This window comes from Lichenostomus cassidix, chromosome 6 (genome assembly GCF_008360975.1).
Source record: "Lichenostomus cassidix isolate B80296 chromosome 6, HeHo_3.0, whole genome shotgun sequence".
Lineage (NCBI taxonomy): Eukaryota > Metazoa > Chordata > Aves > Passeriformes > Meliphagidae > Lichenostomus > Lichenostomus cassidix.
The window spans coordinates 4,519,596-4,663,774 of NC_139487.1; the positions used below are offsets into that span (position 1 = coordinate 4,519,596).

At 42.2% G+C, this 144,179-nt stretch overlaps 1 protein-coding gene across 8 annotated transcripts; it reads left to right on the forward strand.

Annotated features, from left to right (window-relative positions):
* The first annotated feature begins 2,687 nt into the window (after positions 1-2,687).
* On the forward strand, positions 2,688-81,651 carry FGFR2 (fibroblast growth factor receptor 2). 8 transcript variants are annotated; one of them, XM_085064690.1, is made up of 18 exons: positions 2,688-2,839; positions 7,115-7,371; positions 22,447-22,713; positions 23,395-23,469; positions 30,029-30,198; positions 36,077-36,200; positions 52,652-52,842; positions 53,693-53,840; positions 57,731-57,927; positions 65,674-65,825; positions 67,870-67,991; positions 68,611-68,721; positions 69,457-69,647; positions 72,208-72,330; positions 73,627-73,697; positions 75,460-75,597; positions 76,329-76,434; positions 80,054-81,651. In XM_085064690.1, the coding sequence occupies exons 2-18, from the start codon at positions 7,197-7,199 to the stop codon at positions 80,216-80,218; spliced, it is 2,526 nt and encodes an 841-aa protein (XP_084920816.1). In that variant the 5' UTR covers positions 2,688-2,839; positions 7,115-7,196; the 3' UTR covers positions 80,219-81,651. The 8 variants fall into 8 exon arrangements, with proteins under 8 accessions (XP_084920816.1, XP_084920817.1, XP_084920814.1 ...); XM_085064691.1 differs by having other exon boundaries at positions 2,707-2,839; positions 7,118-7,371; XM_085064688.1 differs by lacking the exon at positions 2,688-2,839 and adding an exon at positions 4,562-4,963.
* The last annotated feature ends 62,528 nt before the right edge of the window (positions 81,652-144,179 follow it).

A 144,179-nucleotide genomic window follows, 5' to 3' on the forward strand; every position in this document is an offset into this window, starting at 1 on the left:
TGCCCTTCGCTGGTGATTTGGCCGAGTCCAGCTGTGCCCTCCCTGCAGCTGGAGCCCCTGCTCGGACCCTGCCCCTGTTGAACATTAACTGTATCCCTGCCTGCGTGCAGAGGTTCGGCTGACAGCAGCCACAAAGAGCTGGCAGGGCTGAAAGATTCAATTTAACTTTCTTTCTCCTCCCCCGCTTCCATATGCGAGGGCACACAGCGCTGTTCCTGCTTTTGAAACTTGCGGGGCAAAGGAGCATTGGTGTCCTCATTTTCCTTCCTCCCTATTGATGTATCATTGCCAGGATGAAAAAGGACGTCTCAAGAGCTTTTGAAAAAAATGGGTGACTACTCAAGACATTTTATAAAGGAGGAAGAATGGGAGAGAAAATAGGACTCGGTAGGGGGTAGAAGGAGCCTGAATGTGTGCCTTGTCTGTCTATTCTTTCGCTTGAAACCTGGAGCTGTTGTTCCTATTTCAGTTCAAACTGTCACCTTTGGTTCATGATGGCTTTACTGCCCTTGCTCCTGAACCTCAACAGATTGGGGCTTATTTACCTATTCACACTCTGCTGTGGAACCTCATTAATAGGCTTATTAGCCACACCATTCACGTGCAGGAGGGCTCACAGAAAAGATCCCAGCCACTTTGAGAGGAGGAGGAAAAAACTGTAAAGAGATTATGCTCTCATTCAGCAGCCTAACTGCTATGAAAGGCTCCCTGGGCCCACTGAGATCTCTTGAAGCCTAAATATGATGACAGAATTGATCTCCCCCCCCACCCCTTTAATTCCAAACATGCTTCTGCTTTTCTCAGATTGAGGAGCTGGGCTGTTGTGGGCCACTTTAGGAGAATGTGGCTCATTTAAGAGAAAAGGCTGCTATTGATAGACTGCTATCTTTTCATCCTCCAAAAGAATAAATTCTGACAAGTGCTTCCAGACCTTGGAAATAGGTGTTCTGATTTGTAATTTTTAGTGGAATGCTTCCTTTTCTTTCAGAGTATGCAAAGATATCGATGAATGGGGAAAGGTATTGCAGCTTCCTGTGCCGGACAATAATTTATGTGAGAATGTGTTAACAATGTTTTCAATGGGCGATGGACATGCCCGGAGCTGGGAAAATTGGATCTTGACTGTGACATCTCAGCTTCTCAATTAGAACATTCAGATGTCTGTTGCTTTAGGAACAACAACAACAAAAAAATACTAAACCTGTGTTTCCAATCAATTACAAATTTGTCTGCCATCCCTCATAAAGACTGCAGTACTGGTGGGAAAATACGTGCTGGGAGGTAAGTACATATTCTACAGAAAACTTGTTTTCAAGTTTTTGGTGTCTAGGAGGGTGTAAATAGAGTTACACTCCGATTTGTGGCCACAGTCCTTGAAAATCCCCTTGATCAATACTGCACACAACATATAAAATGTACAGTAGCTTAAATAAAGTAACATTAAATTGATCAACACTGATTAAATTTGAGGCAACCACCGCTTATTGATTTTGTTGTCAAGCTGACTCTACACAAGCAAGCGTTACATAGACTCCATATTCAAAACCTTTTAGTTGATGGTATCTAAAGCAAATGTTTTATAAAGCAAGGATCAGGCTAAGCTATATTGAATTTTGAATATCCCTGTTATGCAGTTTTAACTCTGTGTGTCCAAGCAAATGATGTTTGCACAGCTTTTCGACAACTTTTCCCGTTTGGGCACCACACAGGTATTAAAGGTGCAGACCAATTCACGGGGCAGTTGGAATCAGGCTCTGAACCGGGAGGCTCCTGAGAGTGATTTTTGGAGCGGGTGTTATCCAACCATCCTCTCTAGACGGAACTGGCCACGGGCCAGCCATGGCTTCTGAGCCAGAAACACTTCAGCAGAGGTTTCGGGGAAAGCCGTTGAGCTGCTACCACTTTTGTGTGAGGATGCAGATGCTGCCCAGTGCCCGACCGGCGGTGCCGCAGCCCAGGCTCAACCACGGCGGCGGTACTTGCCGCACTCCCCATCTTTCCTTCCCAACCCGCTGGAAAACTTTCAGTGGAACAACTGTCCGGGAGCTGCGCGGGTTCCTCCCCTGCAGCCCCGCGGTCACCGTGGGATGCTCTGCCCCGTTCCCCGGGCAGGCAGCGGCCGGAGCCGGGAGTCCCCGCTCCGCTCCCCTCCCTCCCGCCCCTCTCCGGGGCTGCTGAGCGCGCCGGCTCCGCGCCGCGGGGGCATCCGCGACCCCCGGGCAGGGTGGGGGCTCCGCGCTCCGCACCTCGGCGGGCCGGGCGGGGGAAGGGGCTCGGCGGCGATTGGCAGAGCGCGGCAGCGCCGTCCAGGAAACGGCTCGGGTTGCAGCGGGGGGAGTGACCGGGGGAGGAGGAAGAAGTCGGAGGAGTGCGCCGAGAGGGGGAAAGGGGGGAGAGAAAACCCACCTCCCGGCCGAGGGGGCTGTCGGCGTGACAAAGCTGCGGCGGCTCGGGGCGGGCGGCTGGATGGAGCGGAGCGGGACCCGCGGCGCGCTGCTCGGCGATGCCCGCGCGGGGGAGGAGGCAGCTGGCGCCGGGCACGGCGGGCTCGCCCCTCTGAGGCGGTAGCCGCTGCGGCCGAGCCAGGGCACGGCACGGCACGGGACGGGGCGCCGGGCCGGCTCCCGCCTCGCCTCGCCGCCCTCCTGCCTGCCCCGGGCGCGTCCCGCGGGGGATGCGCGGCGCTGCGCCGCTGCGGGCTCGCCAGCCTGGGCCGCCCGCGCAGTGACCGCGGCCGCTCCGCACTTTCGCCCCGTCCCGGGAGCCGCCGCTCGGCACCGCGTCCCAGCCCGGCAGCCGCCGCGGAGCGCAGCCAGCCCGCCCGGCGCTCTCGCCGCAGGTAAGGGCAGCGGGCGGGCCGGGGAAGGGGCAGGGCTGGGGGTCCCGCCGCGCTCTCGGCGCCGTGTGCGGCTCCAGCGCTCCGCTGCGCCGGGCTGTGCCGGTGTGCGGGGCTCGGGGTGCCCTGGCTGGGCTGTCTCGGTGTGCAGGGCTCGGGGATCCCTGGAGCGAACTGTGCCGGTGTGCGGTGCTCGGGGTGCCCGCATTGGGCTGTCCCGGTGTGCGGGACTCGGGGGTGCCCGGGTTGGGCTGTGCCGGTGTGCGGGACTCGGGGATTCCGGGTTGGGCTGTGCTGCTGTGCGGAGCTCGGGGATCCCCCGGCGGGGCTGCCGGTCGGTTTGTCGGTCACTCGGTCGCCGCTGCGGTGCGGGGGGAAGCCCGAGCAGCAGCGCTGTTTCCCTGCCTTGCCCGCATCCCGGTGGGTGCGCGGCTGTCTCCGGGGATGGTTCCAGCGGTGACAGCAGCACGGGTGGGAAAGGGGGGCTCAGCCCCGGGTCGGAGCCGGTCCTGCCCCAGGGAGAGGGGCCGAGGGGCACAACCGCCCCGTCTGAGATAAGGGGGGATAGAAAGCGTCAATGAAATATATATTTAAATGCAAAACGGCCCCTTCAAACCGGGACCCATTATGCGTTTGGTGTGAAACGCTATCAACATTTAAAACTTCATTGTCTCCTTTGTACCAAATCCCTGTAAATCTTCCACTAGCCTTTTCTCATTTTCATCTGAAAAGCCTGTTTGGGCTGAATAGACAGCAATCAGCAGCCTCTGGACTTCTCTCTCTCTCTGGAATGTCAATTAAAATGCAGATTTTTTTTTTTCCCTCCGATCTCTTGGTGGCAAAAGACTTGAGAAAAACAGGATAGTGCTGGAAAGCAAATGAAAGAAGTTCAAACAATGAAAAAGTACTGAAGCTGCCAGCCGGTTCCCATTAGTCCTCCAGAATTAATGTTTAATAGCTGTGATGCTCAGATTTGCTTGGAGATTGAACTCTGATGAAGTCTTGTTAGACATATATGTGTGTGTATATATATAAATATATATATATATATACACGGATGTATATTTCTGTCATTTTTTGTCCCTGTAGAGTTCCTCTGTCAGTGGAATTGTGTATACGGTGTATGTGTATATAAAGCTGTTAGCTTTAAAACCTCATCTACCTGGATTTTTTAAATGAAACTACTGGTCTTTTAGAGCGCTTGAAGTTTCTTTGTGGAGGGAAGATCTGTATTTCAGTAAGATTTTGCTATTCCTTGCCAAATAGAGAAAGATGCTGAAAAGTTATACAGTGAGCAGTGTATTGATTCGGTTAACATACTCTGCAAATTGTACTGTCCCTGGGGAGTGATAAACATCTTATAAACAACAATGCGAGTAGATTAAAAAGAACACTGAGCATTGAATTTAATTAATGCCACTGCTGAACAAGTACTACTTGTTTGTGTGTGTGAGTGTGTTTAAACTGAAGTACAGCTTGGAGGAATTTGGTTGGGCTCCCAAACCAGTCTGCTTTCCCATGCTTGTCAGTTTGGCAAAGAAAATTTGGGCAGGTATGTGACGAGGTGAAAATTGACTTGATGAGCGAGTGGCAAGGAGAGCCATCAATCATTGGGGGCTGACAACTCCTCCCCAAAGTGTAGGCTGAGAAGAGAGACAGAGTTCCCTTTCAAGGGGAAAAATAAACACTACGTGTGGCTTTCACTGAGTCTGAGACTCCAGGAGGGATTATGGTATTGTAGTCAGGAAGCCAGAATTGTGGAGGCCAAAAAGCATGCTGGGGCTGTGTTCCAAACATTGAGATAGAGGTACATAATTATCCAGCACAGGAGGTCTTTCCAGAGATTCGTCCCCCAGCAACTGTGGCAATTAAACTATGAAAAGAATTTGGTTTCGTTTCATCTTCGTTGGACTCCACTTCTTTTGGGAGAGGTCAATCCTTGAAAGCTGCTTGCTGTCGCGGTGCTAAAAAGTGGTTTGGCTCCACGGATGGCTCCAGAGTTTTGATTTTTTTGCTCTGCTGCACCTTTGCAAGCCACGATTTTGAGTTTGCTGCTGCCCTGTGGATGAAGAATCTTTTCTTACTGCCGGCAGATGTTCAGGTGCAGAAGCCAGCAGAGATCTTCAGGTGAGGAGACGCGTGGCCAAGTAGTCTTGTGCCGCACTTGAGGATTTAGGATGAGGATGGGAACCACCAATGTGCTTTCAGTGGTGTTTAATGTAGTCTGAAAATCTGAAACTGCAGAAATGTCAGTGGAATTAATGCTCTTGGAGTCTGAAGTATTTGCTGGTGTTCTGGTATGTTTTCTTTCTGCAGAATTATGATTGGATTTCGCGTTTATCGACATAGACTTTAATCAGAGTTTACAGGATGATTTATGGAAATTAAATCAGCATTACATCCAGGCTGTTAACGAGGGGTTTTTACCCACTTTACAGCTGGATAAACTGAGCTGCAGAGCTGTGGCTGCCAGACAGCAAGGTGGGCAGCTGACCTGGGTGGCAGCATCAGGGGGGTTTGCTCTGGTCCTGCACCAGACACAAACTGGTCCCAGAGACAGAGCTCTCCTCAGCTCCCCACCTGCTCTCTGCTTATTTAGAGAAGGGCTGGGCAAGCTCTTTGCAAATGTTTGTGCAGTGGTCTGGTGGTGTTTTCACTGGAGATTTAATGGTAGTTGCTAGCTTGTGGTCTGGGATGCTCGAGCCAGGCTTAAATCTCGAAAGGAGGGACAGAGCTTTGAGGTGACACCAACTGAGGTGGAAAAAGCTTGCCCTGAAGTGTCAGGGATTCACCCGGAATACCATGGATTAATTATTTTCCTCAAGTGCCTTATTTATGTCATCCAAAATCTGTTTCTACTAACTTCTGTTTCTAGTAACTTCTGACTCCAGAAGTTACTGTGTATAGTTCCCAAAATAAAAGGTGCCTCAGCAGCATTTCTGTCCTTACTAGTGTGAACTTTGTATATAGCAGGTAGCAAAGGGGTAATAAAATCAGAATAAGCGTTTTAATTGTTGGCTTTATAAATGGAGAAGGTCTCCTTGTTTCTGTATGCTGAGGTACCACACCACATCCAAATGGCTAGGAGTTTGGATAAGCTTGACTTTATCTCCACACTCCCTGCCTTTTTATTTTTTATTTTTTTTTTAACTTTCAAGTGTGAGGGCAGGAGGGAAAAAGAGGTTTTTTGTTCTTTTTTCCCTTCAAGACAAGTGCTCTCCAAATTTCAGTTGGGTTTCATCACATCTAAGATGAATCATTGACCAGATTAGAACAATTGCTGCAGTTACTTGTTTTATCCATTTACTGAGGTTTTACCCTCTTTTATTTCTGAAGCGGAAAATCGGGTCTAATTTTCTGCTTGAGCTGTTAAATCACCCTGTGAGGAGGATGCTCTTCTGACCCTCACCTGGCATCCCAGTGTGGAGGCAACAGGGTCCCCTGAAGGGAGTTCCAGTTACTTTGGTGCCATTTCTCTCCTCCCTCTGACCATGGCTGGATTGCCAGTTAACTCCATCCATTTAAATTAGTTTTATTGTGAATAAAATAGACTTTTTTTTTTTCCCCACCTCTGAAAAATATATCTCAATAAGCATCACTGAGAGACTGAGAAAATAAATTTTTACGCACACAGCTTGGTATGGATGGATGAAGTGATGCTTTCCTGCAATATATAATCTATAGTGTCCTGTAAAAGGACACTAAACTGAGTCAGAAGGAGGTACATCCATAGGGGAGCTGGAAGTCCTGAGCTGAAATAGTCTTAGAGACTTTCCAAGTCTAAGGAATATATTTTTCAACTGTTTTTCTTGTGGAAAATTACTGAATTCTTGCAAATTCATCTGGCTGCAGAACTGCCTCGGTGAAGGAATGAAAAACAAGGCAAACTTACATAAACCTTCAAACAATAACAAGAATATAATTTGTATAATTGTGGTAATTTTGTAGCATTACAGGTTATGTGCCTGCACATGTGTGTGCCTCTCATTTTTGAAAACCTGTATGTTTTTCTGTCAGTAAAATAGCTCTCAATATGTGCTGAGAAGTGATTTTGTGAAAACAAGGAGGACTTGGTTACGCCTCAGGTGATGATGGAAACTGCTAACAGAAGATGAAAAGTCACTCACTTTTCACATATTCTTGAAGCTGGAAAACTATTTTCCCCATCCTCCTCCTCCCCTCCCTCTCACCTCAGCTCTGTTGGAGGCTTTATGAAGGTTTTTGGGTTGTGTTTTGAGATGTTTTTGCTGACAGTGTTAAATTCTCTCCTCCCCACAGCAGCAGCCATCGTTCCAAGGGAGGAGGCACTACCCTGGCCGAAGGCACGGCTTTCTCTCCATGCTTCTCTAGAGGTGCTCAGATGGGATTAAAGTCCACATGGAGATATGGAAATGGACCAGGAATTTACTCTAAAAAGATGGTCAGCTGGGATTCGGGTTGCCTTATCTGCCTGGTGGTGGTCACCATGGCTGGACTTTCCCTGGCTCGACCTTCATTTAATCTAGTTGTCGAAGACACCACGGTGGAACCCGAAGGTAAATCCCTCTAGAATCCTTAATTCCTTAAAAGAAGTTAATTGTAAATGCTTGGACATCTGAAATAGAAGTCGACCTCTTTCCATGTGCTCTGGTAAATCTAAGGCAAGTAACAGATCAGCCCTGGAGAGTTCTGGTTTGTGACTTTCGCTGCTCTCACATGGGCTGTGTTTGTACAAGCGAGCGTTTGTTTATTCTTATGCAAGCCAGCGGTGTCAGTGATTTCACTCGGGACTGTCATCACGTTGTATAATCAAAGTGCACAGATGAAAGTTTTCAGGAATGGGTCTTTAAGGAAAGCAGGCTGTGGCACTTTGGTGTGTGTTATGTGTTGCTGTCTCAAGGAGCGAAGAGGACGAGGGGCTGCTGCTCATTGGGATTGTCTTAACCTGAAGAGTTCAGAGGAAAAGGAATCTCCGTAGCTTTTATTTGTGAATGCTTGGTTTTGCCAGGCACTCTGCAAAAATGCAGTTACAGCTTTGTTGGTGTTTGTACTCAGAAGAATTCCCTGTTGCTGTTAATAGTCAAGCACAATCAGTGCAGTGCCTGGATCACAAGTTCTGAGGGTGTAAATATTGAGATTTGCATAGAAGGGCTGTAGTTCACTACTGTGAAAGCAAAGGCCAGTCTAGCCCTTCACTTTGGAAGAGGTATTTTGACAAAATCTCCTATTTTGAGCCTACACCTGTTGGAATGTTCTAGATTTGTTTATTCCTCAAGCTTTTCAAAGTGGTTTTCTTCTCTGAAGAGCTCAGGAAGAGCTGCTTTTTTATTGCTGTGAGCTGATTGTATTGAAGAATGATTTTCCTGTGTTGTGCTGGGTCCTTCCTGCTCTCTGAGCATCTGTGGGGGGAGTGAGGCTTCCTTCCCAAGGCTGGATCTTTAGCAGGAGTGATCACAGTTCTAGTAACTCAGCTGTCAAGCTGATCTAATAGTCCACAGAGCATTTCTGACCTGGCAAGAGCTTTCTGCAGAGAGTTTGGCCTTCACACGTTCTACTACTCATGTGCACGGATGCAGCTTCGTTTTTATTTAACACATCTTCATGCAAAACTTATTTGTTTCTATCCACTGCCTCTAAAAATAGACGTCACCAGCTAACACATTTTTAGAGTCTGCTCCAAGTACATTTTTATTGATGGCAGGGGATGAACTATTTAGAGATGATGAGCCCTCTTCCCTAGCAAGCATTCCTGGAAAAAGTTTTTAAAGAATAGCAGTATTGTCATTTGTCAGCTATAGAGATTGTTGATAGCAAATTTTATTTTCTTTTGAAGGTAACCTGATATTAAAAAAAAAAAAAAGCCCAACTCTCGTTGCCACTTACTGTATGATTTGTTAATTGAACATCTGGTGCCTTTTTGGCTTTTCAGGGGAATGACAAAATCATGAATAATTCTGGTTTCAGGCTAGCTTTGTAGTGAGGTCCCCTAGTTTTAGGGTTAAGTGAGAAAGAATGTGATTGCAAGATTGCTGGAGTCTGTTATGGGAAGAAGAGTAATATTTTTTTTGAATGGTGCCTGATAATATTTCAACTTTTCAGGGAAAGAATAGCTTTTATTATTTTGGAAAGCACAGTTTAAAAATATATGTTTCTTCCACAGTGAATATGGAGGGGATGGAATCTGGGTTTTATCAGAGAGTAAATTGTTTAAAAAAGATTTAAAACTTCTTTCCTGGGCAGGAATGTTACTGATGTGAAACAATTTTAGATGTGAGAACCCAAATCATTACCAGAAACAAGAAAAAAAAAATCAGAAAACACTTCTGAGTTAATGACATAATAAGAGCTTTTATGCTGCAGAATACAGGGAATTGTGTGGGATTTATATCTGAGATTTGGGAAATAAAACCTCCTTTATGTACCTCTTTAAATTCTTTGAAAAAAAAAAAAAGGAAAAAAAACCTAACCAAAACAAAACCAAGTTTTTACACAATCACCTTCTCTGGGTTCTATCACTGCCACCCACAAGCTTTCCAAGCCAAAACTGAAAAAAAACCCACCCCTTTAAAGGATCTCTTCAAAGACAAAGCAGACTTCTTTTTGAATTTAGTGCATGCCAAAACATTTTGGGCACAGCTAATTTGGGGGGTCAGGTGCTCTAATAATGTAAATTTTCAATGGGGCTGCTGACTGCAGTCATTAGAGCTATGACATTTCATGCCAGCTGAGAAGGTCAGCGGGGCTGTGACCTTTGGTGACACTTGCTGATCTGTTCCTGAGTCTTCCTTCATGGACATGCCCTGAATTGTCTTTATTTATTTATTTTTAATATGAGGTGCTTTGATTGTTATTGTTTATTGTCTTGATGACTTAGAGTGTTGGAAAAGCTGTGTGCGACATTAAGAGGAATTGAAGTTTGTTCCTTTGGTTGTAACAGAGAAAATACTCTGAATCTTCAGGGATATTTCCAGTCATTTTCGTGAGAGTATCTGGCTTTGTATAAAAAATACTAAAGTAAGTGCTTTAGTTCAAGCAGTATTTATCCAACAGGGTAATCAGCTGCATGGATATGGGCAAGATGTCCTGCATCAAGGTGCTTTGCTTGTTTTCTCTTCACAGTCAACCTTGAGTAGATAAATATCCCTCTGTGACCACTGGATGTTCCACTGGTCTGTATGGAAGGTTTTACACTGAAAATGGCATCTTGATCCGTTGTGGATGATAATGTTGGTGTGGATGCTGTGGTGCTCACTGAGGGCTGCATCCTGAGTGTGGTGGATCCTCTCAGTTGTGGTGTTTTATTCCCCAAAAAATTGATGACAAAACCCGAGGCTGTTGCGCTGCGTGAGCAGAAACAGGACCTGTAGGAGTTGGTGTGGGGACTGTCAGCTCTCAAACTATATCTCACATCAAGTGTTTACATACGTGTTTTTCATCCTAGGGAGCATAAAGACCTTTTCTGCTTCTAAATATTTAGAAATAAGCCTCCCCAGCGTGTACAAAGGCACCATTCTCCGTGCTGTGTGAGCCCAGGGCTTTGATGATAGCCAGCGTTTCACAAGGGCTCTGACCGCACACATGGGCTGAAGGGTTACTTTGTGAACTGAATAATTAGTTTGGACATCTATTTGATAAATAGTGAGCTCTCCCTTGACCTTCCCTTGCCCAGGCTGTGTGTTATCATCCTGCTGGGGAGCTAATTTGGTCTCTTAGCCACATGCAGTGCCTTGACACCGTCCTTGGAGCACCCACTCGGAGTGGTGACAACGCGTTTTAGTTCTTTTAATTTAGGTCAAATTTCAAAGGATTAATTTAAGCTTTCCACAAGGGAAGGCCTATTTCTGTGTCCTGTGAAAAACACACTAGTTCAGAATGGGGTTACTTTTGGGAGGTTCCTAGGAGCAGCAGGGAAGGAGAGAGACCCTCTTTGATGGGTGACATGCTTATGGTGGAAGTGAGTAATGAGTTGTCCTTTGGGTTTTAACTCAGTTACAGCCATTTGCTGACACTAAACAACATACAAATATAAATATGCTCAGCACAGTACCCTCCTTTTGGTAAAAATGTTGAGTCATATGAGCAATGTGCCTTCCTTTTTGTTAAAATGTTGGCAGTACTTAAAGGTTAATGTCGCCTGTGGTCACAGTGGTCAGCAGTGTCCACTTGGAGATCCTTCTTTAGCCACTGTGACCTGCCTGGGTCAGGATGTGGGGTTTTGGGAGGTGCTGCAGTGTGTGGAGGAGGGATGCTGTGGTGGTGGGATGTCCCCTGTCCTGTCCTGCTCCCCATGCCGGGGTGTCCCCATGGGTCCTCTCTGGCCAGTGCCACCCTGCTAAGGAGTCACAGGGCTGATGGGACCCTGCACATCCATCATTTTCCTGGGACAGAGGTGGTGTAGAAGCACCAGGATGCTGCTTCCAATTTGGTAGGAAAAAATAAAGCAAATAGTTCACCCAGGGTTCCCTTATTACTGTTTATTTTGGCTTTTTTTTTTTTTCTTTTTTTTAAACAAGAACAGCGGCTTTGATACCTGCGAGTGAAATTAACAATTCAAACCGATTAGTTAAATCAGAGTTGGCTTTATCTTTTTAATTTCTTTTCCCTTTAATTTTATTTCAAGGAAGGGCAATTATTAAAGCCCATTATGGAGGAATGTGACATCCCCACAGCTTCGGGTGAGGGATGGATGCCCTCTCAGGGATCCGGTTCAGTAAGTTATTTGGCCCAATACAGGATTTGCCAGCTGAGATTCTGGGGAATTGTACAAGCAGCCAGATTAAATCAGTCTTAATGTGTCCATTCTGTGTTTAAAATCTGCAGCCCTTTAGCAGGGGCATGGTCTTGAGCTTCAAACTAATTGGACGTGGGTAGGGTTGTTATTTACAGTCCGTGGTGATGAGACACTGGGAGTTAGTAGTCTCTCAGTGTGGCGACTATTTTGCAAAGTAGCAGAAATAATTGCATGGTTTGGGCTTATCTGCCACACAGTTGCAGCTTTTTGAAGGGGTATAATAATTACTAACTTTTAGGAATTTGATTCCTTTAGTGAGGGGTTTGTTTTGTTGGTTTTTTTTTGGAGCCAGATGATTTTCAAAGATGCTGACTTGTGAGGTTTTTTAATCTTTTAATTTTTTAGTTTAAAAACCACTTGTATTGCTAAAACCCCCAAACCAGCAGCCGACTCCAATGAATGCATGTTTTTCTAATGTTAAAACAGTTCTTCCTTGGCAGAGAAATTGCAGCAAATTTCAGGCCATAGCAACTTTTTTATGGGCAAGTTAGAAACCTCTGAAAGCAGAATTTACAATGAAAATGCTGACATCTCCAGTTATGCAAGGTTGTGAATGCATGAGACGATGGACTATTGTGGTGTTTTAATAATACCCATAGCGTAGCTCTTAATGAGCTTATTTCTATACATCCAGCTTGCCAGCCTCACTATAAATGATCTGTAAATGGCTTTAAACAAAAACGTTCAAAGATTAGTGTTTTCCTAAGATGAGTGTTTAGTTTAGGATCAGATGGGAATGCAAGAAAAATACTTAACTATGCCTCTTTCTATCATTAATAGAGAAAAAGTCCTTATTGGAAGTATCAGATTTTTAAGTGTTAAACATTTTGAGACTCTCCAGGATTGAAGCTTTAGAGTGAAGCAGAGACTTTTTTCGAAGCAGCTCTCCTGAGCAGTTCAAATCTTGTGTTTTTAAAAGAACCATCACCCGCTTTGGCAAGTTTTGTCTTGTCTGTGTGTAATAGCACACCTGGTTTGACTGGAGGAGAAAATTTGTTTCAGTGGGATTAAAGAAGGGCAAAATTCAGGCTGAAAAGAGACTGTGAACCCAAAGCATGAATCCCATCTGGACAAGTGGGAGCATCTTCTGCAGAGGACACTGCTTTGTGTTGGTGGTGGCAGTGGGAAACGGGGCACTATTTGGCTTGGCACAGAGCCTGCCGGTGTAAAATCATCCTCACAGCAATTTGGGAACTGATTTGGAACTCAGACCTTTGGGTTTAGGTTCAGCACATTGCAGTGTGCGTTTGCAGTGGGGTTTTTTGGGGAGCTTTGGCACAGCGTGCTCCCCAAATCAGAGACGCCGTCTTGCAGCACCTGGGACTAAACTGACTTTTAAACTGATTGAAAGAGAAGTTGGAGCGACTGAGCAACTTCGGAGCAACTTTGTACGAGTCAGATCTTAAATAAGGACCAGATTTGCAGGAGTGCAGCAGCCAAGAGCTCCTGTTGTAATTACGAAACGTGCGCTGGGAGTGCCGGGCCTGTTCTGGAAGTTTGGCCCTTCGGGTTTCAATCGCAGCCGGGAGCGTCAGCAGAACTGCGCTGGCATTTGCTCCTTGGGGACTCTGCTTCCCAACCAGGACAGTTGCAAAACAAGGGATTCTGTAAGAGGAGTGGATTTTTTTTTTTTTTGGTAGGTTTGTTTTTTTTTAACTTTTAAAACCAGCTTATAATTCATGAAGTGATTATGTATGTCTGCAGGTTGTCCTTTCTCATCTCCTAAATATCACTGGTGGTTTCTTTGTTTGGTTTGTTTGGTTTGGTTTTTTTCCAAAGAACCCTTTTTTTAGGGGTTTGTTTTTGCTGGACTTCAGAGCATCAGAACAGTCAGCACCTGATACTGGGATGTGTCTGATGGGCTTCATTTTCTGCTGGGTCAGTTTTTCCTGCCTCTTGTCACCACACAAATGCCATTATCCATATCAAAGGGACAGAAAGCTGAATTCTTCGGTGCTGCTTTGTTCACTTGCTGTGCTATTATTATTTTAATTGTATTTTTAAAGTGACTGTAAGTGAAAGCATTTGGTGAACCCCAGTGAAGCTCAGGAGTTGAGACCTGACCTACTTTCATTCCCCTCCTCACACGTCGCAGGTTGTGTGTAATTATTGCTTTTCCTCCCCCGCAAAAGAACTGGCTCATCAGTTTGGGACATGCACTGTGTCAAGCAAAGCCACAAGAACTGGGAAGAGAGGAAAATTCCTTTGTACCAAGGAAATGATTTGCTTTTGTGAGGGTTTACTGGAAAGGGAAATGTGTTGAAGGACGGGAAGGGAATAAAATGAGGATGAGAGGCTGGCTGGGGAGGAGAAAATCATAGTCTGGTTGTATTTTACTTTTTTGTTCCTCTTAGAACAAAAAACCTACCTGTTTTCATGAGTTTCTATTCTGAAAAGAGTTTTGTGATGTGGAAGGAAAAGGCAGGAAAGGAGTCTCAGTCTGACACATCAGGCTTTCTCCCAGAGGACTTGTGGCTGTTTCTGAGTGGGGTTGGAATGGGATGCTGTGGCTGGGATGCCTTGGTGGGCTGCAGTGTCCAGGACAGGGCTGTGGGAGGTTCAGCTGTGCCTGGATGGACAGAACCTGATCAGAGCACCAGGCAACAACTTCGTTTTGAAATGTAATAAAAACTTGTAGCGTAAAAAACCTCCGTAAGGTTCATGGTGTGCTTCCTTTAGGATGGGCTGTATGGAGAGGTGAGCTGCTGGCAGGACCTGCTGCTGGGCAGGAGGAGAGCCTGCTCTGCTCTGCTCTGCTCTGGGGAGGACTGGCTTTGCAAGTTTGGAAAGCGCCCTGCTCAGTGTCTCGGTGGTGCAATATTTAATTTGTTTCAAGGAAAGTAATATGACTTCTAATTCTGAGCGCCGCCCGGCAGTTCTTGAAAATAACTTTAAACCCCCAGTTCAAATTTTGAGTAGTTCTTGAGCTTGGTTCTGTTAAACACTGCTTAATCATGGAAAATAGTACTGTTTAGGTACTACAGTATTGAAGTACCCAGGTTTCCCTGCTGTTGTTTACTCAGCAGGGCAGCACAGGTATTTCAGACGTGCAGGATTAACATGGAGACTCTCTAATAAATCTGCAGTGAACCACAGCTCAGTAATAGCTCTTGCAGCAATTCAGGAGCATTTGAACCCTCTTCCATTAGTATGGCACGGTGCCCAGGAGCCACTGCTACCGTCAGGAGTGACGGAGGTGTCTGCAAGTTCAAGTGGAGCATTGTGTAAATGGTTGTGTGCCACCTGGAAGGGCAGGTAGCCAGCCTGGCTTTTCACTTCAGGGCTTGTTCTGCTGCTCTTTCTTTGTCCCCACTGGAGACTGTGCTCTGTGTGGAGCTGGAATTAAACAAGCTATGATGCCTCTTGCCTAAATATTGCTCTCGGTTGAAAGGGAGCCTGGTATGCCTTGAAGCTTTGAAGTGTTTGGAGAATATCCCGTGGTTTATGTGTGTTGTGGATGGGACTTGCAAAAGTGCTGAGAGGATGTTTTGGGGAATATTGTTTCCAGTGTCTTTTTTTTCAAATCCTGCTTTAGGAAGTGGGGGGAGATGAATTTCAGGGGAACAGGCAAGATGAGACTTCCAGACGAGCTGCTAAAATTAAGAGGATTTGTATAGTCAAGTAAAAATGGGACCGTGTACAAAAGAAACAACTGCTGACTTGCTTGTAGGGAATCTGAATAGATGTTCTCTGCATCCAGAACTAACACTGCAACATTGAATTGTGCAATTTTTAACCTCCCAGTTGTAATTTATTTCTTCTGCACGTTGAGCAGTAATAGTCCTGAGCATGGCCTTTGGCAAACCTGGAAGAAAAAGGTTCTGGTTTTATGTTTGGATCTATGCTATGTTCTGTTAAGGCTTTATGTTGCTCTTGAAATGCAAATAAAGAACCTGAAAAAGAGCTACAGGTTGGAATAGATGGAAGAAAATACACTAAACCCAAGAAAAACCTTTTGCAACCGAATATATGTGCTTGTGCACTTTCCCAAGGCTGTATATCCTATTATGGAGCCTTTCCCAAGCAGACTTTAGGGCTGGGTTGAACAACAGGAGCTGGTTTAATTGCTCTGCCACTTGGTTACGTGCAGAATTCAGTCAGGGAGATTTGAAGTTCTGCTTTTGCTTGAAGAAGGAACAATAAGAAAATGCTCCTAGTTTCAAATTCTGCTTTTTTTAGAGAGAGAAGATTAATTTTTTTTTTCAGCTTTTTATTTGAGGTTCTGGCAAGAAGTGATTCATTTCCCCTTTGTATTGTATAATAGATTACATGAGAAGACTCTTCTGTAATGAGTTTGAAGAGCAGTTAATTATTTTTGAGATTGTGTTACATGTCTGTTAGGTTTGTTGTACTTCTCAGTTCACTTAGCACAGAGACTCTCACTCTGTTACTTCAGGCAGATGGTGGAGTTTATGACTTGAACAGAAATGGTCAAGATTTGGTGCGGGGAACCAAACATTCAAATCCTGAAGATGGCCTGTAGTTTCTCATCAAGCTGATGAAATTACAAAAGGCAGCATGATAATTTTAGGGGGTTTGGTGTGGCTTCTCAACGTTGGGGATGCTCTTTCCCTCCACCAGGGAAAGAGTCACCAAGTCTTTGTGCAGAAGCCATCCTGGTGCTTTCCTGTTTCTCACCCTGTCGGGAGATCAGTCCTATGGTGCTGCTGTCTAAAGAACTCTTCATCCTGCGAGGAGCAGGCCGTGAGGAATGGGGACAAACAGGAAGAAGTGGCAGGGCAGTTCCCAGCAGCAGGAGGTGGCCTCGCTGCTCTCCGCTGTTTACTTTGCACTTGGCATGCTCTGAGCCTTCCCTGGCTTGGCTTCCAGCAGCAGAAAGCACACGGCCAAGCCCACGAGCATGTGATACTTGGCATTCTGGACGCAGGTTGAGTGGTTGTGCAGCCATAACTCAACAATCACGTCTATAAGGACAGGTAGGAGCAGGAGCAAGCAGGCTGCGAGTTGTAGTAATTTTTAATCTCTGCGCGAAGCCTGGACAAGTACAATTTCTTTCTCTTTGGGGATGAGTCTTCCTTTAACCACGGGGTGAGTGAGACACATCCACCCAACTGCTTGGCAGCCATCAAAACCCTGGTGAAACTGTTCATGTCCCTCACCTCGTGTCAACCAACATAGTCCTCATGATCTTTGGTCCCACCACTCTGTCCTGCTGGGTGTGATGGAGCCTGGGTGGCTCTAGCCAGGGCCAAGTGCTCTTTGGGGACAGTCACCTCCTGCCAAGGAGTAAAGACCCAAGACAGATGGGATATAATCACATGGGGATAATTTTTGGGTGCCTATGCAGAGGTTTTTTTTCCTTTTCCAAGGAGTCCGGCAAGTGGCAAAATGCTTTGTTGCTCACCAGAATTTTTTACTTTTCAAAGCCTTCAAAGCTTAGGAAAACAAAATATAGTGCAGTGTAATATTTTCCCTTACCCATGATGACATTGGCAAGTTATTGCAATTGGAGGAGATTCACTATTTTTAAGATGGTTTTAGTATATGTAGCACTCAATAGGAGTTGACATGGTGTGGAGGTCCAAGCTCCAGCAGGTCAGTGTGGCTGGAAGCTCCACGCTTGCTGGAGCACCAGCCATGTATGATGTGGCAACTTTCTTTTGCAAATGTTCATTTCCAGGGCAAGAGGATTATTAGTGTTTCTTACTTTTCTTCTTTTTTTGTCTGGTTTCATCTCTTTACCCATCAGATGATTAGGTTCTCGTTCTACAAGGATAACAAGATTAAAGAAGTTGCCAGGAAAAATTATTTTGGATAATCTGGTTTTTTTGGGGGTTTTTTTTTGTGGAAGACTCTGCTATCAAATAGAACAGCCCAGAATTTTGTGTTTAAACAAACAAGTAAAGGCTTACAATCTGCCACATATTTATGTTTGTAACTGTCATGGATAGCTCTTTCAAGTTTTGTGTTTGAAGTTTCTCTACAAGGCCTCGATATTTTTCATCAGATTTGAGCAAGTAATGCTTTTATACGTTAGAGGTGGGGGAAAATGATTCATGCTCTTTGGAGTCTTGTTCAGGGACAAGGGATTTTTTTTAAAAAAAATAAACTTTTAGTGTTTTAAAGTTATGGGAGGAACTGTAGCAATTTGGAAAAGAGTGTTTTATCAGAACAGAGACTTCCTGATGGTGCCTGGCAGAGGCAGAGCTGGGCAGAGCTGGCAGCTGGCTGATGGAAACAGCACAAATGGGACAGCAGGAATCCAGTGGCTTTGGAGCAGCTGATGGATGAATTGCAAACACTGTTCTGTCCCTCTTTGTCTGCTGAGCCTTTGTGGCTTTGGTTTGCTGCTGGCTAACGGGAGATGCTCACCATGGCCAGGAATGACTCTCTGCATTCTCAAGCTGGTGGCTGTGCCTTTTGCAGGCTGATTTTATCATCCATTGTCAGAAGAGGACATGCAGATACTTTCAATATTGCTCTGCCAGCTTGAGCTCAGGGAGAATCCCATCGTGGTGTCCCTGGGAGTGGCAGGGAAGGCTGCACACCTGACTGCTGATACCTGGGCTGCCTCCTGGAGAGACCCTAAAGCCTTGGGCTTGACTTGCACAATCATGAGACCTATTAGACGTTCCTAATCCACTGTGGTGTTGCTGGATTTTCCTCAATGACAGGAAAACCATGAGGAGGGCTAGGAGAAGCAGCAGTGGTGGTGGTTGGCAGCCTGGCGTTCCCTGTGGGGACATTCAATTTTGCAATGAACCTCTTGGATGCTTGACAGGTCAGGTCTGTTGACCCTTCTGGGCACACTGTGGTGAGTGTTTAGTTATTTACTAAAGCCTTTTGAAGTGAAAGTGGCTTGGTGGGGTCTGAGGCTTTTGTGTCCTGGAGAGTTGTGTGAGAATCTTTGCTGGGGTTAGCTATTAGCTGATCATTTCATTATTTGGCTCTGTAACTAAGTAACTAAATGACTTGAGACTGAAGATAAGCAGCTCTTTGTTAACATTTTATTAAACGGAGACTAATAATAATAATAATAATAATTTTAAACCTCAGGAAGTATAAATCTCTCAGTGACCGAATCTGGAACAGAAACGTGATTTGGAATACAATTGCATATCTTAATAATCTGAAATAGAGCAGTCAGAATGTCCCCAGTCCTCTATTGTGGTCATGGCTTTTATACAAACAGTCTTTACCCCACTTGATGGCTGGATGGCATAAACCATGCTGTGAGGCACTATGAGCAGGCAGAGGAAAGAGTTCACAGCTGTTTATTTAACAGCAGCTTGGTTTTCCATGGCAGTATTGTTCAACAGCTCCACCTATAAAGTTTAAATACATTGTGTGCACCACTATTACAAATAAGGATGTAGCTGAGAGCAGAAAATAGCAGAAGCAGCGTCCCTTGAAGTGTTTAAGAGCACCCAGAGTTATTCTGCACGTGCCTTTGTTGCTTGTTTGGCTTTTTAAGGGGTGACAGACAGGTGTAATTCACATCAGGTAGTGCCCCTTTGCAGTAGGAGCCAATGCCACCATTACAGGATTTGTGGGAGGAGTTGGAATCTTGTCCTGCCTTAAAATCATGGAATGGAACAGTTTGGGTTGGAGGAGACCTTTAAATGTTGTCTTGTCCAACCTCCCTGCAATGAGCTGGGATGTCTTCAACCAGACCATCTGTCCAGCCTGGCCTTAAATGTTTCCAAGGATGGAGCATCCACCACCTCTCTGGGCAACCTGTGCCAGTGTTTGCCACTCTCATTGTAAAAACTTCTTTATATCTAACCTGACAAACCCAGCAAAGGGCTGGTTCACAGGGCTCTGCTGATGGCTGAGGATCCAGTTCCAAGGCAGAGCTTCACAGAGGGCTGCTGGAGCTGGATGTGACAGCAGGTCATCAATCTTTGCCTTGGGAGCAGGGAAAGAATCGTGCTGTCAGCCCCGGGGGAGCCACTGGTTTGATGGTACAGCATGGACACGAGCTCAAAATTTGTCCCTGAGTTTCAGAGCAGTGCAAAAATCCTCGTGCAGTGTCCCAGGGAGAGTTAACTTTGCAGCACAGGTTGTTTATGTGCTGCTGGGAATTTCTGAACAGTTTGAACTGGTTGATTTTCGCAGTGAAGCTATTGGGTGGATTCATGCCTCAGAATCCCACCTGTTCTCTGTTTGCTTTTGGGCACCATTTCAAACCCACACTGGAAAAAAGTTTATAGGCAAACATTATAAAAAGTGACAGTCTTAAGTGCTGCTACATTCTTGTTTGGCAACACAAAGGCTTACCTGAAATAACTCACAATTTCCAAACATGACTTCATTATATCATGACAACACTTTGCTGCATCTTCCTTGATACTCTAGAGAGAAAGAAATGGAGGAGGATAATATATACCAAATGCTAATACCTGTCTGAAACTTGTTTTTTCTCTAGAGTACAAGTAATTTTCTTTGTAAAAGGAATTTTTAAAATTTTAATTTTTAAATAAATTACTATTCTTGAATTTGGATTTGTGTTGAAAGAGCTGGTGCAACTTTGGTGTTAGTAGTTTAAAAAGAGATGAAATCAGGGATGTGATGTTAAATTATTTTCATTTTAATTTGCTTTTAATTGTGTGTGGGGTCATCTTGTGAATTTCCTGGCAATCTTCAGCAAAAGGCTCTAATGCACTTAAAGGAGGGTTGAGGTATCACCCAATGTGGCTTTTAAAAATTTCAGAGACATTTTTAGACTCCAGTACATTGTTGGCACAGTGTAAACTTTTATAAAGAAATTTTCTTTGGAGGTGGAGCGTTACAAAGAAGTGTTATTAACTTCAAAGTAAATTAAGTAACTGGCTTTAGGTACTTTTTTTATTTGACAGTGAAATATAATTTAAAAAAATTCTCAACCAGACTCAAATACACTCATCACTGTGACAAAATACATGTGGAAAGGAGCCCATGCTCCTTCTGGAAATTCGATTTCTAACAGCATAAAGTAGCACTCAGTGAAACACCTACACTGCAGAACTGTGGGTTCGTGACTGTATCAGCCAGACTGAATTAGTTTATAAGGGGTATAAAGCTGTGTTGGAGCCTCTCCTCGACTCTGGGATGGAGCTCTGCACACTAGAAAGTTCACAGACCTTGTTATAAAGTCTAAATCCAAGAAGCTTTTACAGTCTCCATAACTGGTCGTGTTGGGGTGCTTTTAGTGCCACCTTGGTGTGATGCATGTGTCAAATCTGTTCTTTGAAAAAAACACGTTTGCCCCAAGGAAAAAAAACGGAGAAGCTTTGAGAGGACACATGCCTGGAATGACAGGATTGCAGGATGAGTGGGAGAGAAGTTGGGCTTGCTGTCTCCAAGTCCATCAACAGAACCTGATATTTAACTGCATGAACCCCCCTTCTGGTGCTCACAGAATCCTGTTTTGAGTTGGAAGGGCCCTGTGAGGACCATCGAGTCCAGCTCCCTGCTGCTTGTAGGACTACACAAAACTCAGCTACTGACAGAACTTCAGCATTTCCAGCCTCCCGTCTAGGGATCTCAGATGTGATGCTTGTTTCGGCTTTCTCTGTTGAAAACGTGGTACAAGAAATGACAACCCAGGGACGAGGAGCACTATTTTCAGGGTTTTGGTGTTCTTAGAAGTAAAGGTGGATATCAGAGTCACCTCTTTTAGTGCTCCCTCAGACTGCCCAGCAGACAGAGTTGTTTTATTTCTAGGTGCAGTCAATGCCTGTGCAGGGCAGGAGGTGTGCGGGGAGCAGCTGTCTGTGTGCTCAGACCCTCCCCATGAGCAAACAGAAGATGTCTCTGTGCTTCTTTCCTTTATTTACCATTCCTGCTGCCCTTGGTGAGGCTCTTAGGAGAGGAATCCAGCAGCAGTGGCTGTATGTGGGATGTGAGTCCATCCTAGGTGTGCTGAGCCTTTCCCTGCACTGTGCAGACAGTCTGGAGTGCCCAGGGCTGCAGTTCCTTTCCCCTGCTGAGAGCTGGCCTTGCAAGGGGGGGATGAAACTCTAGTAACTATAGGCAGATGGAGTTTTCCAAGGATGTTTTTTTGGAAAAAGGCTGTGGTTTGACATTCTTCTTGTTATTGGGTTACAAAAAGGGAGCTGACGGATGAGCCGTTTCGTTTAGAACTGCTGTGCGTACTTTGACTTTGAAAGCTTCGCTTGTGCTCCTGGGTTTCTGCTGTATTCCACTTGGGAGAAGTTGTGAAATAAGTAATGAAGCAAAGAAGAAATTAAAGGGAAAAGTTACTGTCATGGAGAGAAGTGCCGGCAGTGTAGAAGGCAAATGCAGAGACTTCGTGGTGGGCACAGGGAGGAAAGTAAAAGGCATCGTAAATGCTGTGTATAGGAACTCATGTTTATTGGCTTGGGGAGTGAAGGTTTTTTGCCATTCTTTTCTTTCAAAACAGCACTTCTCAGGTTTTAAAAATAAAAAAGCAACTTATAATAAAATCAGGTGGGGGAAGATAATTATTCATTTGAACTGTGGACCCAAATTCTAGGATGTAAAACAGAATTTGCCTTTTGAACTCCTCCTGCTCCTCCAAGTTCTTTGAAGCCCTCAGGCTGCACAGTGCTCATGTCCCCAGCTTGCTGTGACCGATGAGAAGGGCTGTGTCCTAGTGCGGCACTGGGGACAAGGGACACGCCAAGACACTGATCAAAAGCCACTGAGCTTTGCTTGTGGTTAACCACTTGAAAACAACCTGCGTGTGGTTCAGTTTTACAAGACACATTGCTGGGCTAATCTAGATGAAACTTTTTTCATTTAACATAACTTGATATCCATGGATGAAAAAGGCCCTTCACTGACCTGTGTTGGAAATTCTCTCCTTTCCCTCCTCTCTCTTCTATTTTTCCCTCCTTTCCTTCCACCTTCGCAGAGCCGCCAACCAAATACCAAATCTCTCAGCCAGATGTTTACTCAGCACTTCCAGGAGAGCCGCTTGAGTTGCGCTGTCAGTTGCGAGACGCCGTCACCATCAGTTGGACTAAGGATGGGCTCCCTTTGGGGCCCGACAATAGGACAGTGATTATTGGGGAGTACTTACAAATTAAGGATGCCACGGCCAGAGATTCGGGCCTCTATGCTTGCACTGCTGTTAGGACCCTAGACAGTGATACTCTGTACTTCATTGTAAATGTTACAGGTGAGTGTGAGTTAAAAACAGGTTTTTGCATGTGGAAGGTGTAAAATGGGATGCTAAGACACGTAATGTGAAACAATCCACTTGGGCATAGAGTTAAGCTGAGTTTTGTTGCTGTTTGGGGGATTTTTCTCCTTGTCCTGACCCTGAAATGGACTCAGTTTGTATCTACTCCTTTTTGCTCCGTGGGCTCTGTAGTGATTAACAGCTGCTGAAGAGCTCTCTGTTTTATGCCACCCTGACAGGATTCAATTAGACAGAGTTGCTGTGATGATGATTAAGCCAGCAGAATGAATACAGGTTTTTGCCCCCTGCATCAGAAGAGCAAAAAGGGTGTTCTACATCCTTCAAGTCTAGAGATAAATTGTTCTGGACAGGCTCAGTTCTGTTCAACTGAATTTCTTTAACAGAATTTGAAATTTTAAGTGGAAAGAGATTTTGCAATTAGCAAACTCCCTTTGGAAACTTTTGTAGCATTTCAGGACTATTAGCTGGTTCCATTACAATTTTGCACAGAAATAGCACATTTTGTGGCTGGATTTCCTTTTTCTCTAGCTTCTTCACAGCTAACACAAACACTTGTTCTTCTTGATATACAATCTAAGATGAAGCTGATCAATTTATTTGTCTGAAAAAAAAACCAAAACAGGCTGGTTTAAAGACTTGGTTGTTTTTAATGTGCAGATGCTCTTTCCTCTGGGGATGATGAAGATGACAATGATGGGTCCGAGGACTTTGCGAATGACAGCAACCAGATGAGTAAGTAACAGCGATCTGCCAGAAGTCACTAGCAAGATCCACGTGGAAAATTGTGTCCCATCTCTTGCACTCCTGTCTTCAGAGCTTCTTGATTGTTAACTGCATGTGCTGTCAAATAGTGGTATCTTTGTCCTCCTCTGTTTTCTGTTTCACGTAGCTCGTTACTTGGAAAAGAAAATAAAAATAAACTAATATTCTTTTAAACCTGCTTTTCTGGTCTGTACTTTCTTTTCTCCCTTCTTCCTGGCATTTCTGCAGTTTCCTTTCTTCCTGAATCAAAGTTCCGTCTTTGTCTGGTTTAGACTCTCACAGATGAATTAACTTTTCCTGAACCTGAGCTGAAATCTAACAGAAGAAACAAAATCCAGCTCACTTTGTTAAAAGGTGGTATGGAAATGTTAAAAAAAAAAATTAAGTTGTATTGAAGAAAATCCTTCAATCCCTAATCTCAGCAGAAGAATTTGGAGACAATGAGGTTCTTTTTATCTGCAAACGACCTTAAGATTTGTCGCAAAGAAAGCAATTCAGCGCTAAACCCACATTTTATGTTACTTATGCATGATGAAAATGGGCTAAAAAAGTCTTAAACCTATCTGAATGCGTTAAACTTCGTCCCCTTTGGAGAATTTGGAAAGCTATTAATAAGCTCTAAATAGAGCACTCTCTAAGAAAAAAAAAGTGTGTAAAATTCATATTGCTTCCTCCTGCCACTGTGCAGTGTTGCAAAACCCCCTCGGTGGCTGGTGGCTCACTATTGCTGCTGCTTGGCAAAGTCAATAACACAGAGAGCACAGAAATCCTTCAGGGGAGGTGTCAGTGGTTGCACCCACAGTGGCAGGGAGTGTGTTTGCTGCTCAGCCCGATTAGGAATTGGCAGCTGCACTGCAGCTTGGAACACTTGCTCAGGTGATAAAGCCTGATTTCGGCTCCCCCGGTTGGTGCCTTTCGCGTGCGGCTGCCCCTGCTCTGAGGCTGTGAAACATTAGATGCTATTTAAAATGATATAAGTTGCTAGCTGCCTGTTTGGCCCCTGCCATCTGTTGGTGTGATTAACCCGGGCTGATGTGCAGGTGCCTCTGCAAGGGGCTGAGATCAGGCAGCTGGAGGCTGCCCTGGCCGAGGAATGCGGTGGCAAAGATAATTGGAGAGTTTGGAAAAGGGACACTGCTTTTAAAAGAACTTGTCTAGGCAAAACCCACCAATGTGAGCGCTGCCCTGAAATGGAGCCATGGTTAGAAATTCCGTTTAGGAAACATTTCTGGTGTTTGCCGTTCCTTAAAGCTTTCTTGGTGTTGGTCAGAAAAGGGCTTGCAATATTTTCGGTGGCAGTTCCGATCTGCAGTGGTGGCTTTGGTGATCCATGGTGAGCACAAGTGGCTTTTGGAAAAAGTGAAGGAGCTGATCTCAAGGCAGCTGTGCCCTGTAATGGCCTCAGAAGGATTCCTGCCCTGCCAGCAACAGGCAGCAGTACCCAGTGGTTGTGCTAATGATATTCTTGTAAAATGAGCTATCATTTTAAGCTGCTGTTAATCAATCTTGATTGGGGAGCTGGTGAAAGGGCCTTGACAGTGTCCATCTGCTGGGACAGGGCTGTGACAGTGCTGCTCAGGGCCAGACACACTTTCCCTGCTCCAAGGGAAAGATGCCTCTCGAGCACAAATGTTTGAACATCTCGGATGGCAGGGAGAGCTCAGCCATGGAGATGGAAGGGAGGAAAGTGCAAGAATCCAGATTTGGGCCTGAGCAGAGTGTTCCACAAGCAAATCCATGTTGGATTGCTCTTTCAAAGGTGCCCACTGTCTGCTGAGGGAGCAGCACAGCCTCCAGGGGTCTGAGCTGGAAGCAGGACAGTGACCAACGGGTTGTGGCACCATGTCCCTCCAAAATAATCTGTGTTCAATGAAAGGTTGCATCATAGGACCTCCTCCGGATTAATACAAGGCTGCTGAAAGGGGATTGTGAAAATGAGGGGCGGGATCCTGTGCCTTGTAAGCCTTCTCTTCCTATTCCCAATTTTATATCACATCCAACAGGCCACATTTTATGGAATCACTGTGCTACAAGGCAGATGGAAGAGTGAAGGAGGAGCTGTGCCTTCCCTGTGTGTGCTGTGGGGCAGGCAGTGGTACTCAATGGCCAAATGTCCTTTGCCTCCTGCCCGTGGGATGTGGAGCCTGGGGAAGTCCACGACCTCACAAGAGTCCCTGGCTGCTGCTCTTGTACAGAAGTCTTTTAAATGTTTCCTGAATCATGGTTTGAGCTTTGCAGATCTCTAACGATTTTACTGATAATTTACATACAAATTACAGCTGTGATCATTAAGGATAAGCAATGGAAATTGGCCTGGTTATGCCTTTACTGATGGAAACAAAAGGCCATAGTCTTCAAAGGTTGTTGCTTTTTGATGAAACAATTCTGATAAAGTCCAGCTGTCTTGGCATGTTAATTATGATGAGATGAGGCAGGAAATGGCTGTAGTGCCTTCAACAGGAAGCTGAACCTTGGCATTCTCATTCCTGCATACTTAAAACTAAAACAAACCTTTTAGAGCTGTTTCATTTACGCTGCTAAGTATTCTTTTAAGCCGTTTTATTTTCTTTGCCTCTGTCACAAATACATATTTCAGAGGCCAAGGTTTACAAATGCAGGTGGAGAGGCTGTTGAGGAAATCTAGTGTAATTTTCAAGACTGCCCAGAAAATAGAATTTCTCTTGAAGTCAGGGGAGGCTGTGGCTGTAGCTGTGAAGAGCAGCTCATCCATGGCAGAGGTGGGCACTGCTGTGTCCACATGTGCATCTGACCACTGGCCCTGTGTGTATTTGTCAGAAAGAGGCATGCAGAGCAGATTTCACTCTGCGTTTGGTGTCCTTTTAGCTTGACAGATATTTTAACTGTCTGAAAAAACGCTGTGGTAGATTTGTTCCAGACTGCATCCTGAATAGCTTTTTATTGCTTCCAGCTTTTGTTGGAGGGATTAGTGCTGGTGGGGAAGGTGCAGGATTGGTTCCACTGAAAAACAGTCCTCTCTCTCCACAAAATGGCTTTGTTGGCAACTCGAGTTTTCCCCTTTGTTACCCTAAAGATGTACCTTTAGCTTGGTTCTGGAGGGTCATCTCCAAGGACTTGCTTTTACAAACTTTGGGGCAGATCATCAGCAGTTCATTCTGATGATGGAAGAGTGGCAAAGACATTGCTGCCACTTATTGCCTTGTCCTCATCTTGATTTTGTGATGTAGCCCTAATTTTGGGGATTTCTATAATCCTGACCTGATGCTGGTGAGGCAGCAGCTGTTGTGCTTGCAATCAAATCCACCAACTAATTTATTCTGTAGACCGCTGGGTAGCCCTCAAGACACTGCTGCTCTGTCTTGGATTCTGGTCAGGCAACTGGAAGCTCTATGACTTTTTTTTTCCTTATCTTGCCCTTTAAACAATTTCTTCTGGGCCAAGCAATGGTAAATTGGCACCAAGAACAAAAAGTATCTAAATGTAATCCACATGCTGTTCCTTTCATGCCTTGAAGAGTTTCAGAAAGGATGAAACAAGGTTCAAATTCATCAAATCCTGTAGAGTGGAAACCCACTCAGGGGAGCAGCAAAAATTGGATGTTGCCTAGAAGTGTTTTTTAATTAAAGGTCAAATACAATAGTACTGAAAACCTTGGAGGGGTTCGATGTGGTCACTTCAGGCACTCTATTGCCTGCTTGAGGTGCTTGTCAGGCAGGCTTGGAGTTGACTACTTTTGTATTTCTTTGTATTAGATAAGTCCAAATAAAAACTGAAGAGTCCTGAAGTGAAGTGGTCCCCTGGGCTTCCTAATTTCAATTTCACAAGCAGGAGATTTGGCTGATTAGATGTAATGTCTTTGCAGTGGAGTGCAGTGTGGGTCAGCAGGATATTTTCTTCACTAATGAGAACTCTAAAAGCAATCAGGAATTCCCACCCGTTCCCCTGCTGCTCATTACTGCTTCATGCTGGAGTCTGCCCTGTGGTTGCTGTGAACTTTTAGCAGAGCTGCCACCCAATTCCACCTGTCCTGGCAGCAGTGATGGGATGTGATGGACATGGGCTGTGAGAGCACTCAGCACCTGGCAGTGTCTGCTCATTACTGTAAAGTTCATTACTGGTGTTAGTGCAGCTCCGTGCTTTTCCTATCAAGACAAACAGAAGCAGTTTGGATTACAATGATTTGATCTATAAAGCAAAAGTGCTGTGTGTTAATCAGATCAATCACTGGATGGAAGCACAAATTGAGGGCAGGTGGGTTGGCTTGTGGATGTTGCTGCCTTTTTCCCTTAAACATGCTGAGGAGCTGGCAATAAGTGAAAAACGTGGGATTTCCTGAAGCATTTTCAGATGGTGTTTTCCATATGTGATGTCTGCCTGTATTTCTCCAAGCTGACCTGTAATTCAGGAGCATTGCAGGTTATGCTGAGGGGGAAGCTCTCCAAACAGACTTTCCCCCCCTTTCCTGGGCTGTTCACTTTCCCCTTTGTGGTACAAAGCCAGTCCTCTTCTCTTCATTCCTGTCTGCATGTTCCTGACCTCTTTTCTGCACCCATCTCTGTCAGAGGTTTCCCTCCCTGTGCATTTGTTTTGTTGGAGCTTTTCCAGGAGCAGATTGCTGATGGAAAGGGTAGTCACTCACAAGAAAACCAGAGGATGGTTTTGGGAGGCTAAAGGAAGCACTGCTCTGTCTGGGATGCTGATGGAACTGCTCTGGATGGGTGATTTTCTCTGACCTGCCCCAGTTTGCTTTGCCTTTCTGGGCAGCTGTGAGTAGGGCTCAGTTGTGGTCGCCTTGTGTTGCCTTGTGGAAGACTTTTTAGCAGTCCAGAGAAAATAGCTTTTTAATCCCTCAGCCCCAGCATGTAATTCTGCCTTTGCCTGGTGTACTTGTAATGTAATTTGGCCTTTGCGTGTAGTAGTTAATTCCTCTGGTTGGCTTTGTTTAAAGTCTTCTGTTGTTTTAATGTGATCCTGCTTTTAGCAAATAATGTTAACAGTGATTTTCCTTGCATCCCTAATTCACTTTGGTCTGCGTAACAATTTCTTGGTGTTGCAGTTTAATTTTCAATAGTTACTTGATTTTCAATTTTGATTACATGCACAAATTTGCTTTGCTTTTCTACTTCATTAATTTTAACACTAATTGCCACTTCGGGCAAAAAAAAAAAGCCCCAAACACTTACCGTTCATAGCATCATTATAGGACTTGCTTTTAGAATGTTTTCTTTCTACTGAGAGAGACTTTGTTTAAGGATTTATTCCTGTATTTTCTGTCCAGCTGTATTTTTATTTAGAGAGGGGGGTAGCAGGATTTCTGAGTTTGCACTGATTGTAAGAACTGCTATAAATATTTGAGGAACGGAAGAGTTTATTTATAGTGGAGTGTTGGCCTGCTAATGAAGGAAATGAAACAGGGCTCAGAGAAATGGAGTTATTTTTTTGGACCCCTCTAGTCCTAAAAATTCCACACTAATCTGATTTGCTTCAGGAAAACTCCATTGTAAAAGAAATTAATGTTTCCTACTATTAATCAGATCTTGAATCTTTAACTTTGGGGAAAAAAAACCCACGATAGTGAGACGACTGAAGTGATGCCATAAAGATCTTGAGAAATGTAGATGAAGTGGTGCATGGATCCAGAGCCTGGGATAACCTTTTCTTTGGATCTATCTATCTATCCAAATTTGCTTTTTGGAGGGCAAAAACATATGGGTAGTTGTATATTTTGTGCTGCTGTGTTTTTTCTACTGGTACATGGCAAATGTCCTTCTCATTATGTTTGTGTGGGCACAGGCTGGGCCAGGACATGGCAAGGAGTGAGTGAGAGCCAGGAGAGCCATGTCAGGGTCTGGGAAGAGTTATCACCTCAGAAAAAGTGGGATGAGAAAGACACTCATTTTATGCCATGTTTTTGGATGTCACTGACCATTTGGGCTTCAACGGGCTCATTGGTGTGGGAAATCCCTGCAAAATGACAAATGTTTTTTGCTGACCTATGTTTCTCATTTGGTTTCCTCCTCTTGGGTGAAGATTTCAGAAATATGTTCCATTTGTAAATCCCTTGCAGTAGTTTCTATGAGTACCAGCACAGTTCACCTTGGTGTCACATACTGTAGGTTTTAGTGTGCTGTCACACAGGTAGGTGTGTTTGTCCCCTTCTCACAGAAAGGCACAGGGGAAGGCTGATGCTTCCAAGAGTCCTCTGCCTTGGTCTGTCTGCTTTCACAGCTGAGGCCTAAAAATTCTAAGTTTGAATCCTCACAGTAACTCGACTTGAGGTCTGATGAAAACTCTGTCCCTCCGTTTTAGTTGACGTACGCAAAACAAAGGTTGTCTGTGATTAATTATTGGAATTTTGTCACAAATTTAACACTCAGAGCAGCAGACTGAGCCATTTGCAAACCCCTGGCTGACACTTGCAGGGTACAATTTCCAGTCGTGTGCTCTCAACTGTGCTTAAAGCGAGTATATGTGGTGCTTTACCCCTGTGGAAGGGGCTGGAGTGGGAGTTTATAATACTGACACGTCTGGCTGTGTCCCTTTGGAACAGGAGCTCCTTACTGGACACACACGGACAAGATGGAGAAGAGGCTCCACGCCGTGCCGGCCGCCAACACCGTCAAGTTCCGCTGCCCAGCCATGGGAAACCCAACACCAACCATGAGGTGGCTGAAAAATGGGAAGGAGTTCAAGCAGGAGCATCGCATTGGAGGCTACAAGGTAAGGGCTCACGATGGCATTTTGTAATTTCTTTCCTTGACCAAAGCTGTGAAAAAAAACCAAACCCCAAAGCCAGCCCTCCTCCCCCTCAAAAGAACCAAAACCAAAAACTTGCTGAAGTCAACAGAAAATCTTTTAATGGCCTTGGATCAAAGGTGGAAGCAAAACGAGGTAGTTGTTTTCTTCTGGGGAAGGTGGGTGGTTTCTTTGGCGGTTACCGAGCACTAATTCTATATTTATTTTTTTTTCTGAAATTCAAGCTTCTAGCCTAGCGGTGCAGCTAAGGATTATTTATAGAGACGTATTTGGAAAACTAAAGACTGACTTTGCAAAGCAGATTAAGACTGTTTTGCTCTATTCATTTTTGGCTGCATTGTTAAAAACATGACCATCCGCTTTGGTGAGTGTAAGGCAGTTTAATAAAGGAAGGCTTGGAAGTCAAAAGTTATTATTTTCTGTAGAGTTTATGGCCTGTGAAACTGAAATGGGAAGAAGGATTTGAGGGAAAGTAACAGCCATTACTTAGAAGGGTTTGTTTGAATTTTAAACAGCTTCAGATTAGATGTCTTATTCTGAATTGGTGGTTACTGATTAAGAGAGAGTTTTAGGGAGGCCAGCTTGCTCTGTGTGTGAGTGCACAGACCTTTAACCTCCTGCTATCTGCCTAGGTCAGGTCAGAAGTCAGGATCCGGTCATCTGATCCTGCTCCTCACAAGGAATTGGGAATGCGTGACTTTGATGGCAAATTGCTGTTCAAGCATTACCATTTCTGAGTTCCCTTCACCTCTGGGGGTCTTCTCTCAGCAGCTTCCTCACATCCCCAACACCTCGGCAGCTCCTCCCTAAAGAGGAGAAGTTTCCGAGGCAGTCAGCTCGAGCTCAGAACTTCTGAGCTTCTCCCAGCACTTTGCAGAGGTCATTAGACACAATTAGAGTGATTTTCTCAGTGGTGAGCTCAATTCTGAGAGCTGAGGCTGTCCCCCCTTTCCTGCCCCACTGCCTTGCCCCCACGGCTGCAGCGTTTTTTGGGGAGCTGCTTTGATAGAGCCTTTGCTTTGTGAGCTGTTGGTTCAGGTCCTGCTCAGTGCAAAAAAATCTGTTTTCCAGTGCAGAGGAGGACAACCTCAGTCTCCTTTCCTCCCTAGCTGGATTTACTGTAGAAAGTGTCAATTTTTCCAACATTTGTGTTAGCAGAGAGCAGAGCCCAGAAAGTCTCCCCGCATGAGCACTAATTATCTAAGTAGACTTTTCCATCTATGTTTGCTTACACCATAAATTACTGTTGCTTATGAGTGTACACCTGGCAACACCTTCTGCCTTTCATAACGCTGTGGAGTGTTAATGAATTGGCTCCAATTCAGTGATTTTTGCCCTTCTCAGTGCTTTTTTAAAAACAAAAAAAGTGCCAATTAAAGAAAAATAAAAACCCAACCAAACTAATCCTGTCTTGGAAAATAATAGTAACAGTTCTGGTACTAACCAGGCTGTTATTTGAACACTTTGCATCTGATGAAGGGGAAATGAAGATATCACTCCTGAAGACCATGAAGGAAAATGTGTGTCTAGAGAGGCAGGATGGAGATACCTGGTGTCTGGTTTGGGAGGGGATCTTTGGCAGGGTAAATCACCTTGTGTGGAGCTCCATGCTGGCACTGCCTGTCTGTGTGAAGGAACTGTGTGAGATCATTTAGACTTGTGCCCATTAAGTGCCGCAAATTCAATTTTTGGTCATGTGTGTTAAATGCATGCAATTTCCTAGGTATGTATGTACTCTGGGAAGAAACCAAGTGGATAAGAAGTCAGCTGGATAAGTGAAGTCCATACCTCTAGTTCTAAATCATAACTTCTTATATCTCTTTAGTCTAAAGGAAAAAAAGAGGGGACACAGCCGTTGTCAAATCAACCAAATCCAGGTATATTCTATATTCTGTCATGTTGAGTAATCATCTTTTGAGATGAAAGCTTGCTCCCAAGTGAATGGGTATTAAAGAGTGAGGACTCCAGAGCTTTTGAAACCTGTGTCCTCATCTTCTCAGAGAAGCAGGATAAAGTCATGCAAAATTATACTAGAATTAAGAGAGAATTGTATTTTTTTCACACCACTATACCAAAAGAAACTTTAATGAAGGAATTCTTGAATTCTCAGGAAGGGCTGAGTCTACCAGTGTTGGTCTGTGTTCAACCAGGTATCACATCAACTCATGATAAATCTTGCACATTAGCTTGTCCTGAATCTGGGTGTTGCTCTCTGTAAGGCATTTTTGCAGGAGATATTCACAATACTTTTGGTAGAATAGCTGGAACCAAACCTGGCCATATCTGAGGAGAGACAGTCATCCCTTGGAGACTTGAGGGACAAAGGGAAGGAAAGGAAAATGGGAAGCTTCCCTGTAAATCCTTCAGCCACCTCTTTCCTGCTCAGAGCTAAGAAATCCCTTGGTGTATTGTTTTTATCAGAATCAGATAGTGGCCTGTAGCACTTTGTCCCTGGGACCGGGGAATGTCTTGAGTCAATTTGCACTCAGGCAGGCTAGCAGGAGGGTGTATGTTCTGGCCAAGATAGCTTCCAGGGTGGAATTCCTGCACCGTGACTAATTCTGGGTGGTGGATTTCAAAATCGATCCTTTTGTGATCTCTCAAGATATACCCAACCTCCTTAAAATCAGGAGAATGGTATCAGTGATTGAATATCTAAACCCTTTTTACTCTGATTTTTTGAAGTGATGGTAGGTCTTGTTTGTGCCTTTAGAGGCATTTGATGTTTTCTTTGAGTTAATAATCTAAATCCTCCCTGAGACCACAGGAGACTTTTCTTTCCTGTACACCTCCCAGAAAGCAAATGCACCTCTATCAACTGTTACTGTTTAAGTATTAACACGTGTGTGTTTTCACCTCTGCATTTGGATAAGCTTCACTCCTGCAGTCACCTTATATACATTTCAATTCAGCCAAGTAAATACAGAGTAAGGGAAGTTCTGATTGTAGGAACAACTGCACAACTCCGTGGCTTTTGCAGGGATGTTCTGCACTTGTTCTCTTTGCCTGAGCAATGCCACTGTATGTCTGAACTGTGCTGAGGAGTTGTATTTTGGTTTCAAATCCTTCCTTCATTTGAAATTAATTTTAAATGGGCCCATTTTTATTTAATTGACTGCTTTTCATGACATTATCTGTTCAATGACAACACACATTTTAAGATTAACAGCACTGTCCACTATTCTTTATGTGGTATTCTTTATTCTTTATGTGATACTCCAAAAGCAGAAAGTTTCTATGAAAAATTCTCTACCCATTCCTGGTTCTCTGACCAATATTTCTTGGTGTTTTGATTCCAGTTTGTTTCCCAACTCCAAGCTATATCTTAAGGGTGCAGTTTGTATGCATATGATACTGATAATTCAGTATAAAAATTATTTAATCTTTCAGAGAGATTGTTTGGAAGAATTGGTTAAAAATTTGATGGGGAAGATTTCTGAAAAAACATATCAGTAAATTGCCAGAAGTGTCAATAACTAGTCAGGAAAAAGCCTGGGCTAAGGGATGTGGCATTTCATTTAAAGACCTCATTACCAAAGCCTGTGTTTCAAGCTGGGTGATGCAGAGATGTGCCTGGAGTGTTGCATGTCTCAGAATGAAATACTGAATTTGGAAATCTTCAGTGAGAGAAGAGGCTGCTCAGCCCCAGCAAGGGGAGAGTTTTTCTGGATTTTGCAGTGCTGCACTTATATCCAGAAAGCTCTAATTCAACAAGCTGAATCCCCTTGCATCCAGGTCCCTGAGATAAATCCAGTTGTGTGACAATGTGTCATAAGTGCTTTGGGCCTCTACAACAGTTGTTTAGCTTAAACTGAAGTGGCTTAAGCTGTTGTTTTGTTATAAAGATATTATCTCTGTCCATTGGAGTTACAAGAAGGGAAATTGCACAAATACTTTTTAATATTGCCATCCAGTGTATCCACTTGTGGCTGGAAGTTAGTTATGTTTTCTTATTGAACATAAACAATTTATTGTGTTTTCCTATCACATTAATTACTTGCAGCTTGTTTACAATTTTTATTTTGTTTTAACTTTTGTGGAACTCTGATCTGTTCTTCCTGTTTTGCAGTCAGATTGGTTAAAAACTCTTTCTCTGATTCTGAGAAGGGTGCTTTAACTTGTAATGGCAATAAGTTCAGGTCACTTTGACCAAGTGTCCTTCAAAGTAACTTACAAAGAAGTAAAATATTCAAAGTATTTAGCTGTTGTATTTGTTATTTACCAACAATTTATGACAGTGATCCTTCCCTTCCTTTGGATTTTCAAAGTTACTTAGCAGAACAATGTGATGTTAAAATAACCCTTTCTAGTTCTATAAATTTACTCTTCAGCTCCTCACACTGTGAGGAAAAATCAAGATATCATTTTGATGAAATCAATTTAATTGTTTGACCATCAACACGAGAGGCTGAGGAGAGGAGCTTTAATTTTGGCTGGAGATTTTGAGGCCACATCACACATTTCTCTGACATTAATTTAGCATCCATGCTCTTCACCTGCTGCTGGAGTCTTGTCCACACTTTCTTTGCTTTTCAAAGCCCAACTGGCCAATCATTAGCTAACATTATTAGTCCACGACTGAGCAATAACAGTAATATCCACCTATTGTGATAATTACTACTGGGGGAGCTAGGAAAGCCAGGAGCTCCTTATAGAGAGAACTTCTCTTCCAAGCTTTGAACTGAAGGCATTTTTACCTCCAGCAAGTGCTCTTGGCTCTAGGATGTGGCTCTGTGCAGCTTTTCCTGCTGGATAAGGACCTACAAAAGAGTCAGGCACGATGCAGGATTTCATAGCTACAGTTGTAATGATGTTTTAAGAATGTGTGCTTACTGGAAGTGTCACTGAATGGTCCATAAATTTTTCTGGTGTACTGCACTGAATTACTGCTTTCCATTTGGCTGATTAAAATGACTGTACCAGATTGTGTTCTATTCCATTTGCTGAAATATGTACTTTGCAGTTGAAGAATTGTACGTTACAGCTACAGAATGTTAAGCTTTCTGAGCACTTTGTCAAAAATGTAATGCTAAAACAAGGAATTAGTCCATAGCCAGCAAAAGGTCATTTTGGGAGCCAATTTATGATGCAGGAAATAGATGTATGTACCGGATGGCTCTGTATCCTTCCAGTACTGGGCTGGATCCTATTTTCTGTGAGACCAATGCCAGCACTCCTTTGGAGTTCAAATGGGAACAGAATCAGTACCTTTAATAACTTCTGTCTGAGAGGGATTCTGTGAGATAAATGTATATCCTTATGCTCTGTCTCCATGAGGATTTTCTTCAGGCATTTTTCGTGAGGCAGTGTGATTCTGGATTCTGTGATTCATTTCTTTCTTGTGGTACCCCAGAGCAGCAGGAGGTGTGGGGGAGGAATCAGTTTCTCTAACCCATGAGCTGTGTAATTGAGCTTTTAGGGAAGGATGGAGACGTGGATGTTAGGGGATCACATCCATCCTGTGGTGCTGATGGGTGGTTATTACCAGGTGGCTGTTTGGAGACAGATGGGGAATATCCTGAGGGTGTGCATTCACTTCAGTGTGGATTGAAAGGTGAAGTCCAGTTAGAGAATTGCTGCTAATTGGTGCCATCGTGGTCAGCCTGGGAGGGCTGAGTGTGCCCTGACATCTGCAGGGCTCAGAGCAGGTGAATTCAGAGCAGAAGGTGTGAAAGCTTTCACTGCTGCAGCCACACATCAATCATTTCAGTGTCAAACGAGCACAGAAGAGGCTTTCAGCTGTGGATTACACCAGGTTAATCATTCAGGGAGCACTTCTTTTGGAAGGGGAGAGGCTGAAACTGTGCTGAGAAGATGCCAATGTCTGTGGCTCCATCCCCAGGTCCGTAACCAGCACTGGAGTCTCATCATGGAGAGCGTGGTGCCGTCGGACAAAGGGAACTACACGTGCATCGTGGAGAACCAGTATGGATCCATCAACCACACCTACCACCTCGACGTGGTTGGTAAGTGAAGCTGTCACAGGCAGGACAGCGCTTTTCACTAATGAGTTTCTCTATTAAAGCATTTAGAGCTGAGCTGATACATTCCACATTTATTTTGGGGATGATTTCACAGTGTTCTAAAGATAAGGTTTCACTGCACAGCCAATTGCTTCATAAGTTTATATGTTCATCTGTCTCACTCGTGTCTGTAGGATTAATCTACCCCTGCCTTGGCAAAAAGGGTGATATCCATGTGTAATATCCACCCACAAGTTTACCATGACGACCAAATAAATGCTGATGCAATTTTAATCATTAGTATTACAATTTAATTATTACTGGTACAATTGTACTAACACAGACTTTAATAACCACAGTTATGAAAACTGTCAAGCAATCCTTTAGAGTGCTGTTATTATAGCTGAAATGATTTTTTAAAGTAAGATATTGACTTTGGTGTAGCTAGAGGAGATCTGGAAGTTCAGGAAAGGCACTTTGCATTCCCAGCAGTCTAACAGAGATCTGACTGGAGCCTGTTCTGACTGGGTGGGCTCTGAGCAGTCCCCAAAACACAGATGATAAAAACTGTGAAGAAGTGTTTTACCTGAGGACAAATTCTAAACAGCTGTGTGAATTTTTAAGTAGTAGCAAAGCTGTGATTACGCAGGACTATTAAACACAGGCTTAATAATGTTACCTTATTAATACCTAAAGCCTGTTGACTTTAATAAGGCTTACAGATATTTATTTAAGTGCTTAGCTAAATTAGAGCTTGAAATCTCAGGAACCGTTTCTGTTCACCTCTAGTCTTGCTGATTAGCCTGGATGAGTGTCAGCAATTTTATTGACTCTGAAGGCAATGCTGTCCAAAATAATCAGTGTGGCTGTTCTAATAGGGTTTGCTGGTAGGACCTTTAGGGATCTGAACCACAGTTTCTGAACTTTGTCTTGAATGGGCTTTGCTCTCTCCAGCTTTGAGAGGTGATCTGAGCATTGCAAGCTCTGTGAATGGAACTTTCGATCAATCACTATTGAAAGCAAAAATTAATTTGATTATTTTATGCCATTTTTGGCTGGTGACTGACAGCCCAACTCCATAGATTCTCTGTGGATAAGCTTACTGTATGTTTGGGGTTATATGACTAAAATGGTAACAAAATGTTGATTTCCCTAGTCCTTGATTAAAAGTAGTGTCTTGTTTTGTCTGAGACCACTTCAACCTTTGGAAATCCCAAAATCCAAAAGATAACAAGTGTCATCTTCTCGGGCAGCAAGGAAGGCAAACATTTCCAGTGAAAATGCCAAGGAGAAAGATCACTCTGTGCTGGGGATGCCATCAGACTGAAGCCCCACCAGCATCTTCACACATTTAAACCTTCAGAGCCCATGAGTCACCCAGCTCCCCTGCACTCAGGTTTGGGTAGTCAGCACTGAAAGCTGTGAGGATTTTCACAGCCTTGGCAATATCTTGTCACAGGGTGAGCTGTGGGTATGGCTGAGGTGAAGTGGCAAAGCCATTTTTGTTTGAACTCTTGTTTGAACAAGGTTTATGGGGGGTGCAGTAGCAACGGCTGCTGGGGATGGTTGTCAGTTCTTGAAGGAAATTGTGTTCTGCATGGTGTGGGTCTCTGCTGGCCACCTCACCAGGGCTCAGGCTGCCTGCAGGGGCTCAAAACCTTTCCTTGCTGACATGAAACTGGTTAAAAAATTCCCCTTCTCTACCCCCTGCTCGTTTTCCTGTCCCAGCCTGGCATGTTTCATGTTGACCGTAAATTTCTTCACCCATTTTTTTTCCTAGCAAATGTGTTCATGGATGATGCGGTCACTTGAGCAAATATTTGTCAGGAGCCCTCTCACCTCCTCTCCTGCTTTGAGCCCTTTGAATGTCTTGCATTGAGGAATATTTTGCAGAAGTTTATTTTTCCTGGCAGTAAATTATAGTGACCTGCATGAATGAATGGAATGGTAGTAAGGATTATGTCATTTATTTAAATGTCTAGTCCTTTCCTATAGAGAGGCAGAAAAGTAAATAATGAGGTTTTTCAAAAGTGATGAGAGGTTTGGGGTGCTGGGTACCCACAGGACCCTGCTTGTGTCCTGTAAGAAATGAAACCAGAAGTGCAAAAATTACTTCTGCAAGTCACAACCTGTATTTTGGAATTCTGTGTACTTAGTAATTTTGCCACTTTTTTTCATTTCATTTGATGAGTTCAAGGGTATAATCGTGAGTCTGAAAACCTGTGCATGGCAATGTGCACCCTGGGTTGAGTCTAGTGTGAGTCTCTCAAGAGATACAGCACTGGGATTTTAACCTAAGGGGAGTTGATGTTGGAGTTCTCAGCCATTCCTGTGTGGCTGAAGGCTTGCAGTAATTGTGGAGCATAAAACTGCTGAAGCAGTAAATTAAGGCTGGCCAGAAGGGGAAACTCTGACAGTTTTTCTAGCTGAGACAGTTCTACAGAGTTAACTTTATGCCCTTTTTTCTGTTTTCATATGAATTCTCAGCTCCCACAGGGTTGTGGGGAGTTATGAATGTTTGTTTAGAGGCGATTGCGTATGTAGACCGCATCTTACAAACTTCAGGTCGTAATTTTAGGTCAAGTTCTGTGTAGAAAACTGTCAGTTGAAAGCCTCTGAAATTACTTTTCCTATATGGTTTAACTGGTTCCAGAGCTGATTAAGTGTAAGTAATAGCAAATGGTATTAAACATGGTAACATATTACACTAACATGAGCATCTGACTATATGGTGTAATGTAGAGAACCCTCTGATTATGTCACAGAGTTGGGAGGTATCCCAGCAAAAATCGTGCCAAATGGTGACACAATGCTAGTTAGGAATATGCCAATAACTTTCCAAACCTTGAACTCTTTTGACAATTAAAAGCCTGGAGCCAGCAGGGCTGAGAAGTTTTCAGTCAGAATGTAGGTGTGAAGTATTCTCATTTTTACCTTGTAATTACTTGCAAGAACTCTTTAAGACTCGGCTCAGATGGTCTTGTTCAAATTTACAAACCTGGCAAAAGGCTTGAACTGGTTTTTTTTAACAGTGGGAGTAGAAAATACGGAAGAAAAAAAGCAGCAAGTCACTGGCAGCCTCTCTATTGCACAGGATCCTTGTGCACAGTGACTGTGTTAGCCCATTCAAGTTGGCCAGGATGTTCTGAGCTGGACAAAGTTACTCTTTAAATGGTTGGGATACCCCAACAATGGCCTTTCCCTTCCTCCTCCTCCGTTTCCAAGCAGGTTTTTAAGCAGGGTTTTGCTCAGGGACTCTCATGTGTTAGGTTGCAGTAGTGGTGATACAAAACCGCACCAGGATGCTGTGGAAGGGAGAAGAGTCCATTTTAGCTTTTTATTACAGTAGTACCCAGAGGCTTCAATTAATATTGGATACTTATTGTCCAGGGCAAGGTGCCAGCACACAGTAATTGCTTACAAGAGAAATACAGCAAGGCCAGGAGAGGCAAATGTCACTGTCCATTCTAGAGATGAAAACCCAAGCTGTGGAGTGATGAAATTTCTTGCCCTGGGTCACACAGGAAGCTGGTGACAGAGCCAAGAAGCAAAGCTGGTCTTTGAATCCTAATCCAGCACCTTAATTAAAAGAATGTTCTTTCCCTTGTATAGTTTAGCCCATCAGCTGGTTTTTTACATGCAGCTGAAGTGCCTTTTCTCCTCCTTTGTATTTAACAGTAGGTAGAAAGTTGGTTTTTTATGGTAAGCTTACTAATAGACTAACTCTATTCTCATTAAAGGTCTATAAAGTCGGGCAATCTTAGGGGAGAACGAATGAAAACGATGTGGTTTTCACTCCTGAGTTGCATTGTCGTGAATCCGGGTTGTAGGAAGCAACGTGGGAATGCAGCCACTGAGACTTGTATATAATTAGATCACTCTTGGATTGCAATTATTGCTGGAGTACAATTTCAGCAGCGGCAGCTCTGTTTGAGCGTGGAGGAACTAATTGAATTTGGGTTTTAACGGCAGAAGAAAAAAGGTTGCTCTTGGAGCAATCCTGGTCCAGGTAGCCATTTCTGCCCTATTTAATGTTGTCATCCAGGGAGACAAAAGATGGTTTGGTTTCAGGTGAAGTTTGCCACTTTACCTCACTGACTGGGATTTGTAAGCAGCTGCTATAGCACAACACCTCTACAAAGCATATATGACGACTCTGCTGTTTGCTATAAAAATAAAACTGTCGCAAATACATTTTTTTTTCAAAAGAAGCCCTTCTGCAGCCAGCTTAGCAGTACTTTGACCAGTTCCTAATTTGCCTAATAGCCATGCCTTTGGCTCTCCTTGCTGAGGAGTGAGCTCCAGGGGTGGCAGAGCACCACGCAGTCGTCCCTTAACAGTAATTCGTATTTTCATATAAAACCAGTGTGAGAGTAACTTCTCATCCAGAAAGCATTTTAAATGACTCTCAGTTTAAAGCCTGTGCCTCAGAAATCTCATGTATGAGTGATTTTACTGATGGCTGTGCAGAAAAACACTTTTATTCAGAACTCTTGGTGGTTTTAGAGGGCTATAGGATGAATTTTATTCTTGGCTTTTTATGGCACACTGTTAAAAATCTTATTAAAATGGAATCGACATTTTGCTATTGGTACTTCACTGTTTATGTTTCCCTTCCTTTAGACAGAAGGAAAAACTTCTGCTTTTGTTTCTAGTCAAGTTTTATTTTTGGGCTTTCATCTGCTCTCGCAGTCTCTAGCTGTGAACATGGCATGAGCCCTTTCTTTTTTTTTTTAAAGACATGTTTCCATTTTGTCATTCCCGAATTCATAAAAACATATGTATTGTTGTTTGCTTTTTGCTGAGGCTTGTTGAAATAACGTTCAGAGTCGGTTTGCAATAAACTTCAGAGTTAGTTAGTTAGTTAGTTAAATATAGTTCTTCCCTTAATTTCCAAAGAATTGTTTTTTAGGATTCAGGTTACATACGAGAAAGGAACTGACACCAACTCAACAACATGCCTTGGGTGTTGCATCATTAATGTCTGGCAGGAGCTGAGGGCAGGTATTACAACCAAGCCTAAACTTGCATTTCTGGCAGATGTTCTTGCAGTTGTTGACTGGCTTTTACTTGGACAAGCTTTGGCTTGATGTCTTCAGCGCGGCGCTGGCGGCGCAGGACATGACGAGGCAGGGACAGAAAGCACGAAGGAATCCAGGCTGCTGCCTGCCCTCAGGTGTCTGGTTAGGCTGGGAGGGAAGATAGATGCTTTTATTTAATGTGCTGATAAGCCCAGAGTGTGGACTTTACACCTGGCACCAGGCTTTTGGCAAGGTGTGCTCATCGCGGGAGGAATTACGCAAATTGTTTAGCGCTGGGGGCTGTGTGGTTTGCAACTGAAAACAAAGCTCACAGTGTGATGGTTCAGCTTGGGTTCTCCCCCCTCCCCTTTCTTAATAAGGTAAAAGTATTCCAACCCTGTAGTTTTATAGCATTAAAGCTTCTGATTTCATTGGAGTAGTCTGGCTAAATTACATTTTATGGACAAATACTAGTGTCATTACTTCATCTGCTGGGTGAACAGTGAATTTGTCATGTTTGGAATGCTTCCTGCAGAGTCTGCTGGGGAGGACTGGTCTCCCTGTCCCACTTTCTGTCTTATTACAGCCCCAAGGCAGGTATTTCTCTCTTCTTTTGATGAGTGATGAACAGGATATTGTTTCAGCTCTGTTATTATAATTTTTAATCATACCTTCTAATTTGTGCAGTATCCTGCTCGTGGAAGTGCAAGCAGGAATTTGCAGGAGTTGTCTGAAGATGCAAACACAAGACTGTTCCCTTGTTAATGTGCAATTGGCACGTGTCAAAAGCCATGTCTGTGCCTAATCAGAGGAGCTTTTTGACTTGATCCAGGCTTTTCTAGCAGCTTTATTAGTGAAAAAATGGCAGTGTGATTGGCAGTAAATTTGTAAAGTTATGGCTTCTTAAAAATAAAAAAAAAAAAAAAACACGCCAAAAAAGTTATTATAAATATAGAAAAGTCGTAAATGAACTGTGCTACAGATTGGATGATGACCATATTAAAGGCAAGCAGAAGGTTTACAATCCAGGAGAGAAAAACACATTTAAGGGATGTTACCAGGGAGAGAAAGGTAAGAGAGTGAGGGATCTGGCAGTACCAAAGCATGGAGAAATCAGTAAAATGTCAAATTCTGCCTAATAAAAAAACGAGCTTGCACTTATAACCTTAGAGTTGGTCTCCTCTCCTCTCTCTGCTCTGCAAACCTCTGTGTGACCTGACGTGCAGAGGTGGCTGTGATTTACAGCTTTTGAGGATTTTAAGCCATTATGTCATCTTTGGATTGCTACTGTTCCCGTGGTGCAGCTTCCACAGCTGCTGTTCCATTTAAACATAAAAAGGCACATTAAAAATGAGAGTTTGGTTAACACTTTTGGATATTGAACTGTTCTGTAAATTTAAGATATCGAGTTTATTTTTTTGCAGATTGCTCTTTGAAAGGTAGCATGAGTGTGTTGGAATTTTTGACTGTTCATGAAAGCAAAACACTGATAGTCTCAGAACTTTAGATAAGGGAAGAACTCAACATGACAGTGTATTAGCTGGAATAAAGTAATTTATCATTTTTACAAGGTGCTTATGAAAGTCTAAAATTATATATACTTCTAGGAATTTTTAATCACCATTGCAAATTAGGTGATCAAAGCATCAGTTGTTCTTGTATTCTACATTTGCAAGTGAATCTCCATGCATTGGTTAGTGTTTATACCTGAAGCACCATTTCTGTTATTCAGTTGGATTATATGCATTGCTGAGCAACATAATTTCACTGCAGCAGTTGCTTTCAAATGTGTTTCCTTTGATATCTGTGCTGATGTACTATCTACAATGTTTATGAACATACCTATGCCTCAATTTGAATGAATATTCCAAAAAATTACTTTTTTCTCCCCACTATTCTTCAGTGGCATTTTCTCAGCAAGCAGCTCTGGCACCTGCTGCTCAGCCAGAGGCTGTTGGTGGTGCTCCTGGCTCTCTGCTTCCTGGGAAGCTCTCAATTTCTGCTGAAAGGCAGGAAAATGGGGTGCAGGAGTGTTGTGGATTAACCCCAACAGGGAACTAAGCCTCACTGTGGGATGGGGGGCAAAATCAGAAGGGTAGGACTGAGAACTTCTGGGTTGAGATAATAACAGTTTAATAATTTAAATATAATGATAATAATGAAAAGGAAAATAGGGGAAAGAGAGAGAAATAAAACCCAAGAAAGCCAAATGATGCAAATGAAAAACAGTCACTCACCACTGACTGATGGATGCTCAGCCAGTTCCTGAGTGGCTCCTGGCCAAACTTTCCCCAGTTTATAGATTGATAGATTATTTGGTCTGGAATATCTCTTTGGTCAGCTGGGGTCAGCTGTCCTGGCTGTGGTCTTCTCCCAGCTCCTCTTGCCCTGCAGCATCCCCTGGCACGATAGCATGAGGAGCTGACAGTCCTTGACAGAGTGTGAGAGCTGCTCAGCAACAACCAACTCATCAGTGTGTTCTCAACATTATTCTCATCCTAAATCCAAACACAGCACTGTACCAGTGCTAGGGAGAAAATGAACTACCTCAGCCAGACCAGGACAAGAGCTGTAGGAAGTTTACAGATCAACTTTGTTGTTCTGGAGCACCAAGTTTGTGTCTAAGCATGGCCAGGCTGTGAATGCTGCTGCATCACTTGGATTTACCCAAGTTACTGGAAATAAAATGACAAAAGTGTATAATCAGGGTCTTTCCATGAGCAGTCTTCTGCAGCATCTGGTCCAACATTTAGAACAGGCTATAGATTGTGTGTTGCAGAGGAAATGTGATGCTGATGCAGGGATGTCTCCAAACTACATCACCAGGCAAAGGAAGCCCAAAGGGCTCAGTGAGGTCTGACATGTCATGAGGATGAGCCAGGACTGTCCAGCACTGAAACTCTGGGTGCTGGAGCTTCTTTTCTGCCCTGAGACCTGCACAGTAGGCCTGGTCAGCCAGCTGCTGGCTGGCTGTGTCTGGCAGGGAGCTGGGAAGGGTGAATTCCGCAGTGCTTCCAATAATTTCACACCTGCATTGCTCAATAGAGCAAGTGTGCTGCGTAAGAAAAAGGGGGGAGAGGAGTGTAGAAATGCAAGGAGTGCTTTTAAAGCTTGACATAATCTTTTCCATTTTACTTTAAAGGCAGAGCTGTTTTCAGGAAAGGAAATTTGGCGGGTGAGAAATATGTAGTGGGGTCACAACACCAACAGAAATAATAACTCCCCCCGTGTGTTTTATGGCATCACTGGGTGCACTGGTGAGTTAAAGTCACTGCAGCTGGGAGAGGACATCATCCCTGTGGGAGAGATGCTGTTTGCCAGGCATGCAGTAAACCCTTGGCAGAGCCCACTGGAGAGCCCAGTCCAGAGATGCTGGACCCAGCATTGTCTGTGGTTATTATTCAGCAGCTGAGTGCTGGGAGCTGTGCACAGCACAAAGGATGATATCTCTGGGTGTAAAAATTAATGCAGTCTCTGGGAACAGCCAGAACAATAAAATTTTACCGCTTGTCTGAGAAGTCACAAGCTGTTTTTCATATTCACTTGTAGCCTTTTTCTTTTCGGGCACACTGAAAAGAATATCAATGAAAATTGTAGCTTCTCATTGTTCTGGTTCCCATAATTTTTCCACACTAAAATAAGGCTTCTCCGCCCTTTGTTCAGACATGTATGAAGCTTTTGCTTATGCATGCACTGTGTGAGGGATACTGCAAGGGAGCTCCAAGATTGCTGTTGTACAACTCTTGCTGCTGGGACTTTTTCTGCTCCTTGTGGCTGATGAAACCCACACTGTCAGCCTGACAATAGGGCTTTGCTTTTAAGGACAAACTGGTCTTAAAACCCTGTTGATAATTTCATGTTTTAAAACAAGAGCATTCATGTTTCCTGCCTTAGCCCCAGGCTTGCTGGATGTTCCTGTCTCTTTTAACCCTCAAATACACATGTGATTTGAAAGGACAGCTTTTAACTGCTTTTAACTAGTTCAGATTCTGATTTTTTTTTTTGTACTGTTTTCACTGGCATCAACAGGCTTTGTATCAAGACAAATAGGTCAGTCTTGCTTGCTGTCTTTTCCCCGGCTTGCTGCCATGTGAGGAAGAGGTGTGCAGATGCACTTCTGCTGTAAAGGTGTGCAGAGATGGATTTTTAGCTGAAATGCACATAGGACAGCAAGCTGAAGCTATGCTGGAGAGCCATCCAAGGAGACAGATGGGATAACATCAGTGGGAGCTTTGCCTGATTGGAAAACAGTGCCATTACTTAAAATTAGAGGTGAAGGTGGTGCAGCCAAGGACAAAGAGTTTGAACACACCTGCTCAATTTCTGTAAAGATTTTAGAAAGGCACTGCCTTTTACTTGGCTGGCCTTGGTGAATTGAAGGGCTAGAGTGTCACGAGGAGGTTGGATGGGGTGGCAGAGACTTTGCTGTGGGTAGCATTTGGGTCTGCTTCTGATGGGTGTGACACAGAGCCGAGCAGAGCTGGGTGGTTGGAGCCCAGTTGTTGGTAATAAAGGTGTGAGAGACACAGCAGCAGCAAGAAGTGCCTCAATTTGTGTAAAAAGCTTCTAAATTAAAGGACAAAGGGAGCTCAGAAGATGGTGATGGAGGTTGGCCCCAGCTCCCTGTGCCAGGCTCACTCGAGCTCCAGCTGCAGCCATGCCCTCTGAGCTCTTGGCCACCAAAATGACTTCTTCAAGTAGTGCTGGGCCAATAGGAAATGCTGTACATGGAGACTCCTGCTGTACTGGGACGTGGAGCAGCATGAACATTTGTTGGCTAATGCCTACTGGTCAAAAGATGCCAAAATTTGTGAGGTGTGATATCATCAGTACTGGTAATGCTGGTCTGATCCATGAGCTGTTCTGCAAGTGTGCCTGAGAGGCTCCTGTTCTTTATCAAGTAATCTTGCCAGGGATGGTCTTTATCTCTTCCTATTTTATGACAGTGATGCTAATCCTTCCAGCCTTAAAGCATCTTGTGATTTTGCAGAGCTCAGGAAGAGCATCATCCCTAACTGGCTGCAAATGCCACCTTGGCATGTATGAATTACCCAGGCAGGGCTGACTGGAGAGGTTTGTATGTATGTACATTTAAATAGAACATGACAGTTCAGCAGCACTCCTGAATTGGCCATAAACAACACGCAGGGCTTCATCTAGTGCAGAGAGAAACCCAAAGTGACGTGCAGCTGGTGGAGCTGCTCAGCTCCTGGCTCATGGATGCCTAGTGTGTGACATTAATTAGCAGAGGTGTTCTGCCTACACCTGCTTGGCTCTTTCTGAGCTTTTGAAAGAGCAGCCAGCACCCAAGTGTATACACCAAGTGTACTCCTAACACCCAGTGGAGTTAGGAGTGTTGTGCTTGCAGGATTTCAGAGAGCACAGGTTCCCCTAAGGGATGGCTTTGTGCTGGGGGGATGAAGCAAAGGTTTGGCTTGGCCCATGTGTAGAGAGTTACCTGGAAGGAGGAAATTCCTGTGGGAATGACATCTGTTTGGTTGGAGCCTTCCTGTGCCACTTCATCTAGGGGTGTGGAGTGCTAGTGTAGTCCCAAACCGGGTCCTTTGTATGAGTTTGGATAATGCTGGATTTATAGAGGAACCTGAGTTGTGATTCCTTGTGCTGGAGTTGTTCCTGGAGCTCACCTCAGAAAGGCTCTCTAATTCAGAGAGCAATAATTAATCCAGCCTCTGGGTGCTTATGAACTGATCTGCAGTTGGTGTGGGTGGGATTGTTCATGAAGGATGGTGATCCTTGTGTTTCTCTTTGCAAACTGATTCCTCTGCTGTCAGCTAGCATAGGATAGAAACCTGAAAGTCATCACTCACTGAACAGTAAGGGATTGATAACCTTGTAAACTTTCTTTTAATGGTTGATATTTGGAAAATAATCACCAAACAGGTGATGATCAGGCACTGATATGCTGTGGCTGGCCCTGTGGCTTTAGGAAATGCTCCTATCCTGTATCCACATCACCAAAACCAGCATCAGAGCCAGCAATAGTAGTACCTGTGTGTAGAGTCTCAGCTGGGATGCCAAAAAGGAGCACAGAGACAGAGTGGCTTGCAGAGACAGAGGGAGTTGTTCCCTCAAACGGTGACTGAAATGGTCGCTAGTGTCACTTCTGAGAGGAAATTGTGTTTCAGCTTTGAGGTGTTGCAGGGTGCACTGTGAGAAGCTGGAGCTACACCCGAGAGGTTCCACCTTCCTGTCAGCTCCAGGCAGGGGTAAATCACCTGAGAAGTTAGCACAGAACTGCACTTCCTGATGGAGCAGTTTGGGTAATTGCAGGGGTATGGTTTGGAAGAGGGCAGGAGAGGCTCTGGCTGTCCCAGAGATGGGTGACACTGCTGGCTTCCCACTCTGGTGACAGGAGGGATGTGTCAGGTGGATGCACATCCACCTGGAAAGTGTCTCCCAAGGCAATCCCCCGCTGTGATGTGTTGTTAATTTGAGGATGATGTGTTGTTAATTTGGGGACAGAGCTGTGCTCCTCCAGCAGTGCTGCTCCCAGACCTCAGCAGCCTTCTGAGATCTGTTTTAGGTACATGGCTCAGTGGAAATGGTGGGAAAGTGCTGCTCATTGGTGAAGATGAAACACAGGAGGAGGAATGTTTCAGCCCAAGCCTGTGATGAAAAGACTGTGGTTAATTTTTTTTTTAAGGCTTGCAAGTCAATCTTGCAAGTTTATGATGTGAAACCAAAGCCAATGCAGTAGGCTGTGATTACAGTCTGGCCTAAAATGCTGAAAGATGCTTTTGAGACCCATAATTTACAGGACAATTAGCATCTTCCAAAAAAAACAGATGTTGCAGGATCTGAGGGAAGGTGGTTGGGAGTGGATAGTGTTTTCTCCAAGCAGGATCCAGGCTGCTGCTGAATATTTCCCAAGCTTGGAGTCAGGCAAAATAAGCAGCTGAAGCTGAAGGTGCTGTGCTGACCAGGGGGAGTGAAGAAGAGGGAATGGCAAGTCTGTGTTGTCAGTCAATACAGTGACAGCTGGAACTACTTCATTTTTCATTCAGTGAGGACTGAATACACAGAACCTCTACCAGGGGCTGTCGATCCAGAGCTGGTGCTCAGAGGCATCATTTGAGGGATCCCTCTGTAGCTTCTCAGTGGCAGCTGTCAAGATGAGTCCCTAAAAGTCAACAGCATTTCAAAACTGCTATTAAAGACTCTGATAAATGTGTCTAGTTAAAAATTGTGGGAAAGGATTAGGTAATTTTTCTTCTCCCTCTCTTTCCCCCCCTTAATTGAGGATCTCTCTGTTGTCCCCAGAACTCATGCTTGGTCTTGCATTTGCTATTAAGCTTTTATTTCTCTAGCCCACACTTGAATCACACATTTGCAAGGAGAGGAAACAAGCACATTCAAAAGGAGAAAATAAGAGTAGTTTTCATTTATATTTTTTTTCAATGAATCGGATGCCTTATGCAAAGCCCATTGAATTCCATGTGAGTTTTCCCCCTGACTTCAATGGGCTTTGGTTCTGGCTTTTAGCTCTCCTGAAAGGTCCTGAACTGTCTGTGCTGGGGTGACAAGGAGGCTTGGAGAGACAATTCCCAGAGCTCTTCCCAGCCCCTGGCACAGCCAGGTTGCTAAGGAGATTTGGCCTGGCTGGGTCCTGGAGCTCCCCCCTTCCGGGGTTATTGTCTGCTGTCCCTGCCAAGGCTCTCCAGTGGCAGCAGAGTCCTCTCTCAGTCACAATCCCTCTCCCCTGGCCTCTGACAGCAGCAATTCCTGCCCTACATCTTCCCTCCCGAGCGTGCTTGGCCAGCAGCCTCCCTTCCTGCAGTTGTTCATCCTGCTCTGGGGCTGGAGGGATGGCATTGTGTTTTCTCGTGTCCCTTGGCTGTGAGAATTGGGATTTGGCCACTGTCACCAACCTCCACACCCCCAGCACCTTCACCAGCATCATGGCACAGTTGCATCGCTTTACTCTTTCTCTGCTCTCTTGTTTCCCTGGTCAGCAAAAAAATTGGAGGAGATAAAGCCAAGGATGGGGGAGACATGAGGCCCTTTTGCAGGAATCATCTGTTCAGGGGCTTAAATTTCTTAAAAAGCCAGTTCTCAGGTTTCCTTGCAAAGTGTAGGTTCCAGTAGTCATTTCCAATGGCAGGACAGGCTCCCACCATCTCTAGGTATCTGCAGTGCTGGGATCTTCCAGGGCAGCTCCTTCCACTGTGCCACTTTTTTGGAACTTGGAATTTTCCAGCTTCCCTGGGTTCTTTGTAGTTTTATCTCTTGGAGGGAGGCATTCTGAAGTTTTAACATTAACAGGCTAAATGACAGTGTCCTCTAAGCCTTTTGGGCAAGGTCTCTTTGTCAGTCATCCCTTCAGATTGTGAGTCTGTTTGCCTTCTGATAAGTGAGCAGGAATGCTCAAGCCCTGGGCACTTTTATGGTGGTGTAAAATTGAGGAGCTTGTGGCCTTGAATATGATATTCCTCATGTGAGAAATCGTTTTCACTCTGTCTTTTGTAGATAACTGGTTCCTCAAATGTTTTGGGTTTTGGATCTGAACTGCAAGCTGGTTCTGTCTCTTAAGGTGGGATCCAGCATGAAGCATGTTGGGGGTGATTTTCTGTATTATAACATATGTTTTTGACTTGATTTTATAACAAATTGTGTCAGCAGTGAGATAGTAACACTGAAATTTCCGTGTTCAGGAAGCAAAGATTTATTTCTCAAGGAGGTTCTTCAATAGTAAAGAACAAGAGGAATAGTGAAATCAGGCTACAGAACTATGAGATTTGTTGCCAGCTTGTTTTGCATGAAAATACTGTTTGCCTGAGTTAAATAACGAGAGATGCATATGGTCACTGTATTTTGCTGATGATCCTGATTATAATTACTGGATAATGATAAAATTAATTTCACCAGCCTTTGAGATTTTTTTTAAAGGCAGCTTTGACTCCTTTGCTAGTGTTCAGTAAAAAAGAACACACTGTTTCCATCTAATATGAGTGCAGCTAGTTGTTTGAGTGATGATATCTGCTTACAAATGTACAGCTTGTATTTTAAATGCTGAATGGTGAGGTGAGATTTATGAATATGTCTTTGACAGTACCTGTGCTTAACAGAGTCCTTAGATGTATGTGGGTTTGCAGAGAAGTAGGATAACTTCAGGATGTCTTTGGATAACGTCCTGAAATGAGTATTTCCAAGAAAAATTAAACTTGGTAATTTTTAAACACATTTGCCTTTAGAGAAGAAATTTCACAAATGGCCATACATATGCACTGCACACATGTTAATTTTTTTAAAATTAAATTGGGGACCAAGAGTGTGAGAACTCCAGTTTTACTCCTTTGCTTTGCCTCCTCTTTTTTGGTAGAGGAAATACTTGACAGTCATCAATAAAAGATTAAATCATTGATGGCTATCGGGATAAACTAAACACATTTCGTGTGTTGATGCTGGCATAGTAGGAACTTTTCCAAGATGTTTCAGGCCTCATTCTCTGGTTTGTTAAAGGGCAGAGAATAAGGTCACAAAGGAAATCAAACCCTGATGTGGAGAAATGAAACATGAGGCCTACTGACTTCTAAAAAACATTTTAAATAACATTCTCTAAGGTTTCATTTTATACTGGAGGCAGCTGTAATAAGTTTTGGAAGATGGTGTAAGGTTTCTATTAAAGAGAGATTTTTTGCTTGCTGTTTTTGTACCCAAATGAAGGAATGAGGGAGATGGAATTAGAGCTTATTTAGTATAAGGTGAGAAACTAAAAGTGCTCTCCAGAACTGTAAAATAATAATTTATATGTTCTACTGCAATTTACAAATTAAAAAATATGAAACTGTTCCTAGCTCTTTGAAAATGACACACATAGCCATGGAATAATTTAGTAACTGCAACGCAAATGCACTTTTGCCACAAGTAAAATAAGACTGCTGCTTTGTAGTGTGCTGCCAGCATAGCCTCAGTGAATAAATTCCCAGTAGATGTTTGCTGCATGCCAAATATATTGGACTGTATAAAAGATCCCATTGTTCAATGGCATCATTATTTGCTATTATACTCACAATGTTTGCTTGTGAAACAATTTATTGGAGACCAGTATGTTTAAGAAGGAACGCTTGGTTTGAAATTCAGCTGCTTTGGCTCGTAATCTCAGAGCTTTTACAGTATATAGCCTCTAAAAATAAATATTTAGGTCTGCTATTTTTTACTTATCTTCGAAAGAATTCCTGGAGCTGGGGAGAACGGGGAGCTGAGGCTGGGGATGGGCAGTGAGTGTTTCACTCCTGATTTGGGGAATTGTTTGGGTTGGAAAAGCTCTCTGAAATCATTGAGTGCAACCATTAACCCAGCACTGCTAGGGGCAGAGCTAAACCATGTCCCCAGGTGTCACATCTACACAACTTTAGATGCCCTCCCTGTGGATCCTGTTCTGTTCCAATGCTTGGCAACCCTTTTGGTGAGGGAATTTTCCTGGATATCCAATCTAAACCTCCCCTGGCACAACCTGAGGCCATCTCCTCTTGTCCCTTGTCACCTGTGAGAAGAGCCTGATTCCCACCTGGCTGAAACCTCCTGTCAGGGAATTATAGAATGAAAAACTCCCTCCTGAGCCTCTTCTACTTCAGGCTAAACAACCCCAACTCCCTCAGCTGCTCCCCATGAGAGGTTCACTGAAAATGTGTGATAAATGCTGATGGGAGTGCACAGATTAGAAGCTGTATTGGCTCACCTTAAATACACGTCAGTTTTCCAGAGAACTCCATATTTCTCAATAAACCAGAAGAGGTTGGCTGCAAATGTGTGATAAATGCTTATGCAAAGTGCATAGATCAGAAGCTCTGTTGGCTCACATTAAATACACTTCAGATTTCCAGAGAATTCTGTGTTTCCCTGTGTCTTGGTGAGGATAAAATGAGCCAATGTTTCTGCTGCTGTGTCTGGGTGGAGCAGTGGTGGTGGTGGCACTGATCAGGGCATTTTTGGGAGTTGAGCTGCCTGCTTTGTGCATCTTGCACATGGCGTTTCAGTGCTGAGGCTTCTGCTGCTACTTCTCAGAAATTCCCTTTGGTGTATTTTAACACTTTTTTAAAATTAATCAATAGTATTCTTCATTTGTGGAGGTTTAGTCAAATCAAGACGGTTTACAGCTCAGAGGTAACTTTATTACAGTAGCTTAAAAAAAAACCCAAAAGGAGATATTTTACTTAATTAGGGCTGAGTTAAACTGTGGAAAATGAGTGAAGTGTTTGAGCAGGGTTTCGAATGGCTATTCTTTAAATTACAAGTGTACCACTCGAGCCATCTCCTTTGAGCTGCAGGTTTTGTTACACGCTTTGGCTGCGGCGTTATTTCGGAGGAGTCAGCCAGCAGGCTTACAGGGCTTTTTGGCTGCAGTTCACTTACAGTTTTCTTGGCAGCCCTGCTTATTTATGCATCTTTATTTCTCTCTCTCCCTCTCTGCAGAGCGCTCCCCGCACCGCCCCATCCTGCAGGCAGGACTCCCTGCCAACGCCTCCGCCGTGGTCGGAGGGGATGTGGAGTTTGTCTGCAAGGTCTACAGCGATGCCCAGCCTCACATCCAGTGGATCAAGCACGTGGAGAAGAATGGCAGCAAGTATGGGCCAGATGGGCTGCCCTACCTGCAGGTTCTAAAGGTGAGGATTCACAGATGCTGGCAGTGGTGGTGCCTGCTTTAGAGAGTGGCGTTTGTTTGGTGTGAATCCAAGGATTCTGAGTTCTGAACTTCTTTTGAAAGTGGAGATTTTTTTTTTTTACAATTTAAGTGATGAGTTTGATAAACATTTTCTTGTCTAAATGCTAATTGTGCAGCTTACAGGTACTGATTTGCTCTTTTTTGCTTCTGTAAAAAGTCCTCTATCTCCGAATGTTTCAGCCATGATTTATTCAGAAAAATTTGAAAATCCTTCTAAAGAACATCATGGACATTTTTGCAGGGGTAGAAAGCATCCAAACTTACCTGGGACAATCTACTCCATTTCTTTCATATTTCTTCAGCCTCTTGATTTCCAAGTGATGTGGCACCTGCTGCCAAAAGCTTGTTGGAGGACTGGGCTGTCTGGATGCTGAGCCTGCAGAGATGTCTGGATTTTAGCAATGTATTGATAGTGTCACTCCCGCCAGCAGGCATTTGGAGCAAGCCTGACCAGGAAAACTAAACTTTTCTGAGCTGGGTGGCATTGCCAAAGCTCAGTGTGCTGGCAGGGAGGACAGCCAGCTCTGTACCTGCTTGTCCCATGCACTACCTGCCCAGGTGATTTTTTTCCCCCATGCTGCTGTTTTCTAACTCCTCGTGTGATGCTTTGGATGTAAGAAAACCAAACAACAACAACCTAAAGGAAAAAAAAAATCCAACCCCAAACCCTTCAATGTTTAGAAGCTGATATGGAATATTCTGGTGACATGTTGGTGGTGGGACCATAGACAGCTTGGTGTCCATTCTGGACAGTAGTGACATTGTTCTCCTGTGTTATTGGTCTATTCTAGCACTCGGGGATAAATAGTTCCAATGCTGAAGTGCTGACACTGTACAATGTGACAGAGGCGGACGCTGGAGAATATATTTGTAAGGTCTCCAATTATATAGGGGAGGCCAACCAGTCTGCCTGGCTCTCTGTTCTGCCAAGTGTACAAGGTAACAATGTTTTTTAAAGCAAGCTGGAAAAAATGGTGCTTTGGGAGACTGCAGGCAGCTTGTAGGATACTCTCTGGCCTTTGGTGGTATTTGTGTAATCCTCCTTCGGTGATGCAGCTGGTGTCACACCAGCAGCCATGGAAAAATTCCCACAATATTCTCTGTGTACCACAAGCACTGCCTTTGTTTCTGATCTTTATTCTCTCTTTGGTGTCTTTGTGTGTATGTCCAGTTTTGTTGTTAATTCTGCCTACTCTGCAGTTCCCACAGAGGGTTCTCACTGAATAATGTAATTACAGCCTCATGGTGTATATTTATATATATATACATAGGTGTGTATATATATGAAGTGTTCACATAAGTACCCACTGAGGCATAAATCAGCGTAGTTTAGCCAAATATAACTTCCCACCTCACCTGTGGCTGTGCAGGTGGGTTTTTCCAGGTGTTACTCACCCGTTACTAACTGGTTTTTGCTCAGCAGTAACAATGAAGACTGGCAACTCTGTGACTACAGCTCACAATTAAATTTACCTCAAAATGGTCCAATAAAAAGGTATTTATTCCCTCATCACCTACTTCAAAGTAATGTTTTTGAATGGAACAGAGATCAAAAGCAGCAAGCATTAATTTCTCTAAATCTCCATCATAGAGCCCTTGATGGATGCTGATGCCCTGATGAGCCCATCTTGGGACAGCTGGGAAGTTCCAGCCATAAGAATTACTCCATTTGTATGATTTTGGATAATCACTGGTACTTCATTTGTTGCACAATGTCAAGACAGCAAATTTGGAAGATGACCAGAAAAAATCCCCAAAAACTTGCTGGGTTCCCCGCCCCCCTCAGTCTTTAAGGTGTAGAAAAATACAGTTTATTTCCATCTCCTGGTTCTCAAACCTTTGAAGTCTTTTTTCCTCCCACCTGCGAGAACCACAACTGAACAAAGAACTCTGATTTTTGAACAAGAGTTGGGATACCTTCCACTCTGCTTCTAAGCAAACCAACACATATTTCCAGAGTTGAGATTAAACTGAGATTTGGCAATCCTGCACTGCCTACAATAGTAATTTCTACACAAAAGTGTAGTGCAGTGGGTGATGCAAGGATCATGCACTGCTTAAGACAGCCACTAAGTTGTCTTTTGGAGCAGAATTCACAGTTTTTTTATTATTTTAGGGTATGCTTTTATAGTAAATTCTCTCCTCTGGAACAGGTATCTACACATGAAGAATCCCACATTCTGACAATCCCACAATCTAGACATTCTGTCCTACTTCATCTTCTCTTTGTTTTTCTTTCAACTTTCCCTTGTTAAAAAAGAAGAAGGAAAAAAATAAAAGCTTTGTGGGTGAATTTTTCCATGTCTTTTGATTGCATGCATGTTCAGGTGGTGAGTTGAGGTCTGGTGAAGGGTGTTGATTACTCTCTGAGGTGAGCTGGGACCTGTTGGTAAAGCCTTTTGGACGAGGGATTGTGGATGGGGAAGGAGCTTTGCATCTCTCCACCTCTGCCTTTCCCAAGTGCAAAGCCCCGTGGCTCCACCTCCCTATCCACAACAATTCTCTCCGTGTCTAGCTTTTTCTCTTGCTTCCCTCTTGTTTTTTTTTTTAGGCTGCCGGTGTTAACACCACGGACAAAGAAATTGAGGTTCTCTATATACGGAATGTAACTTTTGAGGATGCTGGGGAGTATACATGCTTGGCGGGTAATTCTATTGGGATATCCTTTCACACTGCATGGTTGACAGTTCTGCCAGGTATACACTGCTCTCTTTCTGTGGTTTTTCCTCTTTTTTTTCCCCCCCCACCCTTGTTGATTGCTGATTAGCACAGCTTCTGTCTCAAAAAATGGAATTTTACAGTGATTCTGGTGTTTTAAACGCAGTTGTCTCGGGCTGGTGAATTGTTCTGTCATGCATTTGCAATTCCAAAAACCTAACAATGACAAAAAAAAGAGAGGGGAATGTGTGGCTGTTGCACTTAATTGAAATATTATTACATCGTCAGAAATGCTAAGGAGCTGCATTTTCTTAGCACTTCAGTGAGACAACTGAAAATCAGCCCATAAATCATTGTAAACCTTTTCAAGAGGATGAAATTCAGTTTGTTATGAAGTTTGGAACTAATCTGGCCACAGTTACATACTGGTTCAGTAAAACACCTGAGCTATTCAGTGTACTTAAATTCACTTCTACCTATCATGCAAATCTTGTATGGAAATTCCAATTTCAATGGCAAAGGATCATGTACAGAAGCAGTGCCTTCCAGATCTTGGGAATTGGCTCCGTGCATCTTTAAACATTGCATGCTCTGAGGAAACAAGTAGTCATTTGCTTTTACTGCAAAGCATGTCTTGCTGTTCTGGGGTTGGTGATGTTTCTGTCCTTAAAAGAAACAAACATCAATGTGCTTTATTGCCTGAAAATTGTTGTCAGCTGTTAGAAGATGTAACTGTAGTCGGTTTTGACATTAGTCAAATGTTCTCATTTACAACTGTTGGCAGCTGCCTCAGGAGTTCCTTTGAAAAAAACATGAACCACCTGAGGTTTGCTGGGTCATCTTGTGCTTAACATTCATTAATTGTTAATCCTAACTAAGAGGTACAGAACCTGCATGTGCATATTGCTGAGGCTCACAGGATGGGAGTTAAATGTTCCCACTCTCTGTAGATAATTTCTGACCCTTTATTAAAATATATTGAACAAGGCAGCTTTATTCCATCTCACTGAATTGAGCCCTGAGCCTGCAAGGTGTCACCAAGCAGGCAGAGCAGTGCTTGCGTAGAGCTTGCTTCAGCTGCCACTGTTTGCATTTTGCAAGTGCTTGAACAGCATTTATATTTTTTTTTTTTAACCAATTTTCTTGAACAAAGCATTTTTATAAGCCTGGAAAGGCACAAGAAAATTTGAGCTTGAAGCGTGCATTGCTTGAGGAGTGACCGCTGCCTGCTGTGGAATGCTGTTTATCTGGGGCTTGAATCCCAGAGAAGGGATTAGGGACAGTGTTTGCACATATAACTGTCTTGAAGATAGCTTCAGAATGCTTTCAGTCAGGGTTACAGCTCTGCAGCACCACTCCCACCCAAATCTAATCCCTTCCACCAGTAACCACTGATGAGGTTACTGGGAAGATGCAGTCCTTGCTGAACAGGGCTCATTAATTAACGTGTTGCTAGTAATTAGCTTTTCACTTCAATTACGCTTTTTAATCCTGCACTGGGCTCCTCAAAGGACCTCAGGGGAGTTGGGCACCCAGCATGGAGCACAGCTGGTTTAGCAGCTGGACAGTCCTGAAACTCTTGAAACCCCTAACCTGAGTTTATAGACATGATGAGGGACTGATTCATCTTCCCTTCCCCTCTGTGTTTTGAGATCTCACTGCAAATTTTGAATAAACATGCAGAATCAAGCAGACTCAAGCCCAAACATTTATTTGCAAATTTAGACACATTTTTTTAGGCTAGCTAATTCACTATTTTATCATTAGATGTGTTTTTGTGTGGTTCACAAGAATTGCAGTGCTTTTAAAGTTTGACTCAAGTAACAAAATGAACCTGAGCCTAGTTTGAACAGTTTTTCCTTCACCCTAAAAACATCTTTGATCGTGCCATATTTCAATGTATATGAATGTACCTACCTAGGCAGACATATGTATATGTCTGTATATACATACACAGATGCACAAGCTCACACACAGTGGCAAAGCAGTGGTTTAGAAAGAGGAATTCCTCTCAGATTACAAGATGGCCTAAACATTCCCAGTATTCTGCATATCACACAAGAATTGATTATATTTTACCATTACTTGCTCCAAGCGCTGAGCCGAGCGATGCCCATTCCATGTGCTAACCCTGTGGCTTGATTGTTCCCTCCTCAAACCTTCCCATCCAGCTCCTGAGAAAGAAAAGGAATACCCAACCTCCCCAGACTACGTGGAGATAGCAATTTACTGCATAGGGGTGTTCCTGATCGCCTGCATGGTGCTGATCGTGGTGCTGTGCCGCATGAAGAACACCACCAAGAAGCCAGATTTCAGCAGCCAGCCCGCCGTGCACAAGCTCACCAAGCGAATCCCCCTGCGCAGACAGGTAACAGAAAGTAGATAAAGAGTTGCAGAAAACTTTTTTTTTTCACCCGAAACAACCAAGCCAGCACATCATTCTGCTGAGGGTTTTGGAAAGGGGAGTGAATAAATAAATAAATAAGACTAAGTTGCAGTAGGGGTGGGGTTGAGTCTGGCGTGGGGAGAGCAGCTTAGCACAGAGATGAGTTTCTCAAGGAAATTAGGGTAGGGGAGAAATGTGAAGAGTGAAATATGTTCTGTATTAGCAATCTGTAGATGGAGAAGAAAAATGTATTTCAAGTACTTTGGGGTCTGATCCCACGGCTTGTTGGAGCTGATGGAAAAAATGTTACTGGCTTAACGGGCTTTGGAACAGAATCCTATTTAATTGTATATTTATCATGTTTCTAAGGTGATTATTATTGTGGTAACTAGGTACCAGATACAGAGAGGTATTTTTCAGGAAGAATTTTGAAGATGGAGGGGAGGGAGTTTCAGAGCCAGGCAAACAGAGAACACCCCAAAATAGAAAAAAGACTGTAATGAAGTAAAAATAGGGGAGATACTATATCAGATCTTGGACAGCTTGATTAAGTTAATGATGCTTTTGAGCAAGGAGCAAAAGCAAGTGCCAGATTTAAAGTGCACACAACAGCATCACATGAAATGTATTTTACAATTGTTTGTGGCTGGCAATGGGCATTTCTGGGGAAGACAATGAGCATTTCTGGACAGGGCAATGCCACGAGCAACAAACCAGTTAAACAAATAACAGAACTTTGGCTTTGTCACATGCCACCACTTGCCAAAACAGCCTCCATTCCCACATAGTGTCCTCTCCTGAAAGACTTGAGGTATTTTTAGAATCGGAGTTTAATAGGTTTTGATTTTCTTGCAGTAGGTGTTCTTGCACCCACCAAGTCCAGCCCCAGCTTTCAGCCCTGCAGGATGGGAGTTCATTGGCATCTGAAGCTGTGGCTCACCTCAGCATCCAAAAAAATACCTGTCTAGGGGTTTTGGATCCAAGCTGTGGTTGGGAGATTGGGATATGAGGGTTCACTCTGTGTCCCTCTGCACCATGAGAAAGTGGTGCAGGATTTCTGCAGATTTATTTTCACAGCCTGTCCAGAATATTGTCACTGTCAGAGTAATACATGTGCCTTAAAAATGGTCCTTCAGTGTGGGTAAGTGTTTGAAATGAGATGGGCACACACAGGGGGAGATTTTGGACAGCATTCCTTTTTTTCTGGACCCTTGTTTCGTGGTTTCTGAATTTCCTTGGTTAAGAATACCAGGAATGCTTTAGCCCTCTTTCTCTGAATTCAGTATTTTACAGAATCTTGAGGTGGTGAACTCTTTTCAATCTGAAAAATATTTGGTTTGTCTTATGAGAAAAATAATTCTTAGTTTTTCTGACTTTCTTTACCACTTCTAGTTGTTTTTACCATGTTTTGTTTTTCTGGGTTTTTTTGTTTGTTTGTTGTGGGTTTGTTTTTTGTTCTTTGAATTTTATGATTTTGCTCATTTGCTCAAATATCACTGGGACAAAGAGGGAGTTTTCACTCTGAGTCAGAAAGAGTGATGAGAAGCCCTCAGCTCAATTCACACATCTCTGCCTAGAAATCTGTGCAGTTTTCTGGACAAAGAAGGCTTTTCAAATGTATGCTTAGCAAGAGAGAGATTCCTACCAACTGCTTCGATAGGAGACATTTATTAGATTTCTGCCTGAGTATAAAATCATCATAATGACTCAGAGATAAGTTGATGGCATAAAAAACACCTAGGGTTTGGTGTGAGCTCAGTTGTGTCAGCTGGAAATGGTTCCTCAGGGAGAAGAGTGTTATTTCATGGCGTGTGACAGCAGTGCCAACCACTGCCCTCAGTTTAGCTATTTATCATTAAATGATGCAATATGGACCTTCTCCAAAGCTATTGTTTTCACAGGGAAAAAAAGTCTCTTACAGCATGTTTGTCACGTTGGGGTTTATCAATTTATTTCAGTCTTTTTACTTTTTTTTAGCTGAAATGGCATTTTGCTTTTAAAAGCAGGAATAATTCTTTTTTGAAGAATGATTTATATTTGAAAGTGCAAACGCTATTACAACCCCTAAGCAAAAATCCCACTATTCCCAGTTGTTCCTAGTACTGTTTTGTTAGCAGGAGTGGCTCATTGATGAGCTCCCTGCTTTTTTATCCTCATGGAAGCATTGCATAAAATCTGTATTTCTGATTTGATGATTTCACTGGTCAAATTGCAGAGGCAGGATGAGACAAGGAGTCCCTGAAGGCTTGCTTGTCATCAGTGAAGATTCCTTGATTTTTTCAGTGAGCATCTCCTTGGTCTTGAGGCTGCAGCAGTTCTTTAGTTTTTCTGCATCTTTTAAAGCCGATTTTGGATTTCAGGGCTGTTGTCACAAGTGAAGAATTGAAAAATAATCCAGATGTTTTATTTAATGGGTGTGTGTTTCTGGATCATTCAACCCCATTTCATTGTGCCACCAAGCTTACTTTGTTTCAGTTTATTTGTGTTTCAGAGGATTGTATTTCAACTTGGTGGGGATTTGTCACTGAACATTTATTTTTCTGTGGATCTCAGAGGTTCTCCCTTTGTGAGATGCTCATGGCAGGTAGACTGTGAGTGTGGGGCAGAGATCCAGGGCTGGGTGATGGGATTTGCTGGAATTCCAGAGAAATGAGGCCACAAATTGGGAAATTCTTGATATTGTTTTCAAAGCTCGCTGCTGCTGGGTCTGAGTCCCTGAGGATCTGGGTTGGAAAATAATCCTAATTCACAGAGAGACGTTTGCACGACTCTGATGCCATCTTGTCTGAGCAGGAGAAGAGTCTTGCTGAGTAACATATGGTTTGGTTTGGATTCTCCTGCACTGTTCAGCCTGAGCTACTACAGGGTTTTATCATTCCCCACATGCAGGAGTTTTTTTCCTGCCAAAATGCAGTTCTTTTCACATTCATAGGAAGGGTCATGGTGAAGTCAGGAATTATCAGTTCTCATCCTCTACAATCCTCAGTATCACCAGGATCTGGTACTCAGTTTTCAGGTTTTTTCCAGGAAAATCCAGCAAGCAGCTCTTCATTTCACCAAAGGAGTTCAAGTGTTATCCCTGGCCTCTGTAGAGGTAGCAGATTTAAAGGGAGGGGATAAAGCATTTGTAGGATTGAACCTCACAAGCTGATTTGCAGGACAGGCTTGAAGTGACAGAGCCACTGAACCAAAAGGTAAAGAGTAGCCTTCAACAGGATGGGCATCTATTTCATAGAACCTTTATTTTAACAAATAAATTGTCATTGAAACAGAAAGAAAGAGAGTTCCACCTCTTGTGATTTGTTCAAAGTCAAGTACAAGTGTTTGTCAAATTTGGACCCCCTCAGCTTTTTAAATAGGGAACAATGATTTTTTTTATGCTTAATATTTAAAATACATTCCCATTAATTCTTGTCTGTTGTTGTTGTTGACCCTATTCCTTCATAAATATATTTCTATATAATGATTGTATTTGTGATGAACAAAGACTGATCAGTTTAAAGTAAGGCTTGAGCTTGCCCAGTAGAATAGTTCAGAGTGATAGTTCAATAATTCAAAATGGTAATGGCAGCTGGAATGTGAAAAAAAAGGAAAGTGATCAGGAAAAAGGAAAGTAATGTAGTATTTAATGTAATATTGAACTGCAGAAGGATCATTTGTTGAGGGAATAGACTGTGAAATGCAAATATTAATGCACAACTGTCACTAGGATATTGTTGAAGGGAATTTACCTTAAGTATTTTTTTTTCTTTATCCTTGGATTTTTCTATATGGAAACCCCTGTCTTGTCTATTAGTATTTATTGGATATTATTTTGTGACTAAGTGTTTCCAAATGAGTGCTTTTCACAGAGGGATGGTGCATGTGGTTTAAATGTCAGTACTTAACATTAGGATTGCTCAGTTTTGTGTAGTGCATTTAACCTTATATTTTCTTGGCTCTGATCACTCAGATGGGCTTTTTCTACCAGCAGCATTATTGGCATTATTCTGACAGCATTATTTAGTAAATATCCCTAAATGCATATGACTTCAAGTTAACTTTTTCAGCAGAGCCTTCAGAAAGGCTGACAGTTATAGGAAATCACTGCATGGCTGCTAAAATGTCCCAGCAGGAGTGCCAGAACTGACAGATCCAGGCTCCAGGACATGGTATGAATTATCAGTGCAGGAAAACACCCTTCATAATCAATTACAGACAATTACACACTGCTCTGCAGCTGATTTTGCCACATGGCATTTTAGATTCCAGCGAAGATTTGTTTGTTTTAAATGCTCTGCTGCTTAGAAATGCTTGTAAAGCATTAACTGAGAGCTGATTGAATGCAGTGTGTTGGCCAGAGGGAGAATATGGAGTTAAAATGGGGATATAATCATGCACTGATGGGTGAGGTTTGGATGCAGTGGGCTTTTCCCCTTCTCAAGTGCAGATATGGAGCTAAAGGTCTGTCTGAGGCTGGTGCTGTTCTCACTTCTGCCTGCTCAGAGCACAAAGGAGTCACACAAGGAATATTTTCTGGCAGAGCTCTGCCTTCCTGTTGAGGTTAACACTTACCATAATGGTCCTTTCAGTGCTCTGCTCAATTCAAGCTGACTTTCGCCTTTCTTTCTGTAATCAAGCACTCCAAATCCCTCCCTAGTGCAGTGCCATCCCTTCAGACAGGTGTCACCACTGTCACCACACTGAGTGACAGCCCCAAGGTGTCTAATTCACCTGCATGGTGAGGGGTTGGAGAGCAGTGCTGCAAGTGGCAAGCTGGAAAAAGGCTTTTCCTATATGCTGCTCCTTAAGTGGAGATTAAAGCTGACCATGTCTCCTGACCTTGGAATAGGCAGGGTTTTCCTCACTCTTTTAAAGTGTGCTCCAAGGCAGTGAAAAAAGATGCTCGAGGGATGAGATCAAAGGTTAATTCTTTATTATTGCAGGGAAGGTGAAAGGCCATTTTGAAACAGAAAATCTCCCCCAGCCACAGGCCAGGCTGGGTTGGCTTCATCTTTTCTGGAGCAGATTTTTATAGCCCTTGAGCTCCTGTAACTCCTTGTACTGCTCCAGTTAATCAGTCAGGAGAATATTCCCTGGGAGTGCAGTCCATTTGTCTTCTCCCAGACATGGAGTAGTTTTCCTCTGGATTTCTCATCATTCCTGCCCATGTTAATGCACTTTGGTTACCTCCAGCATCTCTGAACCATCACACAGTTCTTCTGTGAAGTAAACATGTGCAGTAGTGTTAAAAGGAAAACTGGCAGAGCCTTTAATCTGTTTTTTTTTTCTGTACATTATTGCTGTTTAACCTTTGTGTTTAAAACACATCACCAGAGTATTGCAGTTTATTGCAAGTTTAAGTTTATAGGCTTTAACCAGACTGAGGTGAGTGTAAAAACTAGTGAAAAGATGAAACTCTGGAAGAGATCCAAACAGTGTCTAATACAATAATTGTATTCATGGGGAAAAAAAAAAAACAAGACCCAGAACATTTTGGACCATTTCTGATATATAAGATTCCTAAATTTTGTAACTTCACATTCATGCCTTCCTGATATCCCTTGAAAACAGTGGCTTTAATGACAAAAACAGGCACAAAACTAAAGGCAATGTTAATTGTTGTAAGACTCAAGACTTGAATAAAGATCTTGGTAGAATGACTGGAGAATAGTAAGTGGATTTTGGAAATATGGGAGAAGAGCTGGTTTGTGGTGAGAGATGAAAAAATGGAAGCCAGAAATAACAGAAAAATGGAATTCAGGAAAGCTGGGCTTGGGGCAGAGGAGCTGCCACATTGTTCCTGGAGATTTGCACATTTCTTTGTGCTGAGCTGCTTTTATTTCATGAAGCATCATTTTCAAATGTAATAAAATAATGAAAATGAGCATGAAAAAAAGCAGCTCAGATTCCAGCCCTGGTTCTCGTGCTGCCTTGTCCAGCAGGTGAGTTCCCCTCTGCTGGGCATGGCAGCATCTCTCTCTCAGGACTCCATTCAGTATTCACTCACTGATTTATTTCCAGCTCCATAGTCTGCCTTGATAGTACTTTTCTGTTTGTATCCCAAGTGGTCACTGGATTTATTTTCCTAGAGGAACGTGCCAGGTACTTCTATTTGCTGAAAGTAAATATTAGCATTCACCATGGTGGGACGAATGAGGGGGAAGCAGTTCACCTTTCTTTTTTGAATGGTGGCCTTGTGTTTGTGCAGCTTTGCTCTCTCATTCCATGGACACCACATCTTGAGTGCAGGAGCTGTTTCTGATACCAGGAAAGCTCTGTCAGCTGCAGATCTGGTTACCAAGATTAATTTTTTGATAGCAATCCTTAACATTTCCTCCCCTATGAAACCTCTTTCCTCTCTTAATCTCTGGTTTTAAGAAGATACTTTTTTTAATCAAAGACTTGTGGAACGAAACTGTAACCTGGTGACATTTTACATAAGCAAACCTGGTGTGAAAGTTGATCCTCATCCAGGTGATGAGGATTTAGGTGCTCCAGGCTTCCAGCTGGGTCCAAGAGAAGAACCTCCTGCTGCCTGGTGTGAGGATGGGTGCCACTGGTGGCTTTGTGAAACCTTCACCCCAGCTTTGCCACCGGATTTGGGTTTGGCTGAGACAATCATGGCCTGAAGAGAGAAGGAGGATTCACACTCAGGAGGGGGAGACTGGCAATACAAGCATTTGTATTTTGTGTTTATTTTTATGCACTCGAAACTCCGAGGTCAGCAGATGTCAGGCTGCTGCTTGCAGGCTTGAGGGAAGAGCCTTGTAGAAGAATCTCACCAAAACAGATTCTGTTTCACGGATGGAACAGCTGCTTCCTTTTTCAGAACATTTATCAATAAGTACCTTTGATATTCTAAGGAAAATGTTGGGGCTGATGAGGAATCACGCTCCAGCTTTTCAAAACTGAGTTATTTTTAGGAGCTCTTCCCCACGTTTCCTGTAGAATCTTTAGCAAAAATGTAGTTAATTAAAAACTGAAGTATTGTGATAGCTTTTTGATGACTATTGAGTGCTTGGAAAACAGAGAATAATAGAATCATATAGGTTGGAAAAGACCTTTAAGATCGTTGAGTCCAAATGCAAACCCTGCCAAGGTCACCACTGTCCCAAATGCCACATCTACGTATCTTTTAAATCCCTCCAGGGGTGGTGACTCCATCACTGCCCTGGGCAGCCTGTTGCAATGCCTGACAGTCCATCTACTGAAGGAGCTGTTCTGATATCCAATCCAAACCTCCCCTGGAGGCTGTTTCCTCTTGTGCTATTGCCTTTTCCTTGGGAGAAGAGCTGGAGTTCCACCTGATTGTGTACTGATTTGGGAAAAGTCATGGTGACCTGGACAGCTAGGAGTGCAAGAAGAGAATGTATTGATCACCTTTGCCCATGGTGTAAGATGCCCACTTGATAGCTGAGGGTAGTGATGTAAATAGTGGCAACTGATTGAAAAATCTTAATGTGATAAACAAAAATACTTTCTGAGGGAGTATATTTCAAACTTACATGGTTTTTGGTTTATGGGACAGACTTACAGCCTTGGCAGCAATTAGTCAGTATTGTGCTCACAGGGGAGGCTAAATGTGAGAACAAAACACCAGAACCAAGACTGTAGATTCAACCACTTCCCAACACCACTGTTCTGAGCTGGCTTGGTATCAAGTACTGGTGGTTGGTTCTGAGATTTTGGGCCAAGATTACATCTCCATCTTCTTTTCCCCTGTTGCATCTTGCATTGGAACCGCAGGTGTCGGCTGACTCGAGCTCCTCCATGAACTCCAACACGCCCCTGGTGAGGATCACCACTCGCCTCTCCTCCACGGCTGATGCCCCCATGCTGGCAGGAGTGTCAGAGTATGAGCTGCCAGAGGACCCCAAGTGGGAATTCCCACGAGATAAGTACGTTCCTGTTTCCCCTGACACCACTGCTTCATAGCTGGATAATCTGGCAGAGTATGGGGAAGGAAGCATCTCTCCTCGTGTCTCCCAGGGTTTCTGTAGTTTAAAGAAAAATCTCAGCTACCTGGAGCTCCTCTGAAGATCAAGATTCAATTCAATTATATGAAAGCAGTTTGGTTAAATGGAAACTAAATTTTTTCTGCCTGCCGTTCCAATTTTATTTTCAGATTTCTTGCAGGTTTTTAGATACCCTGCTGAAATGTAACTCCTCTGTTAAAAAAAAATTAGGAAAATTAGGTATGATCTAGACTGGGAAAAGTATTCACCAACAAGCATTGAAGGGCAGTTGAGATTTCCCCAAGCAATACCACTTAACATTAAACCGTGTTTCTTAGTCTTCAACTTAATTGATTAATATTTTAAAAACAGGTAATACAATATCATGTAGAAGATAGAAAAAGTCTAGATTATGCTATTAGACAATTTTTTCTTTTTGTCTGGTCTCTGGGTAGGATTTGGTGTTGGTTTTCTATTAACCTGTAATAATGGAGATGATTATTTTTAATTTAGGGGAATATTTTGCATGTTGTGTGCATGTATGTACAACTTCTGTGGCTTAAGAGTATTCGGTTTCAAGCAGAGTGTACTGAATTTTGATATATTCAAATCCATGTGGCTACATGATATTTTCTTCAAAGTCTGTTGACTAACATGCAAAATGAGCTTTTGAATAATCTAATTAAAACTGTAACCATATTTATTAATATAAAAAAGAGATGCAGAAGAGAGATAATGGTGACACAGATAGAACCATGATTATTTATCTGAGTTAGTACTATCTTTAAGAAGTCTCTAGGTGGCTTTGAGAAAATAACACCTTTAATCATGGACAGTTCTCTTTGAAAGTTCCGGGTTGGAACTTTTGAATAGAAGAACTAATGTTGAACCTTCTGACAACTGCTCTGGAAATTATTTTATTGATTTAGCTGAAAGCTAGAGTAAAAGGCTGTAATTGCCACCTGCAGCATTCTAGTCAACAGTGGGGGCCTCTATATGTGCTCCTGTCAGCCCCTGCCCTGGAGGGATTCACTAAATGCGGAAAATTTTAGAGTTGCTAAACATTTAAACCCAGCGTTCAGCACAAATGGAGGTGGAGCAGATTTGCAATGAAAGGAGGCTATTTAGAGGCAGTTTATGAGGCTGGGGGGCAGCAGGCACACAATGAGGGGTTTGTTACTTTGGTCCTAGCAGGGCAATAGCACATAAATTAACCAGTTTCCAATGCAAATGTTTGTTCTCTGCCAAGACCCTAAATTCAGTTTTACTTCTGGAGAAAACGCAGGATGACCTCAGCATAGCATATGCTGCCCTTCAGTCTTTGCACCTTTTTAAACTTGCGTTTGCTTTAGAAACCAGTCCAAAACAGCATGAGGAATTCTCACCCAGGCAGAGCCCACGTGTGACAGAGGGAGCTGGCTTGGAAGTCACCTCACTCCTGCCCTGTGCAGGGATTTGAAACCCCAAGCAGATCAGGGGTGTTTCAAATCACTTTGCCCTGGTCTGACATTTTTACTGATGGTGTGACAACCTCTCCCTGTACTTCATGGTGGAAGGTGGATGTCCATGCTTCTGAGTCCCTCCATCTGTGATATTTGTGACATCCTCCTGTTGACCATGGAAAGTCAAGCCATGTTGCAGTGACAAGAAAAACTGCCCCACTGCTGGCTGCTCCTGGATTCCAGTCTGATGCTCTCTGAAAGCTCTGCCCCTCCACACTGTGTCTCCCCACAAGCCATCAAGTAGAGCCTTGAGGAGAGCTTTAAAGCTGGGTTTAGTGGCTGATGTGCCTGTCTGAGATGCTCACTCCAGCATCCCTAAGAAAACAAATGGAAACCAACACTCACCCAGAGCCTTATTGGTTCCATGTGATAAACGCCTCACTCCACAGCGAGGTGGTGAAATGTTTTTATATTTAGCCCTGGAATTTCACTGGCTGCATCCCCTCAGCAGATGCTGTGTGTTAATGTGCTGTTTGCACCTCCAGGCTGACGCTGGGCAAACCCCTGGGAGAAGGTTGCTTTGGGCAAGTGGTCATGGCCGAGGCGGTGGGGATTGACAAGGACAGACCCAAAGAGGCAGTGACCGTGGCAGTGAAGATGTTGAAAGGTAAGAAAATTGGGTGATTAGGGATCAGAAGGGGCGATGTGGCAGCTTTCATCCACAGAGTTTTCTTTTGTGGCATCTGAACTCTGTCATCGTTGTGGGAGGGTCAGAGAGCACATAGCTGACCTCAGCCTTCAGCAGTTTGGGGTGTAAATCTGCACCCTTGACAGCCTGTTTATCTTGAGCAGGGCGGATTTGGGAGCCAGGAGATGTGTTAGCATCGTGTGGGTCGCTCTGCTTTTAGTTTATTTCGTGTCAGGGGCTATCCTTGCGTAGAGCTGAGCCTGTGCAGTCCAGGTGGTTGGTGCCTATTTATTGTGAATTTATTGTAAGGCTAGTTTGCAGGAAAGTTATTGGAGGTTGGATAGCTAAGGACAACTTTTTTATGTCTGATATTGCTGTGCTGCCTCTTTACATATAACACTGGAGAGTTGGTCAGTCCACCAAAGAGGCTGAAACTACTTTTTATTAAAACATAATATATGATGTGCAGTGGAAACTGGAAAACAAATCCCATATTCTGCATTTTGAGTCACACATATTTTACACCAACTTGATGAGCCTTACTGGAGCTCCGGCTGGCACAATAAAAAAATATGAACTGAACCTGTGTCTTCTACAGATGATGCTACAGAAAAAGATCTGTCTGACCTGGTGTCAGAGATGGAGATGATGAAGATGATTGGGAAGCATAAAAATATCATCAATCTTCTTGGAGCCTGTACCCAGGATGGTGAGTAGAGAAAAGAAAGTAAACCAGGACTTTCCAACAGGTCTGTGAAAGTCTCATTAATCATAATTTTTCAAGAGGTTTTAAGGAAGCAGTCATGCCGTGATAGGATTTTTAGGTATTTCTCTAGCTTAACAGCAATATTTTAACTTCTGTTTCTCATTATAGTTGCAGCCTTAATATGAGAAAGGGTCCTATATCATATGAAAACTCTAATCCTTTGCTGTAAGGAGCAAATGACCTTTTGCAAGGCCTTTACCCATGTCTGCTGTTCTGAATTGTCAGCCCTGCTTTCGGAGAGCTTGCACCCCACGAGTCTGAATTGAGCACTTTTACTCCTGGAAAAGCTAATTATCTCGCATGAAGTGATGCAGAATGGCATAAAACTCTGGAAATTAAAAAAAAAATTAAGAAGAGCTTTCCCTTTGAGATACAGTGATAGTTTTTGATTGAAAATGTTTGGTTTTTAGTACATGACGTGGTCTGAAAGGAACTGGGGCAGGGTTTAGCTACTTTAAGCCACTAATTGTAGCTCTGCCACTCTCCTGCTGTGGAGCTTTGGGCAGCCACTTCCCCATATCCAAACCTTTTCGTTTTTTTTCCAAGCGGTGCTTACCGCTTCTCCATTTTATTGATTCAGTTAATTTATTACAGAGCGCTTAAGCCTTTTTTTTCCTTAAAAAACGTTTTCCCCTGGGACCTGACCCTGCTTTTCCCCACGATTCTGCTCATCCCAAGGTCCTTTGTACGTGATAGTGGAGTATGCCTCCAAGGGGAACCTGCGGGAATACCTGCGCGCTCGGCGCCCGCCGGGGATGGAGTATTCCTTCGACATCAACAGGGTCCCCGAGGAGCAGATGACCTTCAAGGACCTGGTGTCCTGCACCTACCAGCTGGCACGAGGCATGGAGTACCTGGCTTCCCAAAAAGTAGGTGGAACTGAACGAATATTGCATTTTTTTTTTTAGTTTGATTTTGTTCTCGTCTCGTGTAAGAGTTTACCAGGAGAAGGAGATTTCTCAACATGTTGTATGATCCACACTCCTGCAGATTGGTGGGAAAATTCATACACTCGAGGTTTTCCATCTTTGTTTAGCAATATTGCTGAAATGAGGCCCAGAGGGGGTCATTTAAAGTAAATACTGTGCACATATCTGCAGTTTGAAGCCATAAGCACAGGTGGTCACTTGATTACACAAGTCACATTGCTCCACCCATGAGGCAGCAGGCTCTGCTTGCCTTCTGTTTCCAGTCAAATGAACCAAATCCTGTAACACAGAGATGTAAGACAAATGAAATCGGTGGCTGAAAGGATTTACAGAATAACAACGGGCAGAGTTGAGAAAAAACCACAGCAGAAATAGTGGGCAGAAGAGGCAAAAATAAATGGAGTGTATTAGTCACTTAAATTATGCATTTGACTTAAAACTGATATTTTCAGGAGAGTGGGCTGTTAAAAGAGTTTACCAAGTGTTCCCAGGCACTTATTTCTAAAACCTGTCTTCAAACATTTCTTTTTAACCAGCATTTTGATTAAATTATAGTTATGAAACCTTAAATAGCCCTGTAGAACCAACTTTGTAAACACATTGTGGCTTGGTGGACGAGCAATCCTGGATGCTCTGGGTGGTGTTTGGACCCAAAGGCTCAACCAGAGCAGCAGATAACAATAGGTACTTCCTGCAGGGTGTGGAGAGTGGTTAGTGGGATTTATACTGATTTCCAGTCATGTCAACTCCCAAGTATGGAGCTGTTTGCAACCAAAGACCAGGGCTGAGTGTAACCCTCCATTCCTGTTGCGTGGAGTCACGATTTTGTTAGTGTTTTTTCTGCCTTCTTGGGGGAGAGAGGGAATCCAGGTTTAATTTTGCTTTTATTCTTTTGTTTTGAAGCAGTAAATCTTAGCGCAGCAGGGTCGACAGGGTGACTTGCATGACAGTGAGGCAGAGCTCTTCTAATGGAGAAAAGCAGGGCTATTGATTAGGTGCCACACCTCAGGATCTCTCCATATGAGATTAATGAAACTCTTGCCTGGCAGGGAGCCATGTCCCAAGAAAACAGAGCTGATGTGAAAGGAAAACATAAATCTTTTGATCACCAGTCTTGAGAGCAAGTGTCCTCCTGAGGAGCTCTGAAGTGCTGCTCCAGGACACTCCCAGGAGCCACTGCAGCCTTTTCTTGTTTGCAAAAGCACTTGGTTGGTGCTGTGCTGAGCTGGGCAGAATGTGAGGCTTTGCACAGGGCAGAGGGAGAGCAGAGCTGTGCATTGCAGTGCTCCACATATCCCACCCTTTCTGTTTGTGTTTCACCCCTTCTGCTCCCCTTGGGGATCCATTTACTGAGCTGGAGGAATAACAGAGCTGCTCTTCTCCTGCTGTTCCATCACACACTAACTGGGAGAAGGGCAGTGCTCTTGTTATTTCAATCCAGTAAGTGGCTCTCTGAGACTCTGCAAAAAAGAGAAGAAAAATAAGGTAAAGGTGATGTTTGTTCACCTACACTTTGCCTTATAAGTTTTTGTCTTACAAGCAGTTGTTCTTTAAAACAGTATCCCAGTTCCAAAGGTGAATGGATGGCTTTTAAAAGTAGGAAGCTTGTCCCATGTTTCTGCTGCCACAGTACTGCTGATGCTGAATCAGGGAAAAATTATATATATTTAACTTGAAAATAAATAAAATATCCTGGTGGGATTCCAAATGCAATAGTTCTTACCATGCCCCCATGGCCACCTTATATCAACCCATAATAAGGCTGCTTGAACACAGAAATAATATCCAGAGCAGTCACAGAGTCCCCTCAGTGTCAGGATAATGCTGATATGAAGAAAACATCTCTCAGGAGATAATACGTGTAGTTTCAGTATTAAAGCTATCTTAAAAACAAATAGTCAAACCCTGATTGTTTTGGATTTTTTTTCTTTCCCTTTTCGGAATTACATTTTTATAGTCTCATGGTTGAAGTAATTATACACACCCTAGACATCAAGTTGACAGTTTTATTAATATCTTTAATATTAAAAATGGTTGCATTGATCCAGACTGACTGTCAGGTTTTAGCTCTGGTGAGACAATATAATTTAAGAGAAGCAACGCAATAAAAATGTTCATTAACAGGATTTGTAATGAAGCTGCAATAATAGCTGTACCTGGGCACATGTAACAGAGAGCAGATCACAAAATGCTTGGCAAAACTTGAGTCACCACCCAGCTTTTCAGCCTTAGCAAAAATATTAGTGTTGAGGAGACCAGGATATTCTAAGACACTTCCTAGAGTCATTGGAAACACCAGCTGAGGGCATGGATTGCAATAATTAGGAAAATTGCATTTCACAACCTTGCAGTGAATGTGTGCCTTTCCCACCTTGTCATCTAGGTTGAAATCTGTAAAGGAGATTTAGTAATGGTGTTAAAGCACTTCCACTTCTGCAGCAGTTTATTTCAGTGGGCAGCAGTTTATTTTTTTCTTCTTTCTTTTTTTTTTTTTCCCCAGTGCATCCATCGAGACTTGGCTGCAAGGAATGTTTTGGTAACGGAAAACAATGTCATGAAAATAGCAGACTTTGGTTTAGCCAGAGACATCAACAATATAGATTATTATAAAAAGACTACTAATGTAAGTGGATGGTTTTTTAATCTCTGGAAACAAGTGTTTCTTTCCATGATTTATTTCAGAGCTGTGGTTGTAAACTTAATGGGTTTCTTGTCCAGCAGCCTCACTTTTCATCCCAGACAAAAAGCAGGGATCAAGGACATAAGCATTTCTGTCCCCTCTTACAGTGACAGTTAGTTAAAAAGATAAGTAAAGAGGCTGCATATTGTAGGATTAGAAATGCTAAAATGCAAGGGTTTTTTTTTTCTTTTTTTATTGTGTCCTTGACTCAGTCATTTGAAATAAGTGGAAATATTCCTGTTGATTCCAGCTGGTTTAGTACCCAGCCTAGGATCTTGAAAAACACTGTGCAAACAGTGCCAGCAATAACCACAGTAAAAATCCTGTTTACTTGTGGTGATGCCACATTCTGCCTTTGCCAGGGACAGGTTATGGTGGTGATCTCAAAGTGGGGCTGGAAGTTGAGAAAATTGATTTGTACTGAACTCTCACTGCTCTGCTGCTTCACCTGTACCAAATCAAGAGGATAAAACAGCTTGGATGTGGCATTGATGCCTAATTTGAACTCCTCACCACCTCCCCAGGGGATCTCTTCAGATCCTGCTGAGCTGCGCTTGGATTTCGTTGGGAACTCTGTGGAACTCATTGAGTTCTGCAAATTTGATATGTGTAAATATGACTAATCACTAACAATCATGTTAAGTGGCTTATTTGTGAAATCACCAAGTGATTAGTGGCATTCTAATGGTAATATCTGCCTGCTTCCAAAGCCAGAACCACCATGTACAGCAGCTCTGGAAGGAATTGAACCTTCTCCATGTCAGACTTAGTGCAATTCCTGGGCTCTGTGTGTGTAAAGTCACTGGCAGCACTGACTGTGATCTTTGGGTCACTGCAAAAGGGACAAGAAAACAAAATTCTTCGGTTTAGTGATGAATTTATTTTTGCAGGCAAGCCTGTTTTTTCAAAGGTTTATTAATTGTGGGGTTTTTTTTGTCCTTAAAGAGCCATAGCAGAATGATAACTTTTGATTTTGATCTCCTTACCCTATCATTCTCCGAGAACTCAGTCTGGGAAATTTTTGGGAACTCTCAATGCTTTTAATTTTATTTTCAATTCTTATATCCATTTTTACTATTTCCCGACTGAAAATGTTAAAAGGTAAATTATGTGCTGTTTTGCATTAGCAGACTGCTCTTAGAGAGTCGACTAATCCTTTAAAAAAAGAAATTGATGCTGAAATCATCCTGTAAATTGCTGCCATTTTAATTTCTCTTCCCTTCCCCTCCAAACTCACAGGGACGACTTCCAGTGAAGTGGATGGCTCCAGAAGCTCTGTTTGACAGAGTTTACACACACCAAAGTGATGTGTAAGTGGCCTGATTTCAGTGGGATTTTGGGGGTGGGAAGGAGGGGGTTTGTTTTGCTTCGTGTTCGTTAAAGTTTGGGGTATTTCAAATGTGTTGTGCTGTTGTCCTTTACCTTTAAGAGTTTTTCATTCTGCTTCACATATTAATAGATGGAACAGGACTTGCCCTTAGAAAGTGAGGATTTTATGGTAGACTGCTAACCAGTGCTCTGTTACTAATCTGCCCAGCTTCAAAGCACATGAAAGGTGGAAAATGCTAACCTCCTTCTGTCACTGCGGAAGTTTCCCCCCTTGAACTTATTTACGGATGTGCAGCTACAAAGAGTCTATCTAATTTGCTTGGCTTTTGACATACTCTGGACTTCCTTCAGGTTAAAAGAAAAAAAAAAAAAGAAAATGGAGAGAGAAAGAAAGGGGAAAAAAAAGAAAGTTCCTGAAAACTTCTTATAAAAATCTGTGCTAAGACTCGGTGTAATAAAACACAGGCTGGGTATGCTGGAAAAGTTTTTCTCTGATTTTCAGAAGTGTTGTTGCTTCCCAGCAGTACTTCTCATGTAATAGAAAATCATTGGAGTCTGACACTTCAAAAATCTTTTAATGTGTGCACAGAGCCACTGGCTGATGCAACTGCTCAGGGCTTATTCTGCTTCCTATTACAGTGCTGTGTGCATTGTGCTTGAAGTAGACGTGTATTTCTTATGCAATACAGATGAAGATCCTGTTTTTTCTTTCTCCAAGAGAGGCTGTTAACTGTAAAGGGCTGGATGCTTCCCAGCAGAGGTGCAAAAGGTTATGCATGTCAGTGCAGGGTTAAAAAGGAAAAGGGCAGGATGGAGAAAATAAAAAGTATCTCCTCTCTTTTTAACCTGAGTGCACTTTCCAAGCTGTTCTCTCCTTGACAAAACCATTTACTGAGGCGTTTCCTGCAATCTTTGCATCATTTACAAAGGAAACTATATACACAGGTTAAGGGTGGATCAAACTCGTGTTTTAAAATAACATCTTGGCAAAATATTTAAGTGAATGTGAAGTAAACCACTTCACTGGCTCGGGGCTGAGAGTCAGCCTGAGCTCCTCACAGCCAGGGAGCATGAGGATTTCAGTGCTGGGACTTGGAGCCTCTTGGCCCCATGGTGGCTTTGAAGATGGCTAAAGATAATATTATTGTAAGTTTGTGCAAACAGTTTACTAAAATCCTGTGCTGCAGGGCTGGGGGAGCTGCAGAGAGCTGGGGAGCCAGACGGGCTCTGTGCTGGTGCTCACCTGGCAGAGCTGCCTGCCACACAGCCCCAGCTTGCCAGCCAGGCAGCATGGAGCAGCAAAACTGGCTTAAAATAAAATTATCCCCTTTCATTTCCTAGCAGAACGGAGCAACAAAAGAAAAGGGGAAAAAAAAATAAAATAAAAAGAAAGGCATGGTGATGCAAAATATTTTTGTTTTGAACAGTCTGCTTTTTCCAAAATATCCTGCCACATAATTGCAGCCGAGCTGAGCTGGGAGTGCTCTGTAAGTCATTAAGCTGTGAAGATGCAGTGCTGGGCAGGAGCCCCCTGGGTGCTCAGAGCACACCAGACAGAGCCAAAGAGGGTTTTTGGGAACATGGTGGGGTCAGTGCCCATTCTGTGTGCTGTCCATGAGTCTTCCCAGATCCCTGTCCTGCTCTGGGCAGGCACACCTGGGCACAGGCTGGTTTAAGCATTTCAGATTGGAATCCTCAGTTTCCAGGCAGATCTACTGATGCAGTTTTCCCTTTGGTTTGCAGCTGGTCATTTGGTGTGCTCATGTGGGAGATCTTCACGTTAGGAGGGTCACCCTACCCAGGAATCCCAGTGGAGGAACTTTTTAAGCTGCTTAAAGAAGGGCACCGGATGGACAAACCTGCCAACTGCACCAACGAGCTGTAAGGAGAATCCTCTGCTGTCCTGGGTTTGAAGGACTCAGCTGTACTGAATTCATGTCTTTAATGCTACCCCCAGGAGAATCAAACACTCAGAAGTGCTCCACGCTACAATTGGGGGTATTTGTGGGGGAATAGGTTTGTGATCCTATTGCAAAAAGAAGAAAGCATCTACAAGCCAGTCTCTGCCAGGGTTTTTACACCCATAATTGTTTGATTGTAATGTTATTAACATGGGGATTCATCAATGTTGCACACACCACTAATCAAATGTAAGGTACATCAGGCTGCTTTTGTACACAACAAAATACACCTGGGAACTTCTGTGTTAACACAGCATTCTTTCCTGGTAATGGGGGGAGTGTGATTTCTGATATTTCAATATAGATCCTAACTATATTTGGTTTTTCCCCCCCTTTTAATTTCTTCACAAAGACTGCAATCCCTAACATGCAAAAAAAATTGACATATGTAATTTAATACCTTTGAAATTGCTGAGAAGGCCACAGAATCAAGCCCAGGAAAGGTAATTTATTTGAGCAAGGGAGAGACAGGAGCAGAAAGCCCCTCTGAGGGCAGGGAGTGTTGCCCAAATCTGGGGATTCAGAGGTCTGTGGGTAGAGCTCCGTGTGTCTCTGCTTTCCTCCAGAAGGGCAGCACTGCCTGTGCACGAAAAGGTTTGTGAGGAGCACGCATGATTTTAATTAAGCTCAGCAAATGTGCATTTCTTACAGCTATATGATGATGAGAGATTGCTGGCATGCTGTGCCTTCTCACAGACCCACTTTCAAACAGTTGGTGGAGGACTTGGATCGGATCCTCACCCTCACAACTAATGAGGTAGGTAAATTGTTTCCCCCCCCCCCCCAAGCTGCTGGTCAGGACAAATGGTTCAGGAGACAAATGGAATTTATGCAATTATGAAATCCTGCTCAAGTTCACTTCTTCTGTTTGTCATTGTCCTCTGAGGTTACCCGCAGCTTAGCTATGTATCCTGTGAAATCCTCAGCCTCCTGCCATTCTGCCTTGAATTATGTAACTAAGAAGAAACGCATCTTTGAGGAGTTTGTGTTTGTTTCTCGCTGCATCTCTGGGTGTTTTTAGCCCAGCAGCATCAAGGGGCTGTGTGGGGCAGGTAGAGGGGCAGTGTTTGTGTTCCAGCAGGAATTGCACGTGAGGCAGAGATGAGGAGTTCGTGGTGGTTCTCATTTGCTGGCTCAGTTTGATTCCCAGCCATGATATGTAGGTCAGAAGAGGAGAAAATCGACAATGGCAGATTTCAGATTCCGTGCCTGAGAGTGAATGAGGTTCACTGAAATAGCTCTCTGTGGAGGGAATGAGGACCCACGGGGGATGTGCAAACAGCCATCCAATTATCCAAAGGTCCTGCCTAGCACTGCTTCAGGTTGGGATGTGTGAATGCAGAAAGGTTTCATTTGAACAGTGTTCTTTCAGAGGCCTGAGATATTATTAGTTTTAGCACTGATTAGGGTATTCACACAGGAATCAGTCCTCTTATCGCTAAACCACATGCACCTTTGAGGGAAATCACGAGTGATGGAAATGTTGATCCTTTTGGTGGAAATTTCTTTTGAGAGAAAATACTTGGTGTCCCAGAAATATTCTACAAACTCCTATTACTTGTGCTAAATGGAATGATTAATGGGAGCAAAGAAAGAACAAAGCAGTTATACAGGAAAGTTGCAACTACTTGATTTGACCATTTCAAAATAAGATTTTCATGTTTGTTATTGCATCTTTGTAGAAAGAAAAGAGATTTGAGTCATTTTATGTGGCCTCCCAACATTATGTCCTAATTTTTTAGAATAGTCAGAGAAATAAAAAGTAAATTATGGAGCAGCTCTGGGAAAGCCTGCACACAATGGAGATGACAGAATAACCTGAGTAGAGAGATGGCATTTTTCATCATTGTCATTTGCCAAGTAAATCTGGTTGAAAAAGATTCTTTGGCTTCAGTAGCAGCTAAAAATTTACCTGGGTTCTGTTTTTAAGGCTTACTCTGAAAAGTGGCGCCTTCAGGGCTGGCTCAGAGATGGGGCAGGAATATTCTCCCCCTGTGGGATTATGGCTGTAGCTCTGTGTCCTGTTACCATTTTCACCTCATCCAGCACTGCCTGCATCTTTTCCTGCCTCATTTATATATGATTTCTCAAGACCAGTCAGAGGTGGGCTGGCTGCCACTGCAGAGTGCTGGGTGGCTTGGACTGCAAATCTGTTTGCAAATTCAAGAGGGAGGTTCTGGGCTGCAATTCCAAGCCTGGGAAAGGATATTGCTTTCTTTTTGGTGCGTGTGTTGAACCGTCATGCCTTCCCAATTCCGTACTGCTCACAGACCTGGAATGATCTCAAAGTTAACCTGAAAAGGCCTTTAGGGTTATGTAAATTACTTCAGACTTGGGATCACAGGAGAAATGTCTGGAAAAAGCTCAGGAACACATCCAGTCCATCTGATGGGCCTGTGGCAGAGCCCACTATACGTTTGTCATTGCTGACAGATGTTTATGTAACTTGTCCTTACAGATCTCCACTGCTGGATTTCAGCATCGCCCCTTGACAGCCTGTTGCTTTGTTTTCCTAATCTCTAATCTTTCAACATCAGATATTGCTTTTGTCCTATTTACCCTGGACATAGAAAGCAAATTATCCCACTTGTCTTCGCAGCACGTTTCGCGTTCCTGATCGCCTGTCGTCATCTCGGAGTCTCCTGAGAGCTCCAGCGTGTCCCATTTTCCTCCTCAGCTTGTCAGATCCCTGATTTTGTGTCATCTGCGTGGTTTTCCTCAAGTGCAGGTCCTTCAGGCTTCAGTGTGACAGCACTTCTGCTTCTCCTCTCCTCACTGGCACTTTCCCTTTCCCCCCCAGAATCACACTGGGCTCAGGGTCAGCCTGCTTTACCCAACAGCTCTGTTTGCTGGGGCAGCCAGTAATCTCTTCTGCATTTGTGCAAGCAATGATTCCTGCTAAAATAGTAATGTCTTGCTCTTTTCCATGTTGAATCATTACTTATTGCATTTTTAATTGGTTTTATTGGTTTTTATTGGTCTTTTTTCCCCAGAAGACTCTCATTCCCATATGTCTGTGAGCCACATGAGCAGAGGTCACCAGGAGTCAGCCTCGTGGTGTTTGATCAACCCCAGGAACCAACCCTGGTTCTTATGGCTCTTGATGTGACTCTGGCCACTGACATGGGATAGGTTAGTGGGAGAGAGGATAAGGATCCTATCTTCAGTGCTGAATTCATCTCTGAGTTACATTTTATGATATGCTGAGCCATGTCTGGTAGCCCCTGGGAAAACCCTGTTTCTTCAAGTGCTGGGATCCTTTCCTCTTTTATTTATTTAGAAAGTGTCTGATTATTTCTGCTCAGGTAAGACTTATTTACTAACCATAAATACATATCAGGATTGCCCTCGTGGATTTTCCAAAAACCTGGGCAGCCACATAATCAGTAATCAATAGATCAAACTCCCTTCTTTTGCTCCCTGTTGTATTTTCCAGCATTTTAAAACTTGCATTCCACGCCCTCCTTTTAAAATGGTGACCATTTTTTAACTGTAAGATGGTAATGATTGAATTCCTGGCTTGAAAAAGAAATGTTAGCCAAAGAACTAAATTACCCCAAAGTATTTTATGCACAGCAGCATAAAATACTGACTGAGGTGGAAGACTTGTCTCGTCAGTGCGATCATAACTTGTGGTTTAGCAAATGAAGAGATTGCATTTAAATGAATGCAGCTGCCTTTAGAAGTTGAAAGAGAAGGAACATTTCAAGGGGAAAAATAACTTTATTCTCTTGCCAAAACTGTTGTTTCTAGCAAAAGAGCTTTAACCCAAAACTTGGATTCAGCAGATGATATTTCCTTTTTTAATGACTGCTTTGGTCATGGCTACTCTGGGATGCACAGCACACAAATATGTAGTGTAAAAAACCCAAATCGTGTGAATTTGATTTTGTTTTTCTTTCAGATCTTTTTTGCACGTATGCCACTGCATGTTGAAACACAAATTTAATATCACAGAATATAAAACAGATACTCAAAGTGACCAAAGGAATACAGAGTTGGAAGCATCTTTCCCTCTCCAAATCACTACCATGTGCTAAAGAAAAATGGTTCTATTTAGGATGAAGTTTCATTTTTATCATTGCGAGTGAAAAGTCCTCTTTTGATGTGGTTGCCATGTTTATTCCCACTGACACAGCTAATGCTGGTGATGTTGGACTTCAGAAAATCCCGTGTTATTGGCTTGGTTTTTCTTTCTCTATCCGAGCTCCTTGTTTTATGAGGTATTTAGGCAGCCAGGCAGTTTTGAAGGCAGTTGATTTACAGCAGTGAGCGTCACTCTGAACCATTCCTTCCCAAAATCCGAGCAGTGGTGACACCTTACTGTCAGTTCTGCTCACTGGCTAAAAATGCACTTTATTCCTTTTTTTCCACAGGAGTATCTGGACCTGAGTGGACCTCTGGAACAGTATTCCCCCAGCTACCCCGACACCAGGAGCTCATGTTCCTCGGGGGATGACTCTGTGTTCTCTCCTGACCCCATGCCTTACGAGCCTTGTCTCCCCAAATACCAGCACATGAATGGCAGTGTGAAAACATGAAAAAGAAATCACCTGGGGGACAAAAAACCATGGATGTCAAGCTACCTACCCGGATGCAAAACAACAAGCTTTTCTCCAGGACCTTAATGTTTCTGCTTGTACATAGAAAAGATGGAAAAAGTGGAAAGAAGAAACGGGAAAGAAATAAAAAAAAAAAAAGCCCGACGTGGAGGAAAGCAGTCAGGACCTACGTAAAGATTCTCATCAGTTGGAACTTTTAAATGTTCCCAAGGAGGAAGAATGTTGGGCTGTGTCTAGATACCCATTGCTATCAGTTTGCTGGCTTCCTGAGAGCTGCAACAGACTTTGTTTGTACAATGGACCAGTTGGACTTGAGGCAAACTCTGGGTTCTGCCTTTCTTGTTTATTTTGTAATATTTGGAGAAAATATATGTTGGCACACACTTACAGAGCACAAATGCAGTATATAGGTGCTGGATGTATGTAAATATATTCAAAAATATGTATAAATATATATTATATATATTTACAATGAATTATTTTTTGTATTGATTTAAAAAAGGGATGTCCCAATCCACCTAGCAAATTAGTCTCTTTTTTAACAGCTATTTGCTAAATGCTGTTCTTACACAGAATTTCTTAATTTTCACCATCCAAAGGTGGAAAATACTTTGCTTTCAGGGAAAATGGTATATCATTAATTTATTAACTAATTGGTAATGTACAAAACAGTTAATCGTTTATAGGGTTGTTGTGTTTTTGTAATTTAAATGGCATTTCTATGCAGGCAGCACAGAGGACTAGTAGATATATTGCTCAGACTTTACTAGTTTTCAGATCTTTAAGAGAAGAAATATTTACAGTATATAACTAATTTGGGGGAATTAAACTTTTGATTTATTTGTGTTTGAAAACTGCAGTGTCAGATGATTATCCTTATCCAAACCAAATCCTTTAACAAGAAAATCTTTTATTCTCCATACCTGTCACTTTAACAATTTAACCCCTTTAGCAAGGTTTCCCATGGCCAAAAAGCAGAGTCATTCCACTCCAAAAAAAAAAAGAAAAAAAAGAAAAAGAGATAACATTTTAAAGAAGGTTCTTAAAGTAAGGAAAGACATGAGTTTGTCTATAACCACAGCAGAACATGCTGCTCTAAAAGGAGCTGAGCTTCTACCCTGAGTTGCACATGCATCAAATTATCTCCAATTCTCTTGCCTCAGCTGGATAATAGGTTCCAGACCTTTTGGCCTGGATAGTTTTGCCTTTAAGACTATCCCTCTATTGTAACTGAAGTTAAAAAGAGAGAAGTTTTTTATCATGACAGCTTGCCATTGGAATATCAGCGTCTTTTTAGGGGATTAATTCGTGCTGACTCCAGTATTTCCTTCTGAACCATTCCATAACAGTAGGTATAGCACTGGCCTCTGCTAGAATATCACTGTTGTTTGTACCTTTTTTTTTTTTTCTTTTTTTTTTTTTACAGAATCTTGTATTTTTTTCTTTCAGAACACTCACATAGATATGGCCATGGAATATGAATGCAATTTACACTGTTTTATGTGGTGGTGTGTTTGTTTTGGTTTTGGTTTGTTTTTTTGGTTTGTTTTTTTAAATTTTTTTTTAATTGGGTAAAATAAGTATTAAAATCTGTTAACTTTTGTACTGACAATAAAATGTTTCTACAGATATTAATGTTAAAATTACAAAATAAATGTCATGCAGCTTATTTTTCCTAATCCTTTGTGTCATACAAAATGGTTTCCTGAACATCAAGTGATGGAACACATCCAGAAAAGCTTCCTTTTGACTTTATCACAGATCCTATATTACAAAGCAATCCTTTCAGGAATAATGCTTTTGCCTCCCTCTTGTGAAATATCTACTCATGAATAGCTTGAATTGAGTAAACATATGTACAATCTTCAGTGGAAAATGGCTTGAAGTGCTCCTAATGTAGACCTAAAGTGTGTTCTCTTTTTATTTAGGCTGTATCCTTTAATTAGTGAGGTTTCTGATTCATTCTGAAGAGGCTGGAGGACCATTTGCATGGGGGATTTAAAAAAAAAAAATCATAACAGATGGAAAGAGACATCATGGAAATAGTATAAAAGTTTTTTGTTGGATTTTTTTTTTTTTTAAACTTGGAACCAGAAGGAAGACACACCAAAATAGCTTGTGCTTGAGACAGAAATGGGAACTTTGTGGTCACATTGCTGCAGGTTAGCCTGGAGAGGGATGTTGGATGTGATCTTCACCACGTGCTGTAGAAATTCTCCAGACACCAAACTGTTCTTTGGTTCCTTTCTGCCTCTTTCCACTCTGACTAGAAATCCCCTGCCAGCCCTAAGAAAATTTCTACAAAAGTTCCTGTTAAAAAAACCAAAAAAACTGGTGGTTTTCAATTAAGAATTATCTGATTGGAAAACTCCCACTGACTTCACTGGAAACCATCATTCCCTTTCCCCACAACCTCTATTTCTATTAGCAGCACTGGTGGCTACTGTGACAGAAACCACAATATTTGTAATGACACAGGGCTGGCTTTAAGATTCTGTTAAAGGCTCTCAGGAGATCTTGAATCTTGCCCTGCTTGCATTGAAATGGATTTAAATGCATCTCCACTACTTTGATACCTTTTTAGAATAATTTTAGGTGAATATGGAGAAATATGATGGAAAGGTGCTGTTAATTAATGTAAAGTATTTGTTACCCTGATTTTGTTTCAAACAGCTTATTTGCTTCTCCTCTCTTCATTTTATAGCTCTCAAAGAATTTGCTTTGCACCTTGGAGATATTCCAAAGTTTCACCAATGCTGTCTGAGGTCTGTTGTGCCATTTTTCTAATTTTTTACTGTAATCCCTGAGTTAAGCTTTTATTCCTTCCTGCTGTATGAAAACTCCTCTCCATTGCCTCCTGGCTGATTTCCTTCTGTGGAAACCCTGGCTGTAGAGCAAGGCACAGAAATCTCAGTTTCTGGGGGAAAAGCAGAATATCAGTGGACTGATTATTATATCTACTCCTGTACTCCAAGTCTGTGATGGAAAAGGTTCTTGCCATGCAGATACCCAGTGATTTTTAGAGATTTCCTGTAGCCCAGGAAACTGTAAGTGTGTGCTGCTCAAATCAGTGTCTGTGAAGAAGTAAAGAATTGTCAGAAGTGCTTCAGCAAGCTTCCCGGGAACTTTAGTATGTTTCAGTTTTATTTACGTTTTTTAAGCAGCCAAACATACTTGAGGGGGAAAAAATAAGGAAGTAAATAATTGCTATTCATAGAAGTAAAAAAAAAAAGTAGAAAGGGGGGAAAAAAGCAAACCAACACCTGTTTTTGAAAGGTCATCTGTCCATTCCCTAATCAGGAAGTTCTGTAGTTGCATAATTTGATCTAATAATCAGAAAAAATTCATTGATTTTTCCACTGTAAATGTAATAAATTTGTTGGGATGAAGCATAAGCTACTTACAGCAATTTGTGCTTGGAAAGACTGCCACTGCAGTTCCTCTGAAAATATCTGTACTTCTGAGCTTTTGTTGCCTCAAGTCCTGAATGCTACAAGCAGCTTAAACACAATATGTTCTGTGGAGCAAATATTATTTTTTATCCCCTTTTAGCAGATTTACCTGTGAACCAGGTTTTCTGTAAGTCTCCTGGAGGAGAGGGAAGATGGACACAGTGCAGAGAGAACAAGGGGAAGAGGCACCAGTTGCTTCAGGGTATTTCTATCTGAATTTTAGGCGTAATTTCCTCACTTTGGGATCACTTGGTCACTGGGATAAACTTCCTGGAGTAGCAGTGGAATCTTCCAGCCATAGATATTCCAGATCTTGGCTTGCCAGGGCAGTGGATAATCTCATCTCAGGCTCTGCTTTCGACAGGAGGTTGACCAAGATGATCTCCAGGGTCTTTCCAGCTGAGACTTCTCTGTGATTTTGCAAATCTGTGTTGTTGGCCAAAGGTAACCCAGATCTGCAGCAGAGGCTGTCAGTGGGATGTATTGTTCAGTAAATTCAATTTAGGGGTGCATTTAACAAGAGAGAGATCCCCCTCTAATAGGAATGTTAAAAGTCAGGTCCTGGCTTGCTTGTGATTGTCAGAGCTGCCCAAAAATCCTGTGATTGGATTTCTGTGGAAAGCAGGGCTTTTTCAGCAGCTTTCTAAAGCTTCCTACAGAAAATGGAGTATTTTGACTTTTTCAGAATGGCATGACCCTCTCAGAGTCATCTTGTCAGGAGGAGATGAAGTCATTTTATGTTGCAGTATTTAATACTAGACAATGGCATATAAAGTCAGCAGGAATGGAGTATTTAGATTTTATCAGACAGAATAGCTAGACTAACTCAAAGGGACATCCAGGTATTGCAAATAATTGCACTTTTCAAATGTTTTATTTGCAGCTCAGGCTGCAGATGAGGTTTCCTTGGAGAACACACTTTGCAGGATCAGAGATGCTCATATTGCTCAGACTGTCAACCAATAATTTACAGGCTTTTTCCTGATACACCAGCACCTGACCCCCAGAACCAGAGGCTGTGAGTGAGGCTAGGATATTTCAGAATAATTTGGGAAGAGCCTGATCCCATTTCCCTTGCCCAGCACTGCCTGCTGGGACCAAGATCCCTCCCCTGAAACAGTGAATTACTGGGAAAGCTTTTCCAAAGCCTCAGAGGAGTTCCAGGGAGAACTAATATTTCTCTGTGGCAGAGGAGCAGCTCATCTCTTCTGCTGTGACTTCATGCCTTTGAATTCTGGAGAGACAGGAGCCCTGCTGGCACTGCTGTCTGGGGAAATCTACAGCCCATTCTGCAGGAACCAGCGGGAAATACAAGTTATAGGCAGAAAAATCAATACTCCCAAGGACTCTCTTAAAGACATCTGAGAGAAGGCAGCCAAGGTGCAAGATTTTGTCTAGACATGTTTCCCTGGCACAGCTATAATTTTTTTTTAGGGCTATTCAGCAGCATGCAGCACTTGTTGCTCCCCAGGTTTGTTGGCACAGAGATGCTCAAATTGCCAGCTGAATGCTGCTGCTCTAAATTCCCTAAATGAGGGATCTGCCATGGGAATGATGCTTTGGGGGTCCAGAGGAGCAGCTCCATGCAGGGCTGGGCACAGTGGGTGTGACACCACTGGGGAAATTGGAGTTGCATCTTCTTGCATGATCGCAGAGCTTCAAGGCTCGTGTGCCAAATCCTGAGTGTCAAAAGCTCCTGAGAACAGTTTGCCACCACCATGAAAGCTCCTGGGGAAATTCTGGCCTGCAGTGACAATGCTGAAGCATTTTCTTTCAGGAATAGCCTCTCTTCATACCAATTTTCTTGAGTATATGTAATTTACTTTTCAATAAGGCTATTTTTTAAAAAGTATTTGCATTCTTCAGGTCACAGATTTGAGGAAAAAAAAGCCTCTTTGGGTTTCTGCTGGGAATTGTAAGTAATAAAACTTTGCCTATATATTTTTAAAATTTTGTATTTTCTCTCTCCTTTAAAGTTTCCAAGACTTATTCCCTGACAGCTGTTAAAACAAATGGTGGAGCTTCTTCAGCTGATGTAATCCAAGACTTCAGTCATGTCAGTGGAGATGTAATATTTATCTATCAACTGGTCAATGAAATAGAATCTGTTTATTTGTTCTTTAGAGTTAATTAGCCCTTTAATGGTATTTTCCACTAAAAGTAGTGTATTTCTAGTTATGTATTTCTTATTTAGTTATCTGTACACTAGGTCTGTACAAGGAATTTTGTAGGTTCAGCTTTCTAGGTTTTTAAATCAGGAAGCTAATGCCCTATAAATGTTCAGTAATCACATAGCAGATGTAATTAGGACAGAGTTCTGAAAGAGTCAATAAATATGTTACTAAGCAGATTAAAATGGTAAAAAAAGGAAAAATGTATTATTGTGAGTTAAAAGCAGTGGGATTTTTTTTCCCCTTAGTATTGGCAATGCTTTGCTTGCTCCTCATTTGACTTTTTTGCTCCATTGTTCACAAATCCTCTGAATCCTCATCTGACTAGATATTTGGGAAAAACAGCTCCATGCAGGATGGTTCCAAAAAGCCTTAAAATCACCCTAGAATTTCAAGCCTGGCCTCTCTTAGCCCTCGCCATGAAGGATGTCCCTTGGATGCAGACTGGAATCCTGCAGCCTCTGTCCCTCTGCCTGGCTCAGAGAGTGCTGAGCTCCCCTCATTCTCAGTGCAGCAATAAAAAAGGAGCAAAAATCTGCTGTGGTTTTCCTTGGGCTTTGTTTCCCTCCCTGCAGGCAGATGAGGAGGGAAGAGGCTTTTCCTCGTTTTTCCTCACTTTTCCTGGTGCCACATGTGTTGTCTGTGTCGCTGGAGCCTCCAGCACCTCCTGCCCTCCTGGTGGCACCCACTGCATCAGGGGTTTGAAAAACATCCATCCTCAAACACCCAGGTTTTGTTGAGATTTCTTTGTAACTCGCCTGGACAGCCCCTGGCCCATTAATCACCTCCCTCCGTTTGACACGCAGCAGATTTATGGCTCTGGGTTGATGAAACCAAAAGGCAATTAAACACAATCAATCAGTTGGGCTGAAGGTTCCAGATACTGCTCTCGAAAGCCTTTTCAAAAACCTCATTGGAGCTGGAGCTTGGAGAAGGCTGCAGTGAAAACAAAGAAAAGATGCTTGTTTTCCCAGGTTTTTCCAGGGTGTTTTCAGCCTCTCAAAATACACCCCTAAAGGCTAAAAGGATTTTAAAAAATAAAATTAAAGAGCCAAGGGAAAGAGAAGCTTGTAGGAGATTTACTTTCAATCCTGGGGTAGAATTGGGGGTAAAAGGAGCATCAGCTGATAAGTGGTTAAATCACTAAATCTGGGTGGTTCCTGCAGGCTCAGGCTCTGCCTTTGCTCTGAGAGGCTCAGCAGACATGGACAGCATGTTCCTTTTTGGGGGGAACATTCCAACTTTGTTAATTAACAGCAAAGATATGATACAAACATGACAGAGTTGCCTGCTGGATTTGTAAACCTTAACCAGCTCTGGAGTTCTTGATTTCCACAGTGTTGCTGTGTACAGCCTTGGTCCACCAAAGGACTTCCAGGAACCAGAAGCAGCTTAATTTCACTTACTCATTCATTTATTTATTTGCTATTTGTTGCAATCCTTTTCCCTCAAAGCTGCAGCAATATACAGGTAACGAAACAAAATAAGGTAAACTTTTATTCTTCCATTCATTGTATGTCTTTTCAGAGGAAATGCTTGGTATTCCTTGAGCTTACACACATGAACAAATGTCAATATTTTTGTTATATCTGTTACCACTGCAAACATATGTAAATGACTATGTGCACTTCATATAAGATGAAAAGAGAAAGACACTCAAGTGCTTTCTGTGCTCATATGCAGTTCACATATTGGGTTGATTCTTAAAAAAAGAGAAAAAAATATATTCCTGTACACACTTGGAAAGCTGCAATGTCCCAAAAGCTTCTTTACCCAGTGGAAAAAAAAATCTTGACAGTTTTTTGACAATGAAAAAAAAAAAGGGACACAACTTCCATAGCAATAAGCAAACAAAATTTAGAAAAAGAAAAGGTCTTTGTCTTTTTACTTGACCTATGTGTTAGGTCACTTTATAAATCCTTGGGCATTTCTGACCCCTAGTTCTGTGTTTGATAGTCAATAAAGGCCAGTTCCCATTTTTGTATATTTATTTTTCTTTGCAAAATTATCTTTATTTGAACTACTTCTGTTCTGAGTCTGCTATGGAGCCAGTACCCCAGACTCACCATAAAAAAAGGAACAAGGACCTCTCTCAGTAAAGTCTATGGACATTTGATGCCATTAAAAGTAGGCTTTTTGCCAGGAGCCACAGTTCCTCTTGGTTTCAAGGCAATGTGGTGGAGAAGTTGTCTCCATCTCTAAATCCCCACTTTCTGCTGTTCTTTGCAAGGTGAGGAGGATTTGAAAGGTGTAATGCTTGACTTCCAGCAAACTGCCTGCAGAAAGGCAGCCAGCAACATCCTTCTGATGATGGAATGGCCACAGACACCTAGACTGTGATCTTTTCCCCATAACTGATGGAAAAGTGTTGGAATCTCTGGAATCTTGTGCCTCTGTGATATGTTCCCATTGTGGCAGGTGGTTTGCTGGTTGAGATCCAGTTCTGGACCAGAGTTTGGGACCACAGAGCCAAACAAACAGCTGCAGCTCCTGGTGCTCTGTGCCCAGAGCAGTGTGCTGTCTCCAGAAGAGCTGCTGGGAGGCTTTGGAGAAACAATTGCAACTCCAAATCCAAGTCCTTGATGGGAATGATGATTGTAAGATTTAATTTCTCTCTCTGAGCACCTTCTCTGCTCCCACTGCAGAACCACCCACCAGAGCTCCTCTGCCTGCAGCTGCACACCAGGGCAAGAAGCAGCTGATGGGGGAAAGGATGTCCTCCCTTCTTTGCTTTTTTCCCCAAAAAGGAGCCCCATTCTTGCTGAAGCTCCCCAAGACACGTGTGTCACACCCACACCAACACTGCTGGCTGCAGGAGCGAGCAGCTCTCATCCTGGTTTATTTGTCATCACTTCACCTCCTAAAAATGCATCCCTCTTTTATTTTAGAACAAAAGACTTCCAGGGTCTCTGCAAGATGATCTTGGAAAGACAGCTACTGCATTGACCACATAACCTGGACACTGCACACACTCAGCTGGATGTTGGATTTGGTTTCAATTTTCCAATTGTTAATTTCATAATGTGTCCCTCAGGTCCCTTATTAATGGACAGCTTATGGAGGAGGTCTGGGTTACTGTTTACCACAGCCCTCAATACTTTGGCATCCCTTGAGTCAAACTGAGCTCTCAGGCCTCTGCTTGCCAAGTTAAATCCTTTTAGCATTTTTATAATCTCCAAACACACGTTCCTTCATCTCTCAGACTCTGTCTCTGCAGCTCAGTAAGCATTTGTTGTTTGAAATCAGATCATGATGAAATCGTTTAATAGTCGGTCTATGAAAATATTTTGTTTAAAAAACACTCAGAACTTAATTGGAATGAAAATACCAGCAGCTGGGTTGTAGTTTGAAGTCAAAAGTCTGAGAAGCAGCTGGAACAGCAGGATTCAGAGAGACACTTCTAATTCTTCCCCTTCCTACAGGAACATTCCAAGGCTGCTCTGTTTTGGCAGGCAATGAAAAGGACCCACTTGAGCTCAGCCCTCTCTGACCAATATCATCTGCTGCTGGCACATCTGGCACTGAGCTCTGCAGATAGAGCACAAACCCCTCCTGGTTTTATCTTTTTCCTCTGCTTTCTGAAGGGTTCTGATGAGCTCCATGTACTACAACGACATCCTTGTCATTACTGACATATCTCAGCAATGATTTGCTCTAGAAGAGAAATTTGATTTCTTCTCAAATCCTCTAAGGAGACTCACTGAGGAATATGTGGTAAAGAAAGATTCTGGGTGACTTGTTCACTGGATGAGGGATTGCTCCTTCAATTGTATAGAGGCTCTGTGATTCATGAACTTGCTGGACAGATTTTGTTGTGTTTTATTTATACTTGGTTGGAGGAATTGTTAAGGTTTAAATAGCTGGAGATCTTGGATATGCACAGTAGTATCCCTGCTACAAGTTCATTGGCAAAATGCTGGAAGTTTTCAGACCAGATCTCTGTCCAATTTCCACTAGATAAAATTCCTTCCGTCACAAGAGTTAATTGATAAGGCTGGAATTAACTGCCTGGAGTTATTGCCTTCTTGGGGTGGAATTAATCTCCACACACAGCCCAGCAGCTTCTTGTTTGCATCTGAAAAGATTGGCTCTGCAATTTGAATATTTTGGTTTAGATAAAGAGGAAAATGAATGTATAAAAAATGCAGTTTTGACATTGAGGCTCTAAGAGAGGCACTTGCAAAATGCCCCTCAATTAAAGCAAACTTACTGGAGCTGCCTTTAGATAAATTATTCCCATTGGATGTTTACTTTCAAATTGCACATGTGACCAGCAGGATATCTGGATGCCTAAAACCAGGGATTTTTTTAAAGTTACAGATACAGTAATATAAACTTGGCCCAAAATGCAGTGAGAATTCAGCAACCTCAGAAGTCTGAAAGGATCCAGTGGATGAAGCATCCTCCTCTGCCAGCAGCAATAAAGGAACTCCAGTGAGGACTTTTGGGAGTCTGAAGAGGAATCCAAAGTTATTTAGCCATGACTGCAATAAATCATCGCAATATTGACAGGATTTTTGATATGTGGGGTTTTTTGCTGGTTTTTTTTATAATCTGGCATGCAAACTGAGATCAGGGGACATTAATAACAGAGTGCAGTTGCCAAACTCACTGGTTAAGGATATAAACCAGACTTCCAGCTTGAAGGTGTTGTCCTTATTTTATCTCCTACTGAACAATCTATTTATCCTAAGGTAATCAAAACCATGAGGATGAGGAGAGAGAGCAAACATGTGTTAATGCAGAAGGGGAATTATTATCTCTTGTTAACTCTCAGTCACTCCTGCTCTGACTGTAAATTATTTATTAGATGATAAAATAGGCCTCATTTATGTGTTTTGCTTATTCTTCCTCAGCAGTGTCATTTCAGTGGCTATAAGTCACTCATTTTGCTTTGTGAATTTAACACAAAACTAATGTTACATCAGCAGGACACTGCCCAGGTCTGGGTCACCTGTCTGGGGTCACCTCCACGCTGGTGCAAATACTGCTCAAGCCAAAGCTGTCCCAAGGAGGAGAAAGCAAATATAAACCAATCATTTCTCACCACTGGCAACTAATTCTGGAGGGGTTTTTATTTGTTTAATCCCCTTCCAAATTCTGCATTACAAAGATGTTGTCCTTTCTGGACAATGCTGCAGACAGCAGGAGTGTCTCACTGGTTTGGCAATGTGAAATGGACATGGATTAAAAATGTGATGCAGACTAGACCTGGTGAACAGTTGCCAAAATACTCCATGAATATTTGCTTGGGTTTTGAAGTGAATTCACTTTGGCCTTGTTCCTCCTTCTTTGGACCTCCCACTCCAAGAGCATTGCAGTTTTGCCATCCCTGACCACATATAAAAGAAACCTCTAAAAGGATTTGTGTTGGCAGAAGTTCTGTATTTGCCACTTTTGTGTTGGAGATATTTGCCCAACACTTGCAAAAGAAGGGAGGAAACAGTGAGTGCAGCACTTCTGCCTGATCACAGCAGCCACTGCAGGGATAACCAAGAAGGGAGTAAAGCTGCCAGTTTTGCCTTGTAAGCATAGCAGGAGATGAATTTTTTGGGAAAAAGCATAGAAAATGCTTTCTTCCTGCCCTTTGCTGAAGATTGCATTTCATCCACAGAGTGGTCACAGCAATTCTGAAATCCGTATGAGATGCCAAAGGAGAGGGAGGTGTCAGGTGGTGGTGTGGGAGTGCAAAAGGACACCTGGGGCTCTGCAGCAGGATTTTTGCTGCCACTGGGGAGAGTTTTATTGTTGGAGGTGATGTTTGTGTGCCTTGTGTGCAAGCTGTGCTCAGGGTTTGTCCCCAGGTTGTCTCACACAGGTAAATGTAGTAAATGTGGGTGCTGGTGTAGGGGAATGGGGCACAACAACCTGGTAGCAGTGGCTGGAGAATATATCTGGAGAGATATAGTTTGTAAAATATGTAAAAAATATATCTGGGGCCACAGGGGTGTTTCAGTGTCAGAGCAAATGGCTTCAGCACAGAGTTTATCTGTGAACAATTGATGAAAGAAGGGAAATAGAGAAATACAAGAAAATTATTCCTCTGGTGGTTTTCCTAAGGAGAGCATCCAAACGTTGTAATCTGTTCTATCAAATTCTTTATTGTCTCAAACATTCATTTGAGCAATCAAGTTGTTCATTCAGCTCCTAAATAAGCACAAAACCCAACAGATAAACGTGAGTTTCCAGAATCACTGACTGTCACAAGGCAGAAAGCTGAGATTCCCCACTGCAGCCTAGTAAATGTGTTTTCCTTTATCCTTCTGGAGAAGGCAGAATCCTGAATTGCTAGATTAGGTTTACCTTTCAGACAAGAGTGATTTAAACCAAAATATTTTATCACACATATCCCAGAGCTCAGCACAAACCCTCAATTGTGCTCTGCTGAAATTCACGTGAATGCCATCATTGTATTGATCAGTTGACTATCACTGCAGATGTTTGAGGGTTATGGATTCTTTCCTGAGATCATATTAAATCTTAAATTGAGTTTCTGAATTACCAAAGTAAATGAATAAAGGAGTATAAATGAATAACCAAGGAAGTTGCATCAGTTTACACAGCCTGGGGTTGTGAGCTGCACTTTATTTTGTGCCAACTCTGTGTTCCTACATCATTAAGTTGTTCTTGTGGTAGCTGGTTGTGGCATTTGATTACAAAATAATTTTGTCATTAAAAATGAAGCTGTCTTCTAATAGAAATCTATGTATAGTGTTCAGGATTTTCATGTGCTGTGAGGATATCCAGTAAGAAGCAAACCTTTTCTTCACGAATTTGAACATACTCTTGAGCATGATGGATTTAAAAATCCACTCTAACCTTTTGCTATTGGCACACAGCTTGTGCCTGACCTCCTGACCTCCCAGCTGTATTCAGGGAATTATATACCTCAATGATTTCTTTTTATACAAACCTGTGTTTGGTTAATTTTAAAAATAATTATTCTGAGTTTTCATAGAAATGTCTGTCCCAGCCTCCAAGAGACAGCTACTAAAAGCATCATGTTTAAAAACCTTATTTTTACCATATAAGTGTAATTTATGACTGCCTCTCCTTATCACTGTGAGCAGGGATAAATATGCCACTTTTAACTGCAGCAATGCTGCTGCTGTTCTTTAAGAGTAATACCCCATGAAACAGAGCTTTTTGGGTTTTTATACAGTGATATTGAGTCTCAGATGCTGCAGGGCTGGGAGGGTCAGATGAGTTATTCTGAAATACAAGGAGCTGATTTGTGCCTTGGTGAGGAATCAGATCAGCTGGCAAAGAGTTCCCTTTACAGTGAGAGGTGTGAAATGCCCTGAGCACTGCAAGGGCTCTTGGAGAATCTATATATTATTGTAATTCTATTTTAATACTATTATTATATAATCATATTATTATATAATATTATTATATAATATTATTATCGCATAATATTATTCTAATTTAATATTATTCTACTTTAATATAATAATTTATTATTCTATAACCACAGGTCTGGACAATGGTTGCACCCACCTCTTTGCTCTCAGTTTTAAAACATTTATGACTTCACCAATACAATTTCTAGCAGATCATTGCAAACTGCTGTGCTGGTGAGAGTGGTGGGCAGTGAACTGTGATGTTGGGATGATCATGTGTGGAGGGTGTGGAAGTAGAAACCTTCAAAAATGGTTTTATTTTTTGAGGATGGCTGATGATCCTGATTGGCAGACTTGACCTACAGATGAAAATGTGATTATTTCAGAGCATTGAATAGAAAGATCTAGGTGTACACAGACAAACACAAATGTAATTGAAGCACTACTGGTGGATATGTGGAAATAGATACATTTGTTTTGGAATTTGATGTTGTGACAGGACTTCTAAAAAGAGCTTTAAGCATTGGAAAGTACAGCAATATTCTGAATTTCACTTTTACCTCCATCTCAATGCCAATAGCTTTGTGTTTAGCATTGCTTTAAATAAAACAGGACAGATCTGTGTTTTCACTGTCAGTCTTCTCATTCCTTTCTGATTTACAGAAAAGAAAGTTGCTGTCTCCATCTGTCACCTGAAAATGCAGCTGGACATTGCCCTGAGTCTATGGGCAACATTGAGCAGCTCCTTGTTCCTTTATGGACTCCTCCATCCCACTCAGAGCACTGCACCTGACCTGCAAGGTATGCTGTGTGATTTTCCAGTTATCAGGGTTATTTTTGAGGGGAAAAAACCCAAGAAAAAACCCAACATCCCTGTTCATCTCCAACCCTGCCGTGTGTTCGACGTGTTCCTTCACAGAGCACCAAGTGCAACGAGCCTGTGCAAATGCTGTGGGCACAAAAATTAGCATTGCATAGTCGATAAATCATGCAAGGAATTTGGTATCTGTGTACTTAATCTAAATTTGTTAACACTGGCAAGATAAAGGTCATTTGGACTCCGTGCCGACTCTTGAAACTGGGACTCTGTTCAGAAATTTGAGGTTTCTCCATCCAGCTGTGTACACGTGCCTTGTTATCTAATACTTTAATTGCTAACAAAACACTGGGTAGTGGAGAATATACTGGTCTGTGTCAATATTTAAGCAGGACTTTACTTATGGCTGAAGTTTATTCACCTTGGAGGGAGAAAATTTTTGCCTCCCTTGAATAATTTGGCGAAGGAAAAAAAGCAGAGTTTCAACTTGCTCCTGTGGTTTGTACTTGCTATAGGCAAAGGGAAAAATATGTGAGCTATTTTTGAGACCTGCATTTTCTGGTTTGGGTTTTTTAATGATTTGCCTTTTTTTCCTGTTTTTTTCAGGAACTTTTGAGACCTCACAAGTGTTAGGGATCTTTCTCCTTCCCCCTTCCAAATGGTGGAGGCAAATGATGCTCTCTGGCTTGTTTCTGATGAATATTTGCCAAAATTCTTAAAATTCTCCCACAAAGGAGGTTAGGAGTTGTCCGTCCTGTCCTTCTCATCACTCCTTGGAAAGCTGAGCCTGGGGATGAGGATCCTGCAGGTTTTCATGGAAAGGCACCTGAGAAGAGACAGGATAAGGTTTAGGTACATAAACCATCACCACTGTCCACCTCCATCCCATTCCCAGTGCCTTTTCCCCAAAGTCACTTTCCCTTAAGCTTCTAAACTCTAAAACTTGCAGTTTTCCACGTCCAAAAGTCTGATTCTTGCTGTGTAGGAATATAAAAGAAGAGATGCCATCCTATCACATAAAGCCATAAACCTTTTGGAATGACGATGAAGGAGGAGGTTATAAAGATGGATATTTTCCTGTCCAAACTGGAGCTGTCCACGAGGGAGAAGCAGCAATGTGGAGCTGTGGAGTCTGCCATGTGCAGAGGCTTAGTCTGACTGATTTTTCCAGGAATCTGTTCACATGGCTGAAGGATGTTTGTTTTTCATTCCTCACGTTCACCAACCGTGATAACATTAACAAACCAAGTGCTGAGGAAGTTCCATACTTTGATCACTCCTTGCTGCTCCCTGAAAGTCTCTCCTGGGCTGATCCTGCTTCAAACTTCCATACTGAGAGTTTAATCCTTGCCTCTGCTTTCCCCCATTTCTGTGCTTTATAATAACTTCAATTCTTATTCATATATATATATTCAGTAGGAGTACTTATTGGAAGGACACTATTTATTTTGCAAAGTCACTGCATTATGGCATGATGAGGATCCAAATTGTGAAGTGTTGAAGGTAAAACTAACATTATCTGCTCTGACAAGGAAAATTAGGTCTGCAGCTCAATATTGCTAAACCTGAATGTAAAACCTCTTGTCTGTCCTTCCTAGCTCTAATATTTAGCTAGATGCTAGAAAAGTTAAAATCTGAGATATTTTTTATTAAAATTCCGGGCTTTGGACCTTTAGAATTTATGTTTACAAGATGTTTTCTCTAATAAAGCCTGAAGTTCTCATATGATCACTCTAAATGTTGATGCTTTAAGAAAAAGCACCAAATACAGTTTAGAATTAGGAGTACAGCAGGTCTTCCAAAAAGATGAAACTAGAAAGATTTCCTGATGTGAAAGAACCAAGTTATTTATGTCAAAGGAAGCTCAAACCCCAGCCATATTTAAATGCTGGCTTTTACAGAGAGGTATTTTCTTTAGGATTTCCTGCTAAGAATGATAGATCCAACCTCCTTTATCATGTCAGTGATTTTTGGCTTTCTAGGGGAACTGGTGAGTGATGGCAAGAAAGTCTTCCTAGATTCCCATAATAAATGTTTGGGCACAAACAAGTTTTTGTAGTTAGGGAAAAGTGGTTTCCTTCTAATCCCAGTGCTTTCCTTCCTATATTCTCAGTGGTACCTTGCTTCTCAAAGTCAGGTTTTGTCTCAGCCTAGCAGACCTTTGAAACATAATTATTAGAAATGTTGTTCCTTCTTATACAGTTAAATGCATGTCATTTTAGATTTCCTATGCCGTTAATTTTAAATATGCATTTTTGGGTCTTTTCCCCACTTTTGGGGTATTGGCAGGATGTAAAGAGATGTGAATTACACCGTGCCAGTTGTTCTCAGTCATTCTTGTGACAATATTATCCCTGTAACGAGGCCAAAGCAGAGTCTGTGTGGATTATCTGATGCTTAATTATCTGAATTACGTAGATACAAAATGTTATATGCGCAATCATAAGGCATGGAACCAAATTATTTGACTGGTTTTGTGTTGTCCCCTACTTTGGTCTTCTTCATGGTTTGAATTTGTAAACTGTTATTCCAAAAAAAAAAAAAAATCAAAACAGGTGATTAATGTCTCTATGCTGGTTTGGATTATCATAACACATAATGGAAATAGAAGAGTCCATTTGTGGCTTCACTCTTTGCCATACTTTATTTGAATCCAGGGCAGCACAGGTTCTCTGGACCCCATGACTGTTAATTTTTCATATCTTAAGCATGCAAATATATGTGATTTTTTAAAAAAATCAGTGGCCAATGAATGACTTTCTGACTTTTAAGTCATTTCTTGTACCTGGTGTAACTCATAGATCCAGAGACTCTAAAACTGTAGGTATTACTAGCCTGATGATGCCTCAGAGGAAGTATTTCTGTGGTAATTTTAGAAATCTTGTCACCTGTCATTATTGGATTTGGTGTTGTCGCTGGGAAAATGCTGCCTCTTGTGCAGTGCTCACATTGACTCAGGACAGCTTTGACAGAATCTCTCCAGGGTTAATTCTGGTGTATTTTCACCTAAACCAGCCAGATCCTTCAGAGTGGCAATTCTAGCATTGACCAAATTTTATATTGAGAAAAAAATAAAGTGGTGAACCTTTCCCCTTTCTGCTAGCTCTGGTAAACTCACTGTAATAATTACAAATACCCCTAGAGCCAAACCACCCTGAACTTCTGTGCTAATTAACAAACAGTTATTCAGCTGATGGCAAATTATTCTACAACTTCATAGTAAAGTTCAGTTCTGTGAATTTCTCCATGGTTCTTTCTTCTTCCTTTAAAAAAAAACAGAAAACCCCAAGATTTGAATGCAGCCTTCATAGCTCTTTTCTAAACCACTGCTCTTAATCTCTGTGTGCTACAAGCTGCTCTTAGGTAGTACATTCCAGATAACAGGATTTAAAACAAATGGTTTCACTTGCAGAGACTATCACTTAGAGCTAAAATAATTCCAAACTCCGTGTTGCTTTGAGACTTTAATCAGCCACCTTTTGCAGTTAATTGCTGTTTTGGCAGGCTGAAGAGAGGAAATGGAGATTTTTAACAATTTCATATCAACACAAACCAAAAAGAATTTGATGAGACAAATAAAAGGTCTTTTTCCTAACTCAAAGATGCTCTGCTTGCCAAGTGCCAGAAGCTTTTTGCAAACATCAGAAGTGGGAGAGGATTTTTTTTTGAGAAAAGCTTGCTAGACTCCTTTATAATGAAAGTTTTAATGCAACACAGGTAAGTTCCATTTGGAGCACATCCTGCCTGACACATCTCACATGTTCCACCCCGGTGCACCAGGTTCTTGGGAGGCTTGGTGGAGCTCTGATATGCCCTGAAAAGCAACAAACCTGGGGGAATTCACCTCTCTGCCCATACCCTAGGCTTTATTTCCAGCAGCAGATCTGCACCACAGCATTTCTGACCAACACCACAACCCCAGCACTGTCAGTCAGCTCTGTCCTCTCCTGATCCACCCAGCAAAAGGCAGTGGCAGAGCTGACAATCAAGAAAGTGGCTGCTTGCCACGAATATTCACTTCACCTCAGACTTACTGAAGCCCTGGAAACCTCAGAGGCTGCAATTCCAGTTGCTCATAATGCTCCCTTTGTTTTGTGTTTGGCTTATCTCGAGGCACAATGCAATCTGAAGGAAGTCCACCCACTCCCTGATGTTTTCCTTGGGAGCCACCAGAGTGTGTGTGCAGCGATTTTTGGGCAGAGTGTGTGCTGTGAAGGGGATGGAGGTGGTGGGATGCAGGAAATGGTGCTCTCAGCTTCAGAGGCTGCAGATCCAGTTCCAAAGCATGGAACTCCTCGGCTGGAATCCTGCAGTTTCCAGGCTAAAACCGGAATTCTGGCACTTTGTGATTCCAAATTGTGCAGCCCAAGGAAAGCCCAGAAGCTCCAGCAGCAGAGGCAGAGTCATTGCAGCCTGATGGATGTCTTTGCAGTGCTGGTACACCTTGTGCTGGGAGCACACCCAGCCTGCCTCCGGAAAGTTCAGCGGCTAAACTGAAACCAACCATTGTTCAAATGCTTCTGCAATCAGAGAATCTTGTTTACTTAAACAGTTTCCCTTCCTAAGAGGCAGGCAGTGTTTTCCCAGCCTGGGATGTTTCTTGTCTCCTTAGCATTTCCACTAGTGACAGTGACCCTGGATCATTACATAATTGATTCTGATCTCTTTGCAAATAATTTGATTTTTTTAAAAATAATAATGAGTTTATTTTAAAAGTCCTAGATTTTATTTTAGCTCGTGATAAATCTATTAATGTGGAAAGTTTAATTTTACACATGGCTGGCTTGGGAGGCTACCTGGATAGTCCTGATCTGGAGTCTGTATATATTACTTACATTTGTTTATATTAATTATTTATATTTAAATTGATACTATTTATAGTTTCATGGGGTGTAGGGAGGACATAAGAGCACAATGCAGTGTTTAAGGATTCTGCACTTGCAGAAAGCACCACAATCAATATTGTCACCCACTCCTGTTTATGGCCAAGGATATCACAGCCAAAAGCCTGACCTGGTTGTGGATCCAAACTCACCCAAAATGTCCATTTCCCCTCTGATGGCTCAGCTAGGAGAGGAGAGCAGCCCAGAGCTCTGTTACTGACTAGAGATGTTCTTTATCCAAGATAGGGAATTTTGCTCTGAACTGCTCTCCAAAGCCCTGTGGGTTCTCTCTACCTGCACTCTCAGCTTCTGCTGGTTTTGCCAAATAACTTCTCATTTTCTGCTGCACTCTGAATATAGTTCCAAGGCATCAAAGAAAATATGATAAAAAATGATTGAATTACAAACAAAACCATGTGTCCCCCTTCTGCTACTTTTTTTTTCTTAAAAAAATGCATACAAAACCATCTACAGACACCAGATATGGGCCTCCTTTTAGAATTCCTTTAAATTTCACAAGGACACAATCTCAAATGGTGACATTGAAAAGTCATTTGGGGACTTTGGTTCAGAGTGAGAGGTAAATATTGTTGGAGTCCTATTTGCAGGCTGCTGAAAAGTCAGTTTAAAAGCTGATCTTGGAAAACTCTGATTCAACAGAAACAATTTAAGGAGTTTTTCTCTGAATAAAATTCAAATTTTGATTTAGATTTAAATTGTAGCTCTGAGATTTTAGTGCAAAATGCAGTTTGTGCACCATTGCTGACATCTCAGTCTATCTTGAGCAAAGCAAGTTGGAGACCAGGCTGTTTTCCTATTAAATAAATAAACATTGCTGTTTCATTGATGGTTCTTAACAGAAGAGGTCAGCCCCATTGTTTCTGAAGCAGCAGTATATGAATCTGAAACATAAATTATTAGTATCAACAACAAAACTCATGATGGAGTCAAGCATTTGTCACAATGAATGAAAAAATAAACAATTTATTCCCCCAAGACCTTGGTGCTATTTAGAGATGAATGAAAGTTTCATTGAATAAAATAATCAACTTGAATATTTTTTTATTGTTCTGTGATAACTTGAGAGATTGTATCTCACTGAAAGATCTACACATAAAATACTTTTAAAAAAAGCTCTAAATTGGAGGTTAAGCACTAAATCATGTCTCTTCAATCCCACTTTTATACCATCTTAATGTTTGTAATTTTTTTCAAATTTGAAAATCATAGAGAAATGAAAAAGTTGGACTTCCCTGTATATTGCTTCATCCTTTCTGGAGAGAGGAGTGATGAGAAAGGGAAAAAAACGGAAAGTGAAAAAAAGGAAAATTGAGATTTTTTTTAGTTTTCAGAACCCGAGAGGAAATATTTTGTACTGATTTTGAAGCATTTTATTCAGTGAAACACCTGCTCCTTTAACAGTGGTGGCTGCATTTCCTTTGATGTTTTCTTCTACTTCAGTTCATACAAAAACTGTTACATTTCCTATGTAATTTTCATGGACTGAGTGAAGAGTCTCTTAACATTCTAATAATTAAACCTCAGACCAATGAAGGCAATGCACCTGAAGTAATATTTCCTCTGAACGACCCCAGAGCATCAAGGCTTGCTCTGGGTTCATTTTTCAGGCTGTCCCACGAGCACAAATGAGTTGGCCCAAAGTTTATAAACAGCTTTAAGCAGCAGCTCTGTGCTTTGCTGGAGCAGCATCCATCACAGCTCTGCCAGGGATGCAGCAGGAGCTTTGCCTTATCTCCTCTCTCTCCAGTTATGTGTTCTCATACCTAGACAGTTGGCTCATTACAACAAGTGTGCTGCTGCTGAGCCCTAAAAAAAAAAAAAGAAAAAAAAAGAAAAAAAAAGAAAAAAAAAAGAGAGACGCTGTTTTTAAGGCTTGAATTTATAGCTCCATGTTGTAATCAGACATCACAAATTCTTTCACAAGAACTATAAAACAAGTTTTCTCATGAGAAGGAAAAAATACAAAAAAAAAAAAAAGAGAGAAAAAGGCGGGTGTGCTGTCCCCCATTAGACAATTGTGAAGTTCTGGTTTAGTGAGAGCTCGAGGGGAAAAAGGGGACGTGGCAGTAAATCATCTGTGCAGCTCTCAGCCATAAAGTTCCTTGAGCAGTCAAAACTGCCAGAGCTTGTTTGGATGACTTATTCCTAGGCAGGGGGGGATGGAAGAAAGTTTATAATCCAGCTGCAAACTTTTGCTGTCTCTGGTGTCACTGCTGTTTACATTACATGATAATGTGCTACAGAAACCTCCTTCTATTTCAAAGGTGACATTTTCCTCCCTGACCTTGTTTTGGGATTGTTTCCCCCAACCCAAGCAGCAGGAATTTGGGATTGCCTGGGTCGGGTCTTTGCTGGGAACAGGGATTTGGCGAGGGGATGAGCAGCTGAGCCAGGCTGGGCTGGAGCTGAGGAGGACCAGGGGGTCTGGCTGGGGTTGGGATCAGGCCTGGAGGGCTTTGGTCCTTTTCCAAATTGGTGATGGGCTGAGGGGCTCTGTTTTGGGATTGGAAGGGAGATGTGTGCCTGTTGGTTGGGGTGGCAGCTCTTGGATGATTCACCTGCTGCAGAATTGTGTGTTAAATCATCACATCCTCTCCATTCACTCAGGCTAAAATGTTTATTGCTTCTCTCAATCAAAAACATTTAGAATAATAATTTTCATGGAGTGGGTTGGTTTGGAAGGGACCTCCAAGATCATCCAGTGACAATCCCTGCCATGGTCAGGGACACCTTCCACTGTCCCAGGTTGCTCCAAGCCCTGTCCAGCCTGGCCTTGGACACTGCCAGGGATCCAGGGGCAGCACAGCTTCTCTGGGCACCTGTGCCAGGGCCTCAGCATCCTCACAGGGAATAATTCCTTCCCAAAATCCCATCCCTCCCTGCCCTCTGGCAGTTTAAAGCCATCCCACCTGGTCCTATCACTGCCATCCTTGTCAAAAGTCCCTCTCCAGCTTCAAGAACTCCATCACTGCATTTGTATTCCAAATTTTAATCACTGCAAACTGTGCACAGTAGTCAGCAAGACCATTTTCAGTGGGAAGCAGTGTTTCTGTTTGACAGGACAGAGATTTATCTGATTTATCTGATTTATCTGATTTATGTGAGAGGAACACGTGCCTGGTGCCTGCCTGGGTCCCAGCAGGGTGGGCAGGGGTGCAGGTGACAGTGACAGTCACTGGGTGAGAGGTGCAGATGCTGAAGCACTGAGAGACAATCACTCCTGCAGAGCAGCAGAACTCACCCAGAAGGATGTTCTATAGCACAGCAAGGCGACTGACAACTGAGGGGAGGACAAGGATATTTTAAATAAGTGTTTTTGACAAGCAACTTGAAAATTTGTGAGAATAATTCTAGAATTGACTTCTAAACTGCCTTTTTGGTTTTTCTCTGGGGGAAACAGAGGAAACTAGGCCTGAATCAGGCCTGAATCAGGACTGTATTCCTCTTTCCTCTCCTGAAATTCTCTCTACTCACTTTTTCCTTGTGCACTGTTACAAGAAAGACACCCAGTATCCTGAGACCTCTGACTAACGCTTGAGATGAGTATCTTTTAAATTAAACAGAACTCAGCCTGACCTGTCTCTGTCTTAAATTTCTTAATAGTATGAAATGTACCCTTTAAACAATCTTAGAGCCATGGCTCCCCCTCCTCCCCTTAATCTCAGGTATGATTAGAGCCTAATGGACCTTGAAAAGCACCTTTATTTATAATGGCCACAGGTTGCTCTGGCCTAGATATGATCTCCAATTTTCTGTTTTCTCTTGAAATGAAATCCAAAATCTCAGGACACATACTTGGTTATTTTGTTCATATATGCTCCTTTTTTTTTTTTTTGTGAATGATTTAATACATATAACTTCTTCTGCACCAAGAACAATGGGCTGTTTTGTTCTGAGCAGCACTGATAAGGTGATATCTCTTACACAGAGACATCAGGATATCAGGTGCCAAGGGGCTCTGTCCATGGAGGACATCTGAATCCATGACATTTATTCTGCATCTGAGGAGCTGCAGTGAGAGAAAGATGTTGTATTCTCATTCTCTCATTCTCACTACATTTTGTTTCACAAAAAACCTAAGAATCTCTCAAATTGTCACTCGAAGCTCATTATCTACCCTGTGTTATTTGCTGAAAAACAGGGATAAAAGTACCCAGTGTTTAAGAAAATCAACCCTAGCAGGCAAAGCCCCAAACTGTGATTCCAGCATCATTTCTTGTATTGAATAAAACCCTGTGGGTCAGACTTGGGATCAAAACAGTGTCAGCTGCGCCTGAGCCTCTCCTCATTGAGCACATATTTCCAAGGAGCATTCCTCCAAATCCCACAGCCTTTCCCAGACCCTCCTGACTCCACTCAGACCAGGGAATGAGAGAGGTGAAGCTCTCAGGGCTGGTAGATGAACCCGAGGGGTGATGAGATAAACAATCTTTACCTTTGCTAACGATGGTGAATCCCTGTGATGTGCTAATCCTGGAATAACAGAGCCCACATCCAACAGCCTCATTACATTCCCTAGGAGCAGATTACAGTGGGATTACTGCTTTTCTCCATCGTGGCATCAGATCTAACACAACGAGGCAAAGTTCAGATATATTTGCATTGCTGATGTAGCTGGGACTGATTTCTCTTCTGTTGACAATAATGTTGCAGTAATGGCTGGAAGTTCTGGTGGAGGCTGCAGCACTCTCAGAAATGGGATAAGACAGGAAAAGTTCATCAAGCCCAGTGATAAAAGGTGCCTCTGTCAAATCTGGAGAGAGCAGGAACCATCTCCAGGGCCTTTCTCCACTCACTCAACCAGAAGAGAAATATATTGTTTACTATTTGGTATGATGCACAAGCTTTATCACACAATCCTTGCTCACCTGGATTATGTCACTTCCAGCTATGCTAATTTTCTAGTAATTAGTATCCCCAGGGCTGGGTACCACCTGTTTTCCACAGTTCCTGTTACCTGAACATATAAAGGCAGATTTAAAATATTAAAAAAGCTCTAATGGGATTAAATGCTTATAAAACATGGATTTTTATGCTCATTTTAGCACATTCAAGGTGATTGCTTTGATTCCCCTTTTTCCCCCAACCTCTTTCCAAACACAGCCAGTGTGCTCTCTCTCCTTTCCTCCCTGGCCAAATCCTGGAAGGTGACTTCATGCTGGAGACTCCCCCTCACTCAATCCGTGTGTTCCAGGCTTCAACTCATGACTCAACGGAAAAATATTCAAAAACAGGGCAATTTCTCAGTGCTGTTCCACTGAGCAAGCTAAATAGGGTGACAAGGCCAGGGCAATTTTGATTTCAGACCATCAGCGTGGAATGTGGCTGTGCAGAATGGAAGTGGTGAAAAATCACCTCCTGCACGACACATCCAAATTTGCTTCAATGCATTTCCAAATTAGAATAATTTGGATTCTCCGTCGCTGAAAGCCGTTTCAAAAGTGCTCTCTATTTTTAGGTCATTACTGCTATTTCAGAATGTTCTAATATTATGTGATTTAAGGCCTTGCAGCAATTACACTGGTAGGCAAAAATTGCACGGAAAAATGAGGCAATTTAAAATGTGTCATTTGATAAAAGCGAATGGAGAAAATAGAAAATATTCACCCACATAGGGTATCTTCTCCAAGGAGAGCTAGAGAAGCAGCCTGGAGAGATTAAAGGAATCTAGAAGTCAAATAATTAATGGCAACAGTAGATTGAAAGGTGAAATAATGGTTAAAAGTGAGAACTACATATAGTAAGACAGTGAGAGAAACATGATGGAAAGCTGTGGAGAATAAAGCTTCTTTACTTCCTTCCAATCCTAGGGCCCCTTATACTCCATGGGATGCTCTCTTATTCTCAGTTTTCCTCTTCTAAGCACTCTCCCCATAATGATTGCTTTTTTTTTTAACTCTTAGTGAAAATATTTAGAGAATAATTCTGTAGATCTCTCTGATGTTTGGTGGTATTTTAAATAATAGTAGCTCAGTATCTGAAACCTCAGGTCTGAAATCTTGGTATCTCCACCACTGGAAACAATGCTGTGAAGACTCAGTTTTGTATCATAAATTTAGTGATAACCTTTAATAATCCATTGGCTGGGTGGTTCCATGTGTAAGTTTGTGTGTAGATATTTACATTCTAATTTATATGGTGAGGAAGAAGTTCTCTTTTTTTTTATTGCTAGCTGCTGATATTTGAGGTATGTGAAGTACTTTTTTGCACTGCTCTTTTTAAAATAATGCTGAAATTGTTTGCACATAAATTACTGATAAGGCCAAGGATTCTATTTTTGCTGCTCACTGAAAAATGCAAAAAATGTGGATCTAACTTTTGGGGCTGCCCACATTATCTGTCAAGAGACCAAAAAACCACAACTCCTCTCCTTTCTTCCCCAAACACATATGAGAAACAGGCCAAGGATGTTGAGGTACAGAGGATTAGGCAGATGGGTCCTTATCTGTGCTGTACATCCCAGACCCTGACTGCTGGCTGTGGCTTTAACCATTTTTATTTCCATGATTCATAAAAAATAAAGTTAAAACAATGAGATCTGCTTACAGAGAGGTTAAGCCCTGATATTACTGAACTATGCAAAGAGCCCCTCTGCAAGTAACCTAATTCTCCATATGGGATGTAGCTAAGACAGAATGAATCCTAAAAGCCTTAAGAAGAATAGGGCAGGGTTTTTCCAGGGTTTTTCCAAGGGGATTTGCCCCCAAACACATGATGTTCTTTGTCTGGAGATGAGCTCTGAGCTGCAGGAGGTGTGCTGGAAATGCCCAAGCTGAGCTGGTTTGCCTCTTTAAGAAGAAAACTTGAGTTCTGAGGGAATCCAAGCCCTGGTGCAAAGTACAAACGTTGGGAAAGCTTCACTGTCGTCATTTTTGTTTCCATGCCCAAAGACTGTACCCAATAAATCAGAAATTTTTGCCTGTTGCACTCTAACGTTCTGGACTGAGACTCTTCAGCTCAGGTTGCAGACAGAAATGCTCATGGTGAGGCTGCTTAGACTCAAAATCATGGCTTGTATTTGGGATGGGATGATGGATCTTTAACCCACTGGACACAGCATTTTACTCACTGGTTGTTAACTCCTTTGATTACAGTTGATAATATGAGTTTCTTGATGTCTATAATTTGATTTCTTTATTGTTTTGTTACTCCTTGAACCATCTCAATGCCTCCAGCAGGTTTAGTCGGGAGGCAAAGTACTATTTTTTAAGGGTAAGTGTTTCAAGGACTGAGCTGTTTCTTGTGTGAGCAGCATGGGGGTTGTGACTTAAAACTGTCAGATGTTTGGTATTTATCATGGCAGTGACTGCAGTTACCACAGAAATAAATTCTCCCTTTCCACAAGTCTGTCAGTGATGAACAAACACAAATTACGAGCATCACACCTCACTGTGCTCTATTTTTGCAGAACAGTTTTGGGGACAGAGCAGTTCCTCTTAGGTGGAGTGGCAACTTTTTGGGGCTTCTGCATTTCACCTGGTGCTGGTTGCTCTCCCAAGTCAGACCTATAAAATAAGATAAAATGAGCTCTGTGCTAAGAGGTGGTGAAGCCCTGATGTGCAGCTGTCTGTATTTTCTGGAGAGGGATAACACCTGGATTACTGTTGTCTGTGGGTTTTCTGCTGCACACTCTCCTGTGGGGCTGAACGACTTCCTCCAGGTGTTTATTTGCAGATTTGTGAATAATCCAGGAGTTCTGTGCAAACCCTTGCACCTTGGATGGCTGGATGGCACCAGCAGTGCCTGGCTGGCAGATTGCTGCTCTGCTGATGCCAAGAGCTCACACCTATTCCTAACCCCCAGTTTGCCCCACGAGAGATGATGGAGGTTGAAAGAATTTTTTTTCTCCATTTCTGCTTCCCTCAGATTGTTTTCTCTCGCAGGACAATTTCCTAAACAATCTCGCTGCCCTTAATGAGCAAAGCCCAGAGTGTTTATGGTAACCTGCTTTGAACTGCTCCAGAGGAGGGAGGGCTCTGAACAGAGGCTGACTTGTGCCAAAAAGTGAGCTCTGGGCAGAGCAGAGCGAGGCACAGGAGCAGGGCAGCCTTAATAAAAACACTGCAAATGAAACGTTAGCGCGGGGTGCTGAAAGAGCTCAATTTTATTTTGTTTTCACACATTAGGTTTTGCTTAAAGCAGACAAGTACCAGGGAGAGCGTTCTGAAAAGAGGCTTTGTATAGGAGCTGGGGCTCTATCCATCAGATTTGTCATTTCAGGAATGCAGCCAGATGTATTGACTTACTAGCAATTGCATTGGTGCCATCTGGCCTGCTGGAGGCTGTATTAAAGATGGAAAAAGCGGAGCAGAAAGAAATGAAATTTGTTCATCACGCCATTACCCTAGCTGCTTATTTAAAGAGGGAAAAAATGTAACTTCTTGGCAGGGGGTGTGCTGTTTGAAAATAAAATAGGAGGTCTTAAGGACCACAAGTTTCAAAAGCACTGATGTTTATGTGCAGACTTGAAAGCTGGGCCTCGCTGTTGTCATTTTGTGTATTTTTTTTTTATGGAAAAATGCTTTCAAATCCTACTGCTCCCAGTCATGGAGCAAAAAACACCCAGAGACCCCTGCCTGGTGCACTGCAGCCTAAATCCTTGCTCACCCTCAGTCCTCCCCATTTAGCTGTCTGAATTGCCTCCTCCTCTCAGGAGCTCAGTGTGTAGGTGCTCTGCTTCCTACTGCTGTCCCAGGAATGTCTGCACAGCTCTGGGATGATTTATTTTCAAATTCATCAACATCACTCTCTGAGCAGAACTGCTGTTCCTAGTGCAGCAGGGGTAATAATACATTCCTTAACACTAAAATTCTTAAATGTACTTAATTTAATTGATAAATCAAATAAATACAAGTGTTTCTTTGCATTTCATTTAGCAATTTTTTTTTCTCAACATTTTTAGGATCAGGGCTAGTGTAAACATTTATTGACACATCAAGAAAATTTTCAGTGTAAATGTATAATGGCTGGGGGGAGGGAAATAGTCACCAGCCTTCCTGAGGTATAATTTCAAAGATGCTTTTATTAATATTTAATTCTACAATTAGTCTTCCTGAATCAATGCCATTTCTCTGGGAAATGATTCCATTCATTTCACAGAATAAAATTATGGGTCTGAACCACCTCCCACTGGAGCTAATGGAATTTGGACTGACTCCTGTAAGAGCCCATGAAGTAATTCCTAGGTATTTTCAATGTTCAACCCTCATTGAAGGACAGAACAAAGATTTAATTACTGAAAAGTAATTCTGTACAGTTTTATATATAGTTTTCAGTACTCTCTCACAGACATACTAGTTCATTTACAGTCACAATAAAAGTTGTTTACAACTACTGACAAAAATGATGAAACAAAGGACCAGAACCCTTTTCTAACAAGAAATATTTTTCAGTTCTGCTCTGTTCTCTTCACTTCTTTTGTTTTTGCCATTTCAGATAGAAAGCTCTCAAGGGCAGGGAAGTGGAACTTTGTAAAATGCTGAACGACTTGTGGGTGAAGTCAGTGTTTTAGCACTCCCAAACACATGTGTTAGAAGAATACATGATAGTTTCAGGATTTCTACAACCATGAAACCTCCACTAGAGCACTGCCAGGGTCTTCACTGAGGGTTTTTTTTTTTTTTTTTCCAACAAGATGAGAAAAGCTGGCACCAATACTGGAAAAGTCAACAGTGACTAAATACCCTTAAAAGAAGATGTAATGTTCTTACTCATACCAAGTCATGGAGCTGTGTGAAAAAAGACCCAATTCAGCCCTCATTAAAGGTCAGGCTAAAGATTTCTGTCCACTGCAGTGAAATCTGGTTTGTTCCTTCCAAGGAAACAGGGAGGAGCATCACCTGGGCAGGAGAATTAGCTGGGACCTCACAGCTCTCTTGTGTCCTTAGCCAGGGAAAACCCTGAGCTCTTTCAAGGGAGCTCCCAAATGGGATTGGACTGGAAAATCCCCTTTGCCTGGATCAATTCAGCTAACATGACTTCTCCATCTGAGCTGGGAGAGTGTCTGGAATACCTGTGACAGCCCCTGTTTGTGTTTGTGATGATAACAGCCCAAATTCCCCACACTGGGACAGAACAGCCCAAATTCCCCACATTGGGACACAACAGCCCAGCTTGAGCCCATAAAGCAGATTTGGGGTTTCCCTGAGCAGCTGCTGCTTCTGAGGAGCATGGAGAGGGTTTGTTGCCATTAGGTTTTAGTAATTTGCAATGTTCTGATAATTATTTTAAATAAGGTTGAGGCGTTTTTCCCCCCTTCCCTAAAAATTCAGTGTCTCTGGTGGCAACGTCTGGATTATTCCCCTCAAGGATTAATTAAAGGCCTTAATCTCCGTGCCCTTTATTTTGTAAATTCAGAATGTTGACATTATTATTGTTAGCAGTAATCTCATGATCCCAGGCAGGAAGGAGGGAGGGCTCAAGCATCTGACACACAAGACAAAGTGCTCCTCTGGCCAGGAACCTCACACTGAGCGGAACAGCGAGGGGACACCGCATTCTGGGAAAAGGAAAATATTGCCACTGCTCTGCAGGGAGCTTCTGCCCATGCTGAGGCTGCCACCAGACATTGGCAGCCCTGCCAGGAACAGAAACACTCCCAAAAGCTGTGGTTAAGTTTTGAGGGAAAGAGGGCAGAGCCTGAGTTGGAAAGTTGGAAGAAAAACTGGGGAGGGTGGCAGGAGGAGCTGTTGGGTTTGCGTTGTGGAAGAGGTTGCAAAGGCCAGAAGTAAGAAGAATAAACAAATTAATAAACAATACTCAATAAACACACAAAAAAAATATATATCACAATGTAAAGTATTAAATTCTCCACCATTTTTATAATAGATTTAACATATTTTATGTGTTATATACCTGCACAAATGGAAATGCCTTCTCTGTGTTTCTTAGCTGTATAGCATCCATAAGATATAGTAAGAGTAGTAAAAAGGGTGAGGGAAGGCAGGAAAACTTTTATTCCTTACTGTCCAGAGTGGTTTATTGTTTGATTTCTTTTTACTGCACTTTTAACACCCAGTAAGAGAGGGTGAGAGCTGTTGGTGCTCAGAAGGCACAGATTCCATTTTATCTGGTGAGTTAGGTGGGATTTTAACACTGGCTTGGAAAAATGCATTGTACACCAGAAAATTTAAGAGAAGACCGAGTGGAAAAATTCCTTTAAAAATATCCAGAAAATCTGAAGCGGCATATGTCCATATGTAAATATTTAAACCAAACAGTGTTTGAGCAGCCTTGAACACCTCTGAAATCAGTGGGTATTTTCTCCATGCATGTGAGACCAGTATTTTGTCAGTCTGCTTTTTATTAGCATAAGCAGGCCAGTGGCAGTGACACAGGTAGTGACAAAAGGTGTATTTGTGATAAATAATGGACTGACAAAGGGGAGAACTGTGCAAGGGACAACTTTCATGTGTACCTTTTGGTGATGCATGACCTACCTTTACTCCACAGGTCTTTTATCATCCCTACATGAAAGAAGCATGTTTTAACCAAGCTTGATAGCTCTATCTTTGTAGCCTTTTCTGCACTACTCCCCACTGGGCTGGAAATAATCTGTAGTCAACCACCTTGAGGCCATTGTTGGGTCAAATCGGAAAAAAAATAGTTTCCAAAACTTAAAACCCCTGCAGAGGTGGGAAGAGAATAAAGCAAGTGTAAGCCCAGGCAGAATGCTGGAGGTGGCCAACAGCTTTAGTGGCAATTTGAGGGGATTGAGTGATCCAAACAGGGTCTCCACCCAGACTTGCTGACAGCTGCACTATTGCTGCTCTTCCTGCTGGCAGTTTGCACTTCCAGGGAGAATCCTGTGGAGGTATGGCCAAGGCAGAAACTTGAAACCATTGTATGGAGGAAGACAAGACAAAACTCAGCTGGTTTATTTCTGAAACTCCCCTGGAAATGAATCCATGGGGTTGATACTGCACCATGACTTCAGCTCACCAAGGCTTTGTTCCTTGAGGGAATGGAGATGCAGTCCTTTGACAATATTTTTTTTCTCCAAGTCCAGTTTTTCAATATGAAACATTCACTTTGTGTATTAGGATTAAAATTAATAATTCACATATTAATTCATAATTATTCAAATAACACATAATAATTCATTAACTAATAACTAATGAGAAATCGATCCAAGATCTGTCACTTCTGCCAAAACCAGGCCCTGATAACACAAAGAGCTGCATTTCTCTTTCTCCTTGCTGAAGTTCAAGTTTTTATGCTATTTAATAGTTTGTTGTGCTTAGGTGATGTACTCAATTAATTTTTTTAAGGACAATATTACTTCTTTTTTTTTTCCCCCAATTAACTGACCTTAGCTCTGCTAAGTGCATTTAACACTCACTGACAGTAGCAATTTGAATTTCAGGAAACCTAGTTACTCTCCTTCTCATGCTGTTCTTTTTCCCCCACTCAGAATGCCTGTATTAAGCCCAAAGGCAGCCTGAATTTTGCAATTAAAAGGCAGGTAATTTGATGATGCACACACAGCACTGGGGCACGTGTGTGTGCACATAAACACTGCAGTATCACATGGAAGCTCTTAATGAAACCCTTACGAGATGAATAATGCTCAGGTTACAAACCCCACAGCTTATCTGCTGCGTGTGCAAGGTGATAATAACTCTGCAATTCAGCCAGGGGAGGAAAGCCATTTTAGTAAACATAATACCTGAGAGCAATTTTCAAATTATTCCCTGATTTCTAATGCACAGTAATCTCCAAAACAGTCGGGTTGTTTTTCAGATCCCATTTCCAGTTGGTGTTGGTGGATTTTAACCATTGTTAACCACGTTGTTTGCCACCTCAAACCCCTCTGATTCAGCAGGTGATATTTTGCAGTGTTGCAGTGACAAGGTTCTGGTTTTCTGAGCAAACCTTCAAGCAGAGTGCTCCTTAGAGTGGGGAAAGAAACATGGCCTGGAAAACAGGGACAGGTCAATTGTGGCATGGATTCAAATGTAGCAGAAATCAGCTTGTCTGGACTGAAAGCCTTTAAGGATTTTCTGAATGACAAGAGAATTTCTGAACACGCCAATGGGCTGCTTTTTAGGTCAGTGCAAAATTTGGCCATTCCTGTTTGGCCTTTCCCTCTAAAATTTAGACCTCCCTGGAAGATGGAGAAATTGCATTTTTCCTACCAGTCATGCTGCAGATCTCCCCACATTTTGCTCCTGCCTATGAAGTTAGGGAGAAGAATCATGTCCCTGCATCACTTTACTTTTCTCTGTGCTCTGTATACTTTTAGCCTGTGGGCAGGGAATGATTGTCCTTAATCCCTGTGCAGGGTGGGAATGCTGCTCAGCTCTTCCCTCCTGCTTCAGCACCCCCAGGGATTGTCCAGCCTTTCCCTGGTGCAATTACAGTGTTGGACACAGCAGAACAGTATCAATGGCATCCTAAAAGACACAGCTTTACTATCCTGACAGAAAGGCCTTACACTCTCGAAATTCTTCTTTAACTGTGCCAGGAAAATAATTGAAAGCACATTTAGTTGTACGGATGGAGAAACCTACAGGAATTTCGTTGGTCTTGTGGTTAGCTGAGGAAAGATGTGGAGAGACATTTAAACCAGGAGTTTCTACAAGCCATATATTCATGTGCCTGAAATTTGAGAGAATGCATTTGACAGCAGCACTCACTTTGAAAACTGGGTATGAGGTTCTTTAGGATTGTTCTTGTGTGCCTTTGTCTGCCTCAGTAATATTTTTGGAGAGAGAGTTTTGGTCACTGTTCAGGGTTTGCTCAGGGAAGGCAACTTAGACTTTTCAAGGTTGATGCACTTCGATCTTGACCACAATTAAATGCTTCTCAGGTGACCTTTCAGCTCAGCTGAGCTCTTTTTTTCCAAGCAGAACCTCTCTGAATGCTGCAGTTAAAGCAAACTTTCCATTCAGATCAAAGTGTTTGGGCTGGCTCTGTGTTATCACCTGACAACATTATCATTGGGAATATTAAGCTGTCAGCAGCAGATCTGAAGGAATCACTTTCCCAGCCCGCAGTGAATTATAGAGGATGGGAGTCTATCACACATAAAAGTCTTTCCATTTTCTAAGACTGTGTCTAATTCTAACGGTTTCAATCTGACCTCAGACTGGATTTTTCTCTTGTTTTAAATCATGATCAAGACACCTTCTAAGAACTTAGCTACAAGATTTGTAACAACTCAGCACACTTGTGTATATATTTTTATATTTCTATATAAATATATATATATATTTAAAATATAAATATATACATTTATATATATTTATATTTTTTTAAGATGCATTTAAATCTGCATGTGCCAAGCCTGTGTGTAGAACCAGTGGTGTCTTTCTGCTCAAAAACTCTTCCCTGCTCTATTTCTTCCCCCTTTCTTGCTGCAGTCCTGATGAATATGTTGTTTGCATGGCTTTGTGCTAACACACACATCATGTGGGACTGAGAGTGGGTCAGTGTCAAGTGGGACAGGATTAGGATGTGGGAGGTTGCTGGCATTAATGCTTAGCAAGGAGGATTAGGATAAAGCTGTAATTGAACAGTTCAGCTAACCTGGGATTCATCAAGAGATTTGCAAAAGCACATTAGAGTGGTCAATGAGAGGAAGTTTTAAACTATCAAGGCAGCGTGGTTTTGCAAAGCTCCAATTGCAGAGAGGCAGGGTTGAGCACTACTCTGGTTTTGAGTGTACAAATGTGAGATTCTTTGCTGGTTTGGCATCGTAGGCTGTGTCTCTGAGCTCTCAGAGACAGTGAGACGACGAGAAATGAAAAAGTGTTTTGTCTCAGAGAGTTCAAAAAATGGCAAAAGTACAACAGTTGTTGGGGAAGATGAAATAGGAAGGCCTTACAGATATGATAGCCTTGCAAAAGATGATGAGAATATGGGAAATATGAGCGAGATTAAAATGAAAACAAGATTCGAGTTGTAGAGTAACTAGAGGACAATGGTATGGCCAAGGCAGGTAATCCCCCTTCCTGATTGAACAATGCCCTCTGCCCAGGCAAGTCCAAGGGCCAGGGCTGACCTTACCTGCCTGATGGAAATCCCAAAAAGGCAGTTCTTCTAAGGTTTGAAACAAGACCCTATATGCTAATGTGATGACTCTTATAGGCTGTATGTAAATGCTGTAGGACTTGTAGTTTGTCTTAGATTGGCTAAAGAAGAGTTGAATATTCAACAGAGAAGACAATTTATTGTATTGTAAACGGCAAATCGCTCTCTTTTAGCTCTTCTCTTCCTGCTCTCTCTCTCTCTCTCTCCTCTCTGCTGGCCTGCTTGGAGTCGCGTCTTGCGACTCAGCAGGCCTCTCACCCCCACTCTATTTCGCAATAAACCCACGTGCTTTGAAGATCTCTCGCCTCTATTTTTACCCCCATAACTAAACCCCACGGAGTCAATTCTTACAAACAGTGTTTAATGCAATCTCATTGGAGATACGTAATCTAAATTTGAAGGGTCTTGGAAGTGATAAAAAAGGTAAAAAAATATAAAATTCAGAGGTCCTTTACTAAAGGTATTTTAAATGAACGAATGACCCCAGCAATGCATTATTTGCAGCCACAAAATATTTCTCTAATCCCGCCAGTTTTTGGGCTAGGGAGGAAACACTGGCCAGGGCAGGTACCTCAAAATGTCCATGTGGAACACAGGCTTTGTGATGTACAAAATTATTTTTTTAAGGACATCGTTGCTTCAGGGCAGGGCTGATATGTGATACTGCATTGGAAAGAGTGTCCTCCCTGCCTTGACAGCTCACCCCAAAACTATACTGGGGATATTGTTGAAAAGTCCACAGTGCTGATAAATCCCTAAAAATTCCACCCTGTTTTCACCTCAACCTGCATTCCAGCCACCACTGGCATCTATTAGTACAGAGAGAACAATTTCATTGTGTAACTTGCCTTGGCTGTGCTCAATTTTCTAAAATTTTTTTTTAAATGGGAACAAAATAATAGCTTTTGATGACATCATAGCTGAGGCTGGGATTAATCCTTCTCCCCTGGGGGGTGTTGGTGGGGCTTTTGCTCCATCAGCTCCAGGGATGTGTATATTTGTGCTGTGCTGGCAGCAGGCCAGCTTCTGTGATTGTTTTATTGGGTGTCCACTGTTATTAAGCCCCTCTGTGTTTTTTCCCCTTCCTCTTTTTTACTTCTGAACAGCTTTTCTGCAAGCAATTTGCATTATTTTATGTTAAATTTCACGTGCCATGTGTCAGCTGAATTACACATCAGATCTAAAGCCTCGAAGCCCTTTGAATTCTTCTTGGTGACTACACCATATTTACTATTCACTCACTCGTGTGTGATCAAGGAATTTAACAAGTTTTCAACTGTTTTTCATGTCTGAGGACATCTATGCAGAGTATAGATTAAAAAAAAACCAAACCTGTAAAGCTCCAAAAAGGGAACATTTCAGGATAACTGGAACCACGATTTATACCCTGCTTTATAACAATCCTCTTGTGTTCTGGCCTTTAAGTGCATTCAGCAATTGCATTATTCTGCTGATTTATGAGGACAAAAAAAGTCCATTCTTTATGTCTATGAAACACAGAGCAGAGCGAAGTCTTGATGTTGTTTCAGGAGAACCAGAGGGGCACTGAAATATACAGATCATTAATAAATTATCATCGTAATAATGTCAAGCTGCTATACACTAGTCTTCATGAAATACAGAATGGCTTGAGGTTGTAAAAATATGTATCTTTCCTTGAAGACTTCAAATACTTTTACTGTGGTTTATACTATAATGTAGCCACGTTGAGGCATTTCTATGGCTCAGTAAAAATAATATAATGATGTGGGCTCTATCCCAATCCCAGGAAGTTTGAATTTCTGAAGATTCAGCAATATCACCAAATCTGACATCTTACTTTTCATCAGTTCTCTGGAATCCTGCATGGGCCACCCATGAAGCTACCCAAATTTTTGTCTGAGGTTTTTCTGTTCTGCTTCTTGTTGGGAGTAAAATAGGTGTGTTGAGTATGATTCCCACCTTTATTTTCCCCATGTTTCCCTAAATCAGAGACACCAGAGAGAGCCACAGATGACTTTCTCCTGCTCTTCCACGCAGCTGAAGTCAGCAGAGCAAGGATGGAGCAAGGAGGGTCGGAGTCAGGCTCTGAGTCACGATAAATTTCCTTATGCTGGTGGCAGCATGTTCAGAATGCTTTGAAGTGCTGGTTTGTCAGAGTTCACAACAGTTCATTTCAGCTCCAAATAAAATATTATCTGACTCTGCTGGCTTTGCAGCGCCAGGCGAGCTAACAGCAGAGCTGCTCCAATTCATTTCGCCAACCCAGCTTTCTTACACTGCTTGCTTTATTGGAATTCGGACAGAGCTTTCTTTAAACACAGCTTTGCACTGAGGAAAAACAAAAGAGTGTTTATACAGGACAATAGGGCAGACATCATTTACTGTGTAGGGTTGATTTGGAGTTTATGCAGCTAAGACAAAGGGAAATGAACACCCCCATGTGGTGTAACCTCTGCGAGAGTGTGGCTTTGTTATTCCAAGGCTTGAAATGCCATACCTTTTAAAGTTTGAATTATTGAGGGATATACTCTACAGCATGTACTTTGTTCTGCAGAACACAAGCACAATAGTTTCCTTATGGTTTTTAATTTGGAATACTCTCCAAGCACAACACTGTCCACCTCTTCTGTTGAAGTTTGCAGCGTAACATAAATGTCATTTTTCCCAGTTTTGAGGCTTAAAGAACTTTCAGCAGTTGATTTTTAAATTTTTTTTTTTTTTTTAGGTCTAACAATGTCAGCACTAAGGCTTAAAATAAGCCCAGTTGCTGACAAAATCCCTTAAACATCCTATCTTTAATTCTGATGTCTCTATCTTCTTTCCTTCTCAGTGTCTGCTGTGTGAAATGCTGAGTGAAATCATCCCTTGGGGCTCTTCTGAAGCTTATGAAGCTGTACAAGCAAGGGTGAGGACAACGAGGAATTTCAGGACCTGTGCACATGGAGGGATCCAACAGATTGCAGCTTTTCCACTTTCATCTTCCATTGCTTTTGGATTGAGAAAGAATGTTCTGAGATATTGGGTAAAACATTGAAAATTGTAAACAAAGCTGTTTATTAGTAAGACAAAAAGGAAATTTTATCTTAATTCCCTGTATTAGTGGCTGCAAAATATATATCTGACTCCAAAGTTTTCTATATGAGAGCATCATGCAGCCCCACAGAGCTGATCTCAGTGCAACATTAATATGAAGCTACAGTAGATCTAAGGAAAGGTGAACAGTGTCTGCAAGATTAAGGATTTATTTTCCATATTTTTATGTCTTCTGTCCTGCAGGTCATTATAATACTATCTTGAATGCCTTTCTGCACAGAGGGTCAGGTGTGTCTTTATGGGTAGGTCAGGAGCTAATATCCAGGTCTGAGAGTGTTTGTTGGCCTTGTCTGAGCTCAGAACCAACTCCATAAATCATATTTGAATTATCAATGCTGCACCTACCCATATGAGTAACAGATTTTCTGATGTGAAAACTCTCAGAATCTGAATAGGTAAATGGAAACCTGGAGAGGTCAATTAGTCCCAGAGCAGTCAGCTACTGCAAACCAATCCTGACAGAGATTTGCCTAATTTTTCTTTTAAAAAAAAATAAAAAAAAAGGTGGGGTAAAGGGTCTGTTTTATTCTAAGGGTCTCACAGCATCTCTCAGTGGTTCAACTGCTAATGGGTAACTACAGGTATTTGAACTGAAATATGTGCAGGGAGGGCACATTTTTCCATTAGTAATGCTGAGTTTTCTCAGGAAAAAGGTCAGGTTCTGCAAATCCATTTCCCAAATCAGCTTCAGATGGGCTATTTGTTACCAAGAATTTGCAGACTTGAGTAAACAGAAGACATGATTGCTTTCTAGAGAGCAAAAGAGCCATGGCTCAATTGTTCTCCTTAGGGCTGAATGCTCAAACCTCACCTGCCTCAGCTGCCTCCCAAACCAGGTACAGCAAGGCTATTTTTAGTGAGCTAGAGACTGAAAGTTTCATTTTGAGAACTTCAAACAAAGTATAAATCAAGATAGTTCAGCGATAAAAAACCTTGGCTGGGGACTTCTATTGGCTTTTCCTTATGAAATACAACATGAGTGGTTTGGTTGTTTTTTAAGTTGGTTTTTTTTTAATGGGAACAAATGTTACTTTTCACTGGCTGTCAGAAATGGCTTGTTTCAGCTTCTTGTACAATTGACCATTGTGATAAGCCAGTGAGTTTGCTCTTTTTATCCACTAGAATGAATAAACACTGGGATTTTGTTCATCTTTTAAATCCATTATATGGCATTTCCCAGGGCAGGGAAGCTTTGTATTTACTTATGTGGCAACTCTTTGAAATATAGCATTTTGAATCATCACCTCCTTCCCAAAGAGGCATTTCCAACAAACCAAGAGTTTGGCTCTATATGAACCTTTCAAGGGCTAAAAAAATTCCTTAATGTGAAGACACACTATAAGCTTAATTAAATACAGGGCTACTGCATGATTGGATCAGTAGTCTGTTTGTATCAGCAATGCTTTCCAAAAAAAGTTTTGACAACCAACTGCTGAAAATAGCTTCAGAAAACCACCAATGAAAACCAGCAGTAAAAAAAAAAATCCCCAAGACTAATTCACACAGAAATAAAAAAGGAGTAGCTGAAGACCCTGTCTCAGCTTAGGTTAATGCTGGCCTGTCTGTGGAATAATTTCTTTTGATGTTCTAAGGGAATTGTCTTGGTGTTTTATATATTTGTTATTTTATATCTCTTTAAAGCTGCCACAGAGATTTGAGTGTGAAATACTTTTTCAATTTGTGACAGACTCTGGATGAGGACTGTACAACGAAGAGATTTCAGGGAGACACAATTACAGTATTTCCATGTGTGACAGGTATTTCTTTGGTGAAGTCTTAAAAGAGCTGAAACAAGTCAAAAAGAGAAATACTTCATCAGGAACTGCCAAGCTGGCGTAAGATCCAGAGATGTCCTGATGATTATAAACATTATCAACATGCTATAAACTGACAAAGTTGCTGCATTATTAGTACCACCAGTGCCTGAGTCATTTATTTGCCTTTTATTAAGTTATTCCTAATTTTATGTTTTAATGCCCTGGCATGAGAACTTAATCAGCCAATGCTTGAACAAACAACTATGGTAACTATTGAGATAGGAGAAAAAATTCAGCCTGGGCCAGTGCGTTTCTAGTTCAAATATTATCTGTATTTAACCTTTCCCTGCATGGGTTAGAATCTCTTTATTATTCTCTCAAGACATTTATTCTTGTTTTCCTAAATAATTATCTGGACTACCTGACTTTGTGCTTGGCCATCAAACGGGCTGAGTTAGGAACACTGAGGAAAGGTTAATGTGCTGTCCTGCTGTTGATTATGTCAGAATGGGCTAGCTCTGTGAAATAGAAACAGCCAGGATGCCAAAGCAAATATTTCAATTCCCTTGAACTCATTAGCAAAAGTTTATTTTAGATGTGATGGGATGCAAGCTATAACTTGGAATAGATGGATAGATTAGGATGGATGGAATTCATGCACATGGCAGGTCAGTATCTACTGGAATTTAATATTTCCTTACTGAAAGCTCAAAACCAGCTTAATTGATGAATACATTCTTAGATACAAATATTTTATGTGATATTTCATCACTCATAGGTAGAATTTTTTTCTTTCAGACCTTTCTGGGTTTCGATCTTGAACAGAAATAAGGTAAATCTATTAACTGGCTCATATTTCATGCTAAAAGGGGAATGACAGCCATAATTCAGCATGAACAGCACATGGGAGAGTGAACACCATGTAGAACTTCATCTAACTTATGGAGGCTAAAGTTAAAACATGAGCAGCCCACCAGAGCCCGAGGAAATATTTGAAGCATTTTTGTTTCCCTTGGTTAACAGTGAGCTGCCACTCAGCCTCAATTAAACTGCCTGAGTTGTGAGATAATAGCAGCAGGAAATTCTCTAAAGATAAATTCAAGATGGTAGCTCCAACTGAACTTCCCTAAACTGATTACACTTCTAATTGTATTGTGGAGCATGCTTATAGTGAAGCTGAAATAAATTTTATTTAAAAGTGTTGTAGAAGAAAACCTCTTATCTCACTTTGCTCTCATGCCATCCCCAATCCATTCACTCTTGAGATTGCTTTGTTTATAGCTTGCAGAGGACAAGGTTTATTTGATCTGGTTGTGTTTGGAGCTCCTCCTGCCTCCCCCTGCAGAATGTACCCCACAAGCCTCGTGTCACTCTGCCTGGCCACTCCTCTTGTTGCCAGGGTTTGTCACCACTCACTCCTGGACACTGTTAGTGGTTCAGTCACTTCCTCTGTGCCAAACAACCCCAACATCCCCCAGACTTCCCTGCACGTTACAGAGCAAGTCAAGAATCGTGACCTGAAATGGGAAAAAAAATTTTAAAAATTTAAAAAATTTGTTAATCCTGTTTATAGAAGGAATTTTGATAAATGCTGAACATCCTTTTGAAAGATTAATGCAAGGAAAAGTTGTCATTTTGGATAGATTAGCAGAATGTCAGCTGAGTGATGCTTCACAATACTCAGGTTTTTAAAGTCTGTTATGGAAGCAATCTCCTCATTTTCTTCTTTTACTATCAAAATACCTCTATTTTAAATGGAAATGAAAGCCAAGCTAACAAATGATGTGTCACTGCCCAGTGCTGTGTCAGAAAATACTGTGGTGTAGTGGGAACAGACAATTCTCAAGCAACCACAATTCCCAAGTCATCCCTTCTCTTCTGTAACACACAAAATACATTTTATTAAGGGAGCCACATGGGAAAAGGTGAGAACTATTAAACCTTACAGTGAATGCCAAGGCAGACAGAGGTGTTTGTATATATGCAATTGAAAATCTGCGGGGAAAATAGTTATTTTGGGGATTCCTGAGAAACCAAAAGAGCTGTAGAACTTTTGTTAAAGATAAACATTTTCACCTCAATGAATTTCTTAGCGATCAAAGTTAAAAGATGCTGATGTTTGCTTTTGGAAAACTACCTCTGCCAACCACACCAGTCAGAGCAACATTCCAAATATTACATCTTCTTGTTCACTTAGGCTTGACTCCATGCACAAAAATAATTCCCACTGCTCACAGCTGAAGGGAGAGCTGTAAGTCAGAGATTCTCCATGATACTGAATCAAGCCAATTCAAAGCACTGCCATGGAGGATTCCCACCTTTCCCCCTGTTTTTGTATGGAATATTGACATTTGAAGACATTCTTTGGGTAAAGTAACCTTGTGGCAGAGTCACCTCTACTATGTGGGAAGCACTAGAGGCCAAAATCCTAAGTGGGAGGTAGACAACTCTTCTGTCATCATGGCATTCTTTCCAAAGATGGATTGAAATTAAATATTTTTATATAGGTATATTCAGAGGGGGATTTTATTCTACTGAAACCTTTTAGAGTGGATCCTTTCTCCTTGGTTTAGACCAGAAAACTAATCTGAGGCCAAAGAAACTTCATGATGGAAGTTTGTGAGAACATGTCTTCACCTCGAAAATGTTCTGTCTGACCAAATCTGCATCCCATAGATTTTCTTCCAGCTGTATTTTGGAAAGCCCATTACCTGCAAGGTCCTTCCTGCATGGATTCAGCAGTTACTACATCTGAGGGAATGAGAAGAAAGAGTGAATTTCTCTATCTGTGGAATTTATGGAAGCTTCTGAGTATTTTTGGGGTAGGCAGGTCAGCAGCCCCCAGTCAGAACTTACAACACTGAAAGATTCCACCTGCAAGTTGAAGCTTGGACATGCAGATCTTCCAAATCTGTTCTGAAGCATGGGCAGGAGAAAAAAAAAAAGGAATTATTTTGCATCTCCCAACTTTCAGTACTCCCAGTTTTTCACCTCATCGGCACTTTTGGCCAACAATGCACTGCTATTCTTTTCCCAGTTCAACCAGCTGTCAGCAGTCCTCAGGGAGGAGGAATTCTGGTCCCTGGAGTTTCCACAGAGCAGAGAACCCAACTTGGGAGCTTTGGGCTTGACACCAAATTAGAACTAAAACAGTGTGGCTTTTAGGTGACCCAGGGGACAAAGGCAGCTTTAAACTACTCTGATCTTCAGCCAAAGGGGGCACTGGTGAATCTGTAGACTCAGAAGACAGAATTTTCAAAGAAAATTAAGAAATGTCTCCACCAGTTGATGCTTATGGTGAAATATCAGAGAAATGGAAATTCAGTGTTCATTAGACACTACATTTCCTTCCGCTTCCATCTGAAATCTCCCAGCTTTAAAGAATAAAAAGAGCCAGATTTATTGTTCTTCACTACACAGTAGCATCTGGTTTGCTGAGATTTACAACCAATTGTTGGTTTATCCATTTGTGTCTCTTTTTTTTTTGGTGAGTAAAATGGGAGTTTAGGCTGTTAAACAGCTGTTGTCTGATATACCTACTGAGTCCACTGAAATATTCAAGGTCGTAAAACCTTATAAAATGACAATATTTCCAAATAAATATAGATAATTATTTCTGAATATTTTCCTATAAAATTGAGCAATGAGGCAAACATGAGATCTTAGTAGCTAATTAGCTTAGACTCTTCTGGTACTTGTCTTAGAAACAAATCTATGTTTCAACAATGAGATTTTCCTGAGAGTTATATGCAACAAAAAGACATAATATTAACATGTCCTCATATCCTTCCTTCAAATGAAGGGTATTTCTGAAAAGGAAAAACTGATCCATGTCTTAAAATGAACTCAGACTCTGAGATTAATGCATTATAAATTCAATCTACTCCCATCCTTCAGTGTCACACTGCTTGCAGTAGCAGCAGCTCTGAGACTGGGGAAGCCTGGAAAAGTTTTGGAAAGGCTCTGCAGAGCCTGGGTGTGAAGCACATCAGATTTGAGCAGAGCCTACTGCAGCACAGATCAAAAGGCACCACTGGAACTGAGATTAATCCTCATTCCACCAGGGACTGGGAAAATGGAGGAAAAATCAGTAGCTGTAGTGGTATTTAGTAATGTCCTTGAAGTAGATCAATATCATCTGCAGAATTAGCTGGATAAGGATGGAATGACCTGCTAAGCCAAGTCTCCCTTCTCTTTCCAAATCCTGGGAAACTAACAGAAAACAATCCCTTAAAATGCAGTTTTTTGACCAGAGAAAAGTTGAAGTTTGGAAAATGTGTCAGTGCAGGCACGTCCACTTGCTTGCCTTTTGCTGCAGTGGCTGATGATAACTTGCCTCCTTCCCAAGAAAGCAAAAGAAAAACAACAAACACAGAAAGTTCAGTCAGAGGAAAAGATGTCTCATCAAATATTTCTCACTTTGTGCAAGCAGCCTGCAGGATTCAGTTTGATTTTAGTAATTCCACTCGAATTTCGTGCTGCTTTTTCACTGACTGTAAGCTACAGAGGTGATAGGAAACTCCAGGCACTCCATGCACAATCCCAAGTGAAATGCAGACCCTTTGCCTGTTTGACCTCAGCTGGTGGGATCAGGTTTGATGTTTTGCACACCCCACTCTGGTCTTTGAGGTTTTATTTTTCACCATGCAAATAATAAAATTAGAGAAGTTCACAATGAGATAATGAAATACTGCATGCGACAGAAGTAGGATGGATACTTTGGTTTCTGTATTTTTTATTTCCCATAGGATGTTGGGGTTTTTTTGCAACCCTTTGCCTCTTATATATTTGTTTTGGTACGTGGCACATTATGGTCTCACAGGGGACTTCAACTTACCAGGTCTCTCTTGAAAACACAATACAGCAGAGAGGAAACAGTCTTAGAAGTTTATATTGGTTATTAATAAAAATCTCTCCACTGATGGGGTTGTCAAGCCCTGACCAGGCTGCTAGGGCAGTACTGGAGTCCCCACCTATGGAAGGATTTAAAAGCCCTGTAGATTTTTGGTGGGGGGACATGGTTAATGGTGGATGTGGCCATACTGGGTAATTGTTGGACTTGATGATTTTAGAAGTCTTTTCCAACCTAAATGACTCTGTGACTCTATCATAGCATTTTACTTTATTTTCTGTATTTTGATAACCTTGCTGTAAACGTATTTCTATTTGGAAATACTGCAAACAACCAGGCATCTCTTTATAGGGATCCTTTATAAAGGACCTTTATTAGGTGCTTGTCCAACTGCTCAGGAGCCTAAATTGGGCTAAAATTGAACAGTGAATGAAGCACAGTCACAGAATTATTGTCACCAATTAGGTGAAACACATCCTTGCTGAAGGTGTTGTAGGGTGAATCATCAGGTGGTGGCACATTTCCTGCTAGTGACAGAAACATTCTCTTGGTTGAGTCTATTCATACCAGAGGTGTGTGTTGGCAGAGTTTGGCAGGGTTTAGAGGAAGTCTGAGAAAAGTACATAAGAAACTCTTATCTGTAAATGTTGGGAAGACCTCTCCCCTCTCAGATGTGTGCCTGTGCACGACCCAGAGCCCACTGACGTGAGCTTTGATCTTCACCTGCAGCTCTTACTCACAAAATGTGGTTTAGAGCAAATTCTTGCAAGTTGCTGCTTGAATATGACGGATGTCACCCTGCAAGAAAAGACAGAAATCCCTTAATGTATGTTTTTCTCATGTATTCTGGCAGAAGAATGGATGGTAGGACCTGTGTGACTCAACCCTCAGCAGAGTTTTGAGAGAAGGTTTGTACCTCGGAGCTATTTCCTCGTGTCTTGGTAAACTTCCTCTTTGGTTTTTCCAAGTAGAAAAAGCAAATGTGTGTAAAGGACCAAATAGTTTAGTAGTTAATCATTCATTCCTGACCAGGGTCATGCCAGTTTTTGATATTTGCAGTCTGGTAATCACAGTCTCACCCTTCACCCTTTTTTACAAACATCATTTGTAGCTCATGTCACGATAGCTGCTTCTCTTGAAATGCTTTAAGAGTTTTGTTTCTTTGTAAGCTGCTGCTGCAAGTTTTCAGAGAATGGTTTTTAGACAACAAAAACCATTGTTTTCAGGATGATTTTACTTTGAGAAGGTCATACTTTTGCCAAGTCCCTGGCTGAGTATAAAACCTGCTGGTGTGTGATATAAAGGCACCAAGCAGAGGGAAAATCAGATTCTCTCAGGGATGCTTGGGAGAAGTGGCTGAGGGAACAGGATGTGCCAAAATCTCATCACTGGACACTGCTGTTTCATACCAGCTGCTTCAGAACAAACCCTGTGGCACCCCAAAGCCAGTGGTCAGCCCTTGCTGGGTCACTGCTAGGGATGACCTTGGGTGAGGAGGCAAAGGCTCCTGGAGAGGTTATCCCAGCACAGACGTCCCTCACTCCAGCACTGCAGACATGGCCAGATTTCTTAAATTTCAAATCTCTCAGAAGTTATTGATGTAATATTGCTGTTTCCTGGCTGGGTGGCTTTGAGTCTTCAGGCAGCAGAAGAGTTCCCGTGATCCCTGGGAAGCTTCCATCAAAAGCTCTGCAGATCCCTGAATGGCGAATTATTTTAGAAGTTTGGGAACAGACCTTAGTGCTTGGAAAAGCTTTTTTTTTTAAATGCAGTTATAATGAACCAAAAGTTACACCAGTCTGCTGGTGTAGCCTCAAGACCATCCTTTTCTCCAAGCAAACACAGACTGTGGTTTTGTGATTGAATCTAATTGTGTGAGAGATAAATACATAAAAATAAGGGTCTTGGATGTTGAGTCCCTAAGTGTTAGGATGAAAAGAATGGCTCAGGTTTGATGTTGCAGTGCTGTAGCTATAACCATGATGTCCTGAAATCCACATCAGGTTAGGGCTCTGAGCTCCCTGCAGCTTTGCCTTCCCTTCTGGACAGGACAACAGGTCCTGGGTTGGAGAAGATTCAGGACCAAATATTCTCAGGCATAGAAAGCATTTTTCACCAGCTGCTCATTGAGTCTGTTGGTCAGTAGCTGAATGGTCAGAGTTCCTCTGATTTGTTAGGAAATGGGGTGAAGAGCTGTGAGGATTCATCACTGATGGAACAGGTAGAGCTTCATCCCATTTTGAATCCCAGGAAGCTGAAGGACAAGGAAAATGTCCAGATTGGATGTGATTTTGTTGAGGATTTTTTGTTTTGTTTAGTTTGGTGAGGTTTTTTGTGGTTTTTTTGGTTGGGTTTTTGTGTTTTGTTTTGTTGGTGGTTTTTTTTGTTTGTTTTTGGGGTTTTTTTTTGTGTTTGTTTTTGTGTTGGTTTTGGAGTTTTTTGGGGTTTTTTTCTCTCTCATGTCTAGGAGCAGATATTTAGGCAGATATTTTATCCACCATGGGATCAGCTTGCCCAGCTGTGTGGGCAGCACAGGACTCTTCTCTGTCCCTTGTTGTTGTAGACATACCTCAGGTTTTAAATACCTGTGAAATTCAGCATTGTTTAAGGGAATGAAATTCTGTAGGTGCCACTTTGGGGAACAACTTTCCCAAAGACAAATGTTAAATAAGGGGCTGGAAAGAAAAAAACAGAGATTCATCTCATGCTGGTCACTTGTGTGGCTTTCCTGTGCATTTTTTCCCCTCTCTTCAGTTTAAAAAAAAAAAAAAAAGGAAAAAAAGCCATCTCATTCTTGGCAAAAGTCGCTTGATTTTTTTTTTTTTTAATTATATTTTCTCAGCAGGAAGGCTTTGGAGATGCTTGGAATTTTATAGGAAAGATGCCAGGACAAGGAACCAACTAATGGTGTGTGAACTTGCATAAAACAACAAGAAAAAGCAATGCCCAAACTTCTCTTGTCCTGGAAAGTCTATTATATAATTCATGGTCTCTCTAGGGTTTCTTGTGAAAACAGGATACAGCAAAATCCTTTAAGATATACAAAACTGCTATTTCGGTGCTGAAAATATGGGAAAACTAAGATTATATACTCCATGGTGAATGTCATAAATGGGAAAAAAAAAAGAAAAAAAAAGAAGATGTATCAAATGCCTGAGTCCCTTTAGGGAGAATACGACAGATTCAAGACAGATGCAGGTGAATAAATCTTCTTTTAATGAATGACACTTAGCTCTGCTGGGCTGTATCAAAAATATTGCCACGGTGTCTGTGCAGCTTCAGCAGCAGGAAGCTGAACTGCCAAAGAGGTAATATCCTGGGTCTGATCAGTGTATCACAATCAAACATTCCCTAAGCAAGAAGGATGGAGTGTCTCACAAGCCCTATTGGATTAAACAAGCTTGCTAAGTGTCTGTAATTTCTGTGGGCTCCAATAACTCTCTGCAAGGGCCAGACAGATCACAGAGTGCATTATTTTGGGGGATCATCCCCTCCCTGAATTATATAACATCACCTTGAGGTGATGAATGCATCACTATGGTTAACATCCCATGGTAGATCTTGCTTTCCCAGGGTCTGTAACTCACCCATAATCATTTGCTGAAGGTTGAAACTTGGCAGACGGGGCTGCAGCCCAGGAATTAATTTTGGTAACACTGTGATAAGTGTTCTTTAATTAATGTGAAATGAAAATGGAATTCCTAAGAAATTACACACGACGGTCATGCTGAATGAATTCATGGTGATTAATGGTACTAAAATGAAATCAAAAGCGGTAAGTGGGATTTTCCTTTTATTAAAAGGTGTTGCCAGCATCATTTCGCTGATATTTGGCACCAAATTGCTTTTAAAGGGACAGCAGGAGGAAAGCCCCTGCTGTTGAAACAGGGGAAGGGAAGTGAGCAGGCAGGTCTTGTGTGAGTGTTTGTGTAAATCCAGCTCAGCCTTGTGAGCTCTGGTTATTCCTGCAGCCTGGAGTCCTCCAGGGTAATCACCTGCAGCCTGAGCTGGGGCTGGGGAGAGCTCTGCTTCCAGTGGGATAACTGCACAAAAACCTTCATCAGCCCCTCCCAATATTTCATGGATAGCAGTGAAATGTAGGGCTGGTTTATCAGGAATTCTGTGTGAAGGGATCAGTGCAAAAATGTGTCAGGGATGGAGGCATTGTCTCTTTCAAGGCATTGTTATCTCACAAAGTAAATGATCCTCACATGGCAATCAGGGAAAGGATAAAGCAGGAAGGAAAACCCCAAAGGTGTTATCCAAGGAAGTCAGCCTTATATAAGGTTGACCTGCTTTTTTGTGTTATTTCCCATGTTTGTGAATGTTCTTTCCATACTTTTTACCTAATAACAACTTTAACTATCATCATTACCTTTCCAAAATTCAAAGGCTTTGAAACTACTTTTCCCTCCTCATGAAAGACATTGATTTATTAATTTTGGGGTTAATTTTGTTAATCTTGGACAATAGCTCACAAACAGTTTGATGAATGCTGCCACAGCTCCTACCCAGGACTGTCTGGGCTACCAGATTTCCCTTCAATTAAGGGTTTAGTGAAACTCTGCTGTGTAAAACTGGAATGGAGGGAAGAGACCGTCTGGGAAACAGCAAAGTTCATTAGCAGGCAATATGGGAATAGATTCTCTCCAGCCCCAAATATTCTCTTGTGAGTGCCTGCAAGGATCAGCAGGTCACATCGCCACGTGCAAGAAGTCCCTGTGAGATGGACCATGGCTGCCATGAGGCAATAAGGACATGAGTCATCTGCTCCATCAAATGACTCCACCAGTGTGTCACAATCTACCCAAGACTGGGTTGCAGAGAGAAAGAGGCCATAAATCACCTCAGCTGCTTGTCCCAGTAAGCAGCTTGGCAGATGCAGCTTGCTGAAGAGCTGTCTTGGAAAAAAAAATTAACGTGCAGTTCATAGAGTGAAATATTTGAATTTGGTTCAATTTACTCAGAAAGAAAGAATCTGGTTATGTGAAGTCAGAGAGGAAAAAAAAAAAGGAAATTATCTGCATTTCAAGAGATAGAATGCTAATTTGGCAGAAAAAACATGTATGCACACACATTTCCTAGGAAATTCCTTACCAGCCAGAATGCTGTTGCTCAGATAAATGGTGGAATTCATTTCTAAATTGACTGTTTCCCCAGGAGAAAATGTGGATGACATTGTCCTTGTTCCTCCTGTTTTGTTTTCTGCAATGGTTCTCACACATCAAGTCTTAATATTCTAATTAAGATTTTACCTATTTTTTTGACAATTTGTGCTTTACAGTCTGTTATTTTGATTGTGAACTAACACTCTATTACATGGTGAACTAGCAATATATATAAAATACCTCAAAACATTCATACATCATTATTATAGTGTTAAAAGAAAAAAGAATTCAAAAGAAGAACTCAAATTAGCTGCTTCAGTAGCCTCTAGGCAAGATGATTTCTTTAGATAAAGAGCCAATCTCTTAAGATTTTTGGAATTATTCTGCTATTGCAACGAAAAAAGACCAGACTTCAACAGATGGCTTTTGGGTCCCTCATGTACACCTCTGTCCAACAATCTGTTTACAGTTCAGGTTTATTTTCCTAGTGATCATTTCTTTGGACAGGGATAACAGCACTGCTCTCCCCAAAGAATGAGTGATTTGCTCTGTGGGCTGAAGGAGAAGACTGAATAATTTTGGCCACATCATGTTAGTTTTGATGCACACAGAACTGCACGTTCTGTGAATTTGGTGAAGAGCTGTAGGGAGTTTGTAGAAAATTCAAAGGTAAACTTGTTCTGCACAAAGTGTTCTTTGAAAGGATGATTCAGAAGATCTCTACAAAACCATCAAAATGGTCAGATAGAGTCAGATCAGAGGTTTGTCCACTTTTCATTTCCCCCTTGCTGCCAATGTTTTGTAGGAGATGCCTAAAGGGTTCAGGACCACAAAAAATATACAGGAATAAGGCTGTAGGCATCCAAATTTTACTAGCAAGAGGCAATGCAAAGGGAAAGAGTACTCTGAATTGATGCTGAATGACTTATGGCTTGCATGTCTTGAATAGCACATGGTTCAAAAATAATAATACCTCAAAGAAAAGAGAAAAAAACCAATTTACACTCATAGAGTGGAAGTCTCTCAGAGATCCCAGCCTGCCTTGCACACAACCACAATTAGTGGGGAATGACATGGGAATTCTTTTTTCTGAAAAATCCAACCACATTTAATTTCCAAGTGTCATCCATCAAACCACCACATTTTTGTACCTAAAGTTGCATGTTGTTGTTGGACTTGATGATCTGAGAGACATTTGCCAACCTAATTGATTCTGATATTCTGTGCATGGTCTGGAAATGGGAGTGAAATGTCATGTATGCCACGAATGAATCAGAGAATGAATGAAAAGTAAATAAAGACTAGCATTTTAGCTTAAAAAAATAGTTTATATCAGACTACATTCATTTTCCCTTACTCTAAGAGTATCCTACGTGCCCAGAGGAACTACACATTTAATAAAAATAACCTCATTTCCTTGAGACTACTTGAGTTTATTTCACTATAGAAGTTTGTAAGAAAAGGAAGAAAAAAAAAAGGAAAAAGGAAAAAGAAAAAAAAAAACACCCAGGCCTTGATGTCTCAATATGATGCACTGGAAGCTGAGGGAAGTTCTGCTGCTGGTTTTTGTTGCTTTGTCTGAGAGATGAGGGACAAAAATCACACCTTACAAAGCTTCAAGTCCTTTTCAAGGTTCACAGAGGTGCATTGCACAATAAAAAATGTTTTCCTGCTGAGTGGAATGGCTCAGGGGTGCAGATCCTGCCCAGGGTGGAGTTCCCAAGGAGCAAGGCTGGAGAAGACCAGGCTGGCTGCTCACCCAAGGGGTTCTCTGTGCCACCAGTCAGCCAGCAGGAGAATGCGATCCGAAGGTTGAACATAGCTGGAAAAGATCCAACAGTTCAAACTCATCAGTGTGGAAAATAATTACACACTGACAGGTCTCCAGGGCAAAGAGGGAGAGAGGGAAACAAGAGCTTTATTAACTCTTTGTGGTTTCAGCAATCAATCAGTTGTTGTTTAATTGAACAGCGTGTGTAGACACTTCCATACTGTGCACAAGAATGATACTTCTTCCAAAATAAATTTGGGCAATTCTCTCAGGCACAGGGGGAGATTTTTGGGGTGTCCTGTGCAGGGCCAGGAGCTGGATTGAGGATCCTGGAGGGTTCCATCCAGCTCAGCATAATCTGTGATTCTGTGATAGCAAACTGTAGTATTTTACTGTGCAATTGAAGTTGTAAAGGGTCCGGCGGGTCCGGCGGGGTCCGGCCGCCTGGCCCCAACGAGCTTCCGGGGCTTCGGGAGACCTCGGGGGCCTCACCTGGCCCAAGCTCTCAGCCCTCCCGGCTGTTCGGCTCTGTCCAGAGGCGGCTGCAGTCAGCCTCGGTGTTCCCAGGGTCGCTCCTTGGAGCGGAGGGACCACGCGGCGGAGGGGGGGCCTGCCGGGCAGGAACGCCGTGGAGTCGCTGGTCGCTTCCCGTGATAAAGAGAGTGCTACGAGTTGAGAGTCCGCAGTGTGCAGTTTATTCAGGAGAAGCGGCGCGGGGGAGGCACACTGGGGGCTCTCGGGTGGGGCGGTCCACGCAGCTACCGGGCGCAGAACCCGGCGGGGCTGGGGTCGCGGCCACACCACGCCGAGAGAACAAAGGGAAGGGGTTTTTAGGGGGAAATACGGGGTTTCACGGGGAGGGACAGCAGGGGCGGAGCCAACGGGGCTCCGGGACAACATGAGGGACAAGCGGGGGAGCAAATGAAATATAAGTAGGGAGGGGATTACAAGCAACTCATGGGGAAAGCCCGGCAGCAGAACATTCTAGTGTGGGCAAGCAGCGGGGGCGGTGATAGGGGCGGGGAAGCAAACCTTAAACCAATAAGCTTAGGAAAACTTTCCAGGGGAGGGAGAGAGCGGTTTACGGCCCGGCCTCCTCCGAGTCCCAGGCGATGGCATCCTCGGCAGCGTCCCCGTGGATTACGCCGACCGCCGGCCTCGGGGACTCGGGATCTGCAGCATCGGGCCGCCGCACCCCCACATGCAATGGCTTCAGACTGGGCAGGTCTAGATGAGATATTCGAGTAAAATTCCTCCCTGTGGGTGGTGAGGCCCTGGCACAGGTTGTCCAGAGAAGCTGCAGATTCCTAATTCCTAGAATTTTCCAAGGCCAGGTGAGATGTGGCTTGGAGCAGCCTGGGATAGTGGAAGATGTTCCTTCCCATGGCAGGGAGTGGAACAAGATGATCTTGAACGTTCCTTCCAACCCAAACCACCCTGGGATCCTTTTTAATTCATCATTATGCAGACAGAGGTGTTCAATGGATAACACAAAGAATTAAAACATGAAGTTTTGGGGGAAAAAGCAAGCTTCACAGTGCTTTGAATTTTAAAAGCTGTCTGGATTTGGGTAGATCTTTAAAGCTATTATCAAGTGTGGTGTATAAAAATTTGAGCAGAGGGAACAAGGGAAAGGGAGGTGAGCCCAGTGTGAACCAGGTGATTTTTGACCTTACTCCAAATGAGAAAATTTGTCTGTTTGTTTCCTATGGGCTAAATTATTTTTAAATTTGAGGGTGTCAGGGCAGGTTATAGAAGACTTTTCTCTTGCTCCATTACAAGCTGAACTGAAGACAACACAGAGTTCTCAGTTGATAAAATCCCCATGTCAGTGAGGAAGATGCATGCCAGTGAGACCTCAGCTCCTCCCAGTGCCAGGTTTCTGCATCCCAAATTACTATGATTTTTTTTTTTTTTTAACAATGAAACTGGGAACAGCAATATCTAGCGAAACTAGATGCAAACCTACTTCAGGGCAAAGTGAAGCACATTGCCATTAATCTTGTTCCAGGGCTGGTGCCAGGAGCTCTGAATTCCATGAGCACTTCTGAGGGTTATCTGATTGTCCTCCTCAGCACACGGCGTGCTGCAGCCTATAGCAAGCAAATTAAATGTAATCATATCAGTGCACTGAAATTACACTCCTTTTCCATACGGGGCCTGTGGGCAATAATCATGTTGTTATCCAGTTATCTGTTTCCCTCTAGGAAGTTTTCAGACTAACTAGCCAGAACAAATTCGAAGGCTCTGTCATAATTTCAGGAATTGCATTGCCAGAGGGTTTCTAACACCTCTGGTATTTCTCACTTTCCTGCCAGGGAAGGAGGGGTTTCTAGGATTGGTTGGTTCTTTATTTTTAAAATTTTTTTTATTATTATTTTTTTCATCCCATGTAATATTTTCTTGTGTTCCATTCTCAAGGTGGAGACACCTAAAGCTGCAGTGTTTTGCCTAAGCCATGACCATGCTAACAAATATATTTACCCAAAATTTCTGATATTATACAAGGTTGAATGACATCACTTTGCTGCTTCCAGCTCATTCCTCCCTCGCAAGGGCAAGATTGTAGGGTGAGTAATTTGTCAGAGATACTGCAAACTGCCAGGGAGCAACAATAATTGTGAAGAGAGTGAGTGGGTTCACTGTTCTGACTTGTTCCAGGGGCTTACATTTTGGAAAGCAGCCTAAAAAAATATCAATTTAAAGAGAAAAAAAAAAACAAAACCCCAAACCCAGAACCTGGGGCATTTGCTAGGTCCAGACATTAGCTCCATTCAGACCCTAAACCATCCCACGCTTAATTGTAGGTCTGCTGCTTTAGCTTGTAGGAGTAGTAAAAGCATGTAATTCGATCTAATCAGATGGGCAGAGCAGCCAGAGCTTGGTGCCAAGACAGTCCCTGGAACAAAAGGACAAATGTGGCTGCAGGAAAGCAGATTTAAACCCCCTAGGAAATTCCTGCAGTGCTGCTTGGTCTGCACATAAAGATCCAAAACACCTGAGGAGCTGCTGGTGTTGAAGCTCTTCTTGTCCTGTCCATTTGGAGAGGAGCAGATGTGGTTTATGGAGATTCTCAGTGTTGCTTTAGATGTTCTGCATCTACTTTTTTTGAATATAAGTAATCTTAATTTCTTTTTTTTTTCTTTTTTTTTTTGCCCCTCAATCTAGTTTAAACATTTGCTATTACAGAAAATAAACACTAAATGAATGGGTGGAAATAATGGGGGTTTTCATCTAGAACTTTTTCAGCTTTCTCAGAGTTGCAGTGGTGCAGTCCTGCTGTCACATTGGATTTCTCCTGTTTGCATTTAAATCAAAGTTTCGAAGTTGAGGAAGAAAAGGATTTATCTTAGCCTAAAAGAAATGTGTACAGAAGAGGAACAATAAGTAGTCAAAACTGCAGTGAAATAATGCAATTAGGAAAGAAAAAGAAGAAACAAAATATTTGGCTTTGAGTTGAGATGAGAGCTAAAAAAGCAAACAAGCAAGGCTGACAAATGTGCTTAATTCATGGTGGAATCTGCAAAGCAGAAATCAGAAAATGTGAGAAAAGTCCAGTTCATTAAAATCTCATATTTCTTTCAGGGTAAAGATCAATGAGATTTTTTTTTTTTTTGTCTGCCACTCTTCACCTATCAATTAATTTAAAGGACAGAAGATGCTCCACTCCAATCCCCAGCTCTCTGGGATGTCCCATCCTGGCTCCTCTCCGCTGGCACTGCCCAGGGATTTCCCTGCATTGACTTTCTTTCCAGTGTGGCCTCGTTGGAGCAATTACAACATGGCCTGTAAATTGCAGCATCACAAAACCTGACACTGGGATTATTTGGGGACAGCAAGTGTGAACGGATGAAGTGGAGCATTAAAAAAGAGGACAATCTGATCTGTCAGAGTGCAATGGCAAATCCTGTGTTTGGGAACAGTGGGTATATTATAGATGTGCTGCAGGTTTGTATAAACATTGGAATAGGGGTTCTGCCTTTGTCTGGGTGACACTTTTGTTTATTGTATGCTAAAAGAAGGCCATTAAATAAGGCAGGAGTTGAAGGGGAAAACCATGACTCTGATTGTGATATAATTCAGTAGCCAGTTAATTGGTAATTAAAGTCTGGGTTTGCCTTAGCTGGAGCTATGACTGTATTATTCTTATTTCTTCATGATGATCTGATATTAGGTATTAGACCAACACTTCAGGAAGTGAAAAGATTTTCAACAGTACTGAGCACCCTTTGAGAAAAAACAAAGTAGAACTTTTATATACTCATATTTCAACTTAATTTTTAATTTCAGCTTAGCAGAAAACATCCTCAAATGAAAATCCTTTATTATGAAAACAAAGATTTTACATCAGATATATATATATAAAAGCATAGTTTTGTGATCACAATAATATCTCTAGACAATGAGTGTCTGCTGGGTTACATGACTGAGGCTCTGCATTTCCCTGTGACTTTGCTATCCAGCTGTGCTATAGGTCCTTGTAAACTGTGTGCTCTTTACACACAGCTGAACCACCACAGCACCTCATTAAAAATTATTTGATTGAAACTTCTTTCTCTTCAGTTCTTTTTGGCCTGGTTTGCTGTGCTGTCAATTCTGAAATCTTGCAGATTCTCCTAAAAATACCCCCAAATCACAATAATTTGACTTATTTGCCCAGGTAACCCGTGCTGCCATTTCAACTTAAATTTCCTGAAATTGGTGATAAATTGCCATAGCCCTTTGGGTTGAGAATATCAGGACTAAGCAGGCAGGTTAGGGGGAATTCCTTGGGGGAGGAAGAGGTGCTTGGGCATGGATGGTGATTTCCAGACACCTTGGGTGCTGTTGAACCATGCTGTGGTTTACCCTTGGACACCCAAGGCTTTTTAATTCCCTTTTTATGTCCTCTGAGTCCTACTTTTGTTCAGCTCTGTCGTTTTGGCAGGGAAAACATTGCTCTGTGAGGGAAATCTCATGGGTCACTTTACACATTAATTTTGAGCTTGGCTGCTGAGAGTTGGGCATCTTTACACTGAAAGAAGTGCAAGTGTGTGACTTCTCACCAGGATGGAAAACTTGTTGCTGCAGAAGCATCACCCTGACTTTTATTGATATTTTTATTACTCTCCGCAGAAAAATTTTTCCTTTCCTTCCAAATAATAAGCAGGAAAGATTTGCTTGTTTACCTTTCATTCTGACTAGGAGATGGAGTGACATTGCAGACAAGTTTAAACAGGATAGATGGGGGTGATACCCACAGGTTACAGAGAGTGTCACCAAACAGAGCCAGGGGGAAAACAAACCTAGCTGCTGCCTGTCCCAAGAGGTATTTGTGTGCAGCTAACGTGACATGACATGTTTGCAGTCCTGTTCTGTGCTGGAAAACTTTCCTTTTTCCTGGAAGTATTTTCTCCCCTAACATATTCACACCAGCACAAGTTAAAAAATGCCCCGTGCTGGGTTTGAACCCTTCTGGGCTTTCCAAAAATTCACTTTTGGAGCTGGTCCAAGGAAAGTCTTCATGCTTCAGTGCATCTGCAGACTGCCTATATGTCAAGAACCTGCTCTTTTAAAAACATTGGGCTTATTAGATCAAATATTGGTGCAGAGTTAGCTTCTTGTTGCACTGGGAAATACAGAGCTGCAAATGAACGAAGAGGAACGGGGCCAGACCTTTGGTACAACCCCTGTGTCAGTGGTGCTGCACACAGGGTGGATTGGAGAAATTTGATAACCCCATTGAGAAACAGACTCCTACTGGGCTTTTACCCTTTAATTTCGGCAGTGCAGCCATGCCAGGCAAGAGCAGAAATGTTGTGCAGCAGCAAAAATGTAAATATGGCTGGAATGTGGGTTTATGGAAAAGAAAAAGAGTTGTGTTTCAGATCCAAATTTGGGTTGGTGTGTGTGATGCACATATGGGGGCTGTTCATTCCAGAGCACCAAGCTCCCTGTCGTTTTGGCTTTGGCTGCTCTCTTTATTGTTTGTTGTAATGATAAGGAAATGGATTGTCTCTGAATAAACTGATGCCATGTGTGCCAAATGTACATGGAAATGTCAGCTAGTGTGTTGTGCATCCCTCCAACCCCACTCCAAATCCACTTTTAAAAGTTCAGATAATTTCTCCACATTTCTTCACGTTAGCCAGCAGCTTCTGTGTAAATGGTAGTAAAAACTCTTCTGCTGAATCAAGACTTGCTGATGCCTCAGTGACAGAAACCACACTGGGTGTGCACTGACCTTGTTTTCTTAGGGAAAAATAAGGGAATGGGGCAGTAAGAACTGTCCAAGTTGTGATATTTCTGTTTGGCCCAAACAAGCTTGGATGTGCTTTAAAGGATATAACAGAGCATTATCTTTTCCATTTCTCATATGTTATTCAGCAAGTTTTTTTGCTAAGTAACGTTAGATTTCTGTAAGAAATCACAATAATTCTACAGCAAATCCTTTATTTCCTCATGATTCCATGTTGATGTGACACAGTTTTTTTTGAGTTTATGCTAGAGTGTAGGATACAGTTCTATTTATTTTTTTCAAATGTTGCTGGCACAGAGGATGGGTATAATCAGCTACAGTTAATAACATGAACAAAAAATTTAATGTAAATTTTAGATCTTGATTACTATATTATTTAAAATGTGTATTGTTACCAAACAAGAGATTTCAGATGGCCTTCAGCCCTGAGAGAAATTGTAATTTTCAAAAAATGAATAAATATAAAAGAAATTTTAAGACCAACTGGAGAGATTGAACAGGGAAATTATTATCTTACCCTTTTTGAAAATCACTATCTCAGGTTTCTCATATGTAAAATGGGCTCATGGTGCATCATCTATGTCTTGTCCAGAGCAGCTGTGGCTGCTGCTGGATCCCTGGAAGTGTCCAAGGCCAGGCTGGACAGGGCTTGGGTGACACTTGAAAGGTGTCACTGACTGTGGCAGGGAGCTGGAGCTGGATGGTCACTGGTTTGACCTGATGATCTTCTAAGTCTTTTCATGCACTAGAAGAACCTTTTCTCTTGAAGGGCAGTGCAAAATTATTAAAATGTTGGGATTTATTGTGAAATGCCTGAGAATTTTTCTGGGCAAGAAGAAGAGTTGCCTTTCTGTATATCCATTAAAATCTTTTCTGAAGCAACAAACACTTGCTAGGATTTGTATCTGTTGTCTGAGAAAGCACAGCTCTGCTTCTAAAAGAGAACACCAAGGCTCTGTGTGTGTGAAGACATTACCAGGTTGTTTACCAAGAGATTAGAGCTGTAAACAAATATACATTTTCCAGAGCAGGAAGAAGAAACCCAGATGGAAATCAGTATTTCACCAGAATACTGTAATTTTAACAAGTTGAATGGATGTCCAGAGCCTGACAAGCATCAGGCCTTCATTTTCACAAAGCTTTTAAGCACGGGGCTTAATTATAAACACATGCTTATGAATGCCACTGACCAGCAAAGCCCTTGCACAAAAGATTAACTCCACAATCATATAATAGCTTTACAACAATGTCTCGTGCACTTCCACTTGGAAATCTGCTAATAGCTAATGTTAAAATAAATAACACAAAGGAAACACATATGACTTTGCCTTTCCGTGGCAAAAAGAGCCATAAAATAGGAGAGGTCATGTGGTAAGTGTGATTTACCTGAACTTTAAGTACTTTGAAAATGAAACACCAGGAACAGCATAATCAGTCAGGAGAGCAATTAGGGACTCCATTACCACTCAAGAGAAGCAACAGAGACCATAATCACTTGCCTGAGGAAATGGTTTTCACATCCATTCCACGTTCGTTCAGCAGGTTTTCTGTGCATATCAGCAGTGAGTAAGGGAGTGTCTTAAGCTCCTGACAGAGTAAGAATAATGCAGAGGGAATGGGGCTGTTGTTTAGGGAATCTGTCTGTTGGAATTTATTCCTTCTGCTGCATATCTGGAGGTAGTTGCTAAAAACTTGCAAAGCCTGGGCTTGTGGAAGGTTTGTGGGATGCTTTGGCTGCTGACAAGGTCTGTGAAGGTTCAGCAGAGCAGGGACACCTTGAACTCTGTTGTACAATAGGAATTGCCATGAAGAACAACATCTAGATAGGTCTTCCAGAGGAATCCAACTGCTTCAAGATGATCAAACCAATCGTTGATGGAAATTGTCCAGATGGCTAAATTTTCAGGACAGGTTTGATGCGACTGAGGGTGATGGTTGTGTGCAACTGATGACTTAATTCTATGTCTCTGTTATAAAGATGGATATTAGGGGGAAATTCAAACATGGCAGTGATGCAATACTTTCAAAAAAGAGCAGCAAAAGCCTTTGAAAGCATTGGAAAAGGATCTATAGCAAGAAAAGAGGCAAATGTGAACACACCTATAAATGGTGAATGATTTTGGTATATCCAGTCAAGAGGGTCAAACACATGCTTTTTACTACCTTTTTTTTGTTCATCTTGTTCAGACAAATAGATTATTTTAATGGCCATGAAAAGCCAGTAAGTGCCTCCACTCTTGTATGATGAAATATACTCTGTACTATAGAGGATTTGTATGATAAACAGGCAGAGCAACAACAGGTCCACAATTATCTAAGCAAGTCCTCCTTTTTGCTCAGACATTTCTCGTTCAGCGTGGGTTTTGTGCATCCATCAAGGATACTCAGATGTCTAGAAGCCCTGCTGCTCTGACAGGGCTGCTGGGCATCTGGAAATCTGCCTGTGCCAAGTGCTTTGGCATCTCTGTGCTCCATGGCTCACACATGGTGAATGTGGAACATCCAGGAAGCTCCTCCTCAGCTCCATGTGCTGAGCTGTGCTCCTGCCAGCAGCTGTTCCCACATCAGTGGCTTCCTGGCAATTTCCTGGAAGTCTCCTGGAGAAACAGGAGAAAACTGCAGCTATTTCACTGCAGCTATTTCTCAGCAGCTGGGGGGTAAGAAACTCATTTTGCCTAGGAGTAAGACAAGTGCAATTTGGTGGAGAGTTATTTAATCAAATAATTTCTATATCTGGGCAATTATGGCTGGAGGAGATTGGAAAGGCAAACCTGAGCTGCGTGTGTAGGAATTCTGACTGTGAGTCCTAATCTAGTGGCACAACTCACCCCAGGCTCAGCTTCAGGCTCATCTGTGGAGTTCTTGCCAGAGGTAAACACTCATCAGGGCATTCAGCAGCAGGCAGGATTAAGCTAATAACACTAATCACATCTGCACACACAGTAACATGGAAAAAAGTAATCTGGGAGAAGAAGATATGCTATTAATTGCTCCCTGCGAAATACACTCCAGGTTTTTTTGGGCTGGTTATAACTGATGAGTTTTTGCTGTGATTCTTGGGTTGGTTTTTTTAAATAACACTTTCCAACTGCATTGACAACCTTTGAAAACAACTTTATGTTGTGATGGAAGGCATATTGCTTTACCTTTGTATTCTTCACATGCAGATTGTGTTTAGCAGGCTTTTCTTGAAGAAGGGAAAGAGCAAATTCAGTGAGCAATCACTAAATAGTGATCTAAACCTGGAGGGAATTGCAGTTCTGTTGTGAATACAATAGAATAGAATCCAAATTTAACACTTAGGTTAATAATTAAGGCAGTGGGAGGAGTGTTTGCTTTATCACCAGCCTTGTTCAATCATAAAACAAGCTTCTTCATGGTGCTCCTCCCGCTGCCTGGAGTAGATTTTATCCCTGAAATGGCAAAGCCCTTTTTTTTTTTTGTCCTTTCATCATGGATCAGGTCAGCCAAAAGGTCCAGTTCTAGTGTGCACACATGCTTGTTAGTTCAATGTACTTATTCTTTTAATAGACTCCTTGGGTCACTTTTTCCTTTTGTGTTTAGCATGATCTTACTGTATCACTTTTCATTCCTGGCTCTCAGCAGATTCAGTGCTCTGCAGCCTCAAGTGTCAGATTGTGGGTGGTCCATTTCATCTGAGGCATTTTGAGCCAAATGTGAATAGAAAACAGCTTTTGTTCTGCAATTTTGGACTTTACCCCTAAATACCTACCAGACTGTAATCATCCACACATCACCCACTGCCAATAAATAACCTATTTTATTATCCAAGTCTCTAGATGGAGAAGAACATTTTTTGCTGAATTCAGCTAGAGGCAGCAATGTAGCAATGTACTGGGTTGTCTTTCTTTTCTTCAATATCAAAAAGATTCAGGTATTTTATTAGAGTGGCAGCAGTGTGATTATTTATTTTCTTATACTGGAACATCAATAACAAAATAAAAACATGAAGTGGAGTTTAAATGTTTCAGTGTTTTGTACAGTTTTATAAAATAAAGCAGAATCTGGCCAGCAGAGCTTTTCACATCTCTGGGGCCACAATGTGTGTGCAGCTAGAGGCTGAGAAAGCACAGAGCTTGATAGCCATGATAATATAATTTTACAGAAGCACTGAGAAATCTTAGTGAAATCCTCAGGCATGGTAGAGGTGCTTAAAATAGAAATGCTCAGCAGCTCTCAGAAAGCTCATAATCGAGGTGTCAGGTAAAGTCAAACAGGTGGATGAAGGAGGCAAGCAGTGCAGGGAAAGCTGGCAGATGAATTCATGCTGCAACATGCAGAATTTAACAGCAAAGCAGATGCTGAAGCCACCTATTCTCCCCGTCTGAGTCCAACAGGAGCAACACACAACCATCCCAGCAAAGCTAAATTTAAGGAAAGAACTTAAAAGGGTAAAAATGTGAATCTAACCTCCAAGTTTTCTTCCTCCCCTGTTCAGATATTTGAGAAGTGTGTGTTTTGCTGTCCTCTCAAGTCCCCACGAGGATGTTGACAGGGCAGTGTGCAGTAGCTTGGCCACACAGCTACAGCAGCTCCTGGGTTGAAAGGGTTCCACTGGATTCAGGCAAAAATTTTCAGTCCCAAGGGGCTTTTCTGTTATTTTTATGATGCATCAGAGTTATACTTGTGATGCTGTTCTCCTTCACAGAATCTCAATGCTCTGATTTGTGGCTCCCAAGGGAGTCCTCACAGCACAGATGAAGGGCATTGGGTTAAATCTCATTTTACTAGGCAACCTGCTTTGTATCATTTTCCTTTTTTTTTTTTTTCCCCCATGGATCAAGAATGCATTTTTGGCATATTGTACACAAACAAATGCTGTTCTGGGTGGAAGCCTATCTGGTAGTTGAAGCAATGAATTGTGACTCAGTGAGTGATTGAGTCAGCCTCTGGATTCCTGCTTGAGCATTTTCTATTGATTTATTGTGTGGCCACAGACAACCAGCTCCTATCTTTCTGTCTCCTCTATTCCCTCTGTTATTACTTTTGCGTGGGGATAATTATACCACACAACCCTTTCCGCTGTCCCTTATTAAAATGGCTCTTTTCCATCAGGTGAGGGGCTTGGATGGGAGTTTCCATGAGCTAGCACTGCCTTTCCCCTGGCCTGGGCAGGGTTTCTGTGGTGCAGGTGCTGGGGCAAGACTGTGGCTAGGGATCCTTTCCAAGGATGGCAGCACTGAAATCCAGGAGTGAGATACATCCTTGAGTCCTCACTGAGAATTTTGGGCAGCTCCTGGCTGCAGGTTCCTCCAGCCACCCTGGGAGGGCAAAAAAACTTTACAGACACAAACCTGAGCTGTGCTTCTGGAAGTTGTCCAAAGTGACCTGGCTCTGGTATGGCTGGGGGTGTTTGCAGCTCTCTGTCTGGGCTGAGATTTGCATGTTTTTCTGTTCCTCTCCTGGTGCCCCAGTTTTATGCAGCATCCTCTGGGATCACTCTGCAAGTTATCCCCAAAGCCACTGAACAGAAAAGCATGGGAATGTCTCATGGGGTCTGATGAATATTAATATGGTCACAAATTTATTGGAAAGCTCCTGAATTTCACTAGATTTTGAAGTGAAACTGTGCCCAGTTTTGAGCTTGTATAGACCACGAAACGTTTCTGGATTCTGTTCGGTTCCAATTTAATGAAAACACAGTGCAGGGCATTCCCAGAAACACCTCCTGGTACATGGAAAATGCTGCACTGTGAAAGGAAGGCATTTCTGGAGGCCATATTGTCCCCAAATCAATTGATTATAGGGTTATAGATTTGGATTTTAGACCCTGTGTTCCTGTGCAGATTCTGTGTAAATTTAAATTCTGTGAGTCCCATTTTGGAGTTGCCCAAAGCCCAAGTTTCCAGTGCTCCCAGCTGATGTGATTGATGCTTAAAAGTCAACAGATTTTTCTCAACCCCAGATTTTTGGTACTGTTCAGACTACACAACTTTTTTTGCTTAACATTTCTCATTTTAGCTCGTAATTTACTGAAACCATTGTAAATGTGTTAAGCTGATATTATCTCATTAAAAATGAATGCTTCATGTCACAACACATCCTGCACCATTGAGGGACTCTATCCCTTTGCTGATGTCTCTCTGCTCCAGGCCACTAAACACTGTTGCTGTAAGTGATAAGCAGAAAGCAAACTTCATGGAAAAGTCATCAAATGCAATTAGAATACATTATGTATGATGTGACAATCCAGTAGTGTTATAAAATCCCAGTCTTGTTGCCCTCAAGTACTAAAATATCTTGAATTAGGTGGTTTAAAAATTTTGTGATTTAAAAATTTTGAGATTTTTAGAAAAATCTCTATGTTGGGTTCTCTTATTTTGTCTCGTTTTCTGAACTTACTGCATGTGTGTCACATTGCTGAGTTTCCTGCCAGTGACCATTGTCAAAGCTTACTTTCAAAATGAAGGTTAAAAATGGAAATTGTCTGAGTTATTCTTGAGGCAACCTCTTGATCACAGAAAGGTGAGAGCGTCACGAGGGTTCTGGTGGGCACTGGGTGATGATGGATGGCATCAGCTGAAGGATGACATCTGAATACCTCTCTGGACTTAACATTTTTGTGTCCTTTTTTTCCCAACTTACAAGGAATTGTGTTGGAGAGAGCAGCAGAGCTGAGGCTGTTCCTTGCAGATATGCAAGAAAGGGGAGGAGAAGGTTCAGGAATCCTCAGCCTCCTTTTTATTGCCCTTCTCTCCAGCTGGTCAGAAGAGTCCTCTTCCCCACCTCTCTCAGCTGGGGAAAGCCTTGCAGGCAGTGGGGATGTGTCTTCTCCCTGGACAGAAGCCAACTTGTCACCAACTTGACACCTTGTCACTTCTGGGGAGCCTTGCTCCAAACTGGGGCTGGAAATGTGACTTCCACTTTCAACAGTGGCTGAAACAAGGTCCTGATTATGTTGAAAATGACATCAAGTTTAAAATATTTATATAACTTTAATCTGATTATATCTCTTTTTCTAAAACCAGACAAATAAAGTTGATTCCCACTACAATTTGTGAACAAATCCATCTCCACAAGTTTGGCATCCAACTTAGAAGTGTCCACAGGGCACCACAAGGATGAAAAGAGTTAACTGAACATCCCTACACAGATTCTTCCCTTTGGTCTGTGCTACCCACCTCCCACCCCACTCACCAAATCAATCTTCACCAAAATGGAACAAAAAGAAAATATATGATATGAAAGAAGTCTTCACCAAAATGGGACAAAAAGGGAATATATGACATGAAATAAGTCTTCAAAATAGAACAAAAAGAAAATATATGATATGATATACACAAAATAGCACTTGTGATAGAAGCCCGAGAGTGACACGAGGGACAAAAGCAAAATGCCCACCAGAATGAGTCCTGTGTGGACTGTGAGAGTTCAGAACGTGGAAAGCTAATCCCCCCA

Bases quoted from the DNA above. Each gene is read 5' to 3' on its own strand.
- FGFR2 (XM_085064688.1), top strand. From the start codon at position 4,902: ATGAAGAATCTTTTCTTACTGCCGGCAGATGTTCAGGTGCAGAAGCCA. The intron at 30,199-36,076 runs GTAAGGGCTCAC...CTCCATCCCCAG, and splicing joins ATCGCATTGGAGGCTACAAG to GTCCGTAACCAGCACTGGAG. The intron at 67,992-68,610 runs GTAAGAAAATTG...TGTCTTCTACAG, and splicing joins GGCAGTGAAGATGTTGAAAG to ATGATGCTACAGAAAAAGAT.